Here is a 144179-nt window from a genome sequence, read left to right on the forward strand (position 1 = left end):
GCATGATGTCATTCTCCGCTGTAGGAACAGAAGAAAGTCTTGCATATATACGCATGCTTAGAAAAATAGCCTAAATGTCAAAAGAGTGGTGTAAGTGGGGGAAAAGCATCCCCCCGAACACCCTCCTATACCGACTCAAAAGCAACATTGGTTAAAGAGAGAGCAACAGAGTCATCGTGGTTTAGAGAAAAATATACATATTTTATTGAAACATTCATTTAAAAATATAACCCAAACAAAACACAAGTGAGAAGCAAGGTAGACAATGAAATATCCGATCCAGCCAGAACAAAGCCTGCCCTAATATTAAATATTTGATCAAATTGGCATAAATTTACAAATAGGAAAAAGTTAGGGCATCAAACCATAAAAATGCAAACACATGGGAAAACATGAGGGAGCACTGCACCAAAAAATTCCTGACCAAAAGAGTAAGAATTGTAAAGAATTTTTGTATAGTTAAAATTTAATAAGGTGCATGGTAATGTCAGGATTAAATAGGTTGTACTTAGACTGACCATATGGTGGCGCACTTTATAGTGCAATGCTGACAGGCAGTCAGACCAAACCAATCAAATAAGGTGCAGTGTGCATGTTTCCAATGCTGGAAGATTTTAGCAAATAGCAGGACACTTTAAACAGAAATCCCCAAGGACAAAATGAGGGAAAATAACCTCTCATAACTGAATATCTTGAGGACAGGGGAAATCCATCATAAATGATTGACCCTAAAAAAACTGGTATTCTTACCAATAGTAGCAGGCTGAAGTGGTCGGACAAGGGGGACGCATCCTTATCCTTGTCCGACCACTTCAGGGAAGCCGTAAAGCCACAGCTGTGGTAGAACAAATCTGAAGCAGCTAAAACCCGGCAAAGGTAAAACACTGCTTGATGTGGCATTTATATTGTTACTTTGCTGAAGGCTGTATCTGGAGCCAAGTGGACATATCTGTCACTGGAAAGGCTCTTGGACATTATATGTGTAATATGTCGGCGAGCCACTGAGATGGACTCGGTTATAAGCAGTTATGAAGTGTAATAAACTGCTGGATTGTGAAATACCGGAAAGTCGTCGCATGTGTGCTTTAATTGACCCGGTGAAGCGAGTGTCCCCCAGCATGATGACTAGCACTGCCTTAAGGCCCCGTCACACTTAGCGACGCTACAACGATCCCGACAACGATACGACCTGTCAGGGATCGTTGGTGGGTCGCTATGTGATCGCTGGTGAGCTGTCAAACAGGTAGGCTCACCAGCGATCAAGGGAGCAGCGACATCGTGGAAAGAATCTTTCCACGATGTCCTGCTCCGGGTTACCAGCCTGCTGAAGCAGGAGCAGGCTGGTAACCATGATAAACAGCGGGTTACTAAGTGCGCGTGTGCCCCTAGTAACCCGCTGTTTATCATGTTTACCAGCCTGATCGTTGGTCCCGCTGGTCACACACAGCGATGTGTGCTGACCAGCGGGAGGGCAAAGACCAAAAAATGGTCCAGGACATTTTGCAGCGATCAGCGACCTCACAGCAGGGGCCTGATCGCTGCAAAGTGTCACACATAGCGACATCGCTGGTGAGGTCGCTGTTGCGTCACCAAAACCGTGACTCAGCAGCGATCTCGCTAGCGATCTCGCTATGTGAGATGGGGGCTTTACACTATATACAATGTCTAGTAACACTGAGCTGCTTATCACAGTGGGAGGGGGCGGAGTCGGACTACTGTAGTCTGGCAGTGCTAATCACAAGTGATAAATCCTTCACTATAAGTAAACAACACCATACAGGGTAATAAATAACTCATCATTTATCTCTGTTTCAGCTTATGTCTCCTGCTGTCTTCAGATTATATAGCAAACACCTGCTGACAGATTCCATTTAATAAGAGCTGGAAAATTTTTCATTTAAATGAAAGGCAACACATTGCGAAAGTGTAACAACAATGTTGCAGAGCAGAGTATGTTCACAGGATAAAAGAACATCCAGGGCTGTTGCCATGCTTTCTTTTTTTAAAAAGGGACTGGTTGTACAATGTCTCTATAGCACAATCGATCCCTACATGAGGGACAGATGTGACATGTATGCAATTTGAGCAAATTTGCCTCACAGTATTCATCTGGGAGTATAGTGAGAATTAACTTTTTTAATTAGCTTTTTTTGTATTCCAATTTATAAATGGGCGATGGAAAAGTAAAAAGTGAATAAAGAGAAAATGGCAGAAGGTGTGAAGGCTAAAAACAAAGATAAATCCAGTTATTGGGATGTGTGGCAGCGACGGAAACATTCCCTAATGTAGAGGCCAGGTTTATCAGGACATGTGTCACTCACTGGTAACTGGTTTCCCTCCTAACTCCATCTTTGTAACACACCTTGCATCTCTTTTCGGGTCGGCCTTTTTGGGTTAGGGGTCACACTTGTGAGGGAAAATGCTGACCGGAGACAATTCTGCTGGTCTCCAAATATGAAATGTTTTATTATTTTTCTTGCAACTCAAGGTAAGATCATTGGCTCCCTGTTTTTTTGGTATAACACAAAAGAGTTAATAGAGCCACTTGGATTAAGTGTACCGCAAGTTTTTTGCACAATACACACAATTTGCAAACAGCGCTGTAGGGCTGCAGCATCTGGTGCGCAAGGTCCACGCCACCCATACATTTATTGTAGTCCTGTACACAGACAAGCTTCCGGACACTAGAATTTGCCCCGCGTACAGAAATCTGGCTGCTTCTGTCAACATGAATTGATGTTAAAAAGAGGACATCCTTCTTGTTACGAAATTTGACAAGAAGCACATCCTCATTACAAAGCGCCTTAATTTTGTCTGCCTTTAATTTCTAGATGACTAGGGTCTTGGGCAAAACCCTTTGATTCGGGTGTATGATGCCACAGGCCACTGTTTTCTTGGCAGACAGGCACCTGATTGTACAAATTGTACCACGTATCTAAAAGGGGATGCTCCAGGTCCCAAACAATTTTCTCAGCTATGTTTTGTGAGGGGGGGAGGGGGGGCATCTGGGTATCTTTCCCCTCATACACCCTGAATTTGTATGTGTAGCCAGAGTTGCTTTCACACAATTTATAGATTTTCAGTCCAATTCAGGAGCTTTTGTTCGGCAAATACTCCTTGAAATGCAGCCTGCCCTTCAAAAGAACCAGAGACTCGTCCACACAAATATTTTTTGGGGGATATATACAGTATGTGTGAAAATTTGTCATTGAAATAATTTATTAGGGGCCTGATTTTGTAAAGTCGGTCATGGCTGGGGTTATTGGGAGGGGGGCAATATGAGTTTTCTGCGAAGTGTAGGTATCGCAGAATGCTTTGAAATCATTACCAGGTCATTACTTCTCGGTACATAGGGGTGTCGTACAGGACATCAGATGACCAATAATAACTGATGAGAAGTAGGCTGAAAAAAGTTAAAATGTTCACAACATCAACAGGTCTCCAGTTACTACTTTTGGGGTAGTAGGAAGTGGGGTGGCCAGCAATGAATTGAGCAGCATCTGAAAAAAAAATCAACCTCCCTATACCCAGTAGTGTGCACATGGATTGCAGTGATGGAACTAAATTCTGGCATGTACAGAGTGTCTGATTCCATGGGCACCCAATCACTTTCAGTGGCACTAGACTGAGCATTTTCTCACCCGCTGCGCTGTTGCTAAGACTCATCATCACTAGTGCTAGCGGACGAGGACATCAGTAAAAACTATTTGTCTTACTCGCGCTGTCTATATCTGAACAGATCACAGCATAAGCCTCATCTGCCATATACAGACATGCAACCATTGCAGTATGGTTACAATATATATGCTGTCTGTATATACGTACAGTCATGGCCAAAAGTTTTGAGAATGACACCAAAATTATATTTTCACATGATCTGCTGGCCTCTGGTTTTTATTAGTGTTTGTCTGATGTTTATATCACATACAGAAATATAATTGCAATCATATTATGAGTACCAATAGGTTATATTGACAGTTAGAATAAGTTAATGCAGCAAGTCAATATTTGCAGTGTTGCCCTTTCTTCTTCAAGACCTCTGTAATTCTCCCTGGCATGCTCTCAATCAACTTTTGGACCAAATCCTGACTGATAGCAGTCCATTCTTGCATAATCAATGCTTGCATTTTGCCAGAATTTGTTGGTTTTTGTTTGTCCACCCGTCTCTTGATGATTGACCACAAGTTCTCAATGGGATTAAGATCTGGGGAGTTTCCAGGCCATGGACCCAAAATCTCTATGTTTTGTTCCATGAGCCATTTAGTTATCACCTTTGCTTTATGGCAAGGTGCTCCATCATGCTGGAAAAGGCATTGTTGGGCGCCAAACTGCTTTGGACGGTTGGGAGAAGTTGCTCTTGGAGGACATTCTGGTACCATTCTTTATTCATGGCTGTGTTTTTAGGCAAGACTGTGAGTGAGCCGATTCCCTTGGCTGAGAAGCAACCCCACACATGAATGGTTTCAGGTCGCTTTACAGTTGGCATGAGACAAGACTGGTGGTAGCGCTCACCTCTTCTTCTCCGAATAAGCTGTTTTCCAGATGTCCCAAACAATCGAAAAGGGGATTCATCAGAGAAAATGACTTTACCCCAGTCCTCAGCAGTCCACTCCCTGTACCTTTTGCAGAATATCAGTCGGTCCCTGATGTTTTTTCTGGAGAGAAGTGGCTTCTTTGCTGCCCTCCTTGAAACCAGCCCTTGCTCAAAGAGTCTCCGCCTCACAATGCGTGCAGAAGCACTCACACCAGCCTGCTGCCATTCCTGAGCAAGCTCGGCACTGCTGGTAGTCCGATCCCGCAGCTGAAACAGTTTTAAGATACGGTCCTGGCGCTTGCTGGTCTTTCTTGGGAGCCCTGGAGCTTTTTTGACAACAATGGAAGCTCTCTCCTTGAAGTTCTTGATGATGCGATAGATTGTTGACTGAGGTGCAATCGTTGTAGCTGCGATACTCTTCCCTGTTAGGCCATTTTTGTGCAGTGCAATGATGGCTGCACGTGTTTCTTTAGAGATAACCATGGTTAACTGAAGAGAAACAATGATACCAAGAACCAGCCTCCTTTTAAAGTGTCCAGTGATGTCATTCTTACTTAATCATGACTGATTGATCGCCAGCCCTGTCCTCATCAACACCCACACCTGTGTTAATGGATCAATCACTAAAACAATGTTAGCTGCTCCTTTTAAGGCAGGACTGCAATGATGTTGAAATGTGTTTTGGGGGTTAAAGTTCATTTTCTTGGCAAATATTGACTTTGCAAGTACAGTTATTGCTGTTTAGCTGATCACTCTTTGACATTCAGGAGTATATGCAAATTGCCATTACAAAAAATGAAGCAGTAAACTTTGGAAAAATTACTATTTGTCTCATTCTCAATACTTTTGGCCATGACTGTACAGTATATGTAGACCGATAGATAACTTTTTAATTTATTATTTTACTTTGTGTGTGTGTGTATATATATATATATATATATATATCTTTTATATAAGACAAATTCCCTCAACCTGTACCTAACGCTAATTCCTTAGCCTAACACTAGCCCTAACTAACTATTTCTAAACTAATTGCCCCGAACTAACGTCCTACACCTAACTAAAGCCACCTAATGACGGATGGATGGACAGAAGTACAAAGTTACATTGAAAAAAAAAATAGAAAAATTCTAGATATATATCTATAGATAAATATATCTATAGATATACAGTCCTGCTCATCGTTATTGGCACCCATGAAGTTTAAGTACATAATGTGGAATATCTCCTGAAAAAAATGAATCAAGTGAAACATTTTTTTTGTATAGAGCACTCATGTTGAATACAAAAGAGCAAATGATAAACAAAAATTTAAAACAAAAAACAATGGGAGGGAAACAAAGAAAAACATAAAGCTTGCTATGTCACTGGTATTTGCACCCTTTGCATTAATTTAGTATGGAAACAAATTTTGACTCGCCTGTGGTAAATCACAAAAGAGATTCCCCTGTGATTAATTGTCGGCGCCCATGTTACATGAATTAGCCAATGAATGATGACTTTAGAGTTTTAAAAAGTCACATGGTAGGCCCTGTTCCTTTGTCACAATGGCAAAGATAAAGGAGCTGTCTCAGGACACCAGAACTGCTATTATTAGGAAACACAAGACTTCCAAAGGGTATAAGGCCATCGCCAAAGACCTTGGTATCCCAGTTTCAACAGTGCGCAATGTTATTAAGGAGTTTGCCAAGCATGGAACCGTCAAGAACCTTCCTGGACGTGGGGGAAAGAGGAAAATTGACAAGAGATGTTTTTGAAGGTTGGTGCGAATGGTGGAAAACACACCACATCAAACATCCAAAGACCTGAAGGCCAACCTGGAACAGTTTGGGTCATGGTTTCAACAAGTACCATACACTGCACACTAAACCAAGCAGAGCTTTATGGGTGAAGGCTAAGGAAGAAGCCATAGCTGAAGAAAAGACAAAAAAAGAAACGACTGATACTCGCCGAAGAGTACCTTGGCAAACCACAATCCTTCTTGGAAAATGTTCTGTGGACAGATGAAGCAAAAATCGAGGTTTTTGGCAATGCAAAGCAACAGTATGTTTACAGAGGTTGCAATGAAGCCTATAAGGAAAAGAACACGTTACCAACAGTTAAGCATGGTGGAGGATCCATAATGCTGTGGGGTTGCTTTGCTGCATCCGGTACTGGAGGCCTTGACCGTTTCACAGGAAGCATGAAATCAGAAAATTCAATCAAGAGATTTTAGAGCGAAATGTCCTACCCAGTGTAAGAAAACCTGGTTTGAATTGAAGATCATGGGTCCTCCAGCAAGACAATGACCCAAAGCCCACATCCAAAAGTACACAGGAATGGTTGAAAAAGAAAAAATCTTTGGGGTGATCTGAAATCTGCCATTGGAAAAAAGAACCCTGCAATCATTCAAGAGCTTGAACAAACTGCAAAGGAAGAGTGGGAGGAGAAAATTCCAGGTGAGAAGTGCAAGAAGCTTATAGATGGCTACAAGAAACGTTTGGAGGCTGTCAACAATGCCAAAGGGTGCGCAAATGTGGCGCCCCAGAGGGTTCGACCGCCACAGGGATGCTGCATTTCTTTAATGGAGTGTAGTATTCCTCCTCTGAGGTAAGAACAGTGTGATGGTCGGGACCCAACCTTTGCATCCAACACCACATTTCTCCACCAGAGGGGGTTAGAATGCACAATGTGCTGCCCTCCTGGTTACAGGGAGACTGGGGAACCAAGAGTTAGGGGAACCAGTTAGTGGGTGAGGGTGGAGGACTCACAATTTAGTGACACTGTAAATTTGATATTTAATAAAGAGCCATTTTGGTTCTTTGTCCTTTTTTAGTGCTTTTAGTCCAAGATAGCCTAGACCTTGAAGGTCAAGTCTCTTGGCGGTCAAGTACTGTGATCTCCTACCCTGATAGTGGATCCTGTGTGGGCCTACAGCGGATGGAGACACAGCCCTCGTACCCTGGCCTTGGGTCGAGGGGGAGGTTGTAGACCAGGAATGTCTCAACCCGGTAGAGGACCAGGACCAAGAAGGCCTGGAGCTTAAGAGTGTGGCTCCACAGCAAATGGATCCCAGGCAGGATGCAGACGGAGCGGTGTACGCCACCTGTCCTCGCCACGCTGATTTATTCAGAGGGAGTCCGGCTGCAAGAGGGGTACCGGCCCCCGACACCCGACCTTGCTACTCCATGTCCTGGTCGGGAAAGCCCGGTAGGCCCTGAGGATCCCACCGGGTATCGGATGGAGCGGAGCTGCCACCGGTGCCCTTGTTCTGAGAGGAGCTCAGAGGGAGACCCGGCCTATCTACACACACACGGACAGGAAAGGATTCGGTCTGTAGTTCAGGAACACTCTGGTGTAGGGTCCCGATCGAACGCTGGACTTGCTTGAAGGTTGTCGGACCCCCGTCCCTGGTGACCGCAGGACTCCGTGGGGAGCAGGGAGCGCCTTCCTTCTGCCATCTCTAAAGTGAGTAAAGCCTTGGAAGTTCACCCCTATGGCCTCCGGACTGTTTATTCTGGGCTACACCGCACAACGCGGCGCCCGCTCTCCTCTACTACTACCCCTTCCATCCTGTCCCTCTGCCCTGAGGCCTTGCTCCGCCTGTGGGGAGTAGTAATAACTCTGGCCGCCATAACACCATGCCTCAGCGGACTGCAGCGGCGCTGGTGGCCTTCACCAGGTGCCACAGGTGGGGTAGTCGTAAATCAGCCACTCAACCCAGATAAGCCCACACCATCCTTTTTAAAATGTGACCGCCCTGAGCACAGGTCGGGTCCGGGCCACGGCTGCATCCCATCTCTCCATCACAGGACCCGACTCCGAGTCCCCCATCTCCCAGGGTAAAGAAAAGGGCTTCCGAGAAGAGGCGTCACAACCTGGCGTAGTCGGCAGGATTGCGTGCCCGCAGCAAAGGAAGGAATTACCCATTGCTGCCGGGTACTGTGTGCCTTACACCTTGAACTGTCATTTTACACTTAACATTGCGCCCGCCCAAGAAGAACAGGCGCCATAATGCTGTGAAAAGACTGTCTTCAAACACCTCCCATCGTGGGCTGGGCTCCCGCTTGGCGCCAAAAATGTGGACTGCCCCTTCCATCAGAGACTGTCCACGGGGTAATGCCCGTCAAACCGGATGGGCTGAACGAAGGCGGGCCTGTCAGCATGCCACCCAGGAACCGCCCCGAAAGAGGAGGAAAAAGAAAAGCAACAAGGTGAGGCCATTGCAGTCGGAGGTTGGCAATCATCAGAAGCAGACATGGACGCTTTGGGAGCGCAACCTACTGAACCTTCTGAACCTGGTTCAGGCCCTTCACCCGGCAGAGAACGTGGCGGCAGCGTGTTAACAGAGGGAGATTTCCAGTTTCTCCGCCAGGAAGCCCCAGGACTCATGCGGAGACAGAGAGAGGCCCAGGAGGCGGCGACAGCTGCGTGGCGAGAAGAGATGTTGCTACGTGTCCGGGCCCGCCGCCAAGGAGTTGAAGTCCCAGGACAAGGAGACGCAGTGACAGAGGTCGTGAGCGGCCCCGCGGCGGGTGAGTGTGCTACCCCTGCCCCGGCTGCAGAGCCTACCGTCCCTATCCTGGACCTCATGGCCGAATATCTCATACCCGGTGCGGCCACCTGGGAGCAGGTCTTGGCTCCGGAGCTGCAAGCGGCAGCTATAAGTGGAGACCTGCGATGCCGCCCTAACCCTGAACCCGAAGTGCCTGAAGCTGCAGAGGTATCCACCGGCTCCAACCCGGATTGGTCCGCGCTTGCAGAGGACCCGCAGCAACCCTTGATGACACCGCTACCCGCACCAGCAGTAACCTGGCCAGAGGCTGAAGAGTGGGCCTGGGACAACCAGGGGGGGACTTGATGGGCTTCCCCCGGGAGACCCGGGCTGAAGCGCAGAGGAGGAGTCAGCGGTGCAGTGACCTGATACTCCAACTCGCTCGGGAGCAACGTCAACGGGAGCTCCGCTGCGAGCGCCTCGAGGTACGGGCCAAAGCTGCTAAATCCCGGGCTCGTCAGGAAGAGGCCACCCGTCCCAGTCCCCGAGTGGAAGGGCAAGTCGTTCCGCTTCCACCATGAGGCGGGGTGGGGGTTCATTAGAAGTCCCCAGCACGAGGACGACGTATTTGTCAGCCGGCGGGATGTCGAGCCGCGGCTGAAGAAGGGACACCCTGGCCAGAACCTCTTCCCGGGCGACATAGTGACCTATTCTCGCCACCAGGGGGTGCGGGGGTGGTACGCCCTGGATGTGCACAAAGTGTCTGGGAGCGACGCCCCCTCGCGCTCAACCTTAGGGGACCAGTCAGCCTCCGTCTGGAGGAACGAGCCTTTTCCCAGGAGGGAACCCGAGGTTTAAGCAGCCCCGGCTGTTGCAGTTAGTTTAAAAGTTGTAATGTTGACATTTAAGTTTTGATTTTCTTATATCCCCGGTTTCTAGAGACATGTGTCCCTGCGGACTTGCAGTAGACAGACTCTTTCCCTTGTATATAGTTTGCATCTCTTTAGGTGCTCCATATTGGTTTTATACAAAAACCGCGGACATTTCTACCTCAAGATCTCAGAAGGAAAACCTGTCAGGGTGGCTCTCTGGGAGGTCCATCTCGGGATCTTCATGCCCTGCAGCCACCCCAGGGCCCGCGTTGAGGGTTTGGGACAGGTCCCTCGCACTTCTGAACTGACTCTGCGCCTTTGCACCTTAACCCGTCTGTTTGCACAAAATGTCTCTGGAAAATGCTAGCACTTTTATAATTTTATACTTTTATATTTTTGTAATGTATAACCTGTTTTGCAACGTTTAAGAAGATGTGCCTCCCATAAAGGGAAGATAGTTCATGTTTACATAAAAAAGAAAATTTCCTGGGTGTTACTCTTTTGCAGCCCGCGGACGTGCTGTGTTTTACCAGGGGTGAATGTGGCGCCCCTGAGGGTTAGACTGCCACAGGGATGCTGCTCTTCTTTAATGGAGTGTAGTATTCCTCCTCTGAGGTAAGAACAGTGTGATGGTCGGGACCCAACCTTTGCATCCAACACCACATTTCTCCACCAGAGGGGGTTAGAATGCACAATGTGCTGTCCTCCTGGTTACAGGGAGACTGGGGAACCAAAAGTTAGGGGAACCAGTTAGTGGGTGAGGGTGGAGGACTCACAATTTAGTGACACTGTAAAATTCATATTTAATAAAGAGCCATTTTGGTTCTTGGTCCTTTTTTAGTGCTTTTAGTCCAAGGTAGCCTAGACCTTGAAGGTCAAGTCTCTTGGCGGTCAAGTACTGTGATCTCCTATCCTGATGGTGGATCCTGTGTGGGCCTACAGCGGATGGAGACACAGCCCTCGTGCCCTGGCCTTGGGTCGAGGGGCAGGTTGTAGACCAGGAATGTCTCAACCCGGTACAGGACCAGGACCAAGAAGGCCCGGAGCTTAAGAGTGTGGCTCCACAGCAAATGGATCCCAGGCAGGATGCAGACGGAGCGGTGTACGCCACCTGTCCTCGCAACGCTGATATATTCAGAGGGAGTCCGGCTGCAAGAGGGGTACCGGCCCCCGACACCCGACCTTGCTACTTCATGTCCTGGTCGGGAAAGCCCGGTAGGCCCTGAGTATCCCACCGGGTATCGGAAGGAGCGCAGCTGCCACCCGTGCCTTTGTTCTGAGAGGAGCTCAGAGGGAGACCCGGCCTATCTACACACACACGGACAGGAAAGGATTCGGTCTGTAGTTCAGGAACACTCTGGTGTAGGGTCCCGATCGAACGCTGGACTTGCTTGAAGGTTGTCGGACCCCCGTCCCTGGTGACCGCAGGACTCCGTGGGGAGCAGGGAGCGCCTTCCTTCTGCCATCTCTAAAGTGAGTAAAGCCTTGGAAGTTCACCCCTATGGCCTCCGGACTGTTTATTCTGCGCTACACCGCACGACTCGGCGCCCGTTCTCCTCTACTACTACCCCTTCCATCCTGTCCCTCTGCCCTGAGGCCTTGCTCCGCCTGTGGGAAGTAGTAATAACTCTGGCCGCCATAACACCATGCCTCAGCGGACTGCAGCGGCGCTGGTGGCCTTCACCAGGTGCCACAGGTGGGGTAGTCGTAAATCAGCCACTCAAACCGGATAAGCCCACACCATCCTTTTTAAAATGTGACAGCCCTGAGCACGGGTCGGGTCCGGGCCACGGCTGCATCCCATCTCTCCATCACAGGACCCGACTCCGAGTCCCCCATCTCCCAGGGTAAAGAAAAGGGCTTCAGAGAAGAGGCGTCACACAACCAAGTATTAATTAGGGGTGCCTTTATTGCTGCACAAGCTGTTTATTCTGTTTCTTCTTTGAAATTGCAACATGAAAGTAGAAAAACAATGTTTTATTGTTGTATTACTTTGGACCACTAATTAAAAAATCCTGAGGATATAACTTTGGTACATTTCCATTTATTTCTGAAGATATTGTACAGTCTATGAAAAAAATGAAGGGAGTGTCAATAATGGTGAGCAGCACTGTATAAACGACACAGGTGATGGAATGAGTAACACGAAGACCGGGGTGACACTGGGGGAAATAGGTTGTGATTTATACTTTTTTATATTTCTGACAGCAGCACAGCTCCGATCTCTGACACACTCACTGACAGAATGAGAAGAATCGGAGCTGAGCTGCTGTGATTGGACAGTTACATTCACTAACCAATCATAACGATCAGAGAGCCGGGACCGCTGTAATCTCTAATCAGCTGTTAGTGACTGCTGCTGGCACAGAGCAGTCAGTGTGTGTTTTCACACTAAGACAGTTCAATTATATGACAGATATAGCACATCATAATGTGGGAACTGACTCCGGCTCATGATGTACTATACCGGTCATTTGGCGTTAAGTGGTTTAAAGAAGCGACTAAATACAGAATATGTACACAGCGATGTGGTTTTTACATTGCTGTGCACTATGTTCATTAGTTGGGGCACTTTTTCAGGCTGATTCCACTTGAAAAAAGCATTGTGTTTATGTAGCCTTTGTATTCCTGTAGTAAAAAAAGCAGCACACAATTTCTCTTTCAGTGCAATCTGCCATTCCCCAGTAAATGGGCTTATTTTCATGTGGCGGCTTTGTTGGTGGTTTTGCAATGGCTCCAGCATCTTTTTCTCCATACTTCCCTGCATGGAGCGTGGGCGGCTTCTACTAGGAATGGTGCTGGAGAGGAATCCGCCTGAAAAAGATGTTGCGTGCACATAGGATGTGTGTAGTCCCAGGGCCGTAGGGGCAACGAGGTGAGCTCAGGGCTGTAGAAGCAGAGGGGTGAGCTCGGGGCTGTAGGAGCAGAGGGGTGAGCTCGGGGCTGTAGGAGCAGAGGGGTGAGCTCGGGGCTGTAGGAGCAGAGGGGTGAGCTCGGGGCTGTAGGAGCAGAGGGGTGAGCTCGGGGCTGTAGGAGCAGAGGGGTGAGCTCGGGGCTGTAGGAGCAGAGGGGTGAGCTCGGGGCTGTAGGTAGGAGCAGTGAGGTGAGCTCGGGGCTGTAGGTAGGAGCAGTGAGGTGAGCTCGGGGCTGTAGGTAGGAGCAGTGAGGTGAGCTCGGGGCTGTAGGTAGGAGCAGTGAGGTGAGCTCGGGGCTGTAGGTAGGAGCAGTGAGGTGAGCTCGGGGCTGTAGGTTGGAGCAGTGAGGTGAGCTCGGGGCTGTAGGTAGGAGCAGTGAGGTGAGCTCGGGGCTGTAGGTAGGAGCAGTGAGGTGAGCTCGGGGCTGTAGGTAGGAGCAGTGAGGTGAGCTCGGGGCTGTAGGTAGGAGCAGTGAGGTGAGCTCGGGGCTGTAGGTAGGAGCAGTGAGGTGAGCTCGGGGCTGTAGGTAGGAGCAGTGAGGTGAGCTCGGGGCTGTAGGTAGGAGCAGTGAGGTGAGCTCGGGGCTGTAGGTAGGAGCAGTGAGGTGAGCTCGGGGCTGTAGGTTGGAGCAGTGAGGTGAGCTCGGGGCTGTAGGTTGGAGCAGTGAGGTGAGCTCGGGGCTGTAGGTAGGAGCAGTGAGGTGAGCTCGGGGCTGTAGGTAGGAGCAGTGAGGTGAGCTCGGGGCTGTAGGTAGGAGCAGTGAGGTGAGCTCGGGGCTGTAGGTAGGAGCAGTGAGGTGAGCTCGGGGCTGTAGGTAGGAGCAGTGAGGTGAGCTCGGGGCTGTAGGTAGAAGCAGTGAGGTGAGCTCGGGGCTGTAGGTAGGAGCAGTGAGGTGAGCTCGGGGCTGTAGGTAGGAGCAGTGAGGTGAGCTCGGGGCAGTAGGTTGGAGCAGTGAGGTGAGCTCGGGGCTGTAGGTAGGAGCAGTGAGGTGAGCTCGGGGCTGTAGGTAGGAGCAGTGAGGTGAGCTCGGGGCTGTAGGTAGGAGCAGTGAGGTGAGCTCGGGGCTGTAGGTAGGAGCAGTGAGGTGAGCTCGGGGCTGTAGGTAGGAGCAGTGAGGTGAGCTCGGGGCTGTAGGTAGGAGCAGTGAGGTGAGCTCGGGGCTGTAGGTTGGAGCAGTGAGGTGAGCTCGGGGCTGTAGGTAGGAGCAGTGAGGTGAGCTCGGGGCTGTAGGTAGGAGCAGTGAGGTGAGCTCGGGGCTGTAGGTAGGAGCAGTGAGGTGAGCTCGGGGCTGTAGGTAGGAGCAGTGAGGTGAGCTCGGGGCTGTAGGTAGGAGCAGTGAGGTGAGCTCGGGGCTGTAGGTAGGAGCAGTGAGGTGAGCTCGGGGCTGTAGGTAGGAGCAGTGAGGTGAGCTCGGGGCTGTAGGTTGGAGCAGTGAGGTGAGCTCGGGGCTGTAGGTAGGAGCAGTGAGGTGAGCTCGGGGCTGTAGGTAGGAGCAGTGAGGTGAGCTCGGTGCTGTAGGTTGGAGCAGTGAGGTGAGCTCGGGGCTGTAGGTAGGAGCAGTGAGGTGAGCTCGGGGCTGTAGGTAGGAGCAGTGAGGTGAGCTCGGGGCTGTAGGTTGGAGCAGTGAGGTGAGCTCGGGGCTGTAGGTAGGAGCAGTGAGGTGAGCTCGGGGCTGTAGGTAGGAGCAGTGAGGTGAGCTCGGGGCTGTAGGTAGGAGCAGTGAGGTGAGCTCGGGGCTGTAGGTAGGAGCAGTGAGGTGAGCTCGGGGCTGTAGGTAGGAGCAGTGAGGTGAGCTCGGGGCTGTAGGTTGGAGCAGTGAGGTGAGCTCGGGGCTGTAGGTAGGAGCAGTGAGGTGAGCTCGGGGCTGTAGGTAGGAGCAGTGAGGTGAGCTCGGGGCTGTAGGTAGGAGCAGTGAGGTGAGCTCGGGGCTGTAGGTTGGAGCAGTGAGGTGAGCTCTGCGCTTCAGCACAGCAGCTCTAATGACAACACCGTCCTGCATTAAGCATTCTGTAAATGAAACTCAAGCCACTTCCTCATATTACACGGGGCGTGGCCTGAGGATGGGCGGGGCTACAAAAGTTCTCCCAGAAGCTACAAAGTCACCGCCTTCTCACGGAATAAGCGCCTGACAGAAGTTCTACAGGGGCGTGGCTATTGCAGAGGGCGGCTCTTATAGTGTATAGTGGGCGTGGTTAAGCAGGCGAGGGGGGCAGTGTGGGAGGGGCGTGATAGCTGTGTGCTGCCGGTGGACTCCAGTGCCTGTGAGTCCGGGAGCGGAGTGGGGTCCCAGCAGTCAGCGGCTTCTCCCGGCGACACTGCGCTCAGCACCGATATGGCCTCCTTGGCGGCAGAGGACATTGGCCAGAACAAGGTACGGCGCTGGCGCCTCTGGTTGTGTGCGGTCCCGGTGGGCGCTGGGAAGCTGCTTTTGCTCAGCTGCACTTCCTGATCTCTGCACAGTGCTCCCAGCGTACACCTCACGTGGGCTGGTGCATGTTTTTCAGGGTTTTGTACTTTTCTTACAGTTTTCTTTGTGATCACGTGATAAAAGTAAACAGAGGACTATTAGACAACTTATTTTGTGGTGGTCCTGCCTCCCGGTGTACTAATGTGAGGGGCACACAGGCATTGTGTTATTGGTACCACTGCAAGTCGCTGGCTGCCGTTCTGGTGTGCACCCAATGTACTGTTGTGTTCATGGTGCCCAATTCCCTGGTCCCCCTTATCACAGAGGTGCTGTACCGCGGGGTACTGTAACAAGGCGGTAACTGCAAGGTCTACACCCATCATTCCTCATGCAGGTGCTGTCACTTGTACCCAGGTGGGGATAATGCTGCCGATATTCCATCTGGATTTGAAGGCGGAAAGTCTGGGGGGGTTGGAAGTAGCTGGGAAGTGGACAAGATTTTAGATTGACATGAGGTGCACATTTTAAGGGGAATCTGTCAGCACAGAATGACTGTTCAAACCAAGCACAGGTGCTTGGTGCTTCATGGCGGGGCCAATCATTTTACATTTTCCCACCTGCTTGGTTTCCCTCTCTTGGTCCTTCTCTGTCCTGTCAGAGCTGTCAATAAAATACAGGGGGAGGGGTGGAGATGGTGGGGAGGGGTGGAGATGGTGGGAAGGTGTATGTAAATGATTGGCCCCTCTGCAGCTGGTCTTGCCCTGGTAGGGGTGTAACGGTGCACTTGGCCTCCACTCCTCTCTCCCTGATGGTTTCGCCCCTCTATTGTTGAATGACAGTGGAGAACAGAGGTGATGACATGTCGTGCTCCAGGGCTGTGGAGTCGGTAAGCCAAACCTCTGACTCCGATTCCTTAATTTCCACGACTCCGACTCCCTCACACATGGCTCATGTTTAAGTGATAAATTTACTGTAGCACAGATTCATCTCAGCTAAAAGTCTAGACCCTCAGATCAGGAATAGGGCAGACATTTATAGGACATTTCAGAACTTTCCGAAATTCTTATGAAAAAATATTCCCCCACGAACTGCATTGAACTGCTGTACACAATTTATTATATTTTTTAGGAGTTGGAGTCGGTCCATTTTATACCGACTCCACCAAAATGGGCTCCGACTCCACAGCCCTGGACTCATGCAGCAGAGCCTCTCTACCCTGTCAATCAAGAAGCGGAGGGTAGCACCAGTGCGGGGAAGAGAAGCCAAGACAGTAAAGGACTAATACTCTTATGACTCGCCCCCTGGGACGTGGGGCACCCGGAACCGGGCTTTAGTGCGATGATGGGGGTAGTAGTGGCAATCTGATCCCGTGGCTCAGGGTGGTCAGACCAAATGCTGTGGCAGTCTATTTATAGAGTTATGAATGTCCGACTACGCCACCCGTGGATTGCGGTCAGGGATGACCGCCGCTGCAAGGCAGACAGCGGAGGCTGGTGTTGTGGGTGCAGCACAGGGATAGGATAACTCCCCACGGGAGGAGTGTAGCCTCAGGGCAGCGTATGCGAATGCTGGGGGTGATAGTGCAGGCCGCAGTAATAAGAGTTCTAAGTCTGCTTCAAACAGTCCAGGGTCTTTATTGTTGGTATTACTAATGACCCAACAGGAGTACTGGGTAGGAATGGGCCTGGGTGTCTGAGAGCATTCGGGTGAGCCCCACTGGTCAGGGTGAGTGGGTAGGCCTACCGTTCTCTCTCTGCCCTTGCTGACTATCCCCCTTTTCGTGGTGTGATAGCCCACGTCCCTGAGCTGGCCGTGTACTTCGCCTGTATGGCTTGCGACTCGGGCCCTGGGTACCTTTTGCTTCTCTGTGCTGTACTGGTCCCTCTGTGTGGCGGAGCCTTCAGGCTTCTTAGGCCAAGGGACCTGAAATCCCCTGCGGGTTGGTTCTCTGCTGCCGGGCTTGCAACCCTGACAGCCTCGGACCCCAATGTCCGGTAGTGATTCTCTCAGCCAGGACCGGCTCTCGTCGCCTCTGTCCATGGCTCGCAGCTTCTCCTCTGCCTCACGGACTCCTTGGCTACAGCTGAACTGTTCCTCCTTCTCTGGGACTAGTCTCAGTCCTGAGCTAGGATGTCCAGTTCTCTCTAACCCTGCTCTCGGCTCCAGCTTTTATAGGGGCAGCCAGCTCCCCCTACTGGCTTGGGACAGGAGGTGCTGTATGCTAATTGTCCCTGACCAGGGAACCTCCCTCCTGCTCTGACACAGCCTTTAATAATTTGTGGCATCCAGGCCTGGGGTGACACATTTACCCACCAGGAGACATTGCCCTGTGCAGAAGGGAATGTGCTGCCGACAACATGTCCCGGATATGGGGACAGAACTATTGTATTTGCGATCGCTCTGTCCCAGTCTTAGAGCTCGCTCTCACTTGCGATTAAATCAGATGAATGCAATCTGATGATAAATTGGATTGCATTCGGTCCAATGTTAATCTATGATTGTGTGCTCATGCGTTTTTTTTTAGCTCTGATCAGATTGCGATCGGACTGAAAAAAAAAAAAATCGCAGCATGTGAATTTGGATAGCACGCACCTATACAAGTCTATGGGTGCATGTGAAACATCACACTGCCCTCGGATATCACCCAAGTGCAGTGCGGTTCCTGTGAACGCCGGCAACAGAGGAGATGGAGAAATTAATTTCTCAGTCTCCTCCACAGCTGTGCTGCGTTCCTCTGTGCAAGAGAATCAGAGCGCTGACACTCGGCTTACGCTTGCAGCAGAGCAGGAGCCAAGTATCATTAGCATATCGTATCTGATGCTCTCACATCGGATGTGATACTCTAATAGGTCCCCGGCCTTATATACATCTTTGCCTGAAGTCCTGTAAGGATGATTGAAAATTTTGAGCTGTTGAAAATCTGATGTGTATGGAGGTCTCAAGACTGCCCTCTGTTAGTATTTTTTTTCAGCACTGAACAATTGATTACCTAGCATCCCAAAGTTCAGCAATATTATATTGGTGGGTGTCTTGACTCCCAGCGCCCACACAGATCAGCCGAAAATTGCTTCCACAGCAATGTCCTGGGTGGAAAATGGCAGCATACATGGTTTTGTGACCACTGCTAAATATTGCAGTGTATCATCAGGCATGTCTACGTTCTGTCCATGATTGCCATTGTAATGTTTAGAAGAAGCTTTATAATTTATTTATTACCACATTCGTGACAATCACTGAGGGGAAAATCTTACACCGATGAATGAAACTGATTCAATTTGCATATTAAATTTCCCAGAGGAGCATTGCATGGCAAATAAGCTTCCTTACTAGTGTTGAGCGAGTATGTTCTATTAACCCTTTCGCCGAGTATGCTCGGGTCGAGCTCCGAGTATTTACAGCTGCTCGGTGATATGTGTGAATCGCTCCCTTGTGCATGATTTGCGACTGTTTGACGGTTTTATTACATGTGAGGAATGTCTATTTCTTACACATGCCTCACATGTAATAAAGCTGTCAAACAGTTGCAAATCATGCACAAGGGAGCGATTCACACATATCACCGAGCAGCTGTAAATACTCGGAGCTCGGCCCAAGCATACTCGGACAGAACATACTCGCTCAACACTACACCTTACCTTGGCATGCCAGAGCTGGTGTGTCACTCTCCACAAGGAGAAACGTTACCCCTTAGACCTCAGTCCAGAGCCTTTCATCTAGCCAAATCAGTTCTCATACTTTGCACTGACGAGGGCCAACAGCCCGAAACACCGTGTCTGCAAATTGAGATTCTGATTTGGCTTTTTTGCATGATTTGACTTGTAGGATTGCTGCTATCAATAGGTGGCGCTATAGAGTTCAAGTCCTCTCTCTTTTCTTAAGAGGCAATTTGCACTCTGATCCAAAACACTTTTTACACTTACGTTTTTTTTTTTTTTTTTGCGTACATGAAAAATCCCTTGCAAAACACATTTCTGCTCTGCGGGAGAAAAGTCAATTGGATTTGATTTTGCTCTCTACGTTCTTAAGGTGGCCATACACATTATGCAGAAGTAGGCTGGATCCGTGTTTTGCTGTCTGAGTCCAGACCGTGGTGCACAGATCAGCCGCGGGTCACCTGAGCCATCTCGACAGCCTCATATGTTCCTGCGAGAGGATTTTGAGTTCGGGTCAGTAGACCCGCGTGTGGTCCGTGCATTGCGATCTGTACGGAGACCATGAAAAACACATGTGTGAATCTTGTCATACATTGGTAGTTGAATGAATGATCGCTTCAACCTATCTTGGCTGTTAGTCGCTTCACTTTGTGATATGCTTTCCTTGACCGCAGGTGACTGACGAGTAATCTTTCATCTGCCTTTTGGATAAAAAAGTTCAACCTTTCCAGAAGTTTTGTCATCAGTCAGCTAAAACATTTTATGTCATTAAATCTTACTCTACGAATGTTTATTGTGGTTGAAATAGTTTATTTTCATCACCGTTATTCCAATATGTATGCAATCTTTTTTAGGATCAACAGGGGTCCAACCTTTTATCCATCCTATTGATATTGTTAGATGGGAATACACCTTTAACACCAATGAAGTGAGCACTGCAAATAGATTATAAACTAGACCCTGGAGACCAGCCAGTGTATGACTATATAGTAACCAGCCATCAGAAAGCAAATAGTACCGACACACAAACACATTCAATACGAGAAAACAATGCTTTATTCACATGTGAAATACACCAAGCAGACACAATTACAGCTGACCAAAGACACAAAGGCCCTGCTCCCAGAACCAAGTCTGGCCAAACACATCCACACACAAATTACATGCTAAATGGGGGTAGCCCCAGGTAGCAAAGAAAATCTCCCTTGTGCACATACAAGGTAGGACTAATGCAGTTGTGAATAGTTGTGAATAGTGATGAGTGAGTATGTTCTGTTAACCCTTTCGCCGAGCATGCTCGGGCAAGCACCGAGTATTTACAGCTGCTCGGTGATATGTGTGAATCACTCCCGTGTGCATGATTTGCGACTGTTTGACAGCTTTAGTACATGTGAGGAATGTGTAAGAAATAGACATTCCTCACATGTATTAAAGCTGTCAAACAGTCGCAAATCATGAGCACGGGAGTGATTCAAACATATCACCGAGCAACTGTAACTACTCGGTGCTCGCCCAAGCATACTCGGACAGAACATACTCGGCGAAAGGGTTAATAGAACATACTCGCTCAACACTAGTTGTGAACATTAGGATCTTGTTATCACATACACAATGGGGTATTCTTGTCCAGAAAGATCAAAGAAACCTTGAGCGGAGCAGTCATCTGTATTAGTGTGGGGATAACAACTCCGTGCGTATCGCCTTGTGAACATTGCTTCCTCAGGGGTAAATTTAGCTAATAACCTTATGTTATATATACACTACTTGAGCATTTGGTCCTGCTCAAACCACAAGGTATTTTACAACAAAACAGTATGTTGTTACATATAAAAATGAACACGTTACCTGCTGCCTGCTCCATCCATCCCCAGGTTTGCTACGTAGCTGATTAAACATAACTGGTTTTACTGTCTATGGGTCTGTGCCCACGATCAGGAGCTGCTGTGGGTTTGAAGCTGTGTATTAATGCAGCGCCAAACCCCCAGTGTTACAATATAGTGGATGGGATTTCTAGAAATCCCATGTCCGCTATGCGTCTCCATGCACCTGTGGATCACCCGCGGAAACTGACATGAGGCGCAGCTTTCAGACCCGCAGCATGTTAATTTCTCTTGCGGGTTCACATGTGGACCTTCCCCATAGACTTAACATTCCTTAACTATGAGGAAAGTCCACATGTGAAAAAAAAATTGTGCCGCTCATTTGCATACGAGGGCAGAAGTCGCGTGGCTATTCCGCAGCGTCTGGGCCTTAGGGTGTGTGCCCACGGTCAGAAGCCGCCTAACGCTATGTGCCTACGATCAGGAATAGTTCTGTGTTGGACGCAGCGTATTTTCGGTTGAAATGATCGATTGGTTTACACACAAGATCATTGTTCTCGGCAGCACATCATCCTGTGTAAACAGAACCCGTGCTGCTGAGAACATGGGCAGCCTATTCGTACTGTACAGTGCACATCTGAAGCACAATCTGCCTGTGTAAGCAGGGTATTAAACATCTGCCAGTCAGCAAACAAGGCCCCACACATCTGCAGACTTGTTCCCTAAGGCTGGACACCCCCTTTAAGGGCTCATGCAGACATCAGTTCAAATCGGTCCGAGCATGGACTGCGGTAATGCACGGATTGGTGGCTCCCGATTGGAATATGACTGCTTCATGTATGATGGAAAAATAAAAAAAGCTATGTCTCTGGGAAGAAGGGGAGCAAAAAAAAATGGAAAACCCTAGGTGGTAAAGTGGTTAACCTCTCTGGGTCCTCCGCAGCGTCTCTGCTCCTGTCCTGTTTCTGCTGATTGTCTGCAGAGGTGATGTCGCGTCGACATCACTGCAGCCAATTAATGATCTCAGAGCTCATATAGTCTATCAGCTTAGCTGAATGATTGGCTTCAGTGAAGTCGACATGGTGTCTTTGCTGCAGCCGATCAACGAAGACCTGGGTAGGAGCAGAGACTCAGCCCTGGGCACAGGGAGGGTAAGTAGTCCGTAGTGTTCATGTTTTTCATATCACGGACCTTGTGGCCTAAAAATGGCTTAAAAGTGACAATCCCTTTTAATACTGCTCAGTAGCGGCTGTTACATTGTGGGTAACACTTTACTTTACCCTCCGTACGTGTAAGATTTTGCCACTTGTCAATAATTAGACACCCCTTGTGCCCTACAACTGGATCCTATGTTGTGTGAATCCAAGCTGCATTTAATGTGGTAATTTAGTTCCCCATTTAGTGTATACACTCCTTTTCTATAATGAATGTCGTCAGTTGACGTGACGAGATAATGTATTTTACCCTTTTTTTGACTCTAGTAATAATAATAATACTACCAGCGTCTTTACAGCTTTGATCTACTTAGTATGAATCCCAGCTGGTAATGACAATAGAAGCAAAGTGCGGTGAGGTGTGGCATGGTTCGTCTTCCTCGCTGCACTCACCAGTCATGTAAAAACATGAAAGTACCTGAGTGCAAGACAGCCTCCATTATTCACTCACAATGGTTGTCACATTGAAGAAACCTTCATAAATGGCTTGTGAGGTTCTGTCTCCCTGATTGTCATTGCTCTTCTTCAATTATCACATAATCAAGATCTCTTTACTCACACAATATAATACTGTCCTGGATCTTACCAATACAGACCTAGTACTGGGTCTCCATGACAGTGGAGTGGACTAACTGGATCCTTAAAGAAGCACTCCTCCTCCCATCAAAATTTTTATCCTATATACTGCAATCATCATATTATATAGCACTGTGTGCTTACAATTGCTCGTTGCCTTTCTACCCAATTAATTCTTCTCTTTTCCATTAGGTCTATGACATCACTTGATTAAAAACTGACTAGTTGAGTCCTTCTAATCTCTATGTAGAAACAGGAAGTCTTTCCCCTGCAGGACTCATTAATTACTGCAAAAGTCCCTGGCAGAGGGAAGGGGGGAGCAGCTGGGTCAGGAGTTGAAGAGGGGAATAGTGTTTGGAGGGAAAAGAGACTTCCTGTTTCTATATTGAGCAGAGAAAAGAGAAGAATTTACTGGGTAGAAAGGCAAAATGAGCAATTGTAAGTACACAGTGCTATATAATATGATTGCAATATATTAAGAGGATAAACACTTTGATGGGAGGCTTCTTTAAATGTAGATGTAACCCTCCTCACTGTGCCTGTATGATCATAGTTAATCATTTCATTCATTACACGCAGCCGTGCACTAGTGCGCTCACCCCTATAAACAATCCCTTTCACTGCCTCAGCAAAAAAACCCGTCTACGCCACAGTTGTTCAGCAACACTTGTAGCTCATCTATACAGCTGGTTCCTGCACACTGGGACGTGTTATCCAACAGAAATTTGGCACCATAATGTGCACCATATATTATCCCCTAATGTGAAAAATAAAATGTCATGTCTGAAACCTATTGTTGTGCTAATTTATTATTGATTTTCCACAATGTTTGTTCCCTAACTCTGGTCTATATTATGTATTGAATCTAACTAATAGGTAATTTTTAGATCATTGTGGATCCCACACTTGGGACCCCCAACAATCACCAGATCTAGTGGATAGATGATCATTTTTGTAGTGAGGAATAACCATTTTAGGCTGCGTTACCATGTTGTGGGTGAAATGTGGCTGTAAATCAGGCTGACGTGCCAAGCATTGCATTTAGCTGAAGTCACTTCAATTTGTGAGCAGTGGACAAACACTTACACAGGTCTGCAAGGGTAAGTTGTTTAAAAAGGAAGATGATTTTTTTTATATACTTTAGATTGCTGAACTCTAAAAATATAAAAAAAAATCCATCATGTACAGTTTTTTCACAAACACTGACTCCATAGACTTTTTCTTGCACCATACTTTGACCCCTTTGCGTGACCTTTGATGGTTGATTTTGGTGTCATTAGATTGGTTAGAAATGAATGGACGCTGTGATTGGCTGCTGTGGGCCGAGAAGATTTTCTTTACCCAGCTTCCAAAGAGTGTGGTGGTGTCCATAGCATCCAATCAGTGCACAGTTTTCATTTTACCTCAGCAGTATAAGAAAGGAAAGCTGCGCTGTGATTGGTTGCTATGGGGAGCAAAGACAGATTTTTCTTTTGGACCAAGTTCATGACGGTGTGGTGTGTTTTATATACCCGGACCTCCTGTCAGCGATTCGCCCAGTGCCTCACAGACCAGGAATACTTGTCCCTTCACTTCCGGAGAAACTTAAAGATACACCTGATACAGAACTTGAAGAGCAGGATTCTGACGAAGACTTTCACGCTAGTCCCAACGAGCCACAGCTTTTTTCACAGCTCAAATTAAATGATTTAGTCAGGGACTTGGACCTTCCTAACCTTTCTGCAGAACTTTTAGGCTGCGTGCCCACTATGCGTTTTTCAAGCGTTTTTGCTGTGGAATTTCCGCAGCGAAAACGCTTGGTAATACGTGCCCCATGGTCCCCAATGATAATCCGCATGCGCAGCGCACATGCTGCGGAAATTTCCGCTGCGGATGATCATTGTGGAAAAATACGCAGCATGTCCATTAATTTTGTGGACACGCAGCGTAATTGCCGCCATTGACTTGCATTGAAACGCATAATATCCGTATGAACACATTTGCACAAGCGGATATCATACGGTTCTATGTGCGGATGGTACCCGGGTATGGAGAAGAGGAGACTCTCCTCCAGACTCGGGTACCATAGTACCTGTTAAAAAAAAAAGAATTTAAAATAAAAAATAAAGATTATACTTGCCTTCCGATTGCCCCCGGTGTTTTCTCTGCATCGACGTCGGCGGTCGCGTGACCTGTCACATGACTAAATGATGTCATGGCAGGTCCTTTCACACCACCGCGACCCATACAACAGACCGGATGGAGCAGAGAAAACACCGGGGGCCATCGGAAGGCAAGTATAATCTTTATTTTTTACCATTCCTATTCTTTTTTTTTTTTTTTTTTTTTTTTAAACTATTACTTGGTCACACTATATAAATCCATGCCGGTTGCATGGATTTATATAGTGTGACCAAGTTGTCAAGCACTTTCCAAGTGATGCTAAAATCGCTTGGAAAAGCGCTTGATACCCCGCATGCAGAAATGCATGCAAAAACGCTTCTACCTGGCAGGAAAAATGCATGTAAAACCCGCATGCATTTCTGCATCGTGGGCACTTAGCCTTAGGCTCTAGACTAAAGGAAAGAACCTGCTAGCTCCTGGTACCTGATTTTCATGGTACAGTATCAGAGAAAAGGAATTCCTTCCACACATTTCTCAATACTGTGCTCTAGTGTATTGCAGTGATGTTCCTGGACTGATGGAAAAATTTAACATTGAGTACAATGTGAGTGACTGGAGACTCTCTATTGATTCATCCAAAAAAAAAAAAAATCTGAAAGCTGAGCTACTGCACAATGGCAGCAAGTGTGCTTCAGTGCCTGTAGGGCATTCTGTGCACTTGAAGGAAAGCTATAAGAATTTAGTCTTTATTCTCAAAAAACTTAACTACGAGGATCAAAGATGGTCAATATGTGGTGATCTGAAAGTTCTCTTTGCTCCTTGGGCAGCAAGGAGGATGCACACAGTTCCCATGATTTTTGTGTGAATGGGACAGCCTCGATGGGACTCCTCACTGGAGCCAGTGAGAATATCTTTGCAACCTGGACTCCATAACATAGTTGCGGAAAGTTTAGTTGATCCCATTAAAGTTCTCCTGCCACCACTCCACAATAAGCTTGGACTGATGAAGCAATTTGTAAAAGCTCTACCAAAAGAAGAGAATTTTAAGTACCTGTGTACCAAGTTTCAAGGATTATCTAAAGCAAAACTGAAGGAAGACCTTTTTGTGGGTCCGAATATTCAGAAACCAAAATGAAATTTGAAACAAAAATGAAAGCTGTTGAGAAAAGGGCTTGGGATTCTTTTAAAGAAGTCGTGAAGAAATTTTCTAGGTGACAACAAAGATCCAAAATTTAAATGGAGTCTGTCACCCCTGGGATGCTTTTAAGCTACTACTTTTGGCATACAGGTAATATAATGGTTAAAATAATCTTACCTGCATGCCTCATAGCTGCGGTCTAGTTGTTGAGAGAGTTTTAATCTTTAATGTTAATGAAATCTCTCTCTCCCATGCAAGTCACAGTGCCCAGTGACGTGCAGTTGTGGCGTCGGTATCCTGCGCCCTGTACTTATGCTATTATCCGTACCTTATCTGCCCCATCTACGGGCAGTGTCTTCATCGTTCTTCTGCGCAGGCGAGTCACTGTGTAGCAGTCAGCCTATGCGCACTGAACGATCTAATATAGATCCCTTTAATCCTGCTGTTCTGTTCAGTCAAAAATGCCCGAATTTGATATTTTTTCAAATATTCATTATGCGGTTCTGATACTTGTGGACTATATATTGCATCTACTACTATTTATCAATTTATCTAGGTCCTACACATACATAAATTTTCAAATTACGATACAGCAGATGGATTCGCTTAGAGTATAGTTATGTGCATAATTTTTTCGCTGTATCTTATTTACCCTGATGTTCAACTGGGGCAGATGTTGTTGAAAAGAAAAATGACCATGCTGGGTACTGTTAGAAAAAATAAGCCAGGACTGCCGCAAGGTATCCTCAGTAAGAGAGACGTTTATAGTTAAATATTTTATTTTACTAAGGATACAACTGTAGTTTCTTACGTTCCCAAAAAACACAAACAGATCATTCTGATGAGCACAATGCACCATGATAGTGCAATCAGTAATCGAGACGACAGAAAGTCGGACATGATTTTACATTACAAAGCCACAAAAGGGGCAGTGGATACTCTAGATCAACTCGTAGGCCCTTACACCTGTAAACGCAAAACAAATCGGTGGCCAATGGTTGTTTTTTACAACATTCTTGATGTGTCGGCATACAATGCATTCATGTTATGGCGTGACATACACCCAAATTGGAACAAAAATAAACTATATAAAAGAAGAATTTTTATAGATGAGTTGGGAAAATCACTGGTTAGCCCATATATCGAAGAAAGAAAAGTAACACCCAGAGATGGAGCGGCAGCCATTGTCCACAGGATCCAACAGCGTGCTAAAGAAAGTGAACCACCAGCACTGCTACGATACCCACGGCCTCCACCCGCAATGCAACCAGCCTAAAATGGAAACGATGCGCCTTCTGTACAACATCAAGTAATCACAAAACCAATGTGATAGGTTGCAGTTGTGCAAAAGACATGTAAATTATACTTGTGACGAATGCAGACAGTAAATTTAGCACCGTGAACCTTATTTACCATTTTATATAGATAAAACGGAACTTTTTATTTTTTTGATGACCTGAAACTGTATGTAAATATATTTTTATTAGTTATAGTTTACAGTTATATAAAGAATATTTTTTTTATGTGCAATATGCGTGAATATTGAAATAAGGCCATGTAACATTTTTTGATGCAAAAAAAAAATAAAAATTAAGTTTGATTTCATTTATTTATGAACAACCATGTTCACATACAGTATAATAATGCAATAGGTATTCAAATAAAACACTTAAATTAGCTAAAAATCAACACTTTAATAGGTCCGGTCAAAAATGACCGGAACATTATAAGTGTGTAGTAGACCGGAACAGAACAGCAGGGTTAATAATTTACAAGACCACTTACCGCTTCCTATGTTAAAGAATTGCATTGTGTCCGTATAAACATGATGCTTTACGGATGTTTTGTATGGGATCTGTTTTTTTCTGCCACACCCATAGACTTGAATGGGCGAGTCTGACCTAACATATGGAAGAGACGTGTGTGTGGTTTTTGTTCCTAGTGCTGTCCGTTTTTTTTTCAAGGACCGCACTTTGAACAAAAATACACTTGTGTGAACCTACTCTAAGTGTTCTTTAGGCCGTGTTCAGACATTCAGTATTTGGTCAGTATTTTACCTCAATGGTTATAAGCCAAAACCAGGAGTGGGAGAAAAATGCAGAAGCGTTGACTTGTTTCTATACCAATATTGATGTAAAATACTGACCAAATACTAAACGTGTGAATGTGGCCTTAGGGCTCATGCAGACGGGCGTATAAATCGGATGTGTGCCGCCTGATTTTGAAATGGATAGAGTAGCACTCTGTAGTGCTATAGCATGCAAACATGAAATATATGTAAGTTGAATTGCATTACTGCTCCAGAAAATAGGAATAACTGAGAATACTTAGCGCATAAATTAGCCAATTCATATGTACCTGGCAGCCACAGTAAGGCGTTTCTCGTTGCTGGGTATCACCTTATCGTGGCTACCAGGTACACATGAATTGGCTAATTTATGTGCTAAGTATTTGCAGTTATTCCTATTTTCTAGAGCAGTAATGCAATTCAACTTTCATATATTTCATGTTTGCTTACTGTAACGCTACAGAGTGCTACTTTATTAGTTCTATATGGAGATGGCTACCCTTAGTAAGCACCTGTACACACCAGTTTTCTGCTTTGGACGTGACGGCCAGTCTTTTGACATTTGAAATGGATAGTACAGACAACACACTAACCCATGTTATTCAATAGGCTGTTTAGATGAGCCATTTTTTTTTTCTAAGGTTGACTGTGAGAAAAAAAATCACATAGCATTACTTTCTTCCGTAATCTCCCGTGAGACTCACTCATTCAAGTCTATGGGAGTGTAAAAAAAATTAAAAATAAATAAATAAAGCAAAAAAGGCATCCGATTTTTGCAGGTACCTTTCTGTTCTAAACCTAGGAAACGGTATTTGGTTAAAAAATGTGCATAATGTATTTGTATGACGTAAAAACTTTACACACGGATGAAAATCCGATGTCGATAAGAAAAAAAAATCTTCCAAGTTTTTTAGATGAAAGTTTGACAATTTCTCCCACACTCGTCTACACCCACCCTTAGACCCTGCTTGTTTAGCTGAAGCTGTTCAAGGATGTATGTGATTAATGCTCACTGCTCGCAGTACTTGTGCAGTAAAGGTTGTTGCCTTTTGCTCCTTCCTATTTCGAGGCAGGGGCGGACAACCATCTGTCTGGAAATGTACCTAGCGAGGTGGTCATTGAACTCTTATGTGAAGCAGATGTCTGGTGCATAGTAAACATATCCAGGGTGCCGGCATAATATCTCTGCATACAGTGTCTTCAGCATTGCGTATGATATATACCAGGTATCCGATTCCCGTAGAGATCAGTGGTCGTCTACAATTCCAGAAGCCAGTGTCTGTAATGAAAAAAGATCCATTGTAGATTTGGTTGCGTTTACAGACCAAAAGATTTATTCTTCCAACAACTATTTATCGCTTCCTCGAAAAAAGCACCCATACAACATTCTCAGCATTCTTCAGACGCAGCAAATTGGATGATGTGATGGAAAATGAATCTAAAGGAAGAGATTTGATTGTGCTGCATTCATAACTGCACATCCACTAGTATTGGCCATGGGTTTTTGTTGTATTTTGAATTGTGCTTAGGTGCATTATGTAGTGGGGGTGAAAAAATAGACGTTTTTATCTGTTTTGTTTCCGTGCAGCCAAGTGTTACATTCAACTTTGTTGTTCTCTGTGCAGTTTTATATAATATAATAACTTAGTTTTTTTTCTTTGTGTTGTATTGGTGACCTTTTCGGAGTGTGACTGTTTATGTGTGTGGAGGTTTCAGTGTTTGTTTTATTTTTTAATGTTGTCGGATGTAACAAACTTAAAAACTCACGATCACTTGAAAAATTCTTGAAATTGATGGTCTTTACTTACAAGTCAGAAATATTGTGTGTATAATACATACATGCATACATATATACATACTACACACAACTGTGTAAGAGGTTTAGGCAGGTGAAGGGGGGGGGAAATAATTCTTTAAAAAATATAGGTGTTACAAAAACTTATTATTATCAATTTAACAAAATTCTAAGTGAATGAACAAAAGAAAAGCCTAACAAAAATTCGGTGTGTCCAGCCTTTACCTTCAAATCTGCATAAAAGCATCCAATCTTCTAGATACACTTGCACACAATTTTTGAATTAACTCTGCAGGGAGGTTGTTAGAAAAATTGTAGGGAACTAACCACAGATCTCCTCTGGATATAGGCTTGTGCAAATCCTTCTTTAACTTCGTGTAATCCCAGACAATCAATTTTACATGAGATCTGGACTCTGTGGGGGGCCATATCATCACTTTCAGATTTTATTTTTTTATTATTTTTTTTTTTTACGCTCCACATAGTTCTTATTGACATTGTATGTATGTTTAAAGTCGTCTGGCTGCAGAATAAATTTGAACGACTCTGATGCTATTGCGTTGATGGATAAGTATCAGCTTGTATTTCTCAGCGTTGAGGACACCAAGAAATGGGCATTGTTTCGAACCATAGTTGCAGTGGTCAGCAAAGAAACTTCGTGCAGCAGATGAAAGTTACATCATGCTAACTTGCCTGCTAAGTTGGAAGATGCACAGCAGTGCCATCAGCTCAGAATCGGCAGTAACCAGAGGGTTCCAGCTACACTCATAATTTAGGGTATGTGCACACATTCAGGAATTGAAGCAGAAATTTCCTGAGCGTTTTTTGCCTCTCTCTGTCAGAAACAAATGCATGCGGATTTACTTGCGTTTTTGACACGTTTTTACATGCATTTTTTTTTTTTATCGTTTTTGAGCATCAATGAATGATTTTTGGAGCTAAATAAAGTTGGTGGGACATTGCTTAAGCCCTTCGATTACCATAAGAACTGGAATGAGTATATTGGTTCATTTAAATGATTAAAGAATGGGTCTGTTGTATTTCAAATAAAGTGTTTACACTGTGTCTGTGTTTCTTTACTTTTGTTTGGTGATGTCAAGGTGTCAATCAGACCTTTTCATGACCAAACAAAGAGCTGGGTGTCAGTCCCATTCACCCAATCTTCATTAGCTTTTCCATTCATGTAATTTATGTGACTGCTGTGAGCTGTTTTTTTTTGCCTGGGAAGGTGCCACTAGGCAAATATTTCCCTGGCCATTAAATAACATCTCGCAGTTGGTTCGTTAGCAACTACATCCCTGATCAGCATTTAGCAGCGCTTTGGACACAACGTATTTATGTTGAGTCCAAAACGCGATGTTCTAACGTCGCACGGTACATGTGAATCCACCACGTTTGACACTTCAGTCGGTCAAAATCTGCAGCGGAGACTGGTATGTCCGCTACAGAAATTGATACGCTGCGGGTGAGTTTGGGTACGTGGCCACGGTCAGTAGCCGCTGCAGGTTTGACACTGCGTGTATATACAGCGTCAAACCCGCAGCATCCAGATGTTACAGCATAGTGGATGGGATCTCTAGAAACCCCATGTCCGCTATACGTGCATCAGAGGCTGCGAATCACCCGTAAGCACTGACATGCAGCACGTCTTTCATGACCGCAGCATGTCAATTTCTCTTGCGAGCCGCTAGTCTCCACAACAGAAATATAACCACTAGAAAGTATTGAATGCGGTAAATACACATGATTCAGTGAATACCTGCGTTCAATAGAATGCAACTTTTTAAATGCAGAAAAAAAACGCGTCCAAAGCGCTGCTACGTCCGAATCGTGGGCAGAGACGACAAAAAAAAAAAAAAAAAAAAGTATGGTCTCCCATGTCATTTTTGTAACCAGCAGAGGGAAAGCCAATCGCTGGGGGCTGATATGAGTAGCCGTGGAAGGGGCCATTAGCCAACAATGTTCCATAGCTATTAATATCAGCCCACAGCTGTTTGTTTAGCCTTTACTGGCTAGATTACAGACGGGACAACATCGCAGAGGAGGACACCGGGGCCGCTGGACAGGTGAGTATAAGGATTTTTTCTTTTATTTTCACTTTTTTTTTTTTTTTTTACTGATGCGGGCAGGGAGAAGCAGGCTGCTGCTTCTCCCATCCACGCTATTATCAGCCAGAGCAGTGGTCGGATGAGAGAAGTAGCGGTCTCCTCCCGACCCGGGTACCAGCCGCGGCGCGATTTTGCGCCTATTGATTTACAGTGAAAAGCAGCAAATACGCATGTATAGATATTATACATGCGGATTTGCTGCGATTCAATGCAAGCCAGTGGGCGTGATTTTGCCGCAAAATCGTGCCTAAATTGGTTGTGCTGCGGTTTGTGCCGCAATGATAATCCGCAGAGGAAATATCCGCATCATGTGCACAGCACATGCGGATTATCATTGCTCTACATGGCAGACCTATTACCAAGCGGTTTTAATGTGTTTCCGAGGCGGAAAAACCCCTGTGGTAACGCATTAAAACCGCATCGTGTGAACTCTGCCTTAGAGAAGTCTGGACAGAAGTGGTCTTCATAGAAGAATCGCAGCCAAAGGTCATACCTTCGATTTGAAGCTGCATTTCAGTAAATAGTTAGGAATTAGATCAATATGGTGTCCTCACTATTGAGAAATACAGGCAGATACTTATCCATCCTGTAATACCATCAGGGACTCATCTGATTGGCTCAGAATATATTATTCAGTAGGGTAACGACCCTAAACATACAGCCAATGTCATTAATCACTATCTTCAGTAAATATGGACAAGAAGTCTTTGAAGTATTGATATGGCCCCACAGAGCCCTGATCTCAACATCGTCAAGTATTTCTGGGCTTACATGATGAGAGAGAAGCTTTTGCGAAAACCTACGTCCGTAGAAGATCTGTGTTTAGTTCTCCCAAGATGTTTGGAACAACCTACCTGCTGAGTTCCTTCAGAAACTGTGTACAAGTGTATCTAGAAGAATTTGATGCTGCTTTGAATGCAAAGGCTGGTCACACCAAATATTGATTTTATTTAACTTCTCTTTTATATATTCACTTTAATTGATAAACAAAATGCAAACTATTAACACTTCTATTTTAAAGCATTCTTACTTTGCAGCATTTTTTCCCCTCCTGCCTTAAACTTTTGTACAGTTCTGAATGTGTGTTTTTAGGAGATCTGTTTTCCGTTGGGCAGGATGTGTTGTGGTCTATGTCCGTTCTTTATCAGCCCAGATATTTGCCAAATATTGGGCTGAACCTTTTTAATATTATCATATAAGAAACATTTGCATTAATCATAGGGTTCCAGAAAGTGACTTCATGGTTTGTAAGTATTGTGCGTCTGTTTCCTCCATAGTGTAAATGGATAAGAACGGGACTGCTCATATACTTGGTTAGGTCCTGAAATATTTGTACCGTGATAGAATCTTTGTGATTTCAGCTCTGCAGGCCACTATTTTTTATTTTAAATGAATGAAATAACTGAGATGCAATTGAAGTGTAGACTTTCAGGTTTAATTAAAGGGGTTGAACAAAAATATCCTGTGAAACGTTTAGGAATTGCAACCATTTTTCTACAAAGCCTCCTCATTTCAGGGGCTCAAAAGTAATTGGACAAATTAACTTTATCATAAATGAAACGTTCATTTTTAGTACTTTGTAAAGAATCCTTTGCAGGCAATGATGTCCATGGCTTCCAGATTTCAGGCAGTCACCAAATGCTGGGTTTCCTCCTTTTGTGATGCTTTCCCAGGCCTTTAGTGCAGCTGACTTCAGTTAGGCTGTGTGCCCACGATGCGTTTTTAATGCGTTTCCGCAGCGTTTTTGCAGCTGCGGAAATGCATTAAAAATGCATGGTAGAAGGGCAGCAATGTTCCCCAATGATAATCCGCATGTGCTGTGCCCATGCTGCGGATTTTTCCACTGCGCTCAAAAATCCGCAGCATGTCCATTAATTTTGCGAAAATGCGGTGTTTTCGCCGCCATTGACTTGCATTAGAACGTGCCAATTCCGCAAGACTGCATCTTTACTTGCGGAATTGGCGCTTTCTAATGTGCGGATGGTACCCAAGTGTGGAGAAGATGAGACTCTCCTCCACACCCAGGTACCATAGAAACTGTAAAAAAAAGAATAAAATAAAAAATAAAGATTATATTCACCTTCCGACGGCCCCCGGTCTCCTTCCCTGTGCTTGTGGGCAGGACTGAAGGACCTGCGGTGACGTCACAGTCATGTGACCGCAGGCCCTTCAGTGCAGTATCCCTCGATAGCCCGGCAGCCAGGAACGAGCGCAGCAGCACACCCCGGGCCATCGGAAGGTAAGTATGGTTTATTTTTTTTTATTTTTAACCATTCTAAAAGTTGCACTATATAAATCCATGCTGTTTGCATGGATTTATATTATGTGACCTAGTTGTCAAGCACTTTCCAAGTGATGCTAAAATCGCGTGGAAAGCGCTTATCAACCCGCATATTGAAACGCATGTATTCCGCAGGAAAAACGCATGTACAATCCGCATGCGTTTTTTCTGCCAGGGAGATGCAGAAATGTTCTGCTTCATTTCTGCATTGTGGGCACATAGCCTTATTGCTTGTTTTTGGGTCTTTCTGTCTTAAGCATGTGAAATGCTGCTCGATGGGGCTGAGGTCTGGTGATTTGACTCTGCCATTGCAGAATATTCCACTTCATTGCCTTAAAACAACTCCTGGGTTTCTTTTGCAGTATGTTTTGGGTCAATGTCTCTCTACTATGAAGTGACGTCATATCAACCTTGGTTCATTTGGTTTAATCTGAGCAGAAGTATCCCCCTGTACACTTCAGAATTCATTTGGCTGCTTCTGTCTTCAGTCACATCATCAATAAACACCAGTGATCCATTGCTATTGGAAGCCATGCATGCCTATGCCATTACACTGCCTCCACCATGTTTCACAGAGGATGTGGTGTGCTTTGGATCATGATCTATCCCAAGCCTTCTCCAAACTTCCTTTTTCTCATCATTCTGGTACAGGTCGATCTTAGTTTAATCTGTCCAAAGAATGCTCTTCCAGAACTGGGCTGGCTTTTTTAGTTCTTTTTTTTTTTTTTTTTTTTTTTTTTTTTTTTAGCAAAGTCTAACCTGGTCTTTCTATTTGTAAGCCTGAATAATGGTTTGCCCCTTGTGGCGAACCCTCTGTATTTGCTGTCATGAAGTCTTCTCTTTATGGTAGACATAGATACTGAAATAACTTCCTGGAGAATGTTGTGAAGTGCTTTTCTTCACCATGAAAAGATTCTTCAATTATCCACCACAGTTGCCTTCTGTGTGCGTCCAGGCCCTTTTTAGTTTCCAAGCTTAATGTATCAAACTGTTGATTTGGTCACTCCTAACATTTCTGTTATCTCTTCGTTTTATCAGCCTAATAATGGTATGTTTTTCTTCCATTGAGAGCTCCTTTGACTGCATGTTATGGGTTCACAGCAACAGCTTCCAAATGCCACACCTGGAATCTGCTCCAGACCTTTTACCTGCTTGATTTAATGAGGGAATAACCCATGCAGCCTATTAAATAACATTTGAGATAATTGTCCAATTTCTTTTGGTCCCTTTTTAAATAGAGGCAGCTACATATTAAAGAGCTATAATTCCTAACCCTCACTCCAATTAGGATGTGATTACCCTCAAAGCTGGGAGTCTGCACTTTAAACCCGTATTGATTATATAACTGTATCTTGAATATATTTTGGTAAACAGCTAAAATGCCAAAACTTGTTTCACTGTTTCTGGACCTAACTGTATGTTTGTGTTTATTCAAGACCTAGAACTCCTCAAGATTATTCTTCTCTAAAGGGAAATATCATTTCCCAGAGCCTGTAGCTTCTTATTATGGACTTGTATGTACTCCCCATGCAGAAATTGTCTCTCCATGAGACCCTGGATTTTTCTCTATAAGCAATGCTTTTAAGAAATGTAATCATGTAGTCACATACTCATCGGTAGCCATCTTCACCTGTTTTCAGCCCCGCTCTGGAACCACGTGACTGCAGTTGTGACCCACCAAATTAACACAGCGGAAGTGATTTTTTTTTTTTTTTTTTTTTTAAATAAATCTTCTCAATGCAAGTCTAATGGAATTGATAACTAGGTGCTGTAGTGTTGTTCTGGGTCCAATAGCCTTGTACTGAGAAAAGTTATTATATATTATTATAAGTCCAGCAGGCATCTTGTGAACATGAGGAATAACACCATTTCTGCCATTTTGTATGTCTTATCAGCTGAACATTTTTCACCAGCTTTCCTCCATCTGCAAGCTTTATTTCTAATTTGCAGTTGACTCTGAGCTGGTGGATGAAGATGATGTCTCCCATACAGTAAACATGCTGAAAAAGGGATTCTTGACTTTTTTTTTTTCCCCCTTTAGTAGCCCAAACATTGAAGCAGGAACAGCATGGAGGACATTATATGGCAGTGGAGGCAATATAGCTGAGGGGAGGGATAAAATACTTGCTAGAAAACCTCCTTCTCCTTGAAGTATCTCCATGTAAAATTTTACACGATCAGATACACTGAGCCCATTCTTTTCTATGGTTGCCATATTGTGTATTTGTTTGTGTACAAGCTGTGAAATGTGTATGGACAAGCCTATAATCAAGAACACAGCCACTTAAAGGAAATCTGTCACTAGTTTTTTTTTCCACCTAATCTAAGAACATAATGCAGAGACATATACCCTGATTCCAGCGATGTGTCCCATACATGGCTTCTTGCTGTAGCTTTTAATAAAATTATTGATTTCTTAGTAGGAGATTATCCTTAGAGGACTAGTAAATCTGCTGACCAGTAGTCCTGCCACACCCCCACCACTGATTAGCATGTTTCTGCTTATGCACAGTGTACACTAAAAGCTGTCAGTGGTGTGGGTGGAGTAAAGGAACTCAGCATTCAGAGTACTGCTAGATTTTCAGCTGGTAAATCAGTGGCTTTATCAAAACTTCAGAAAGTAGCCCAATAAGTGATACATCGTTGGATTCAGGGTCTCTGCCCCTACATCATGCCGCTCTCAGATGGGGTACAAAAACAGGACCGATTCCATTTAAGGTTGAAGGTCAACATTGGCCAACCAAAGAATGATGTCCTTGGTTTATCATTTAATAAATAGAACGAGTATTAACATAATGCCACAGTACTGGATATGTCAGACATATTGACCCCAATTCATCAAAGAAGTTGTACCAGAATTTTGGGGTAAATCTCTTGAAAAGTCACAATTTTTGGGAAACACTAAGTTGGGTATTTTTTTAATTTCAATTTAGTGTTTTTACGCAAGTTTCTAAAGTAAGATTTATGGCGAATGAATGAATCCGACACCCCCTCATCACGACCACCCATGAGCAACGCCAGTCTTGATGAACGGAGACCATTGGGTCCTGTTGTATTTACGGTAGCTGTGTGTGGGAAAACAAGACAAAGAATGCAGTACACGCGGTCCTTATAAATATCCCAGCCTTTTGGACATGATACAAGAATGCAATAAAGGAGTCACATCCAGAACTACTTCAGAGTCTGGAACACTCTGCTTAGAATTTTGGAAGCTTGGTTCCCTGTATGCAGAATTTTAAGATTCCACCCCAACATACGGAATTAATATTTCGAAAATTGAAAATGTGAATATAATCTGGGCAGTTAGGAAGTTTTTCAATAGTAGACAACCTCTCTAAGCAGATGTGAAATAGAATCTTGACTGGTTTTGTCGTATGAAAACCTAAACCTCTGAGCAGAGAAACCTATGTGCCCAAAATAAGGAGCCGCTGCAGAACAGCCGCACGGCTTCCGCCCTCATTATGCAAATTAGTGGCCGCAATTTTTTTCTTTTCTTTTCACATGCGGACTTTCTTCATTGATGTTAAGTCTATGGGGAAAGTCCACATGTGGACCCGTAAGAGAAATTTACATGCTGCAGATCTGAAAGCTGCTCCTCATGTCAGTTTCCGCGGGTGATTCACAGGTGCACAGAGACGCATAGTGGACATGGGGTTTCTAGAAATCCATCCACTATGCTGTAACATCTGGACGCTGCTGGTTAGACGCTGCATAAATACACAGCTTCAATCCCGCAGCTGCTCTTGATCATGGGCACAGACCCTCAAACAGTATTCCTTCCCATTCAACTTGAAAGCTCAGAGTGACTTGGCTGCTCTTTTACTAGTTGTGAGTCCTTGGTAGCTTTGTTCTCATTTGTCTCTCAATGAGTTGTGTTGTGGCTCTGTAGCAGGTGGGCCTAAGAAATATTAATTTGTGAACTTGCTTCCTGGGTAATCGAAGAATCAGTGGATTTAGTAGATTAAGGAATTGTTTTGAGGGGAAAATCTAGGGAACTGTTTTATTTGCTGCTTAAACCACAGGCTACCTTTTTCCTGGTAATCTAATCTCGTTCTGAGGATCATCAGATAATGACTTGGAAGATTTCCGAATGAGGGCTGAATCACAGTGAAGCTGGACCCTGCCTAGACAATGGATGAGGGATGGAATCAAAGTAGTGTCTGCATGTTAAAGAGACTGTCAGCACAGAATGTGACTGTTCAAACCAAGTACAGGTGCTGTTTGCTTCATGGCGTGGCCAATCATTTAAAATTCCCTTTATCTCATCCCTCATTTCTGTCCATCATCCTTCCCTTGCCCTCCGTTCAGCAACTGATCTAAGACTAACCTCCTCCATAATCTGAACCTCGCACCTCTGTCTCCAAGACTTCTCTTGTGCTGCACCAGTTTTCTGGAATACACTACCCCAAATGATCCGACTTGTATCTAGCTCCCATGTTTTTAAGCCTGCTTTAAAAACACATCTGTTTAGATAAGACCATCACCTCAGCTCACTAACCCAACTCTCCCCTGTTCCCTCCTAAATGTTAATCATAATCTCCTCCTGCCTATTCATCTGTCTGCATATCCTCCATGCAGTCAATAGCACTTGGTAACTGTACCCAGACATATGCTGGCTGATGACCGGATCATGCAGCTTTATATGAACACCCTTATTATAATAATGATGGCAGGACCGGACATAACAGCACGTTCTACCTATTGTGTCCACCCCATTTCCTTATAGATTGTAAACTTGCCAGCAGGGACCTCACTCCTGTAACTGGTGAACTGTGTTACATTGCATTGTATTTATTGTCTGTACCTGTCATCGCTTAATTGTAAAGTGCTGCGGAATATGTTAGCACTATATAAATGTTCCGTATTTTTAGGACTATAAGACGCACTTTTTTCCTCCAAAATTTTGGAGCAAAATGGGGGGTGCGTCTTATAGTCTGAATGATGGGGGGTGTGTATATCTGTGGGGGGAGCGGTAGCGGTGGAGGAGCGGGGCACAGGAGGCAGCAGCCGCCCGCTGCAGCCTACACTGTCCCCGCTGCTAAAGAAAATGAATATTCACTGCTCCCCACGCCCATGGGGCGTGGGGGAGCACTGAATATTCTTGCTCCTTAAAAGCGGCACACAGTGTAGCCGCAGCGCGGCTCCTGCTGCTGCCGGAATCGCCTGTGCCCACTGTTAAAGGGCGTGAATATTCAACCTCTCTCCACACCCATGGGCGTGGGGAGGGGGTGAATATTCATGCCCTTTAATAAGCGGGCACACGAGATAGCCCGGCAGAGCAGGAGCCACAGCGCGACTACGTTGTGTGCCGGCTATGAAGGAGAGTGAAGTCACTGCTCCCCGCGCACACAGTCCCGGCGTGGGGAGCAGTGACTTCCGGCAGCTGATCTCTCCTTGTGAGCCGCGCATGGCAGTGACGTCATGCGCAGCTCACATGGAGAGATCAGTGCAGGCAGACCGGACGCAGCGCTGGAGGAGAGAGAAGAAAGGTGAGTAGGAGTGTTTTTTTTTTTTTTTTTCTATGTGCAGCAGGACGGGGATGAGGGGTGCCATGCAGACCAGGACAGGGGATGAGGGGTGCCATGCAGACCAGGACAGGGGGTGAGGGGTGCCATGCAGACCAGGACAGGGGATGAGGGGTGCCATGCAGACCAGGACAGGGGATGAGGGGTGCCATGCATAAAAGGAAGGGTGGGGGGGGCATATATAGCAGGATGGGGGATATTGTCAGAATTGGTATATATCAATAAATACCAGTGTAAGCAGAAGACCCCCTCCCCCTTAAAAGTTCATCATGAACACATTTTTGGCTTACATTTTTTTTATTATTTTCCTCCTCTAAAACCTAGGTGCGTCTTATGGTCCGGTGCGTCTTATAGTTCGAAAAATACGGTAATTATTATTATTAAAGCACCACTCCAGTGTTTTTTTTTTTTTTTATAATTTCAGTGCTGGAGTGGTTCCAGTAATGTAAATTCTCTGCTTTTAGTATTATACTTACCAGCCAGTGTCTTCATCTCTTTGCAGCACCGCTCCGGTTCTGCGCCACCATCTTGTGACCACAACTTCTGACTGACCGGAAGTCAGAGGTAACAGTTACAAGCTCTCAGTGGAAGTCTATGAGAGCCTGGTTCTGGCTGCCATAGACTTACATTGAGTAGTGCCATCCAGCTCGCCAAGCAAACACTGGAGCGATCTGGCAGATCGCAAACTGCAGAAGATGACCGGAGTGGTGTGGTTTAAAGATGAAGATGGCGAGTGGTAAGTATAATACTATGGCAAGGGAACTTGGATTAGTGACACCACTACAACGCTGCAATAAAAAAAACAAAGCACCACTCCAGATATTTATATTATATTATATTATATTATATTATATTTGTCCACGATGCAGAAATGCTCCGGATTTTTCCTGAGCGTTTCTGCATCTCCCTGGCAGAAAAAACGCATGCGGGTTGTCAAGCACTTTTCCAAGCGATTTTAGCATCACTTGGAAAGTGCTTGACAACTTGGTCACACAATATAAATCCATGCAACCGGCATGGATTTATATAGTGTGACCAAGTTACGATGCTGCAAATGCAGCATCAATAGTAAAAAAAAAAAAAAACAAACAAAAAAAAACCCAAAACATTATACTCGCCTTCAGATGGCCCCCGGTCTCCTTAGCGATGCGTCCGGCATCTTAGACGGCTCGCGGTGGTCTGCAAGGACCTTCCATGACGTCATTTAGTCATGTGATCGTCACGCGACCGTCACCTGACCGCTGACGTCAGCGGTCGCGTGACCGTCACATGACTAAATGACGTCACGGAGGGTCCTTGCAAACCACCCCTGGAAGCTAAGGCGACAGCAGCGCCGCTCAGAGGAGACCGGGGGGCGCCGGAAAGGTGTGAGTAATGTTTTTTCTTATTTTAATTCTTTTTTAACTGCAGGTACTATGGTACCCGGGTCTGGATGAGAGTCTCCTCTTCTCCAGACCCGGGTACCATCCTCGCATTGAGCCGCATGTGCACGTGTAGTCATGCGGTCCAATGCAAGTCAATGGCGGCAAAAACGCCGCGATTCCACAAAATAAACGGTAGTGCTGCGGATTTTTCCGCAATGATAATCTGCAGCGGAAATTTCCGCAGCATGTGCACAGCACATGCGGATTATCATTGGGGAACATGGCAGACCTTTTACCAAGCGTTTTTTTAAGTGTTTCTGCGGCGGTATTACCTCTGCGGAAACGCTTAAACTCATCCTGGGCACACAGCCTACCACCTGTTTGTTTTCCCTCTATCTCTGAGTCCCCCCTCCCCCTTTTTCTTTGACAGCTTCATAGAGCCAGAGAAGGGCTGATATAGATGGAAACCAAGCAGGTGGGAGAGTGGACTTAAATGTTTGGTCCTGCCATGATGCACCAAACGCCTGTACTTGGTCTGACCAGCATTCTGCGCTGAGCCTTATAAAGCGTTTGTCATGGATTGAAAAAAGGAAAACAGAAAAACAAAAATGTTTAATATAATTCTTCATTCACACAAAAGGTGCAGATGAGCGTCCGACCCAGAGCCTGGAACAGCTCATTGACCGATAAGAAAAGCGTGGACTTTCCTGGAATTAGACATCAGATCGCAGATATCAATGTATCATTTTATTCTGCATCCTATGACCTCCATGTCTATATGGACGGCTTAGGAGGGTTGATCCTACTGACAGATTCCCTTTAAAATATAATTTCACCTGGTAAATCTTCATCTGTTTCAGCACTGCCTCTCTGGTGTTTATCTGTTCTCCTGTGATAGGACCAGCACCAAGTCCTCAGAGCTGGTCCTATGAGAGGACAGGAGTTGGTGTTTGACAGCTTTTTCTCTACTCTCCCTACAGATTGCAAGTAACTTTATCATATTGATCTTGGAGGGAAGTACAAAGTAGGCCACAGATTCCCTCTAGGCCATAGAATAGAACAATGCCTTTGTTAGGCCCATGGCTGTTCCTTAAAGGGAACTTGTCATGTAAAAAAAAAAAAAAAACCGCTATTAATTTGCAGTGTAGTAGCGTTCTGAAGCCGTGCGGCTGCCTCACTAAGAGCCGCACCGCTGAAAGGAAACTCACGTTATTCCTCGGGCTTTCTGTTAGCAGTTTTCCAGAAAGTATCAGGCCAGGTTTTTTCACTTTAACTATTCTTGTCAGTCTCGTTGACTTTGAATGAAGGCAGTGTATACACTCGATCTCTTGGGAATCCTCCATTCATAATGTTTTTCATGAATGCTGTGTTATAGGTACTTCCTATTAGTTTAGTTGGAAAACTGTTAGTTGTCACCCAATTTAAAGCACCACTCCAGTGATGATTTTTATTTCAGCGCTGGAGTGGTGCAACTAATGTAAGTTCCCTGCTTCTAGTATTACACTTGCCAACCGCAGTCTTCAGCTCTTCCCGGTGTTGCTCTGGTCCCATGCCGCCATCTTGTGACCACAACTTCTGACTGACCGGAAGTCCGAGGTAACGGTCACAAGCTCTGTGTAAATCTATGAGAGCCTTGTTCTGGCTCTCATAGACTTACATTGAGTTGAGCCTGCAGGTCACAACCTGCAGAAGAGAATCAGTGTGGCGCTGGCAACGGATGAAGATGGCATCTGGTAAGTTTAAAACTTGGGGACAGGGAACTTAGATTAGCAACACCACTCCAGCGCTGCAATAAAAAAAATCTGGAGCGGTGTTCTAAAGCGAACCTGTCAGCAGGATTTTGCAAAGTAAATTACAGGCAGTGTCATGTTGGGGCTGCTGCACTGATTAATATGATACCTGAGGTGATGAGATCCTTCTTGTGGTTCTTGTGTAATCAGTAATTGCAGTTTTGGGTTAATTATATGCCCGTGCTCCAGGGCGGGACTGTAGGCAGGAGCTTATCCTGATACTCTAGACCAGGTGAGCAAGAAAAGACCTGCCCACAGGCCGCCCCTATCTGTCTCTGTGTCTGGCTGTCTCTATGCTGAGAGGTTTCGCAAAAAAATTGCAGCTTCTGGCTTTTTCCTGCCATTTTCGCCCATCTCCGACACATTGGGCAGTGCTGGGGCATGATGGGGCTTGGCGATCCCTGCTCAACAAATCCATGATGAGCGGCGGCGTTCACTACCCCACAAATCTTGCACCACTCCCTGGCTGGGGTAAGATTGTGGCGAGGCGCACACCAATTCGTGTCTTGCCTGATTCATTAAGAGGCGTACACCTCCTAATTAATCAGGAGCCTCACAGTCCACCCTGCCCCCTCAGGGGGGGAGAAAAACCATCTTGAGGAATCTGGGCCTTTGTAATTTTGGGAATATCCCTTTTATGATGTGTTGGAACATTTTAAAAATTATCCCTGAAGCAAAGTGGTTCCAAATCTTGGATTGGGGATATTTTACTTGTTTCTGGGCCGCTCTTCAGAATTCTTAGTTTTTGTTGGATTGTTGTCTACTACAGCAGTTTCTTCATGGCAGCGGAGGAATGTGTGTTGTAACAAGTGGAGAAGATGCAATATTTCTGTCATCCGTCTGATAGTCGCTTTAGGATCCTGTTGGAGCGGTTTTACAGATTTGGTTGTTTAATTTCCTGTGTGAATGAGATTATCGGCGTTTCTGGAAGTACACTTAACCCCTAAAATTTTTAATTTTTCCGTCAGCATAGCCGTATAAGTTGTCCCTTTTTATATGATGCCATTTATTTTGACATATAAAGTTGAGAAAAATTAGGGGAAAAAATCCAAGTACAGTGAAATTGTGAGTAGAAAAAATGCAATTCCGGCATCGTGTTTTGGGTTTTGTTTTTCCTGGTTTTTAGTGTGCGGTATCATAACCTGGAAACATGATGTACCTTGTTTTTTTGGGGGGTATTTTTTTTCTATATTTTAGTGTTTAAAGAAAATTGAGAAATTTTGTAAAATGAAAAAACAAAATTTTCTTTGCCTTGCCATTTTCTGAGACCTGTAACTTTTTTCTTTTTCTGTCAATGGAGCTGTGTGAGCGCTGGTGTTTTGTATGGCAAGCTGACATTATTTTATTAATACCATGCTCGGTTTCTTTATATTTTTTTTGTTTTTGTGTACACCAAAAAACATCAATTTTTTTTTTTTTTTTTTTAAATATTATTTTTGTTTGCTTTTAAAGGGAACCTGACAGGTGATACATGCTGCCCAAACCGAGTGTAGCACTTATCAGCCACTGCTTATACGCTCACAGCCATGAATGTTTTGTCTCTGAAACACTGACTAGTGACATGCACGTATAGTCACGGACTGCCACGGTCAGCGGGCGCAGGGGACCCGCCTGTACAACTAGTAACCCGTGCACTTTGGTCCCAGGCAACTATTAAAAGTAAGTTTTTCTCTGAAACGCTGCAGCGTGTATGGAACAGGCTCAGCTCCTGAGTCCTCTGCATACAAGTGCATCTGACTTGTGCTGTACATGTGCGGCAGATGGCGGTAAGGGGTAAATTTAATGATTATCCGTAATACTCTGATCCATACATCATCATATGCTTTTTGTGGATTTTGCAGAGTACAGTGCATTGCTCCATAGAATGATCATTGTTACTTGGAAAAATAGCTAATCATTTTTGGACGTTTAAAAGGAAAAAAATGAACACAAGAACGAACATAACTAATGCAGATGGAGCAAATGCTTAGTTTACTTATCCCTTCTCACAAAACTTGTAGAAAAGCCTGGTCTTGCTGCCCTCGTACTCCAGAACTTAAAACTGCTTTTGGTTCACATTCCAGTCAAACATGTCTAAGATCTGTTCCTCTTATGCTCAGTAACTTGAAATACTATAATTTTAGTGGGCAGGTCTTCAGCATTCTGCCAGCACTATATGTGCTGGATGCTTCCCTCATGCTAAAATGCATTGCACCTGCTCATGTCCAATGGTTTGACTATCCAAAACTGAAAGCCTTTTTCATATGTGGTACTAGGCAGATAAAAGAGCAGGAAGAGAGCGACAAAGACCTGCCCTTACTACTTGTTATTTGTCTCCAGGAGCTTATTTGGGGTCATATAAAGCACACACAGTGTATAGTAAGAATAAAATAAAGTCACGGTCACCTGGTGTTCAATGCATTGGATCATATATGCACGGGCAGAGAGCAGCGGGGTCTGCGGGGCACGGGCAGAGATTTACTACTAAGCAAACCCGTAAGTGAATGCAATCAATCGAGCTCACTGATGGATCTACTTTCCTCAGTGTGATGAGCTGACTAGTTAATCATCTTGATCGGTTGCACATTTTCCCAATACATGTATATGCTGATTGCAGTGGTCCTATAGACGGAGCAATGCTCCGCACAGCCACGTGCTTTGTCTGCATCACTTGGCCTTGAATATGATTTCATTCCAAGATGGCCAAGGGTTGGCCCTTTTTATATTGAAATTCCATGTTACTAGAGGTAAGACTGTATATTAAAATATTTCAATATTAAGATAAGCAGATATGAAGGGTTCCAGTTCTGTATACGTTCTCTACAGTGAAGAGCTGAGCTATGTTGGAGCGGACTGTGCCTCATCCACGGGTTTCCTGGCATTTATCTTCTAGGATGTTGATTCTTTTCAGTTATCTATTTTTTTTCCTTTACTCAGCAGATTCTTGTTTAGTTTTAGTCTTCAGTGGAAAAGGAAATGGATTTTTCTGACCCTAACTTTCACTGTATCCAGTGTTTTAGAACAGGAAGTATTTTATCTGTGCAGTTCCCCACTGATGGCGATCACTTCCTACCAGTCTGTATTATGCTCCGCTGAGGCTTATATTAAATAGCATGGAGGGCAGCATGGAGGGCAGGGCACCAAATGGTTCTGGTGATGTCTCGTATCTCGTTCTAGAGTTGCAGATAAAGCCCCGTCCTATTCTCTCACACGTATAGTGCATGGACATGGAGTCACAGGAAGAAACGGTGCATTGGAGTGGACTACTGAATTGGGTTACATTAATAGTGCATGGGAATTTCCTACTATTTGTAAAGATTTAAAGGGGACCTAAAAGGGAACGTTAGTGGGGGGCATTCTTCTCTTATCTAAGTTGATTTCAATGCTGTGCAGCTCAATGTGGAAAATAAAAAATGGGCAGTATAGAATAAGTGTTTTTTTTTTTTTACATTTTATTTAAATCCAGATGTACCATCTCCTTTCCTTTACCATAACATAATGGTATATTCCTCATTTATGCTAGTATTTGGGAGCCTCTTTAATGGGAATATACAATTTAATGTAGGATAATTGGGGGTTCCACCTCAGAACAGGTCTCTCGTCACACCTGTTAAGGCAGGAAATGAATGCAGAGTTGGCGCCCCTGCATGGTGTTACCCATTAATTCCTACTGGTTGTTCTGGAAATATTCATGGATGCGGGTTATGCTGTATCTGTAACATTTATAGAAATGGACGCTTATATGAACTGACAAATCTCCATTCACTTCTCACCTGGATTAGCAGGTAAAGAGCACCCGGTCGTAGTTTACTGGCTGCATCGGTGACATCACTATTACCATGCTCCTCACCGCTGCTGCCAATCGCTGGGCTCAGCTGATCTACCGGTGCAGACTGCGCAAGCCGCTGAGCCCAGTGATTGGCTGAAGTAGTCGTGACGTCTTTGCTACTGATATCTTTGCAGAATCTGTGCACTGAGGCTGACTTTGTGATTTCTGTGGCTGCAGCACTGACATTGCTTAGGAAAAGTCTTCATAGTGCTGTTTGTCAATGGTGCAGACACCTGTACCTAAGGCTCTGCTCAGTCACTTGACGTTTTACATATACAGTACAGACCAAAAGTTTGGACACACCTTCTCATTTAAAGATTTTTCGCTTTTTCTGTATTTTCATGACTATGAAAATTGTACATTCACACTGAAGGCATCAAAACTATGAATTAACACATGTGGAATTATATACTTAACAAAAAAGTGTGAAACAACTGAAAATATGTCTTATATTCTAGGTTCTTCAAAGTAGCCACCTTTTGCTTTGATGACTGCTTTGCACACTCTTGGCATTCTCTTGATGAGCTTCAAGAGGTAGTCACCGGAAATGGTCTTCCAACAATCTTGAAGGAGTTCCCAGAGATGCTTAGCACTTGTTGGCCCTTTTGCCTTCACTCTGCGGTCCAGCTCACCCCAAACCATCTCGATTGGGTTCAGGTCTGGTGACTGTGGAGGCCAGGTCATCTGGCGTAGCACCCCATCACTCTCCTTCTTGGTCAAATAGCCCTTACACAGCCTGGAGGTGTGTTTGGGGTCATTGTCCTGTTGAAAAATAAATAATGGTCCAACTAAACGCAAACCGGATGGAATAGCATGCCGCTGCAAGATGCTGTGGTAGCCATGCTGGTTCAGTATGCCTTCAATTTTGAATAAATCCCCAACAGTGTCACCAGCAAAGCACCCCCACACCATCACACCTCCTCCTCCTTGCTTCACGGTGGGAACCAGGCATGTAGAGTCCATTCGTTCATCTTTTCTGCGTCGCACAAAGACACGGTTGTTGGAACCAAAGATCTCAAATTTGGACTCCTCAGACCAAAGCACAGATTTCCACTGGCCTAATGTCCATTCCTTGTGTTCTTTAGCCCAAACAAGTCTCTTCTGCTTGTTGCCTGTCCTTAGCAGTGGTTTCCTAGCAGCTATTTTACCATGAAGGCCTGCTGCACAAAGTCTCCTCTTAATAGTTGTTGTAGAGATGTGTCTGCTGCTAGAAATCTGTGTGGCATTGACCTGGTCTCTAATCTGAGCTGCTGTTAACCTGCGATTTCTGAGGCTGGTGACTCGGATAAACTTATCCTCAGAAGCAGAGGTGACTCTTGGTCTTCCTTTCCTGGGGCGGTCCTCATGTAAGCCAGTTTTTGTAGCGCTTGATGGTTTTTGCAACTGCACTTGGGGACACTTTCAAAGGTTTCCCAATTTTTCGGACTGACTGACCTTCATTTCTTAAAGTAATGATGGGCACTCGTTTTTCTTTACTTAGCTGCTTTTTTGTTGCCATAATACAAATTCTAACAGTCTATTCAGTAGGACTATCAGCTGTGTATCCACCAGACTTCTGCACAACACAACTGATGGTCCCAACCCCATTTATAAGGCAAGAAATCCCACTTATTAAACCTGACAGGGCACACCTGTGAAGTGAAAACCATTTCCGGTGACTACCTCTTGAAGCTCATCAAGAGAATGCCAAGAGTGTGCAAAGCAGTCATCAAAGCAAAAGGTGGCTACTTTGAAGAACCTAGAATATAAGACATATTTTCAGTTGTTTCACACTTTTTTTAAGTATATAATTCCACATGTGTTAATTCATAGTTTCGATGCCTTCAGTGTGAATGTACAATATTCATAGTCATGAAAATACAGAAAAATCTTTAAATGAGAAGGTGTGTCCAAACTTTTGGTGTGTGTGTGTGTGTACAAATAAATTATATTTATATTTTTATATTATATACACATTTAATAATATTGCTAGATACCTTTGCATAGAATAGGTAGGTAGCTTATACTTTCACACAGACACAGACCTGTGCTAAAGGTGCAGCCCTTCTATCATACACCTGGTAAATGGGGTCCGATCAATGTGTGCACACATGTGTATGGGAGCCGCCGTTCACACCAGATGGTTGACTTTCGTCGTAATTCTTGTTTTCTGTGATGTTTCTATACATTTTACCAGGTGACACTAAAGAAAAATTCTTCCATGTCATTGCAATGAACATGTGCTCTTTTATCCTTCAGGTCAGGTCAGTATCTGTGGATCTCAACACCGACCCATCTTTGCTGATTGATATTCCTGATGCACTAAGTGAGCGGGACAAAGTCAAGTTTACGGTCCATACAAAGGTGAGATAATTGTGAATGGGCAGCAGAGGATCCAATTACCTCTTCTTCTTTTTTTGGGGTCACCTTGACTTTGAGTTCCAGATGGTGACCACAATGGCCTTCAACGCGCCCTATAAATGGCCAGTGATGCCAAGAATTCAGTCTTTTTTTCATACTATAAGGGTAGGTTAATACGACCGTATAAAAGATTGTTCCGTGTTTCATCCAGAATAGTGGACAATTTTTTTTTCTCGCTTCTCATCCGTATGCAATTGTTTTACTCAGTTTACAGTTTCTTGTGTTATAGAATTGCATCCATAAAAATTGGATGGTATACTGTGGCATGTGATTTTTGTCTCACGCCTGTAGACTTGAATGATGAGTCTCATCCGATTTTCGGAGGAAAATCGAGCATGCACGCATGTTTGGCCAATAAACAAAATCGCTCATCTGCACTGTCCCATTGAGTAACATTGGTCCGAGTGTGATCCGTTTTTTTAAAATAGGGTCATGTACACGAGCCCCAACTTTAAGTCCTATTGCCACTTTACCTTAAAAAATCTGTACAGAATGGTGAACGATTTACACATTTTGAAATCCTCTGCTCATATATTAATTGTGCAGATTCTGCCTGGGAAAGCTGCGGATTAGCCCCATTACATTACAATGGAGCGAATTGATGTGCAAGTTTGTGGCAGGTTTTAGCTTCAATAAGCAGAAACAAAGGAATCAGAAAAGTGAAAAATGTAAGACATTGCCCATAGTAATTTTTTTTATTTTTATTATAGCGGAAATTCTTTTCAGAATATAATTTAAACATTTAATTACATATTCAAAACCATCAGATAGAAGAAAATGTTTCTGACTCCTAAACCTTTTCAGTATCGGGGCCAAACATTTTGATCTGTAGCACTGAACTCTAGAACATATTTTTCAATTTATTTTCAGACCACATTGAACACCTTTCAGAGCCCCGAGTTTTCTGTCACCCGTCAACATGAAGACTTCATCTGGTTACATGACGCCCTTACCGAGACTGAGGAGTACGCCGGAATTATTGTGAGTTCCTTAATACCAGCAGGGTAGACCTGCAAAGCCCAATTCTATAGATGTATAAAGAAAAGGGAGTAGCAGCACTCCAATTCGAGAAAAAATGATGGGGTCCACGGCGGTCTAGATGAGGGTGTGTGGTGGAATGCAAGTCCCCTGATTCGTTACAAGGCGCACTCCCTTTAATGATTCAGGCGTGTCTGATTGTGGCGTAGCAAATGTCATCGCTCATCATGAATTTGACGAGCATCGGTCTCCACGCCAAAGTTACGCACTAGCTTCATCCACTTTAACAGAGCTGGGAAACAAAAAGGCACGAGGATAAAACTACAGTGATTGGTTGTAGTCTGAAACTATGGAGCCACATAGGTGGGATACGTCATTGGAGTTATAACAAGAATCATTGCAGAGGTGTACATTGGTTTTCACATTTTATGCCAGTCCGCTCTGTAATTACATTTGTCTTCTATCAGTTACTCTTAAAATATATTTTTTGGTAAATTTAAAATGGGAAACAAGGGCGCTGCGGCACAGCTCTCGGGCGCTGCACCGCTCCATTAAATCGACCACCGCCAGAGCTGATCAGAAGTGGGGGGTGCCAGGTTTGGATCCTGATCATTCTAATATTAATGATTTATACTTAAGATGGGTCTTTAATATTAGATGTCTGAACACCTCCTTTAATATGTTGGATTATTTAAGTTTTGATTATAGGAAGAGACTCATTTATGCTCTATTCACAGGATAGATAAAGGTTTGATTGCTGTCCCCCCTCCATGGTGCACAAGCTTGACAGCTGCTGACCCACTCAGTTACTTTGTGATCACTCTCCTTGGCTGGCTCCATCAGTGGTATAGACCTTGAGTAGAGCTGGAGTGCTTGTTGTCAGTCACTGCTCCATTCAAGTGGTGGCCATAAGATCCCTATTCTTGTAATGACAATGATCCTACTGGTGGGGACCTCCAGTAATCAGACAAATATCACCCATTCTGTGGATATAGGTGATATGTTTTGATTATGGGAACATCCCTTTAATAAATCTGTATTTTGGTGATAGAATGAAGAGGGTGTAGAGGATTTTGTGTTGATTTTATATATTTTAGGGTTGGGAAACTTTTATTCTCTGTTCCTGTATCTACCAGGAACATGGATACAGACCTTCTGTTTATAGACCTGCTTCCTCTTAGTGTGTAGAAATTAAGGTTTGTTCCCATTTAGGTATTTTTTGTATTTACAATCTGCTTGTTCATCTATAGAAGAATTTCCATGAGGTTTAGTTATTTTTTCTTGTACTTGTAGATACCACCATCTCCTGCAAAACCTGATTTTGATGGGCCCAGAGACAAAATGCAGAAACTTGGAGAAGGCGAAGGCTCCATGACAAAGGATGAATTTGCCAAAATGAAGCAAGAATTAGAAGCGTATTTATCAGAACCCAATATACACACACATCGATCAGCCATAGCATTAAAACCACGTGACTAATAATGTTAGGTTTCCTTTGTGTCACTAAAACAACTCTGGCCGAAAACTGATGGAAATAGGATGGCCATTCTGTCCTCCATACAGCATCATAATGGGAAATGAGCTTTCTTAGAAATGAATTCTCGTTCGCAAATTATCGGCTTGTCTAAATGTGTAAAATATAACAATCTGTCACAGACACTGAACATTCAGTTGTGAAATATGGCTTAGGAATGATTAAAAAAAATCACAGACCGAGATAGATTACAAATATTCACTGCAACATGGCCAATAGTCATGGAAAAAACACCAGGATGTTTTGGAGGGACTGTTCCGTTCCTCAAGCCATGTATGAGCTTAATGTAAAGAGCGAAGCCCCGATTCATCAAGCTCTTATGCCAAAAAAGTGGAGTAAAGATTTGAAAAGTCTTAAAATATTGGTGCCAAAATTGTTGAAACTTATGGCGTTTTAACACCAGTTTCCAGTACGTCCCCATGACAGCACCATAGGAGAAGTAATCCCATATCCTGTGTAGGGACAGGAAGCACAAGAGGTTAAAAGCCTTCCCACCCCCAACCTCCTCAGTGTTTCTCCTGTCCCTACACAGGAGAGGGAGTACAGGAGGATCGCTCGTGCAGGAACACTGAAGAAAAGGTTTTTACCTCGAGGGACCTCGGGGGATCGGGGGGGCCGCGGCTCTCTCCTTCCCGCCGTCAAGCGGGTCCTGGGCCGACACTCCCTGCCGGGAGTCCCTCAGCCCCCACAGGGCTTTATTAAATGAGATGCGCAGTATAATTAAAGAAGTTCAGGCTTCTATCACGTCTCTACAGCCCCCAGGTTCAGGAGTCCAGGAAGTCCCGGGATCCGAAAGACCCAGAGAAGATATAGCACCATCTTCGGAGGGTGAAACCGACCCATCTGGCGACTCTGACAGTGAGACCATTAGTCTACCTCAGGGCGGGGAACGGAAAAGATATATGTTCCACTCAGATGGTATGGATATTCTTCTACGACCTGTCAGAAACACGATGCAAGTAGAGGAAACAGAGAAAAGCAGTAACATTCAGGATGAGATGTTTGGTGGTCTTAAAACCCGGAGATCCATGTGTTTTCCTGTTAATGCTCATGTGAAGGACATGATACTGGAGGAATGGGAAGATGCGGAGAAGAGACTCTCTATACCACGAGACTTCCGCGCCCGACTATCTTTTGACCCAGAGGACACCAACGTGCGGGACATTGTTCCTAAGATTGACGTCCCAGTGGCTAAAGTGGTCAAGAAAACCTCTATCCCCTTTGAGGACTCGTCAGGTCTTAAAGATCCTATGGATCAAAAAAGCCTGGGAATATTCGGTGGCAATTATTAAATCTAATATTGCTGCTACATCTATTGCCAGATCCATGAGAATGTGGCTAGAAGAGTTAGAGAGTCACCTACGGGATGGCACCCCGAGGGAAACTCTCCTTCAATCATTGCCCCTGTTAAAGATGGCAACAAATTGTTTGGCCGACGCTTCGGCGGAATCAGTCAGATTTGTGGCCAGAAATAATGTGCTTTCCAACTCGACCCGTAGAGCTGTTTGGTTAAAAACATGGTCAGGAGATACAGCTTCTAAGAACAAGCAGTGCTCTATTCCATTTTCAGGGCTCAGAGTATTCGGACCTGTATTAGATGACATTCTAGAAAAAGCGTCCGATAGAAAGAAGGGCTTCCCCGAGGAGAAAAAGGAGCAGCCCTTTCGTAAACCCTTCCCCTCCCGTAAATATAACACTCAGAAAAAAGGGGGGTCCACAAGCTGGAGTTTTAATAAGGGGAACAAAGATAGGAAATACCAGCCCAGTACTAGCTCCCGTCCAAAACGACAATGACTATGTCAGAGTGGGGGGGCGATTAAAGTTTTTCAAAAACAGTTGACATCGGGTCACTCAAAATCCCTGGATACTAACAACTATAGCACAGGGTTACAGGATAGAATTTTCTCAATATCCCCCTCAAAAATTCCGCCTGACAAAGGGTTCCCCTGCCTCTCTTTCCCGTCTTCGGGCAGACATAGAGAAGCTGCTACATCAGAGGGTTATTGTGCCAGTTCCGGAACACTGACAACATCAGGGCCATTACTCCTCTGTTTTCAATAAAGAAACAGTCGGGAGTTCCGTACAATAATCAACTTGAAACCCCTAAACCGATGGGTCCGTTACAAAAACTTCCGCATGGAATCAGTAAGATCAGCCATTCCTCTAATAGACGCAGATGCGGTAATGTGCACCCTGGACCTCAGAGATGCATACAACCACCTGCCAATACATTCCTCAAGTCAGCAATATCTGAGGTTTGCACTACCATCAGGCAGTCAGATTCTACACTACCAGTTCCGATGTCTTCCCGTTGGCCTGTCATCTGCTCCCAGAATCTTTACGAAGATTATGGCAGAGGTGGTGGCCTATATCAGACTCAGGGATATTACCATCATTCCGTACTTGGACGACTTCCTGGTGGTGGCAGGATCTCCTCTAGGTATGACGCAACAGCTGGAAGTTGTCCTACAGACATTTACCAACCTGGGTTTGATTGTGAACAAAGAAAAATCCAATCTTATCCCCAGTACTTCACACATCTTCCTGGGAGTCCAGCTTGACTCCCGAATGCGAATGTCTTATCTCCCGGAAGACAAAATGCTCTCAATTCCACAAATGATTCGTTCTTTTTCAAGAGAGAAGAAGCCTTCAATCCGAAAGGCAATGAGTATTTTAGGAATTATGACGTCATGTATCACCTGCGTCAGATGGAGCCAGTTCCATTCCAGGCCTCTACATAAATGCATCCTGGAAGTGACAGACGGACATCAGAATTACCTAGACAGGAGGATGTCTTTGTCCAGAGACGCCCAGGACTCTCTACACTGGTGGCTCGACCAGAAGAATCTACAGATGGGAGTGCAGTGGATCCTGGAACCTTGTCTTTTAGTGACCACGGACACAAGTCTCTCAGGATGGGGAGCTCGAGTGGGAGATTCTTATCTCCAAGGAACATGGTCCACAGAAATTCAGACCCGATCATCAAATTTTCGGGAACTACAGGCGATCTGGGAAGCCCTACAGAGAAGCCAGGCGGTCTTAAGAAACAGACATGTAAAAATCCTGTCGGACAACATCACGGCAGTCTCCTTCATCAGACATCAGGGCGGACCAAGACATCCACTTCTCCAGTCCCTAACCAAAAGGATATTCTTAGGGATAGAGAAAATAGTGAGCTCCATTTCAGCAGTTCACCTTCGGGGATCCGACAATCAGGAGGCAGATTATCTCAGCAGGCGTCAGATGAAGGCTTCAGAATGGGAACTGAACGAAGAGGTGTTCCAGCAACTAACTCGCAGATGGGGTCAGCCGCACCTAGACCTTTTTGCATCCAGAACGAATGCAAAAACAACATCTTTCTTCTCTCTCTACCCAGGAGATCATCCTCTGGCAGTGGATGCTCTCTCACAATATTGGGGAGAAGGCCTAACGTATGCCTTCCCACCTGCCCCTCTAATTCCGAGATTGCTACGGAAAATTCAGGAAGATTGGGCGACAGTCATAGCAATTGTCCCATTCTGGCCAAGGAGGAGTTAGTTCTCCCTTCTACGCCATCTAGCGTTGGAAGACCCAATCATTTTACCATTTCAGGAGGATCTTCTGACGCAAGGTCCACTGTTGCATCGGAATCTTCAACAACTCTAGCTCTCAGCCTGGCTTCTGAAGGGGAGATCCTGAAGAATAAGGGCTTATCTGCCAGAGTGATCCAGACTATGCAGGCTAGTAGAAAACCTGTAACTCAGGCCATATATAAAAAAGTCTGGAAGACCTTTTGTCAGTTCCATAGGACGGTAGACACCTCTCACCCAGACATCCCTGCGATCCTTGATTTCTTGCAGGCAGGATTTGACGCAGGTCTTAGACCAAGTTCCTTGAAGGTGCAGATTGCGGCACTAGGTGCTTTCTTCAACACATCATTGTCCTCACATCCCAGGATAATCAGGTTTGTCAAGGCAATCCTGAGACTTAGGCCTACCCAGAGAATTTCTTCCCCTCCGTGGGATTTGAATCTTGTCCTGCGAGTCCTTTGTAAGCCTGCCTTCGGCCCAGTTAATGAATTGGGAATAAAGAACTTGACTCTGAAAACAGTCTTCTTGGTGGCAATCACCACGGCTAAACGGTTGGGTGAAATCCAAGCTCTATCTATTGTCGAGCCTTGTATGCAGATTCGGGATGATTGCATCATTCTGAAGCTGGATCCAAGTTTCTCCCCGAAAGTGGTGTCATCAATGACCTTAAATCAAAAAGTGGTTCTTCCATCATTCTGCGAAAACCCTAGGAATCAGAAGGAGGAAGAGTTCCAACATCTCGATGTCCGCAGTGTTGGCCTATTTGGAAGCCACTCGGAACTGGAGATTAGACTCTAATCTTTTTATACAGTTTGGGGGAAAAAATAGAGGCAGGAAGGATTCAAAACCATCCTTAGCTAGATGGGTTACATCCATGATTAATCTAGCATATTTTTCAGAAGGACAGCCTCCCCCTGAAACTATCAAAGCCCATTCCATCAGAGCAATTTCCACCTCATGGGCAACTAGAGCAGGGGCTACCATTGAACAGATATGTACCGCAGCCACATGGTCAGGACATACTACTTTCTGCAAACACTACGCGCTAGATGTTCTCTCACAGCAGAGATCTGCGTTTGGTAAGAAGGTACTTCATGCAGTTATCCCACCCTAAGCTATGAGTTCTTGGGTATACTCCTATGGTGCTGTCATGGGGACGTACTGGAAAACCGGAATTAGTCTTACCGGTAATGATATTTCCGGGAGTCCACATGACAGCACCCTTATTTCCCTCCCTATATTGCTACTGTATGTGATTCTAACATATGTCTAAGCAAGTCTAAAAATAAAATTTTGTTGTACCCAGTCAATGTGGTTCTTGGAAAATCACTGAGGAGGTTGGGGGTGGGAGGGCTTTTAACCTCTTGTGCTTCCTGTCCCTACACAGGATATGGGATTACTCCTCCTATGGTGCTGTCATGTGGACTCCTGCAAACATCATTACTGGTAAGACTAATTCCAGTTTTCTTTCAGCTTCGCCAAAATGGGTTCTACTGGGGTGGGACAAGAACTTGCTGCCACAGCTCATCTAATTCATAACAAGCTGTGATGTCTTGTATGTCTGAAATCTGACTCCAGTCATAGACTGGAGTCAGATTACAGGTGTGGCGTACGCCATTCGTCAGGCATTTCAAATTCATGAAGAGGCGTGCACCTCTTAATAAATCAGGAGCGTATAACTCCACCACCCCCCCTCTTCAAGACCGTTGAGAACCGTGCCGGTCTTGATGAATCTGGCCCTTTGGGTCTCTGTGCGTATGCTCATGGAGGAGTTCCGTGCTTCTGCCTGCTGAGCTGCGCTCTTCTACACTGTCTCTTGACTGAGTAGTGGGGGTCTAAGGACCCAGACTCTAAGCTATTTGTATAAAACATTGTAAATGATAGGTACTGTCTAAGGCTCCATGAAGTGGAATGGGTTCATTTAAAACTTACATATGAGACACTTAGCAGCTAGACTTGCATATTTTTTCCCAATCTAAAGCTTTCTTGGTAAGAACATATTTCGCATGTGACTTGATGAATGTCAGTTATTGAGAAAAAGCAATGACTCATGTTTTTCTGAACCGGTGATTTGTCACTGTACTTACACTATATTGTTGTTTTATGTAATGCATGCATTGAGTAATCTCCTCCTGTTATGTAGTGTAACAGTACAGGGCAGAACTGGGATGGACCTTGATGTTTGAGTATAGTATCTTATAAGAAAATCAGGAACGTCTATGAACTTTTGGGGTTTGTATTATTCGCGGCTGTGCTTGGTGTTCCTGGGCGGGTTTACACTTAGCCCCTGGGCAGACAATGCTTTATGCTGTGAATATCACGGTCATGTGAAATGCTACTGAACCCTTCAAACAGGGCATCTTTGTCAGTTTCAGGCTGTATCCATAGTACAGAATGTTTTTAGTAGCTGGTTACTATTTTTGTAGTAGTGCGCAGTTTATTTTTTGGGAAGTTTAGTCTTGTTTTTATTTTCCCAATGAATACTCTATATGCACAAAGTAAATGCCTTTTTGGAATATTTGCTTTCTTTTGCTGGCTTTCGATAATACAATCAGGATATCTATTACATAAAGTCAAAACTTTTGAAACTTTTTGCCAGGCATTGTAAAGGTTGCCATAACATGTGCACCACTGCCAGGTTACGAGAAAATATAACTGCTAAACAGCCTGACACGTGACTGATCAGTGTGTGCCAACCTGAACTTCGATTCTAACATTAGAAATACTTCCAGGTGAAGTGAATAACATTGATTATACTGGGGCAGATGTCAGGCGGATGGGTGCTGACCACCCAGTGACTTAAAACGTTGGGGTGGTGCGCATATTACTCTGCAATGATGTTTTACAGCATCATTGTTGAGTGAGCAGCTGCACCGAGATCGTGTAGCTACTGGAGCGGCGAGCCGGCTTCCCAGAGAGAAGGTAAAGATGATCTATCACCATCCCTGACTTCCTGATCTCGGTATACTCAGCACTTCCTCCTCCTGTCCTAGTGACTGTGTGATCACTTTGTGCCAGGGAGTAAAAGCTTGAAGGTTCTTGGCGGACACTGATCAGCACAGAAGTCCTTAAAGGAGGTTGCGCTTCCCTTGTAACTGGTGCTGATACACCAGCCCCAGTTACAGAGGAAATCTGGGCATAATATGCGTAATACAAATTGAAAAAAAACTACCGCCAGTACAATTTACAGTTTCTAGTCTGCCCTGGATATCAATAAAAAACAGTGTCTGATATCTAAAAAGAATTGACATTAGAAAGGGGAACATAACTTAAAAAGGTATTTCAGTGGCCATAAAAAAAAAAAAAAAAAAAGCAGACATGTATTTCCTTTTTTTTCATTTACATTTTACTTCGATATCAGAAAAGATAATACAGCATGTAAAACCTAAAAATTGGGCTTCACTTATGAAAAATGAGGCAAAATTTATTTGAATACCAAAATGAGAAAAACAATAATTTTCTCTTAAAACCGCATGCATTCCCCCGTCTATATATGACTTACACTAAGATCAAAGATATCAGAAACTTCAAATATCGCACTGCTCTGAATGATGAAATAGTCGAGAGATTGTACCTCGTTTGCTCCCCCAGGGACACCTTTTGGGTACAGCTGAATATTTAGGAACCTTATTCACTAGTCATATATCTCCTCCCACCCTTCAACGCCTGACTCCTCTACTCTTCCCCTTACAATAGACAGAGGGGTATGTCTTGCATGTATCCCCCTTTATTGTTTTCTACTGTATATAACAGCTGATTAAGGCTATGTGCCCACAATGCAGAAATGCTCCGGACTTTTTCCTGAGCGTTTCTGCATCTCCCCTGGCAGAAAAAACGCATGCGGATTGTACATGCGTTTTCCTGCCAGGGACAAGCGGAAGTGACACGTTCTTCACATGCATTTCTGCATGCGGGTTATCAAGCGCTTTTCCAAGCGATTTTAGCATCACATGGAAAGTGCTTGACAACTTGGTTACACTATATAAATCCATGCAAACGGTATGGATTTATATAGTGTGACCGTAAAGAATGTCAAAAAATAAATATTATACTTGCCTTCCGATGGCCCCCGGTGTCCTTATCCGATGCGTCTCAGCTTGCCGGCAGCTCGCGGTACACTAAAGGACCTGCCTTCACATGACTAAATGACGTCAGCGCAGGTCCTTGAGTCCACCGCGATCTGCCGGCAAGCCAAGACAAGCACACCGGGGGCCGTCAGAAGGTAAGTATAATATATATATATTTTTTTTATACAGGTACTATGGTACCGGGGCCAGAGGAGAGTCTCCTCTTCTCCAAACCCGGGTACCATCCGCACATTGAAACGCATGAAATCCGCATGTACACATGTGATGTGGATTCCATGTGTTCCAATGCAAGTCAATGGCGGCGAAAATGCAGCACTTCCGCAAAATAATTGGTAGTGCTGCGGATTTTTCCACAATGATAATCCACAGCGGAAATTTCCGCAGCATGTGCACAGTACATGCGGATTATCATTGGGGAACATGGCAGGCCTTCTACCATGCGTTTTTTAAGCATTTCTGCAGCGGAATTGCCGCTGCGGAAACTCTTAAACGCATCGTGGGCACACAGCCTTACTCTTGTTTTCACTGTAATCTGTTAATCTTTATTCTTTTTTTTTTTTCAAACCTTTTACTTGTTGAACATGAAAATCTTTCAATAAAAATTACAATTATAAAAAAAATAATAATAAAAAAAACTCATGACCTGAGGAATATAGCTCAGTCTTGAAATTGTTAAAATTGATTATTTGGAAGGAAGAACAAAAAAAAATCAGCTAAATTGTGAAGGGTATCTTCAAAGTGTTGAATTTTGTGGTGCGTTCCCAGTGTGCAGGCTGTAAAAAGCATAGTGGTAAAAAAAAGAAACTTCTTTTTTTTAAAAAAAAAAAAAAAAAAAAAAAGCTTCCGGAGGGAAAAAAAAGAATCCAAAATAAAGCAATGTTTCCTGAACTGGATTCATTATGAACAACTTGTCTGATTTTTCCTCTCCTAAAATTTTTGTGAGCTACCCCTTAGGCTGGGTGCACACAGTCTTTTTGCGGAGTTTTCGGAGCAGAAACTAAGTGGAAGCTCTAAGTGTTTGAGGAGTGTTGAGATTTGGAGGAGGATTTGGAGTTTTTCTGCTCCGGAAATTCATTGAAAGACACGGTGTGCACATAGCCTTATAGGTCTTTGGAAAACCATGCCTTAATGGTTCAGAGCTGTTCTTTGGAGACACAAGGAATTCTTCCATAAATTAGATGGGTGGTTTTAGGGTGGGTGCACATGTTGTAGATTTGGTGTATATTTTCTGCGTGAATTTGCATGCATAAAATCCGCAGTGTAAAAATCTCATCTCCAAATTAGTAGAAATTTTCCGCGTATAAATTGGCCTTCTGTTCGTTTTCAAAATCTGCAGAATGACCATTCTGTATGCGGAATTCATTGTGGGCTTCACTCTTGCAATGCTTAAGGTGAAATTGTCACCACCAGTCACAACATATTGGATTTTGATGTGGAAACACTGCGGATACTAAGTAGAAATTCTGCATCAAATCCGCAACGTGTGAATATACCCTGACGGCTGTAATGTGTACCAGATGTGCCGCGCTGCATTCTACATCTCTGCTCTTCTCGCCCTGGCAGGGAATATCTGGCAGTGTTTAAGAAGACTGTGTCGGTGCATGAAGTTTTCCTCCAGAGAATTGCTTCTCACCCAATCTTGAACAAAGACCACAACTTCCATATTTTCCTGGAATACGGCCAAGATGTAAGCCATCTTCCTTCCTGCTTAAAAAGTAAAGCTGAATGCTGAGGCAGCAGTTTTATTCTGACTTTTCCATGTAGTTGCATATTTTATTACGTGGTAAAATCCTTTCACAAAGTACAATTTTGCTTTTTTAGGACGAGTGTCTCAACACATTGAATTCTCATGTTAGTCAAAAATTCCTAGTTATTCTTTATGCTTTTTTAGATTACCATTATGTTACGAGTTGTACGAAAAGTAACCCAACATGTATATTAATCATTTAAGCCTAATTCATAAGGACTGACCATATTTCTGCTTATCTTAGTTAAGTGTAAGAAGAAAAAATACAAAAGAAATATTTGGTGGCTTTTTCCGGAGCATGGTGAAAAGTGCTGATGAGGTTCTACTTTATGGAGTAAAGGTGAGAAGCTGTAGCGCATTTCATATTAGAGCATTATACAACTTGCTAATATATTTTGGGTTTCCATTCCTTGCCATTCGATAGTTTGCTGTCAGTGAATGAGAATCCTCTTATTTATTACTAGAAGTTGAACACACAAATTGGACTGAATACTTGGCAAAGCTGAAATTTTCAGTCAAGGCAATAATTTGGATGCATCAGCATCTCCTGTTCTCATACCTTGTGTGACAAAGTCACTGGCAAAGTACTGGAGGGAAGATATGTAGCACTGAGATTGCTAGCTCCAGCAATATATACATAGGAAAAATGTTCCAGCACATGAAGTGATGAGGGGTTAATCAGCCATACTTACTGCTAGGGTGATTAAACACCTATAGAGAGGGAGGAGGTCAGAGGATAAATTCTCAGCCTTTTAGAGGATTTGGTGTGGGATGGGTCTGAAGCTGTTTTGTCATGTGAAGGAAAGCTAAACCTTGGATTGTTTTTTCCTGAAGCGGGTGGTTGCCCTTGGCAACAAAGACTGTGCCATCCGTTATGTTTTGTTTTTCCTCTTAAGCCGAGAAGGCAGTGTTTGTTTTGCTAATGTTGCCGTGGTTTATGCCGTACTCTTAATAAACCACGGAAGATTTAAAGGGAATGTGTCAAACCCCCCCCACCCCTGGGAGATATCAGATCTCTACTATGGACATACAGGGTATAGTCAAGTAAATCTATACATACCATGGTAGAGGTCTGATTCCAGAGAAAAAAGTAGTTTTATCTTTTTAGTTTTCAACAGATTTGGCGTCCGGGGGATGCCAAGCAATGCGTGCAATTACCAAGTTTGATATGATACCTGGATCAACATCAGACATGTATCCGCAATTTTGCACGGATCAATTGGTCTGCAAAAATATTAGACTTGTGAACACACCTATAGATTATCATAGGCACAAGTGCTATCTATGAAAAACACTTACCACTTGTATGCAAAAAACTGATGTCTGAATGATGTCTAACAGAGGGAAACTTAGAGTGGATGCAATTGTAAAGACAATACTAATTGTCTTGGCTAGCAAAGGAGTTTAATTTTGTGGTCCTGGACTTTGATTTTGATGGGCTTATATTTATAATAGCATAAATACCAGATCGGCGGGGGTCTGACACACGGCATCTCTCACCGATTAGTTATCAGGTCCTGCGGTGGTCAGAGTGTACAGAGCTAGACCATCTCTACACTATACTGTGTAGTGGTCATTCTTGAGTACTGCAGCCCAGCCCGTATTCACTTCATAAACCACTTAAAATAATTTTTTATTAGCTAAACCTGTGTAAATGTTAGTGTAGTGTTTGTGTGCTCTTATATTGACCGATTGCCGTCTTCCCGGTTTTCAGCGGCACTTTGGGCCTCATCTGGATCATGTGACTTCTATTCTGATTTGTCGGATCACAATGGACTCCATGGCCCTGATTCATCATTGCATTTGCGCCTGTTTTTTTATTCTAGTAGTAGGTTTTGTGCCCTTTTATTGTTTGTACTCTATTTATTCTATTTTTTAAGTCCTTATTTTTTTTTATATGTGCTCCGCTTGTTTTCTCTTCTTGTTTTCCACTTTGTGGGAGGAATTTATCAATTTCAGATGTTCTCACCTGATTCATCAACTTTGACTCTTTCAAAGTTGCAAAATTTGGCGCAACTCCACACCAGTCCCCACCTGGTGTACGTTCAAGTATTTTGACGCAATTTTTGCACCATTTTGTGAAACCTGAGACTAAAATGCTGCAAAAAAAAGTTCAAGGCAGAAAAGACCTTTTTTGATTTTCCACAAGTTCATGAATCCCATCTGCCATTTTAACCCCTTAATAACCTCTGACGTACTAATACGCGTCTGTGCCCTGGGACTTAAGAGCCAGACCCGTATTAGTACGTCATCGCGATCGCGCGCGCACACAGGCTGTGCGGGCGCGATCGCCGCCGGGTGTCAGCTGATTGTCACAGCTGACACCCGGTACTATGTGCAGGGAGCGGTCCTGCACCGCTCCCAGCACATTAACCCCCGCGATGCCGCGATCGAAGTCGATCGCGGCATTGCGGGGGCAAGGGGAGGTGATCGGCGATACTCACCTCCTCTTCCGGCTTCCAGCGCAGTCTGCAAAGGCTTCCCGTGTGTTGCCATGACGACCCGATGTCGTCATGACAACATCCGGGTCACCAGAGAGCAGGAAGATTGCTTGGACATGCGCAGTGCATCTCCAAGCAATCTTCACACTGTGCACTTCTGACAGCCTTCATGGCATAGGGATGGTGCTCCATTCCTGTGCCATGCAGGCGATAAGAAAAAAAAAAGTGAAAGTCCCAGAGTGGGACAAAGTAATAAAGTGTATAAACTGTGTGAAAGTGGAAAAAAAAAAAAAAAAAAGTGCAAAAATATTATAAAAAAATAAAAAAAATAATACACCAAAAATAAAAATATAATGTACCCATCAATAAATATTATTATAAAAAAAACAAAAAAAAAACAATAAAAGTACACATATTTGGTATCGCCGCGTCCGGAACAACCTGACCTATAAAACTGTCCCACTAGTTAACCCCTTCAGTGAACACGGTAAAAAAAAAAAAAAAAAAACGAAGCAAAAAACAATGCTTTATCACCATACCGCCAAACAAAAAGTGGAATAACACGCGACCAAAAAGACGCATATAAATAAAAATGATACCGCTGAAAACGTCATCTCGTCCCGCAAAAAACAAGCCGCCATACACCTCCATCAGCCGAAAAATAAAAAAGTTATAGCTCTCAGAATAAAGCGATACTAAAAAATATTTTTTTCTACAAAATAGCTTTTATTGTGTATAAGCGCCAAAACATAGAAAAATGATACAAATGTGGTACCGCTGTAAACGTACTGACCCGAAGAATAAAGCTACCTCATCAATTTTACCACACGCGGAACAGAATAAAAAAAAAAAAAAAAAAAAAAAAAAAAAATTCCTGAATTGTTGGTTTTTGTTTATTCTGCCTCCCAAAAATCGGAATAGAAAGCGATCAAAAAATGTCACGTGCCTGAAAATGGCACCAATAACAACGTCAAGTCATCCCGCAAAAAACGAGCCGTCACATGACTGTCTGCCAAAATCTGGAAAAATTATAGCTCTCAAAATATGGCGATGCAAAAACTAGATTTTACAAAAAATGCGTCTTTTAGTGTGTGACAGCTGTCAGTCATAAAAACCCCATATGATTCTGGCATTGCTGTAATCACACCGACCCGAAGAATAAAGTCGTCTAATCACTTATACCGCACAAGGAACGGCGTCAAAAATAAACTCTTGGGTTAGGGCTAGGGTTGTGCTGGGGCTAGGGTTGTGCTGGGGCTAGGGCTGGGGTTGGGATTTTTTTCAAAAGTAAGAAAAAAAGATGACGATATGGCGACTAGTGTTGAGAGCAAGTGCTCGCTACTTGAGTTTGCATCGGGTGCTCTGGTATGCATTGAGTATCGTGGGTATTTGAGTGACATGCTCGAGTCTCTGGCCCATATGCTTCGCGGCCAAAAAACTTTACGGGGATTGCCTGCCATGCACGAGCGATCCCCGCATGTTTTTTTTTGGGTGTCTAATAACCGTGAAACATGCGGAGCAGGGACTCGAGCATGTCACTCGAGCACACGCTGTACATGGTGCATACCTGAGTACCCGATGCAAACTCAAGTAGCGAGCACTTGCGCTCAAGAATAATGACAACTTATTCAATATGATGACCTAATGTAAACAAATTCTGTGCCGTACCTCTGGGTTCAAAATGTTCACTATACACCTTAATAAAATCCTTGAGGGGTATAGTTTCCAAAATGGGGACACTTGTGGGGGAGCTCCACTGTTTAGGCACATCACGGGCTCTCCAAACGCGACATGGTGTCCGCTAACAAATTGAATGGAAAATCGGCTCAAATTGTTAGCGGACGCCATGTTGCGTTTGGAGAGCCCCTGTGTGCCCAAACATTGGAGCTCCCCCACAAGTGACCCCATTTTGGAAACTAGACCCCCCCCAAGGCACCTATCTAGATGCATAGTGAGCACTTGGAATCCCCAGGTGCTTCACAAATTGATTCGTAAAAATGAAAAAGTGAAAAAAAAAACACTTTTTCATTTTTATGAATCAATTTGTGAAGCACCTGGGATTCCAAGTGCTCACTATGAATCTAGATAGGTGCCTTGGGGGGTTTAGTTTCCAAAATGGGGTCACTTGTGGGGGAGCTCCAATGTTTGGGCACGCAGGGACTCTCTAAATGCAACATGGTATCCGCTAACAAATTGAATGGAAAATCGGCTCAAATTGTTAGCGGACACCACATTGCGTTTGGAGAGCCCCTCTGTGCCCAAACTTTGGAGCTCCCCCACAAGTGACCCCATTTTGGAAACTAGACCCCCCAAGGCACCTTTCTAGATGCATAGTGAGCACTTGGAACCCCCAGGTGCTTCACAAATTGATTCGTAATAATGAAAAAGTGAAAAAAAAAACACTTTTTCATTTTTATGAATCAATTTGTGAAGCACCTGGGGTTCCAAGTGCTCACTATGAATCTAGATAGGTGCCTTGGGGGGTCTAGTTTCCAAAATGGGGTCACTTGTGGGGGAGCTCCAATGTTTGGGCACACAGGGACTCTCCAAATGCAACATGATATCCGCTAACAAATTGTCGGCTCAAATTGTTAGCGGATATCATGTTGCATTTGGAGAGTCCCTGTGTGCCTAAACATTGGAGCTCCCCCACAAGTGACCCCATTTTGGAAACTAGACCCCCCAAGGCACCTATCTAGATGCATAGTGAGCACTTGGAACCCCAGGTGCTTCACAAATTGATTCATAAAAATGAAAAAGTGTTTTTTTTTTCACTTTTTCATTATTACGAATCAATTTGTGAAGCACCTGGGGGTTCCAAGTGCTCACTATGCATCTAGAAAGGTGCCTTGGGGGTCTAGTTTCCAAAATGGGGTCACTTGTGGGGGAGCTCCAAAGTTTGGGCACAGAGGGGCTCTCCAAACGCAATGTGGTGTCCGCTAACAATTTGAGCCGATTTTCCATTCAATTTGTTAGCGGATACCATGTTGCATTTAGAGAGTCCCTGCGTGCCCAAACATTGGAGCTCCCCCACAAGTGACCCCATTTTGGAAACTAGACCCCCCAAGGCACCTATCTAGATTCATAGTGAGCACTTGGAACCCCAGGTGCTTCACAAATTGATTCGTAACAATGAAAAAGTGTTTTTTTTTTTCATTTTTACGAATCAATTTGTGAAGCACCTGGGGGTTGCAACTGCTCTCTATGCATCTAGATAGGTGCCTTGGGGGGTCTAGTTTCCAAAATGGGGTCACTTGTGGGGGAGCTCCAATGTTTGGGCACACAGGGGCTCTCTAAACGCAACATGGTGTCCGCTAATTATTCAAGCAAATTTTACAATCAAAAAGTCAAATGGTGCTCCTTCCCTTCCGAGCCCTACAGTGCGCCCAAACAGTGTTTTTTCCCCAAATATTGGGTATCTGCGTGCCCAGGGGAAATTGCACAACAAATTTGGCGTCCATTTTTTCTTGTTACCCCTGTGAAAATAAAAAAAATTGGGTCTAAAGTAACATTTTTGTGAAAAAAGTTAAATGTTCATTTTTTTCTTCCACATTCAAAAAATTCCTATGAAGCACCTGAAGGGTTAATAAAGTTCTTGAATGTGGTTTTGAGCACCTTGAGGGGTGCAGTTTTTAGAATGGTGTCACTTTTGGGTATTTTCTGTCATAAAGACCTCTCAAAGTGACTTCAAATGTGATGTGGTCCCTAAAAAAATGGTTTTGTAAATTTTGTTGGAAAAATGAGAAATCGCTGGTCAACTTTTAACCCTTATAGCTCCCTAACAAAAAAAAATGTTGGTTCCAAAATTGTGCTGATATAAAGTAGACATGTGGGAAATGTTATTTATTAACTCTTTTGTGTGACATATCGCTCTGATTTCAGGGCTTAAAAATTCAAATTTTGAAAATTGCAAAATTTTCAAAATTTTCGCCAAATTTCCGTTTTTTTCACAAATAAACGCAAGTGATATCGAAGAAATTTTTCCACAATCATGAAGTACAATATGTCACGAAAAAACAATCTCAGAATCAGGGGGATCCGTTGAAGCGTTCCAGAGTAATTACCTCATAAAGTGACAGTGGTCAGAATTGTAAAAATTGGCCCGGTCATTAACGTGCAAACCACCCGCGGGGCTTAAGGGGTTAAAGTTTTTCGTGCCAAAAACATCAACTAATACCACAAGACAAGAAAGGAAAGTGACTTAACAAATAAAAGAATGATGAGCCGGGCATTGATTTTACAGTGCAAATCTATGGAGAGTCAGAATCAGGGTCCATAGATTTACATTGAAAAAGCAGCTTCAACCCTCACACACAGACCCCCAGTGTGAGCCGGCACATCGGAATAGAAGTTGTATGGCCCCGCAAGCCGGGGAAGACTGCGATTGGTGAGTATATTACCGCACTTGTGCTATATTAGACACATATATTTACACAAGTTTAGCTAATAAAAAAAAAATATTATTGGGAGTGCTTCTTTTATTTGCATAGCCCATCTATATCAAAGTCCTGGAGACCACCACTAGACATTCATTAATTTTCCCGCTAGGTGGGGGTTCATTTCTCGAGGATATGTCCTAAATGTTTAAAAGTGGTTGAAGAGGTAGAAAAACTTGGCTACACTCTCACAAATATGCTGCCAAGTCCACAGGTTGTGTGAGACATTACAGCCCGGCCTAAATCGCTTCAAGAGTTACTAAAATTTAATTTCCTTTTTAATAATTTTGTCTAGCATGGAAACTTATGAAAATATGTGCATTTCACTTCATGAGTGTATTAATTCCTGTCAAAAATAAAAATTCATGCTAGTGGCTTCAAAACCAGTGATACATATGCAATATAAGGTGTGTGTGTGTGTGTGTGTGTGTGTGTACACATAATATATGTATAGTCATGGCCGAAAGTGTTAGCACACTTGAGGTTGTTCCAGAAGATTAAGTATTTCACCCAGAAAATTATTGCTATTATTATTATTATTATTATTATTATTATTATTACGCCATTTATTCCATGGCGCTTTACATGTGAAAAGGGTTATACATACATGAACACGTTTTGTTATACACATGTTTATTTTTCTTTGTGTGTATTGGAAAAAAAGGCAGATTGGACGTAATTTCGCACAACCCCAAAAATTGGCAGGATATAATTGTTGGCTTTATCAACTTAATATTTGGTTTCACAGCCTTTGAAATAATTAACTGCAATCAATCGCTTCCTATAACCATCAACAAGCTTCTTACTCTTCTCAACTGGAATTTTTGACCATTCTTCTTTTGCAAACTGCTCCAAGTCTCTCATATTGGAAGGGTGCCTTCTCCCAACAGCAATTGTAAGATCTCTCCACAGGTGTTCAATGGAATCCGGACTTATTGCTGGCAACTTCAGAACTCTCCAGTACTTTGTTTCCATCCATTTCTGGGTGCTTCTTGAAAGTATGTTTGGAGTCATTATCCTGCTGGAAGACACATGAACTAGGACGCAAGTCCAGCTTTCTGACACTGGGCACTACATTACGACCCAAAATCCTTTGAGAATTTCAGATTTCATGATGCCTTTCACACAGTCAAGGCACCCATTGCCAGAGGCCGTAAAACAGCCCCAAAACATATTTGAACCTCCACAATATTTTACTGTAGGTACTGTGTTCTTTTCTTTGAAGGCCTCATTCCATTTTCAAAAAACAGAATGTGTTTTACCAAAAAGGTCTATTTTGGTCTCCTCTGTTCACAAGATGCTTTCCCAGAAGGATTTTGGCTTACTCGCATACATTTTGGCAAACATCAGTCTAGCTTTTTTATGTCTTTGTCAGCAGTGGGGGCCTGCCATAGCGTTCCATTTCATTCAAATGTAAATGGGTAGTTCGCGCTGACTCTGATCTACCCTGAGCCTGCAGGACAGCTTGACTCTCTTTGGAACTTGATTGGGGCTGCTTATCCACCATCCGGACTATCCTACGTTGCAACCTTTCATCAGTTTTTCTCTGCTGTCCACGTCCAGGGAGATTAGCTACAGTGCCATGGGATGTAAACTTCTTGATTTTTATATTGCGCACCATGGACAAAAGAACATCAAGATTCTGGAGATGGACTTGTAACCTTGAGATTGTTGATTATTTTTCAACAATTTTGTGTCTCAAGTCCCCAGACAGTTCTCTTCTCCTTTTTCTGTTCTCGATGCTTAGTGTGGCACACACAGACACAATGCAAACATCGAGTCAACCTCTCCCCTTTTTATTTGGTTTCAGGTGTGATTGCCTATACCTGTTACTTGCCACAGGTGAGTTTGAATGAGTATCGCATGCTTGAAACAAAGTTGTTTACCCACAATTTTGGAAAGTTGTCCAGCCCTTTTTTGGGGGTTTTGCGTGAAATTATGTCCAATTTGCCTTTTTTACTCATATTTATTTTGTGTTTGAATACACACAAAGTAAATGAACATGCATATAACAAAATGTGTGCAATTGCAATAATTTTGTCATAGAATTATTTCATTTTCTGGAACAATTTCGACGGTGCCAACACTGCAAGTCACTATTCAGGAAGATTTTATTATCTCTATCTATTAATTTTAATGTTTCATAATTTTCCATGCGGGGCAGAATAAAAAGAAAAGCTTAGTTACCCTTTAAATGACACAGAACTGTATTGACAGCGGTATTCTATGCATTTGTGTAGCGCTGTTTTTAAAAAGATTAGCCTTGTTCCATTTTAAAAAGGGAGGGCTCCCTTTAATGCCATGCTTTCCTGGTTTTCTAGAGAAATGGAAAGTTCAATGCTTACTCTCCTGGTGGGCTGGATAAATGGACTGATTATATCCCACTTATTTTACTCACTTATATAGTGCCATTAATTCCTCTGCGCTTTACAGACATTATCGGCACTGTCCCCATTGGGGCTCACGATCTAAATTCCCTATCCGGATGTCTGTGGGAGGAAACCGGAGAACCTGGAGGAAGACTACGCAAACATGGGGAGAACATACAAACTCTTGCAGATGAGTTTGGATTTGAACCCAGGACCCCAGTGCTGCAAAGTTACAGTGCTAACCACTGAGCCACCGTGCTGCACACTTGTGTGATAACCCTATGCTAAAGATACAGATTAAGTGCCTCGTGTTACATTGGTGTCTCCTTCCCAGACTCCAGTGCAGTCTCTTGTGTCCGGTCTCTTATTTCTGCCTGGCACGATTACTCCGATCACTGCAGGCAGGGACTGGAGGAACTGTGCGGCTGCCATTGAACAGGCCAGGTGCTTTGTGTGTGTGATAAATGTATTTATATTCCATAGCCTCTAATCTGACCATTTTTCTTTGTGTAGGAGATTGATGAATTCTTCGATCAAGAAAAAACGTTTCTTGTCAGTTATCACAGCAGGATCAAAGACTCCTGTGCAAAATCTGACAAAATGACCCGATCTCATAAAAGTAGGTATTTTGCTCCCATATTTTTTTTTTTAAATTTTCCAAAGTAAAATGTGTGCGCAAAGCTGTTCTTCAGGATGTAATGACAGCAATAGATGGTTTGTTGTTGGATTTGGGGGGGGGGGGGGGGGAGTTGTAACTTAAAAATGAGGTTGGACTTTACTTCTCTTGCTTTCTGAGGTAAGTGACACCAGCGGTTCCGTGGTCAAGTATGCAAATATAGGAAGTGCCCTTGCCAATATTACCTTTTTCAAAGAAATAAAATGTTTGTCTTAAAGACATCTGTCACCAGATTTCCCAATCTGCATACATTAATAACCCCTTCCCGACGTCGGCTGGACATGCCCGCACCATTGCCAGCAGATGGGTGTGTTACACAGCCAGCATCTGCCCCTAATAGCAGTGAGTGGAGATACGCTCCACTTGCTGCTGTTAATCTGAGACAACAGCTTTGAAGCACATGTTCCAGAGAGCATAATCATGGGATGTCAATAAGTTGCCATGACAGCCGGAGACGTGCTAAAAGCCCCTGTGCCTGCCATGACTTTGCATTTGTGAAACCTATCCTGTGGCTGGCCTTGATATGAAACTGTGCGTTTCTGTATATACTGCAATACTGTGATATCGCAGTATGTTGTACATGCGTCCGATCAGATGATCGCAGGTTCAAATTCCCTAAAGGGATTTAAAAAACAAACAAAACTATTCAGTTTCACCATATCCGTAACAGTCAGATCAATCAAAAATATAAAACGAATTAACCCAATCGGTAAGCGTAGTAAATAGGAGGGGGGGGGGGGATAGAAATGCCTAAATTTGTGTTTTTTTTCACTGCTGCAACTCTGCAAAAATAAAATAAGAAGCTATCAAAATGTCCGATCAACCCCAAATGGTATTAAAGAAAATGTCAGCATGCCAGGGAAAATACAAGCACTCACACAGCCCAGTCAACAGAAAAATAAAAATGTTACGGGTCTAGGAAATGGCAACCCAATTTCAAATTTTTTTTTTAAAATTAATACCATATATACTCAAGTATGAGCCAAGGCACCTAATTTTACCACAAAAACCTGGGAAAATTTATTGACTCAAGAATAAGCCGAGGGTGGGAAATGCAGCAGCTACTGGAAAATCCCCGGTCGTGGTGTGCATGGCACCCTTGTCCCCGATCGTGGTGTGCATGGCACCCTTGTCCCCGGTCGTGGTGTGCATGGCACCCCATTGACTGCACACATTAAAAAATAAACACCTTCCTTCCCTCTGCTCCAGCGCTGTGTCCTGTTCTGCCAGCAGCAGCTCACCTCAGCATCTGAGCAGCGCATGACGTCCCTGCCGTGAACCCTCAGACATCGAGGTGAGCTGCGGGGATTTGCTTTTTCTTTCATAGCGCACAGTCAGCTGTGACTCAGCGATCCTCTGTGCCTGCTGCTAAAGAAAATGAATATTCACTCTTCTCCACACCCATGGGAGTGGAGAAGAGTGAATATTCATTCTCTAATAGCGGGCACAGAGGATCACGGAGCTGTGCCGCTGCTGACTGTGTGCACTATTAAAGAAAATGAATATTCACCGGCCTCCACTCCCTTGGGCTTGGAGAAGAGTGAATATTCATTTTCTTTAGCAGTGGGCACACGTGGTAGCTGCAGCAGCTGGCTACTGCCTGTGCACCCTACCCCCCCCGGAGCAAAAAGAAAAAAAAAACTGGACAGACAAGTTTTGTATTGCTATAATCAAACTGACTTGTAAAAGCAAAAACCAAAAATAGCATATAGGAATTGCCTTGTTTTTTTTTGTTTTTCTTTCACAATTTTACCACACTTGGATTGCTGTTCCACTACAATATATAATAAAATCAATTATGTAATTAAAAACTACAACTCGTCTCCCTAAAATACAAGTCCCGCATATGTCTACATGGATTAAAAAAAGTTTTTGGCTGCGTTGGGAAAAGGGGTTAAATAAATCTTAGACCTTGAGAATCTGTGTCCAAAAGACCTGTGTAGTTTTTTTTGTAGATTTTTAATCATAATTTAAAAAATTACCGTAAGTCAGTTCAAAAAATTATTTTTTTATTTTAACCCCTTAATAACATCTGACGTACTAATACGCGTCTGTGCCCTGGGACTTAAGAGCCAGACCCGTATTAGTACGTCATCGCGATCGCGCGCGCACACAGGCTGTGCGGGCGCGATCGCCGCCGGGTGTCAGCTGATTGTCACAGCTGACACCCGGTACTATGTGCAGGGAGCGGTCACGCACCGCTCCCAGCACATTAACCCCCGCGATGCTGCGATCGAAGTCGATCGCGGCATTGCGGGGGCAAGGGGAGGTGATCGGCGATACTCACCTCCTCTTCCGGCTTCCAGCGCAGTCTGCAAAGGCTTCCCGGGTGTTGCCATGACGACCCGATGTCGTCATGACAACATCCGGGTCACCAGAGAGCAGGAAGATTGCTTGGACATGCGCAGTGCATCTCCAAGCAATCTTCACACTGTGCACTTCTGACAGCCTTCATGGCATAGGGATGGTGCTCCATTCCTGTGCCATGCAGGCGATCAGAAAAAAAAAAGTGAAAGTCCCAGAGTGGGACAAAGTAATAAAGTGTATAAACTGTGTGAAAGTGGGAAAAAAAAAAAAAAAAAATGTGCAAAAATATTATAAAAAAATAAAAAAAATAATACACCAAAAATAAAAATATAATGTACCCATCAATAAATATTATTATAAAAAAATTAAAAAAAACAATAAAAGTACACATATTTGGTATCGCCGCGTCCGGAACAACCTGACCTATAAAACTGTCCCACTAGTTAACCCCTTCAGTGAACACGGTAAAAAAAAAAAAAAAAAAAACAAGCAAAAAACAATGCTTTATCACCATACCGCCAAACAAAAAGTGGAATAACACGCGATCAAAAAGACGCATATAAATAAAAATGATACCGCTGAAAACGTCATCTCGTCCCGCAAAAAACAAGCCACCATATAGCTCCATCAGCCGAAAAATAAAAAAGTTATAGCTCTCAGAATAAAGCGATACTAAAAAATATTTTTTTCTATAAAATAGCTTTTATTGTGTATAAGCGCCAAAACATAGAAAAATGATACAAATGTGGTACCGCTGTAAACGTACTGACCCAAAGAGTAAAGCTGCCTCATCAATTTTACCACACGCGGAACAGAATACAAAAAAAAAAAAAAAAAAAACAATTCCTGAATTGTTGGTTTTTGTTTATTCTGCCTCCCAAAAATCGGAATAGAAAGCGATCAAAAAATGTCACGTGCCTGAAAATGGCACCAATAACAACGTCAAGTCATCCCGCAAAAAACGAGCCGTCACATGACTGTCTGCCAAAATCTGGAAAAATTATAGCTCTCAAAATATGGCGATGCAAAAACTAGATTTTACAAAAAATGCGTCTTTTAGTGTGTGACAGCTGTCAGTCATAAAAACCCCATATGATTCTGGCATTGCTGTAATCACACCGACCCGAAGAATAAAGTCGTCTAATCACTTATACCGCACAAGGAACGGCGTCAAAAATAAACTCTTGAGTTAGGATTGGGCTAGGGTTAGGGCTGGGTTTGGGGCTAGGGTTGTGCTGGGGCTAGGGTTGTGCTGGGGCTAGGGTTGTGCTGGGGCTAGGGTTGTGCTGGGGCTAGGGTTGTGCTGGGGCTAGGGTTGTGCTGGGGCTAGGGTTGTGCTAGGGTTAGGGCTGGGGTTGGGATTTTTTTCAAAAGTAAGAAAAAAAGATGACGATATGGCGACTAGTGTTGAGAGCAAGTGCTCGCTACTTGAGTTTGCATCGGGTGCTCTGGTATGCATTTAGTATCGTGGGTATTTGAGTGACATGCTCGAGTCTCTGCCCCATATGCTTCACGGCCAAAAAACTTTACGGGGATTGCCTGCCATGCACGAGCGATCCCCGCATGTTTTTTTTTGGGTGTATAATAACCGTGAAACATGCGGAGCAGGGACTCGAGCATGTCACTCGAGCACACGCTGTACATGGTGCATACCTGAGTACCCGATGCAAACTCAAGTAGCGAGCACTTGCGCTCAAGAATAATGACAACTTATTCAATATGATGACCTAATGTAAACAAATAATGTGCCGTACCTCTGGGTTCAAAATGTTCACTATACACCTTAATAAAATCTTTGAGGGGTATAGTTTCCAAAATGGGGACACTTGTGGGGGAGCTCCACTGTTTAGGCACATCACGGGCTCTCCAAACGCGACATGGTGTCCGCTAACAAATTGAATGGAAAATCGGCTCAAATTGTTAGCGGACGCCATGTTGCGTTTGGAGAGCCCCTGTGTGCCCAAACATTGGAGCTCCCCCACAAGTGACCCCATTTTGGAAACTAGACCCCCCAAGGCACCTATCTAGATGCATAGTGAGCACTTAGAACACCCAGGTGCTTCACAAATTGATTCGTAAAAATGAAAAAGTGAAAATAAAACACTTTTTCATTTTTATGAATCAATTTGTGAAGCACCTGGGGTTCCAAGTGCTCACTATGAATCTAGATAGGTGCCTTGGGGGTCTGGTTTCCAAAATGGGGTCACTTGTGGGGGAGCTCCAATGTTTGGGCACACAGGGACTCTCTAAATGCAACATGGTATCCGCTAACAAATTGAATGGAAAATCGGCTCAAATTGTTAGCGGACACCACATTGCGTTTGGAGAGCCCCTCTGTGCCCAAACTTTGGAGCTCCCCCACAAGTGACCCCATTTTGGAAACTAGACCCCCCAAGGCACCTTTCTAGATGCATAGTGAGCACTTGGAACCCCCAGGTGCTTCACAAATTGATTCGTAAAAATGAAAAAGTGAAAAAAAAAAACACTTTTTCATTTTTATGAATCAATTTGTGAAGCACCTGGGGTTCCAAGTGCTCACTATGAATCTAGATAGGTGCCTTGGGGGGTCTAGTTTCCAAAATGGGGTCACTTGTGGGGGAGCTCCAATGTTTGGGCACACAGGGACTCTCCAAATGCAACATGATATCCGCTAACAAATTGTCGGCTCAAATTGTTAGCGGATATCATGTTGCATTTGGAGAGTCCCTGTGTGCCCAAACATTGGAGCTCCTCCACAAGTGACCCCATTTTGGAAACTAGACCCCCCAAGGCACCTATCTAGATGCATAGTGAGCACTTGGAACCCCTAGGTGCTTCACAAATTAATTCGTAAAAATGAAAAAGTGTTTTTTTTTTCACTTTTTCATTATTACGAATCAATTTGTGAAGCACCTGGGGGTTCCAAGTGCTCACTATGCATCTAGAAAGGTGCCTTGGGGGGTCTAGTTTCCAAAATGGGGTCACTTGTGGGGGAGCTCCAAAGTTTGGGCACAGAGGGGCTCTCCAAACGCAATGTGGCGTCCGCTAACAATTTGAGCCGATTTTCCATTCAATTTGTTAGCGGATACCATGTTGTGTTTGGAGAGCCGCTGTGTGCCCTAACATTGGAGCTCCCCCACAAGTGACCCCATTTTGGAAACTAGACCCCCCAAGGCACCTATCTAGATGCATTGTGAGCACTTGGAACCCTCAGGTGCTTCACAAATTGATTCATAAAAATGAAAAAGTGTTTTTTTTTTCACTTTTTCATTGTTACGAATCAATTTGTGAAGCACCTGGGGGTTCCAAGTGCTCACTATGCATCTAGAAAGGTGCCTTGGGGGGTCTAGTTTCCAAAATGGGGTCACTTGTGGGGGAGCTCCAAAGTTTGGGCACACATGGGCTCTCCAAACACAACATGGCGTCCGCTAATTATTCAAGCAAATTTTACAATCAAAAAGTCAAATGGCGCTCCTTCCCTTCCGAGCCCTGCCGTGCACCCAAACAGTATTTTTTCCCCAAATATTGGGTATCTGCGTGCCTAGGGGAAATTGCACAACAAATTTTGGCGTCCATTTTTTCTTGTTACCCCTGTGAAAATAAAAAAAATTGGGTCTAAAGTAACATTTTTGTGAAAAAAGTTAAATGTTCATTTTTTTCTTCCACATTCAAAAAATTCCTGTGAAGCACCTGAAGGGTTAATAAAGTTCTTGAATGTGGTTTTGAGCACCTTGAGGGGTGCAGTTTTTAGAATGGTGTCACTTTTGGGTATTTTCTGTCATAAAGACCTCTCAAAGTGACTTCAAATGTGATGTGGTCCCTAAAAAAATGGTTTTGTAAATTTTGTTGGAAAAATGAGAAATCGCTGGTCAACTTTTAACCCTTATAGCTCCCTAACAAAAAAAAATTTTGGTTCCAAAATTGTGCTGATGTAAAGTAGACATGTGGGAAATGTTATTTATTAACTCTTTTGTGTGACATATCGCTCTGATTTCAGGGCTTAAAAATTCAAATTTTGAAAATTGCAAAATTTTCAACATTTTCGCCAAATTTCCGTTTTTTTCACAAATAAACGCAAGTGATATCGAAGAAATTTTTCCACAATCATGAAGTACAATATGTCACGAAAAAACAATCTCAGAATCAGGGGGATCCGTTGAAGCGTTCCAGAGTAATTACCTCATAAAGTGACAGTGGTCAGAATTGTAAAAATTGGCCCGGTCATTAACGTGCAAACCACCCGCGGGGCTTAAGGGGTTAAGGACCAGGCCTGAAAGGCTGAATTTCCAGCCAAATATTGTTTTAGTCCATTATTGCCTCTCTACAGTTTAGCTAAATAACTACCTTTTTTTTTTTCCTCTTCTTCACTGAAGTGGCTTTGTAAGGCCTTGTTTCATGCTGGGAAAAATTTGTAGGATTTTTCGGTGTTGCTTCCATGTGCGTATAAATTGTCTCATTTTCTGTCATTATTTTTTGCCGCACCAGTATAGAAAACAAAGCAATTTATGGTATTTTTTTTTTCTTTTTAGTGTTTGTTTCTCACTAAATGACCTGTATTCTTCAGGTCAAATCAATCACGTGCATATCTATCATTTTTTTTTCTTTTTATTCATTTTTTTTAGTTATTACTATGTAAAAAAATGTCTTTAGTATGACACAAATCATATATTTGTTTCTTTTTTTGTCTTATATGTAAGTTGTAGATCACGAAGAATACAAATATCATATTAGGAGTACCTGATTATTTATTTGACTTTATTGTGCATATTTTGGCTACATATTGCCTGTATGTAATTTTTATTGTATGATCATTCCTTCCCATAGACCTTAGAGTGTGCTAGGGTCTTACAGGGTGAATGGGTGCCATTGTGTTATTTTTATAGGTTGCCAACCTAGGTTTGGATTTTGGGTGCATAGCGAATACTAGGGTCCTAATGGGGTTTACTATTTCATCATGGCATGTCTAACCCGTCCTTTTCCCTAGATTACCACTAACCTATCCTCCTACTGACAAACTAGTGCTTACATATTTGTCACTTTTTTCTATTTTTGCATTGTTTTTTTTTGTTTTTAATTGCATCTTTTAAACTGTTTTGTGTTAATAATTAAGGGAATTACTGTTTGTCATATATCCAAATGTCACAATAACTTGCCCTAGACATGCACTGGGAGGAGGTCTCATAGGGACGTGAAGACCTTTGTGTTCCTGCATAATGTACAATCAGTGTTTCCTATGTTCTTTGCAGATGTGGCTGACGATTACATTCACATTTCTGCTGCTCTGGTCTCTTTAGCTGATGAGGAGAACACTCCTGTTAGAAAGTAAGTGTGACTATCAGATGTGGGTGGGAAAGAATTTGGCGTAGGAAGTCATTTTGATGACTTCCCTTTTGTTGAGTAAACACATTCCAGTTAGCAGAGGCCTCACTACAGCATGTGCTTGGTGACCGCGAGGAAATGTTCCTCCCCGCAGTGACACGCCACAAGAGGGCGACTATTCTTTAGTTTTTGTCTCTTTTGAAGGATTTTTCAGCCTAATCTTATTCATTTGACAAACTGCAAAACTGGATTCATCCCTTTAATTGGGCAGAGACATTCAAATAATTCCTATCATCCAATGACAGGTTGTTCTTTACTGCTGAATTTACCTAAAATGGAGATCAGTTTATATATTAATAGTCAGCTCATTTGCTGTGTACACTGTTTTTACAATGTAGTCCTCAAGCCATACTTGTACCTGTGTAGGTAAACCTCCCAGACGCTGGTCTTCCAGGAACTAAGAGTAGTACCCCGAAATAACTATGCATGTATTTGGAGTAGCACTGATGTTCTAGGGGTATTCCCATCTCCAAGATCCTAATCATATTAGCAAATACCTCCAATTAGAAATATTGTATAGTTCTTCTGATTCGCTATGTCGCTTACCTCATGTGATGGCATTGCAGTAGCTTAGGTATACATGGTTACGACCACTCACATAGTGACAGTTAGACTGCTCTTAGTGGTCGTAACCATTGATACCTAAGATACTTCAATGCCCTACAATGAAGTAAGCCACATAGTGAATCTGAAGAACTGGTATATTAATTTCCTGATTGGAGGTATTTGCTAATAATAATATTTTTATTCCTATTACATATTGAGATAGGATCTTAAAGATGGGAATACCCCTTTAACCTCTCCTTCATCATTTTGCTGGTTGTACAGTAAGTGTCCCCAACATTTCTTACCGCGAGCTACATTCTGGTCTGACAGATGGTTGCAAGCCACATTCTTTGACAAATAATACAAGCCCTAAGTGTGCCCCTCTGAAGTGCTGATGGCCCCAGTCAGTGGGTCAGGGGCCCGCCGATGCCTGGATGTGCATCCTCAGACGCACATCCAGCTGAAGTGTATTGCACCACACAGACCCATCGGTCCATGCGCAGCAATACACGCTGCCGGCCTATCAAAGGCCACCAGCTGACGTTGGCGTGCACATGACCGGGGACACATGGCTGTGACGCTGAAGTCAGCTGCTTCTTGGTTTACAAGAGGACGTTGTGCGGCGGAGGAGCAGCGGAAAACTTTGGGTTTTTTTTGTATTTTTTTTTTAGTGGCAGTACTACATGTATGACTATGGGCTGTGGATGACTATGGGTTGTGCATTATACTATGTGAATGACTATGGGCTGTGCATTATACTACATAGATGATTATATGGAGGACTGTGGGGAGTGCATTATACATCTGGCATAGGGCCCATGACTTCTATGTATTCCCCTGGGAACCAGGATAAGGGACATGTTTACTAAAATGGGGGGGCCCGGTTCAAATCTTGCACCAGGGCACTGGGGCCGATTATTCCCCTGGCCCCAGTGCCCCTTGTTAGTACCTTTTATAAGGGGGCACTCGGTCTGTTAGTACTCTTATGGCCGGAGTATCCTCACAAAATGTAGTATTAGCCCAAGTGCAAGCTTCTTAACCCCTTAACGACTGCCGTAACGCATTTTCACAGCGGCAGTTAAGGGTACTTATTCCTCAGCGCTGTGAAGAAGTGTCGCTGAGGAATAAGGCTGTAGCGCTCCCAAGAGTACCGGGGTTAGCTGAGACCCTGGAGAATATGATCAGGGCCGGTTTTTGTGGCTTCCTGTCACGTGACAAAAAAAGTGTGCCTGCGGTTTACAATAATTTCTCTCTCCTCTGACATGATATACATGACAGAAGAGAGAGAAATGAAGCTCACCCAGTACCTCCTCCATCCTTTAATCACTCCCCGCACCTTTTCCCTGCCTCCCGCATCTTGCCTCAGAAAAAAAAATGGCGGGTGCATTCACAGTGCGCCCGCCGACAACAGGGAATTTTCCCTATTAGTACATTTTGATCACTGTGATAGTGTTTATCACAGTGATCAAAATAGAAAAATAAATAAATCAAACTCCCTTTTGTCCCCCCCTCTAGGTAAATAAAAATGATAAAATATATTTTTTTGCTAGGGTTGGGTTGGGGTTAGGATTAGGGTTGTGTTGGGATTTTTTCAAAAGTAATGAAAAAAAAAGGATGACGATATGGCGACTAGTGTTTGAGCGCAAGTGCTCGCTACTTGAGTTTGCATCGGATGCTCGGGTATGCACTGAGTATCGCGGGTGCTCGAGTGACCGCATGTTTTGCGGTTGTTATACAGCCAAAAAAAAACCACACAGGGATTGCCTGCCATACACGAGCGATCCCCGTATGGTTTTTCTTTTTGGATGTCTAACAACCGTGAAAGGTGCGGGACGGGGACTCGAGCACCCACGATACTCTGTGCATACCCGAGCACCCAATGCAAACTGAAGCAGCGAGCACTTGCGCTCAACACTAATGACAACATATTCAATATGATGACTTAATGTTATCAAATTCTGTGTCGTACCTCTGGGTTCCAAATGTTCACTGTACCCCTTGATAAAATCTTTGAGGGGTGTAGTTTCCAAAATAGGGTCACTTGTGGGGGCGTTTCCACTGTTTAGGCACATCAGGGGCTCCCCAAGCGCAACATGGCGTCCGCTCTCAATTCCAGGCAATTTTGCTTTCAAAAAGTCACACAGTGCTCCTTCCCTTCCCTGCCGTGCATTCAAACAGTGGTTTTCCCCCACATATGGAGTATCTGCTTACTCTGGAGAAATTGCACAGCAAATTGCATAGTGCAATTTCTCCTGTTACCCTTATAAAAATGTAAAATTGGGGGCTGAAAAAAAAACATTTTTGAGGGGAAAAATGTGAAAATTTTATTTTTACAGCTCAATGTTCTAAACTTCTGTGAAGCACCTGGGGGTTCAGGGTGCTCACCACACATCTAGATAAGTTCCCTGAGGGGTCTAGTTTCCAAAACGGGGTCATTTGTGGGGGGTTTCCACTGTTTAGGCACATCAGGGGCTCCCCAAACGCGACATGGCGTCCACTAATTATTCAAGCAAATTTTACATTCAAAAAGTCAAATGGCGCTCCTTCCCTTCAGAATTCTGCCGTGCTCCCAAACAGTGGTTTTCCCCTACATATGGGGTATCTGCATACTCAGGAGAAATTGCACAACAAATTTTGTGGCCCATTTTCTCTTGTTACCCTTGAGAAAATTAAAAATTTGGGGCCTGAAGTAAAATTTGTGTGAAAAAAAAATTAATTTTTTCCTTCTACGTTGCTTCAGTTCCTGTGAAGCACCTGAAGTGTTAATAAACTTCTTGAATGTGATTTTGAGCATTTTGAGGGGTGCAGTTTTTAGAATGGTGTCACTTTTGGGTATTTTATGTCATGTAGACCCCTCCCTCAAAGTCACTTCAAATGTAATGTGGTCCTAAAAAAATAAATAAATAATAATAATAAAAAAAATGGTTTTGTAAATTTCGTTGGAAAAATTAGAAATCGCTGGTCAACTTTTAATCCTTAGAACTTCGTAAAAAAAAAAAAAAAAAAAATGTTGCTTCCAAAATTGTGCTGATGTAAAGTAGACATGTGGGAAATGTTATGTATTAACTATTTTATGTGACATATCTCTCTGATTTATAAGGGCATAAAAATTCAAAGTTTGAAAATTGCTAAATTTTCGTCAAATTTCGATTTTTATCACAAATAAACGGAAGTCATATCAAAGAAATTTTACCACTATCATGAAGTACAATGTCACAAAAAACAATCTCCGGATCAGTGGGATCCGTTGAAGCGTTCCAGAGTTATTACCTAATAAAGTGACAGTGGTCAGAATTCTAAAATTTGGCCTGGTCATTTGGTCATTAAGGACATAATTGGCTCCGTCCTTAAGGGGTTAAGTTAAAGATCTTCCAGCGTTTCATGTTGATTCAAAGTTTGCAGATAACTTTCTCCTTGATTGGAACTCTAGGTAGTGTAGGGCTGGCACCATATAGCTTTTTGTTTCTCAAAGGAAGGTTCAGACCGCCCTCTCATCTGATCTCCCTTACTAATGGGTGCTTGTGTTTTTTAAGGGAGAGAAGTGAAAGTTGCTGCCAGACTTTTCTGGCAGAGGCTTCTCCATTGAAAGGAGTGGGGTTAAAACTCCAACTGCCCAATCATTACTCCCCTGAATAATTTTTTGGGAAATAATCCGGAAACGCCCCAACACGTCAGATGCTCTGCCCATCCTGCCAAAATTGATGGACTCTCACGCCTTTCATATAATATGGATGAAGACTTTAGGATTTATACCAAGCAATGCAAACTCCGAGTTTGTGCATGGAATCTATTCACGTTACCTGTCAGTTCTGTTGTAAATAAATGAATCCTGTCTATAAACTGCACAATGGCATAAAGAGCTGGACATGTTTTGGAGACCTATTTTTGCACTTAGAGTGCATCAGTAATATTAAAAGCAAATGTCCATAATTCCATGGTGACTGTTCCTGGTCATGTAGACCTCACCACTCCCCTGTGCGGCTCCCTGATCTTTGTAATCTGGTCACTCTTCATGTCCTTCGTGTCATTTGCCCCATATCACCTTTATATGTAACTGTGGAGGTGACTATGTTCAGCTGTAGAATGTTTCCTAATCGGTCTCTTGTATTATCAAAGTTCCCATCATTCTTGCTTTAGAAATAAATTTTAACCAGGTATTATGGGTCACCCTGCTCCCAACAATAATGTCAGATTGCATTACTACAAAGTACCCTATGCACCTGAATTCCTCCTGCATTGCTCTTGTACCTACATTTGAGGTCACAATACACAAAAAGATGCAGAAGTATTAATAATGAGACACTACTGATTCATACAAAACATGTGCTTTGTGTCACAATACAGTGACCTATACACATCCTGCACTATTTGGATGCCTTTAATGTACACTGACAACACTTTATTTCCCCTTTAAAGGAAACTGGTCATCAGGTTTTAACCATATAAAGTAAATTTTCTGTAAAAAATAAAAAAAATAAAATAAAAAAAGTCCCCAATCCACTCTGCAGATCCCAAAAAAGACCCTTTTATAATTCTCAGACGGCACGGTCCGGTTCAATGGGCGTCTCTGGTCTTGATCCAGCGCCTCCTCTCTTCCTGTGATCGCCATCCTCTATCCCTGCTTTGTGTGCATGTCGCATCTTATGTCCTCCACATAGTGTCCCCATCACACTCCTGCACAGGCGCACTTCTCTGCCCTGCTGAGTGCCGAACAAAGTACTGTAGTGCACATGCGCCGGCTTTACTTCTGGGTCATCGGCGCTCTTTGAAATTTCTTGGCACATTAAAGTACTTTGCCTTTCCCTCGGCTGGGCAGAGAGAAGTGCGCCTGTGCAGGAGCGCAATGTGTGACGTAGGACGCGTCATCCACATGAAGGAGAACGACGATTGTAAGAAGAGAGGAGGCGCTGAATCAATCAGAGAAAATGTGCACCACGCTTGTAAATGCAATACAGACCAAAAGTTTGGACACACCTCATTTAAAGATTTTTCTGTATTTTCATGACTTTGAAAATTGTACATTCACACTGAAGGCATCGAAACTATGAATTAACACATGTGGAATTATATACTTAACAAAAAAGTGTGAAACAACTGAAAATATGTCTTATATTCTAGGTTCTTCAAAGTAGCCACCTTTTGCTTTGATGACTGCTTTGCACACTCTTGGCATTCTCTTGATGAGCTGCAAGAGGTAGTCACCGGAAATGGTTTTCACTTCACAGGTGTGCCCTGTCAGGTTTAATAAGTGGGATTTCTTGCTTTGTAAATGGGGTTGGGACCATCAGTTGTGTTGTGCAGAAGTCTGGTGGATACACAGCTGATAGTCCTACTGAATAGACTGTTAGAATTTGTATTATGGCAAGAAAAAAGCAGCGAAGTAAAGAAAAACAAGTGGCCATCATTACTTTAAGAAATGAAGGTCAGTCAGTCCGAAAAATTGGGCAAACTTTGAAAGTGTCCCCAAGTGCAGTTGCAAAAACCATCAAGCGCTACAAAGAAACTGGCTCACATGAGGACCGCCCCAGGAAAGGAAGACCAAGAGTCGCCTCTGCTTCTGAGGGTAAGTTTATCCGAGTCACCAGCCTCAGAAACAGCAGCTCAGATTAGAGACCAGGTCAATGCCACACAGAGTTCCAGCAGCAGACACATCTCTTCAACAACTGTTAAGAGGAGACTTTGTGCAGCAGGCCTTCATGGTAAAATAGCTGCTAGGAAACCACTGCTAAGGAAAGGAAACGAGCAGAAGAGACTTGTTTGGGCTAAAGAACACAAGGAATGGACATTAGACCAGTGGAAATCTGTGCTTTGGTCTGATGAATCCAAATTTGAGATCTTTGGTTCCAACCACCGTGTCTTTGTGCGACGCAGAAAAGGTGAATGGATGGACTCTACATGCCTGGTTCCCACCGTGAAGCATGGAGGAGGAGGTGTGATGGTGTGGGGGTGCTTTGCTGGTGACACTGTTGGGGATTTATTCAAAATTTAAGGCATACTGAACCAGCATGGCTACCACAGCATCTTGCAGTGGCATGCTATTCCATCTGGACCATCATTTATTTTTCAACAGGACAATGACCCCAAACACACCTCCAGGCTGTGTAAGGGCTATTTGACCAAGAAGGAGAGTGATGGGGTGCTACCCCAGATCACCTGGCCTCCACAGTCACCAGACCTGAACCCAATCGAGATGGTTTGGGGTGAGCTGGACCGCAGAGTGAAGGCAAAAGGGCCAACAAGTGCTAAGAATCTCTGGGAACTCCTTCAAGATTGTTGGAAGACCATTTCCGGTGACTACCTCTTGAAGCTCATCAAGAGAATGCCAAGAGTGTGCAAAGCAGTCATCAAAGCATAGGGTGGCTACTTTGAAGAACCTAGATATAAGACATATTTTCAGTTGTTTCACACTTTTTTGTTAAGTATATAATTCCACATGTGTTAATTCATAGTTTTGATGCCTTCAGTGTGAATGTACAATTTTTATAGTCAAGAAAATACAGAAAAATCTTTAAATGAGGTGTGTCCAAACTTTTGGTTTGTACTGTATATGTGGCTACAATTACTGATACTTTTCTTTAGTTATTACTCGTCCATTAACACACAGCCTGCTGAGTTTTCATTGAGTAGAAAACTTTACATGTACTATACTCCCAGTAGCATTTGAGTTTGATAAAGGGGTTGACTGACTGAAGCTGGATTCTTTTTGACTAACAGCTATTTTTGCAGATGCCATACACAAGCAATCTCAGTTTGTCCAAGCATGGATGTGGCAACTTATCTTTTCTGAGAACAAAATGGATTGCGCATGTTGTAATCCACCAGCCTGATCCTTCTTTCTCTTGTTTTTCTGCTTTCATGGAGAAAGTTGATAAACCTTTCTACACATTAGATGATTTGCTGATCCTTCCCGAATAGATGAATTTAGCAGACATTAGTCTAATGTGTATGGCCACACTGAGGCAACTAATATTTGTATGTCCTATTGGGTCATATGGACTTCATAGAGGAGTAATATTCCCTGCTCGGTGGACTCGACCCATCTATTCTTTCAGATTCACATTTATTTGAACGTCCTAATGTAACTACCACCTATGTATGGGAAATGTATGGCTTTCCTCAACCTCCACCACCAATCGGCTAGATAGCCTGCCATACAGCATGTTTTCCCTGCAGACGTTTTAGAAATCAGTCCCATGGTGATCAGAAAATAAAGAATCCATGCAGGCCACATCTTTCATCCTGCTTTTAGTCAGTTGCATTTTAGTCATTTCATATCCATTCAAGATTACATTTTTAGAGTTTAAAGGAGCTGTTCTGCACTAACATCGATGACTTCTCATATTGATGATCAATCCTCTAGATATCGGTGGAGGTCTAACAGTTGGCACCCCAACAGATCAGGTGATAACTGCATATTGGTGACCCTTCCAATGGATGGGTCCTCAATATATTAATACTGGACAACCCCTTTAATACCCATTGTTTTATTGTTACAATCAGTATCATACTCGCTACATACGGTAATATATTAAATGGGGACGTATATGCCTTTGCGGTCAGGTAAAAGAAGAGGTTTAAAACTGGGGTCAGCAGCCCCTCAGTGGTGATTTACTGGCAGATTGGTAATGGGTAAACCTAGGACTGCGCTGCTTTTTATTTTAGCTACACGGCACTGATGTAATGTACGACACCCTGGGGTTTGAGGAGGGCAGGGTGATCGGTGGGGATCTATACCGGTGCCAGTGAGTGATATTCAGCTTACATGGTTTGCTTTCTGCCATCACCAGCAGGATTTCTTACTGGGGTACACGTTTCTATCAATATTATTCTGGGTTTGTGTCCCATTTAGCTAAAGTGACAGTACCCCGAGGATGAACCCTTTGGAAACGTCACATTAGACATAACTTGAGCATAACCTCAATATAAGTGTATTAAAAACTTTTTATTTTGAGGCAACATGGAAAAAGGGTACATTTTATGCCATTCAGTATGGTGCTGATACAATACAATGTTGTATTAATAAAATAAGGACACGACATACTGTTTGATCTCAAACATGAGAATACAAAGTCCAGTGTAAAGTAAACACAATTGGGCAGAAACGTTGTCCATGTGCACACAGCTCCTGTCAAAAATTAACTATCACTAGTATTCAAGAGCTGAATACCCCGCCAAATAGAATTTGCAGAGAATTGTCTATTTTCTTTTTTTTTTTTTTCTTCTAGTTTTCTGCTTTGGATTTAATTCAAAAGAATTACCAAACCGTTGTAATGTTGAATGTCACAGACAGCAAAGTTTGTCATTGTGCCTCTCTTCTGCCATATTTCTTCCACATTGGGCCCTTCTTGAAAATTTGGGAATGCTTCTTTCATTTAAAAAATAAAAAACCTCCACAGCAGATTTTAAGGCTGTAAAAGCCTAAAGTAAATCCAGCAGGAACAAATAGAAGTCTTCCCTTGTTATATTTCATTTAAATCAACTTATCAACTTCTGTCTTTTGCTAAAAAAAAACAATTGAGGTGGGCTGTGTAAAATAAAAAAGTGTGTAAAATCCCCATTAGTCTACATTCACCCATCCATTTCCATTTTTACATCCATCAAAAGTGGACTTTTTCTTTTATGTGCCATTGTGTTGCATATGTTTTTGTTTTTTCTTTTTAATTGAAGCATGTACTTTTTTTTTTATTTTTTATATTGACCATTGACCCTTCAGAATGGATCAGTGAAACACTGATGGAACACAGAAGTAAGGAGAATGTCTCCCTCTTTCCATCCTTTTAATGGATTTCATGCCAAATATGATTCACAAAACAGATGAGATGGGACATGTGCTGTCTGAGGGGAAAAAAACATCCAGCACACGTGTGGCACCCCAGGGGTCTGGTTTCCACAGTAATGTAATGTTATGTCTGAGAGCAGGTGGGAGGTCCTTTGGTCAGGGATCCTGTGCATGCCACACCTCCTGCCCAGTCTTGGGAGGGGAAGAACTTCCCCTGTATAAACCCGGGGCTGAGGCAGGGTTAGTCAGTCAAGGAGAGTAGAGACGAGAAACAGTCATAGGAAGAAACAGCAGAAGCTCAGTGGGAGCAATACTACTACGAGTCAGGGGCTGGCAGCTGCAGAGCTCGCCCTGACTGAGAAGCTTTCTTACCGGACCTGGCGTCCGAGGCTGTGGGGACTAACTCTTACCCAGCAGCAGAAGCCGACCGGCAGGGGATTTCAGGTCCTCAGGCCCAGAAACCCGAAGGCACGGTCACACGCGTGGGACCAGCACCGCCATCATGGAGCGGAAGCCATTAGAAGGCCCCGAGTCACCGGCCATACGGGTGAGCACCACACGGTACACTCAGGGACGTGGGCTACTTATATCCGCTTCTAGCAAGGTAGCCAGAAGAGTACAGTCAGTTTGGGAGGCCTACAACTCCGCCTGGCCAGGGGAGATCCCATCTGCTCAAGGACTGACCAGGCCCCGTTCGCTAGCAAGTACTCCGGGAGGGTCTATCGTTGTTACCAGTAAAGACCCTGAATTACACCGCACCGTCTCTGAGTGGTTCCTGCTACCCCCCATCTTCCACGTCGGCTGCCCTGAGGCCATTCCCCTCCCGTTGGGGGTTATACTATCACGCTGCACCATTCTACACCGGCCTCAGCGGTCTGCCCTGCAGCGGCAGCTCCATAGCTGCAAATCAACGGGTGGCGTAGTCGACACTCAAATAACATCTATCAAGACTGCCACATACTGAGTTTGACTCCCTGGGCACGGACCGGGTCCCCGCCACTCGGAGACTACAACCCTCATCTGATCCGGTTCCGGGTAAGCCCCCCCCCGCGCGGGACGCTGCGCGACACAGCAGGCCCAGGGGCGCGTCAACTTTGGCGTAGTCGGCAGGATTTCGTGCCCGCAACCACCGGGTACTGCGTGCCTGAAAAAAGAGACTTTTAAACTTACCATCGGTGAAGATTCCCGCCATCCGGCGCCATCTTCAGCCTTCTTCCCGCCATCGGTGAAGATTCCCGCCATCCGGCGCCATTTTCAGCCTTCTTCCCGCCTTCCGTGGAGTTTTCCCGCCGTTGGACGCCATCTTGAGGACGCCGCGCGGGAAGAAGAGGGGCGTGGACTCCGAAAGCGCGCGAGAACTGAAGCCCCGCCTCACGTCCGGACGTTGCGTAAGGTCCTGGAAGGAGCCCAGCAGACGCCGACGTCACAGGAGCGCGACGGAAGGTCCTCAACCCTGACGATCCACTGCGGAGCCGCGGCCTACGGAAGAGGATCATCGCAAGGTAGGCCACGGTCCACTAGGGGGGAGAAGGATGTCGGATACGGAGGAGAGCTTCACTGCCTCAACCCCCGCCAGCGCTACCGCTGCTGCAGTTATGCCCTTCACCATGCCCTATATCCCGGGAGCAGCTTGGCTACCCCAGTACTCAGGGGAGTCACATACCCTGCATGACTTTAGAGAAAAGCTGGATAGCCTCTTCCAGGTGTACCCCCTCACAGAAGAGCAAAAAGTGAGCATCCTGGTGGCCCAACTAACCGGGGCAGCCAAAAGGGAAGTAAAATCCTGGCCACCTGGGAGGAAGACTGTCGCAGGGATACTAACCCGGCTGAAGGACACCTTTGATACCCGCACCTCAGCCGAGATTAAGCTTAGGTTCTACGGGTGCAAGCAGCGAGCGCATGAGAGTATAAGGGACTATGCACTAAACCTACAAGAGGCCCTGAGGGCCATTAAGCAGACCGACCCTGATGGAGTGGGAAACGAGGACAGGCTGTTGACCGAACAGTTTATAGAGGGACTATATTGTAATACCCACCGAACCCAGTTGCGGGCAATGGCCTTACAGGATCCCCATCTGGGCTTTGCACAGTTCAAGGACAGAGCCATCCGGGTGCTCCGAGAACCGGCACCGGGTGGCGTTGTGACCCACAGGCGCCCTGCTATCACTTACCACCAGGAGGCGGCGCCTTTGTCGGCAGGGCCTGTGGGAGCTGATGCGCAGGCTTTGGACAATGACCCGGCTCCAGACCTACACCATCAGGTCCAAGAGCTAGCTAAGAGCGTTGCTGCGCTAACCCGAACTGTGCAGTCTTTACAGGCTTCCACCCCAGGGAAGATCCAGCTGGCATCCGGACCGGAGGACATCCCGTGGCGTCGACCAAGGAGGACCCCACCGGCCAGAGGAAGACCCAGTGACCGATACAGCGAGGACGGACGACCCATCTGCCGCCGCTGCAATCAACCCGGACATATGGCAAGGTACTGTTCTTTAAACGGGCACAACCTGGGGTAGAGGGCCAACCCCCAGGAAAAAGATCACCAGGCCCATCGAACTGGCGCGACAGATATGTGGGAGGACGTCCAGTCTTGCCTGTGGTACTGGATGGCATTCCCATGAGTGCCCTACTGGACACCGGGTCACAGGTCACCACCATCCCGTACGTGCTCTTTAAGCAGTACTGGAATGACTCGGATATTACCCGCTACCCTGACGACGACTTGAGTATCATCGCCAGCAATGGCCAGCCCGTGCCACAGGTCGGATTTAAAGAGGTGACCATCAAAATCGGTAGAGTCGAACTGGCAGCACAGGGACTGATCATTGTAGATATTGACAAACATGAGAGTCACCCAAAAATAACTCTAGGAACTAATGTAATTGAAAATTGTCTTGCAGAGGTGATTTTCCTTTTACAGCAGGTTGCCAAGAACGCCAACTCCGGCGAACAGCGGGTGCTCCAGAAAGAGATCCGGGCACTGATGCGACGGCAACAGGTGGAACTCTCCGGCGGTGAGATTGGTAGCGTAAGAATGTGTGACCCTTTTCCTATTGCCATGCCCCCAAAAAGTGAAATGATGATTTGGTGCCGGGCAGCTATTGGTCTGAGAGGTAGGGATTACCAGGCAATGGTAGAACCAGTTTACTCGGACAGTAGGCCCACCATTTTGACAGCACGGGGGTTGGTTGATGTACGCCATGGGAGGGTGCCCGTTCGCATAATAAATATCGGGGAGAGGGAAGTGTATCTGCCCCGGTATGCCACGCTAGCCAAATTATATACCATTAACCAAAATTCTATACAATCTGTGGAACCCTTGCCTCCATCTCACCCGGAGGAAGGTAACGGCTCTAAGAAAAACATAGAGGACTGGTGTCAGCAACTACATCTGGGTACTGACTCCACTCCCGCACACCAGAAGCAAGGAGTCTATCGGGTGGTTCAAGAGTACGAGAGAGTGTTCAGTAAACACCCGTTAGACTTCGGGCGAGTCAAGGGGGTAGAACACCACATCCCCACGGGAGACCATCCTCCTATAAAAGAGAGGTATCGACCCGTACCCCCTGCCCACTACCAACACGCCAAGGGGATGCTTAGAGACATGAAGGAGGCTGGGGTGATCAGGGATAGCTGTAGCCCCTGGGCAGCTCCACTAGTCTTAGTCCGAAAGAAAGACAACACCATGAGGATGTGTGTAGATTACCGGAAAATCAATCGTATCACACACAAGGATGCGTACCCCTTACCAAGGATAGAGGAGTCATTGGCTGCTTTAAGATCTGCTAACTTCTTCTCTACCTTGGATCTCACTAGCGGGTACTGGCAGGTTCCTGTAGCAGAGGCGGACCGGGAGAAGACCGCATTCACCACCCCGATGGGACTTAGCGAGTTCACCTGCATGCCGTTCGGACTCTGCAACGCACCAGGAACCTTCCAACGACTAATGGAGTGTTGTCTGGGCCACAGAAACTTCGAGACGGTCCTGTTGTACCTGGACGATGTCATCGTATATTCCAAGACGTATGAGGACCACCTGAAACACCTGGCGGAAGTGTTCGAGGCTCTGGCGAGTTACGGCCTAAAGGTGAAACCCTCCAAGTGTCACCTCCTGAAACCAAAGGTGCAGTACCTGGGACACGTGGTGAGCGCTGACGGAGTGGCTCCCGACCCTGATAAGATCACCGCAATTAAGGAATGGCCAAGCCCCTCCAGCGTAAAAGAAGTGCGGCAGTTCCTCGGGTTGGTAGGCTACTACCTAAGGTTTATTCCCGGTTTCACCAAAAAGGCAGCACCTATGCAGGACCTCCTGATAGGCCAGTCCCGGAAGGCCAAGAACCAGAAGCCGCCCTTCAAATGGGAGGAGCTGGAAGAAGAGTCCTTCCGCCAGCTGAAGATGGCCCTCACGGGGGACGAAATCCTGGCGTACCCGGATTATAGCCAGCCCTTTATCCTCTACACCGACGCCAGTAACATCGGGCTAGGAGCCGTACTGTCCCAGATTCAGCAAGGGAAAGAACGAGTAATCACCTACGCCAGCCGAAAACTGCGACCCACCGAAAGGAACCCCGAGAATTACAGCTCATTTAAGCTAGAGTTCCTGGCCGTGGTATGGGCAGTCACCGAGCGCTTTAAGCATTACCTCGCTTCTTCCCGGTTCACCGTGTACACGGATAACAACCCGTTGACACACCTGGACACGGCAAGACTCGGTGCCCTGGAGCAGAGGTGGATGGCCCGTCTGTCCAACTACGAGTTCACAAATACCGGGCAGGACGCTCCAATACCAACGCGGACGCCCTGTCCATGATGCCCAACCTGCCGGACGGAGGAGAAGATCCGGAGGGACTGGAAGAAGTTGAACTCCCTGCGTTCCACCGTCATGGGACTATCCAGTATTCCCACCGGGTAAGGAGTAAGCAGGCTGCTACGTTGAACCCCTTACCCCACTACAACTGGGCGGAAACGCAAGACAGCGACCCTGCCGTCCGACTGGTGAAGGAGATGCTGACTCGGCCGGAGGCTCGCCTTGAACCAGACGCTCCGGAGGAAGCCAAACAACTATGGGCAGAGAAGAGTCGACTGTTCCTTTACAAAGGGAAGTTGTGCCGCAGAATGGTTAACTCCCGGACGCATGAATTACTCTGGCAAGTAGTGGTGCCACGAAGAGACGCAGCCATGGTGATGGAGGCATACCACGACGGAGCTGGACACTTCGGGTGGAAGAAGCTGGAGTTCCTGCTGCGCGAGCGGTTCCACTGGGTAGGCATGAGGGGAACCATCGAGAAGTGGTGCAGAGACTGTGGCCCGTGCAACCTGAGAAGGAAGGACCGTGCCAGCCAGAAGGCTCCCCTGCAGTCCATCGTCACCCGGCAACCGTTGGAACTGGTAGCCTTGGATCATGTAAAACTGACCCCAAGCAGAAGTGGCTACGTCTACGCGTTAACCATCGTGGATCATTACTCCCGGTTCTTGGTTGTCGTCCCCGTCAAGGACTTAACGGCTCAAACAGCAGCTAGAGCCTTCCAGCAGCACTTCTGCCGTCCACACGGGTACCCGGACCAAGTGCTGACGGACCAGGGACCTGCCTTTGAAGCGGAGGTCTTCCAGGAATTTTGCAATCTGTATGGCTGCCGGAAGATAAGGACGACACCCTACCATCCGCAAACTAATGGACTTTGTGAAAAAATGAACCAGGTGGTAATGGATCTTCTAAAAACGTTGCCCCTGGAAGAACGCAGTCTGTGGCCTGAGAAGTTGCCCGATCTGGTGGACCTATACAACCACATCCCGGTAGGTTCCACCAACTATACCCCGGCTTACCTAATGAGGGCGAGACCTGGTAAGTTACCTGTTGACCTGGAAATGGGAGTCCTGACACCCGAGGACACTTCACCAGAAGCAGACTGGGACACAGAGAGGCAGCAACAGTACCGGAAAGTACAGGAGAGCGTGGAGCGAAGTCTCTGTCAGGCTAGGGAAAGACAAGAGAAAACTTACAACCAGTACGCTCCCGCCGTTCCCCTGGTACCCGGAGAGCAGGTCTTAAAGAGGAAAAGACGGCTCCACAAGTTGGACGACCAGTGGGAGAAGGACCCGTACACCGTACTGCCCTCAAGCCACGAGAACCCGAAGGTCTGCACCATCAGTAAAGACGGAGGGGAAACCACAGCCATTGTATCCCGGGACCACCTGAAGAACTGTCCTGAACAACTGAGGAACCCTGAAGAGGAACAAGAAGACCATCGACCCGTAGAGGAAAGGGAAGATATGGTTAGTACTGTGCTCGGGGACTTCCCTCGGTCTTGGACTCAAGTCAATGGTGCAGTTGTGGTGCCCGTACTCACCTTCCTCCAACCGTCATCCCAAGCACCTACGGAGCAACGGGTAGAGCTGGAAGAACAGCCGGTCCAGGAGGCAGAAGACCCCACACCCGCAGACCAGGAGGATCAATCCTCTGCTTGCAGTGAGCCTGCCATATCCCTAGTGAGCCAGGGAACTCGTAAACAGCTGCCCAGTTTACCCTTGACAGCTCCTACACCCTGTAGTTCGGGGCCAGACAGTCAGCTCCGTAGGTCCACTAGAGGCCAGTTACCCGCACGCTGGAGGATTTAAAGTGTATAAATTGTTTTATTTATGTTTACCTGTGTATTGTTGCTTGTGTATAATTTTGTGTTTCTAGTTATTTTTAGGAATCCTTGGTGGATCTACCGGGAATCCTTGTACAATTAGTTGGAGCGTAACCCAGGATGGACTAGAGACTGTTAAGGACTCGGGGTAGGACAGACCCCTACCTGGTTACGTCTCCCTGTTTTGGTGAAATGGACACCTTTGTTTCTTCAAAGACTGCACCCGGTTACGGACATGCCGTGACCACCTTTATGTGTTTCTTTATTGTATTGTTATTGTTATACCTTGTTATGTTTTTCTAAAAATGTGTTTAGTCCCGGAGTACTAAATTTTGCTAGGGGGGAATGTGGCACCCCAGGGGTCTGGTTTCCACAGTAATGTAATGTTATGTCTGAGAGCAGGTGGGAGGTCCTTTGGTCAGGGATCCTGTGCATGCCACACCTCCTGCCCAGTCTTGGGAGGGGAAGAACTTCCCCTGTATAAACCCGGGGCTGAGGCAGGGTTAGTCAGTCAAGGAGAGTAGAGACGAGAAACAGTCATAGGAAGAAACAGCAGAAGCTCAGTGGGAGCAATACTACTACGAGTCAGGGGCTGGCAGCTGCAGAGCTCGCCCTGACTGAGAAGCTTTCTTACCGGACCCGGCGTCCGAGGCTGTGGGGACTAACTCTTACCCAGCAGCAGAAGCCGACCGGCAGGGGATTTCAGGTCCTCAGGCCCAGAAACCCGAAGACACGGTCACACGCGTGGGACCAGCACCGCCATCGTGGAGCGGAAGCCATTAGAAGGCCCCGAGTCACCGGCCATACGGGTGAGCACCACACGGTACACTCAGGGACGTGGGCTACTTATATCCGCTTCTAGCAAGGTAGCCAGAAGAGTACAGTCAGTTTGGGAGGCCTACAACTCCGCCTGGCCAGGGGAGATCCCATCTGCTCAAGGACTGACCAGGCCCCGTTCGCTAGCAAGTACTCCGGGAGGGTCTATCGTTGTTACCAGTAAAGACCCTGAATTACACCGCACCGTCTCTGAGTGGTTCCTGCTACCCCCCATCTTCCACGTCGGCTGCCCTGAGGCCATACCCCTCCCGTTGGGGGTTATACTATCACGCTGCACCATTCTACACCGGCCTCAGCGGTCTGCCCTGCAGCGGCAGCTCCATAGCTGCAAATCAACGGGTGGCGTAGTCGACACTCAAATAACATCTATCAAGACTGCCACATACTGAGTTTGACTCCCTGGGCACGGACCGGGTCCCCGCCACTCGGAGACTACAACCCTCATCTGATCCGGTTCCGGGTAAGCCCCCCCCCCCGCGCGGGACGCTGCGCGACACAGCAGGCCCAGGGGCGCGTCACACGGATGTCACATGGATATGAGTGCAGCTCATCAGAGCCCTGGTTCTCGGCATCCGTGGGGGGTCCCAGCAGTTGGACCCCCAATATTTTTGAAGATATTCTGTATCCTGTGGATAAGGGATAACTTGCAAACTTGAGAATACCACTATAAGTCCCACTAAGTTTTCTTACATGAAAGCTGTAAGAGAATGTGTTAATTGGACAGCGCCCTTAGACTAAATGTATCTGCCCAAGGAGCCATGGGACATCACCACATTGGACTGGCAGTAGGACATGCGACCATAGTTACTAAAAAAGTTGTATTGGTGTATACATTTTTACATTGCGGAAAGAATGTTAGGTTATTAAAAATTCTCTTTAATTTCCAGGCAGATAAAAATAATCACATTTAAAGGGGCTGTCTGGTCTAAATTGATGAGCACTGTGAGGATTCGCCGATTTCTGAGCCGGGACCAGCGGGTACTTATGCTTTATGCTTACTCCCGGGCAGAGCTCAAGTGGATGCGGCCTCGCTCCGTACACTTGATACAAGTTTATGGAACGAGGCTGTGCTCACTTGATGGGCTATGCCCGGGAGTATGCATAACGCATAAGTACCCGCTGGTCCCGGCTCAGATAACGGCGAATCCTCAGTGCGTGTACTGGGGGGGATTCATAAGTCTGCAGTCACACAGAGTGACTGCAGACTTATCAATTTAGACTGTACAGCCCCTTTTAAAAAGCTTTAGGTTCACTTCCGTGCTATGTATTGGGGAAATTTATTAGTAGCTATATGTCAGATTTCAGGCTTAAAAAAAGTCGATAGAGGGCACCACATTTGCGATTTCCCAGTTTTATGACACTCTCTCGACAATTTTTATCGTGGTTGTCGTTGTGTAGGTGGCTTGTGGGACGAGGCAGGCCTTCCACGGCCCAACAGGTTTGCCACAATTTACTCTGGCAATAATAGTTAACATCAATTTGCAATCTACACCAGTCTACATCTAACATAGAATTTACTTTTTGGTCAATTTTATTAATAGGCTGCTGATTTTCCACAGTTGAAAAACCAAATACAGTATGATACCCCCACAGTGAATTCCTACAGTTCCCTCCACTCATGCAGTTTAATGACCCTGCATTACTCACCACCCCGCAAAGTATGATACCCCCACAGTGACCCCAATAAAGTATGATCGTCCTAACACAGCCCTCCATACACAACCCTCCACATTGTGTAATGGGCTGCACACAGTGTAATGGCCCCCACATAGCCCTCCAAATAATATAATGGCCCCCACATAGCCCTCCCAACAGTGTAATGGCCCCCATTGATTTAAAGAAAAAAAAAAAGAAAAATGCTCCCCGTTTCTCATTCCCCCTGCTGCTCCAGTCTCCTTAGTGTGTAGTCTGCAGCCGTACACTATTCGGCAAAGCAGGAGCGATGTAGTGACATTATCGCGCCTGCTGCGCTGAGATGTCAAAGCTCAGACGTGCAGTGAGAATGATGGAGGGAGAAGCTGAGTGCTCCCTCCTCCATCGTTGCTTTTAACTTCATCATCCACGATGCCAACACAGTTGAAAGTGCGATGCGATTGGGGGTGAGTGGCACTGCCCCCCACCCACCTCTTGACTCCCAGGCCTCATGGTGGCCTTGTGGCCTGCGGCTATCTGCTGTGTCCACTGACCCTTTGGTTGGGTAGATGTTTTTGAAAGCAACACACACAAAGTGTTGGTGTGGTTTAGAAAACCCATTTTTTAAAACCCAATTGGGGCATTCTAATTTAAAGGAGGCTCAACCCTTACTAGAAACAAAGAAAATGACGGCACTTGCACTACAAAAACTAGGTGTGGACAGGTGCTTACTAAGAGCAGCTACCTCCATATATAATGAACAAATAAAGTAGCACACTGTAACACTGAGTATATAGATATGAAATATGAAGAGCATAACTGCTGTAGAAAATAGAAATAAATGAAAAAAATTTTTGAAAATTTTTTTAGCGCATGTAAATATGAAGCATGGAAAATGAATAGCATTACTGCTGTAAATAAATGAGAAATCTTAGCGCATAAATTGGCCAATTCATGTGTACCTGACAGCCGCGGTAAGGCGTTTCTCGATGTCAGGACCTAACCATGTGAATACCTCTCTAAGAGACCTCCGTCTGCTTATGTGTGGGAAAGACAGATCCTGATGCATTTAAAACCACCTGCGGCATGAGGGTGGGGGTGGAGTGCTCAGTCAACGCTGAATCTAGTAACAAAGAAAATGACGGCACTTCCACTACAAAAACTAGGTGTCAACAGGTGCTTACTAAGAGCAGCTACCTCCATATATAATGAACAAATAAAGTAGCACACTGTAACACTGAGTATATAGATATGAAATATGAAGAGCATAAGTGCTGTAGAAAATAGAAATAAATGAAAATTTTTTGAAAATTTTTTTAGCGCATGTAAATATGAAGTATGGAAAATGAATAGCAATAGGTCTCTTAGAGAGGTATTCACATTGGTAGGTCCTGACATCGAGAAACGCCTTACCGCGGCTGTCAGGTACACATGAATTGGCCAATTTATGCGCTAAGATTTCTCATTTATTTACAGCAGTAATGCTATTCATTTTCCATACTTCATATTTACATGCGCTAAAAAAATTTTCAAAAAATGTTTTCATTTATTTCTATTTTTTACAGCAGTTATGCTATTCATATTTCATATCTATATACTCAGTGTTACAGTGTGCCACTTTATTTGTTCAACCCTTACTAGAGTCCTCCATCAGAGAGCTCAGAGTGGCTACACTGAACATCTCTCTGAATGCCCAGTGCATCCGCACACTACATGGACAGCCTGGAACCTTTATTTAGGCAACTATCTATCCTGCCAGTCTCTAACAATGGAGCATTTAAAGAACAAAACCTAAAAAATTCCAAGTAATCCACTTGATCTTCCTCTGCCTCTGTGTATATACAGTCATCACTAGTTACTAGTTAGAATTCATGAGTTGAAATGGAAAATCTTTTCTATAATGTGTTTTGAGCTTTGTTTGTAAGGCTCTTAATATTACAATTGGTGTGAAAGATGAGAAATAATTTTGTAAAAGCGCCAAGTAACGCAAAAGTCATGCCCTTTATAGACCTTGCCATGCACGTCACATGCAGGCAGTAAAGTGGTGACCATGACTGTGCCTTATGGCAAATGGTTGTGTACTACACCCAGACTATATTCCTTGTCGCTGTTATATCACACCAGCAAAATAAACTATAAAAGTGTCCATATTATTGCACGTTCCTAATCTTATACGAATACTTCTCTCTGTCTCTCTGCTTTCATTACAATTCAGTTTACAAAAAAATTCATCCTAATTTTTTTTTTTTCCCCCAGATATCTACTGAAGCTAGCAGAATTGTTTGAAAAACTCCGGGTAAGCTTTATTTTATATAGATTTTTTTTTTCTTTTCTTATTTTTGCTACTCTTGCAAAAATTATTGTACTTGGCGCTTGCAAATTTTGCCATCTTTTTTTGTTTCAGAAAGTAGAAGCCCGAGTTGCATCAGATGAAGACTTGAAGCTATCAGAACTGTTAAGATACTATATGCTCAATATTGAGGCAGCCAAGGTGTGTGTGTGTGTGTGTGTGTGGGTGGAAATACACTGCTCAAAAAAATAAAGGGAACACTCCTAGATCTGAATGAAAGAAATATTCTGACAACAAAATCACACAAAAATCATCAATGGAAATCAAATTTATTAACCAATGGAGGCCTGGATTTTGAGTCACCCCAAAATTAAAGTGGAAAAACACACTATATGCTGATCCAACTTTGATGTAATGTCTTTAAAACAAGTAAAAATGAGGCTCAGTATTGTGTGTGGCCTCCATTTGCCTGTATGACCTCCCTACAACGCCTGGGCATGCTCATGATGAGGTTGCGGATGGTCTCCTGTGGGATCTCCTCCCAGACCTGGACTAAAGCATCTGCCAACTCCTGCACAGTCTGTGGTGCAACTTGACCTTGGTGGATGGAGCGAGACATGATGCCTTCATCTTGCAGGAACTGCTGACACACTCCAGCCACATGAGGTCTGGCATTGTCCTGCATTAGGAGGAATCCAGGGCCAACCGCACCAGCAAATGGTATCACAAGGGGTCTGAGGATCTCATCTCGGTACCTAATGGCAGTCAGGCTACCTCTGGCGAGCACATGGAGGGCTGTGCAGCCCTCCAAAGAAATGCCACCCCACACCATTACTGACCCACTGTCAAACCGGTCATGCTGAAGGATGTTGCAGGCAGCAGATCGCTCTCCACAGCGTCTCCAGACTCTGCACGTCTGTCACTTGTGCTCAGTGTGAACCTGCTTTCATCTGTAAAGAGCACAGGGCGCCACTGGCGACTTTGCTAATCCTGGTGTTCTGTGGCAAAAGCCAAGCATCCTGCATGGTGTTGGGCTGTGAGCACAACCCCCATCTGGATGTCAGGCCCTCATACCACCCTCATGGAGTTGGTTTCTAACAGTTTGTGCAGACACATGCACATTTGTGGCCTGCTGGAGGTCATTTTGCAGGCCTCTGGCAGTTCTCCTCCTGTTCCTCCTTGCACAAAGGCGGAGGTAACTGTCCTGCTGCTGGGTTGTTGCCCTCCTATGGCTACCTCCACATCCCCTGGTATCTGCTCAATGCTCTGGACACTGTGCTGACAGGCACAGCTACCCTTCTTGCCACAGCTCGCACTGATGTGCCATCCTGGATGAACTGCACTACCTGAACAACTTCTGTGGATTGTACTGTACACACCGCCTCATGCTACTGTACCTCTAGGGGTGAGAGCAATGGCAAAATGAAAAAGTGACCAAAACAGCCAAAAAGGATGAGAACAGAGAAATGGTCTGTGGTCACCACCTGCAGAACCACTCCTTTTATAGGGGGTATCTTGCTAATTGCCTATCATTTCTACCAGTTGTCTGTTCCATTTGCACAAAGCAGGAGAAATTGATTCACAATTGGTGTTGCTTCATAACTGGACAGGTAGATTTCACAGAAGTGTTATTGACTTGGAGGTATATTGTGTTGTTTAAGTGTTCCCTTTATTTTTTTGAGCTGTATATATGTGTATGTGTAATATATATATATATTATATTATATTATATTATTAGTGTGTGTGTGTGTGTGTATTATATTATTCTCCTATCCAATGTCCTTCAGGACCTTCTGCTGAGAAGGACAAAGAGCCTGGTCGAATATGAGAACTCAAACAAAGCTCTTGATAAGGCCAGGTTGAGAAGCAAAGACGTGAAACAGGCTGAGTTGCAACAACAACAGTGCTGCCAGAAATTTGAGAAGCTTTCGGAGTCTGGTAAACAAGGTAGGGATGAGTGGTACTCCACTTCTCCGTCATCACTTCCTTCTTCAGACTGCATACTTCACTAGCGTAACCGCTCTCATATTATTACTGCACATTGAACTACTTTTCCTTCCAACAAGTTCAAGAATGGGGAAAAAAAATTGACTAGTATCAGTAACAATAATGTATGTATGTACAGTACAGACCAAAAGTTTGGACACGCCTTCTCATTTAAAGATTTTTCTGTATTTTCATTACTATGAAAATTGTACATTCACACTGAAGGCATCAAAACTATTAATTAATACATGTGGAATTATATACTTAACAAAAAAGTGTGAAACAACTGAAAATATGTCTTATATTCTAAGTTCTTCAAAGTAGCCCTCCTTTTGCTTTGATGACTGCTTTGCACACTCTTGGCATTCTCTTGATGAGCTTCAAGAGGTAGTCACCGAAAATGGTCTTCACTTCACAGGTGTGCCCTGTCAGGTTTAATAAGTGGGATTTCTTGCCTTATAAATGGGGTTGGGACCATCAGTTGTGTTGTGCAGAAGTCTGGTGGATTCACAGCTGATAGTCCTACTGAATAGACTGTTAGAATTTGTATTATGGCAAGAAAAAAGCAGCTAAGTAAAGAAAAATGAGTGACCATCATTACTTTAAGAAATGAAGGTCAGTCAGTGCGAAAAATTGGACAAACTTTGAAAGTGTCCCCAAGTGCAGTTGCAAAAACCAAGTGCTACAAAGAAACTGGCTCACATGAGGACCGCTCCAGGAAAGGAAGACCAAGAGTCACCTCTGCTTCTGAGGATAAGTTTATCCGAGTCACCAGCCTCAGAAATCGCAGGTTAACAGCAGCTCAGATTAGAGACCAGGTCAATGCCACACAGAGTTCTAGCAGCAGACACATCTCTACAACAACTATTAAGAGGAGACTTTGTGCAGCAGGCCTTCATGGTAAAATAGCTGCTAAGGACAGGCAACAAGCTGAAGGGACTTGTTTGGGCTAAAGAACACAAGGAGTGGACATTAGACCAGTGGAAATCTGTGCTTTTGTCTGATGAATCCAAATTTGAGATCTTTGGTTCCAACCACCGTGTCTTTGTGCGACAAAGAAAAGGTGTACGGATGGACTCTACATGCCTGGTTCCCACCGTGAAGCATGGAGGAGGAGGTGTGATGGTGTGGGGGTGCTTTGCTGGTGACACTGTTGGGGATTTATTCAAAATTGAAGGCATACTGAACCAGCATGGCTACCACAGCATCTTGCAGCGGCATGCTATTCCATCCGGTTTGCGTTTAGTTGGACCATCATTTATTTTTCAACAGGACAATGACCCCAAACACACCTCCAGGCTGTGTAAGGGCTATTTGACCAAGAGGGAGAGTGATGGGATGCTACGCCAGATGACCTGGCCTTCACAGTCACCAGACCTGAACCCAATCGAGATGGTTTGGGGTGAGCTGGACCGCAGAGTGAAGGCAAAAGGGCCAACAAGTGCTAAGCATCTCTGGGAACTCCTTCAAGATTGTTGGAAGACCATTTCCGGTGACTACCTCTTGAAGCTTATCAAGAGAATCCCAAGAGTGTGCAAAGCAGTCATCAAAGCAAAAGGTGGCTACTTTGAAGAACCTAGAATATAAGACATATTTTCAGTAGTTTCACACTTTTTTGTTAAGTATATAATTCCACATGTGTTAATTCATAGTTTTGATGCCTTCAGTGTGAATATACAATTTTCATAGTCATGAAAATACAGAAAAAAAAATCTTTAAATGAGAAGGTGTGTCCAAACTTTTGGTCTGTAGTGTGTGTGTGTGTGTGTGTGTGTGTGTGTGTGTGTGTGTGTGTATATATAGATCTAGATTTATTTTTTTTTATTATAGAGAGAGCGATATCGTAAGTGGAATAATGTTTATTCTCTGTGTTGAGGACATGAGCTTCCCCAGGGTCCTGTACTTTATACACAGGGTATCCAAAATAAGCCATCTTCACCTGACGCCCAGGGGAGCTGCTTTTCCTGGTATATGCAGAAAGCGGTGCAGAACATGTAATACAGCATTGTACTAGACAGCCAATCAATGCATGAACTTAAATACAGGCGTTTTATTGTTCAGTAATAAATTAAAAATCACATAGATGAACAAGAACTTGTACTTCTGATGTTCTCTTTAAAATCTATATCTTGGTAGCAGAATCAGATTTTAAGCAGTAAAGTTACGACTAGTGATCTTTACTGGCTGTAATAGATATACCTACAAGTGTAAGTTCCCTGGTGGAGTTTTTGCTGCACTTGGTGCTAGAAATCTTTGGCCGTTTTACAATAGCAGCATAATCAATGAGATTCATGTGGGTTTTTCTGCGCTTTTGAGTCCTGCTGCGTCTTTGCCACGACACAGCATGCCGTTTCTTTCAGTGTTTTTGTAGCGCATTTCACTCATTTAAAATGAATGGGTAAAAAATTCAACAAGAACATGAGTGTTGTACGCAGCAAAAATAAAAAACGCTGCAAAAAACGCCAAGTTTACTTATACTCTAAGAATGCATTCACGCTTTGTTTTTAGTTTTTTGCAATTGAAATGCACTTAATTATGCAGCGAGTTTCCAGTATCTTGGCAAAAGATGCTTTTCTGCCGCGTTTGAAGCATAAAGCTACAATTTGGCTGCAGCATGTGAATGCACTCTTAGGCTGTTGTCCAGAAACCTTTTGTGTTGAGAGAATTTATCTAGTAGGTATCTGCATATTTCTGATGTGGTCGCATTGAACTACTATGGAGGCCGGTGGTAGTCCACCAATGAGAGAGTAATAGTATATCCAAATGATGAGAAAATCCCTATACGCATACTTGTATCCCATGACTATATTAACACAGCGTAAATAAATAGCCATTTGTGAGTTGAAGAAAATTTCACAACAGAAGTTTTCCTTCTTTGGAAATCTCACCTTTACTGTGACTTCTGTTCTAGAACTGACCAGCTTTAAACAGAGAAGAGTATCTGCTTTCCGAAAAAACCTGGTGGAGATGACAGAGCTAGAAATTAAGCATGCCAAGGTTTGTGGTGTCAGCGCTTAGCTTTATTATATCAGTTCACATTACAGTGCAAAATGCTGACGTGTGAATAAGACCTTAGCCTTAGCCCTTGATTTGCTCCAAATTTTTATTTTAATGTTTTGCCTATTTTTACTTTTAGAAGTTTTTTTAATTTTGCAACTTTTTAAATACAATTGTTAAACCCTCTGCTACTCCGACAGTCTTTTTCTGACTGGGCTACAGGGTTGACATAATGTGATGGAGTGAGGTCAATTGTTGCTAATTTCATTATTTTGAAGCATAAACAGCAATATCAGAGTTTTTCATGACTCCTGACAATGGCTGTGAGATAGAAACCCACTTATACATTAATGGGCTGACACTCTGGACCCCATAACATGCAGAAAGCAGTGACCATGGCTCCTGCGTTACTTGGTGCAATGCTGCTCTTGTTCATTTTTATTTTATTTTTTTAAAGCGCAGTCCCATTCGTACAAACTTGTATAACTTCTGTAAATCTCTATGATAAATGCATATGCAATTGGCTTGTAAACCAGCCCAAGTGTGAAGGCAAGCGGCTATGGAATGCTGCAAAATGGATACAATGTATTATAATACATTGTGCCTCCAGAGCTTGAGGGGGCTGCTGAGGACGTCAAGACAAGAACATCATAGAGAGAATCATGCAGAGTATCTTGGTGATTTTTTACATAATTACAAAATTCTTATGAACGTATGTAGGATAATCACACTAGCTTTATGGAGCGGGCTAAGGGGCCCATATCTGCCAGGTTTATACTGGACTCCTTAAGAGATTGCAGATTTCACAATGAACCAGTATTACCGTGCACGGAGTAAGCGATCAGAGAATCAGGTCCTTAATGATGAAGGTTGTGTCATTTTTACTACAAAGTGGATATCTTAAAATCAAAGCCCCCCCCCCCCCCCAAAAAAAAAAATTAAAGTAAATTAAAAATTATGGAATTGCTTCTATCTATCTAGATTATCGAAGGCAGCATTGCTCTTTGGAAAAATAAAAAAAAGGTGTGAGAAAGTTTCACATTTGGAGCCAAAATGTCTCATCAGCCCTTGTGGGCTAATAAATCACTTTTTTTTATTTTTTCCAAAGAGGAGAGCTGTCTTCGTTTTCTGTATCTACTTAAAGGTTTGGAACTTGCCTGGAGGACGTGCACCCGTTCAGCGTTGTATGTTTGCTGGTGCTGCTTTTTTTTTTCTTCATCTAAAATGAATAGTGTCTTTCAAAACTATAACTTATCTTATCATGCCGATCAAGAAAAACAACTCATATGACAATATCCGAGAAGAAATAAGTTATTGTTCGTAGAAGACTAGGAGAAAACCAAAGCAAAAATATGAAAATTCTCTGCGTCTCCAACAAGTGATAGTTCCTTCCTTTTGTTTCTTTAACAGAATAACATGTCCTTATTACAAAGCTGCATCGACCTCTTTAAGAACAGCTAAAAAGGAGCCATGACCTCAAGAAGCACCAATTGCACTTCCGACTTCCTGAGCAGAGCGGCTCCATCTTCATGTGATCATAACTTTGGGTCTTTGAGCATTATCATGATAGAAGTTAATACATTATTATATGTGTATTGTAAAGTTTCTAATAATGGGGGAAATCAAATTTTGTGACATGTTTTCTTCAAAGAGGTTGCCCAGCCTTAAGAATATCGATGACTTGACAAAGGGACAGGTCATCAATATTGGATTGGTGGGGGTCCGACACCTGGCACCCCCTCCAATCAGCCGGATATTAAGAGTGAACTTTGTCGGAAAATCACAGCTCCATTCACTATGTAGTGGCGGTTTCCAAGAACTGCAGCTCTTCTCTAATTCAGTAAGAGCTGTGGTGTTCTGGCGACGTTCACACCCGTGGAGCTAAAAGCAGCTGTTTGGTGGGGTTCGGAGTGCTAGATCCCACAGATCTGATTTTGAAGAGCTATTCCTAGGACAGGTCATCAAACTCAGGCAACTCCTTTAAGCTTTTCCTATGAAGTTATCTTTTTCATGTATTTGTTCATCAAGATGTTCTTTGTGTGTATATATTTATATTAATATATACAATAAAGATTTACATTGTGTTCATTCATTTTTCTCGAGAAATTTATTTTGTATAAACAAGAGTATTTTTTATTTTTGTTTTGTTAAATATTTCACCATTTTGCTTCTACAGGCTTTTTATTTCCCTGCACCTTTCTATCTGGGTTTAAGGACTTGTATCATATTTTTAAATGGGTAAAATTGCAAAGTGCTAATAAAACCTTTTCATTTTACTAATTAACCCCTTCACCACCGGGTCATTTTCCATTTTTATTTCCGTTTTTTGCTCCCCGTCTTCCCAGAGCCAAGATCTTTTTTATTTTTCAGTCAATATAGCTGTGTGAAGGCTTGTTTTGTGCAGGACAAGTTATACTTTTGAACGACACCATTGGTTTAACCATATCGTGCACTGGAAATTGGGGAAAAAAATTCAAAGTGAGGTGAAATTGCAAAAAAAAATGCAATTACACAATTGTGCTTTTTTTTTTTTTTTTTCTTTTTTACCATGTTCACTAAATTCTAAAACTGACCTGCCAATAACATTCTCCAGGTCACTACAAGTTTGTAGATATCAAACTTTTTATAGGTTCTTTTCTATTTAAGTGGTAAAAAAAATCCAAACTTTTTGTTAAAAAAACAAAGCAAAAAACAAGTGTCATTTTCCAGTACCCATAGCGTCTCCAATTTTCGGGACTGGGCTGGGTGAGGGCTTATGTTTTGTGTGCTGAGCTCATGTTTTTATTGATGCAATGTTTTGATTGCCTTTTATTGCAATGTTGTGGCGACCAAAAAAACGTAATTCTGCCGTTTTTATTTTTTTCTTGTTACACTGCTTACTGATCGGATTAATTATTTTTATATTCTTATAGATCAGGCGATTCTGAACTCGGCAATACCAAATAAGTATATGTGTTTTATATATATATATATCACACACACACACACTGGTGGCCAAAGGTATTGGCACCCCTGCAATTCTGTCAGATAATACTCAGTTTCTTCCTGAAAATGATTGCAATCACAAATTATTTGGTATTATTATCTTCATTTAATTTGTCTTCAATGAAAAAACACTAAAAGAATTGTCCTAAAGCCAAATTGGATATAATTCCACACCAAACCTAAAAAAGGGGGTGGACAAAAGTATTGGCACTGTTTGAAAAATCATGTGATGCTTCTCTAATTCGTGTAATTAACAGCATCTGTAACTTACCTGTGGCACCTAACAGGTGTTGGCAATAACTAAATCACACTTGCAGCCAGTTAACATGCATTAAAGTTGACTCAACCTCTGTCCTGTGTCCTTGTGTGTACCACATTGAGCATGGAGAAAAGAAAGAAGACCAAAGAACTGTCTGAGGACTTGAGAAACCAAATTGTGAGGAAGCATGAGCAATCTCAAGGCTACAAGTCCATCTCCAAAGACCTGAATGTTCCTGTGCCTTCCGTGCGCAGTGTCATCAAGAAGTTTAAAGCCCATGGCACTGTGGCTAACCTCCCTAGATGTGGACGGAAAAGAAAAATTGACGAGAGATTTCAACGCAAGATTGTGCGGATGGTGGATAAAGAACCTCGACTAACATCCAAACAAGTTCAAGCTGCCCTGCAGTCCGAGGGTGCAACAGTGTCAACCCGTACTATCCGTCGGCGTCTGAATGAAAAGGGACTGTATGGTAGGATACCCGGAAGACCCCACTTCTTACCCCGAGACATAAAAAAAAAGCCAGGCTGGAGTTTGCCAAAACTTACCTGAGAGAGCCTAAAACGTTTTGGAAGAATGTTCTCTGGTCAGATGAGACAAAAGTAGAGCTTTTTGGGAAAAAGCATCAACATAGAGTGTACAGGAAAAAAAAGAGGCATTCAAAGAAAAGAACACGGTCCCTACAGTCAAACATGGCGGAGGTTCCCTGATGTTTTGGGGTTGCTTTGCTGTCTCTGGCACTGGACTGCTTGACCGTGTGCATGGCATTATGAAGTCTGAAGACTACCAACAAATTTTGCAGCATAATGTAGGGCCCAGTGTGAGAAAGCTGGGTCTCCATCAGAGGTCATGGGTGTTCCAGCAGGACAATGACCCAAAACACACTTCCAAAAGCACTATAAAATGATTTGAGAGAAAGCACTGGAGACTTCTAAGGTGGCCAGCAATGAGTCCAGACCTGAATCCCATAGAACACCTGTGGAGAGATCTCAAAATGGCAGTTTGGAGAAGGCACCCTTCAAATATCAGGGACCTGGAGCCGTTTGCCAAAGAAGAATGGTCTACAATTCCAGCAGAGCATTGTAAGAAACTCATTGATAGTTACCGGAAGCGGTTGTCCGCAGTTATTTTGGCTAAAGGTTGTGCAACCAAGTATTAGGCTAAGGGTGCCAATACTTTTGTCTGGCCCATTTTTGGAGTTTTGTGTGAAATGATCAATGATTTGATTTTTGCTTCATTCTCTTTTGTGTTTTTTTCTTGCAAGCAAATTAAATGAAGAGAATAATACCAAAGAATTTGTGATTGCAATCATTTTCAGGAAGAAACTGAGTATTATCTGACAGAATTGCAGGGGTGCCAATACTTTTGGCCACCACTGTATGTATATGTATAATATATTTGATTTTTTTATTTTATTTCGAATGGGGCAAAAGGGGGGTGATTTGAACTTTTTTTTTTTTTTTATATATATGTTTTTTATTTTAAACTTTCTTTCTTTTTACTTCCTTCAGCTGTCTCCATGGGAGACTAGAAGCTGCGATCTTCTGATCGCTTTTGTTCACACATAGCTGGGCTTCAGCTATGTTGTCATGCCAACCGCGATCATGTGACTGGGCAGATCTGATGATGCGTTTCCGGCACTGCCATGTTAAATACCGCTGGCTGAGTTTGTCAGCTTCATTTAGCATGTTAACAGCCGCGGGTAGATCGCGATTCCACCCGCAGCTGGTAGGGGCACATGACAGCTGATAAGATCAGCTGTCATGTGCCTGAAAATATGCAGGCTCAGCGCTGGAGCCCGCATAGAGTGCAGGGACATGACCGTTGATGTGTGTGTATATATATATATACGTCATCGGTTGTGAATGGGTTAAAAATCCTCTCCATTTTTAAGATGGGTAGTATTTTAATTTTTGTGGCTTACTGCCTCTTTCCTTGGTTAATGGCCACGTAAGTAGTCTATCAGCTGTGGCCAGTCTCCTAGGCAAGGTAGAAAGCTTTCTAAGCACACCTTTGAGGTTAGTATCATTGCTTGAATTTCTCAGCCCCAGTCCCCACGCTCCTCTAATGCTGTAGAGGAAACGCTGTCTAATCTGCAGCTCTGGAAAGTGCACAATTTAGACCAGCGGCTCAAGCACATCACTGGTCTGAACTGTTAAATCATCAGGAGCACACTCTCTTCCTGGCAAACGGAGAGGCAAAGGAGCAGAGCGCTCATGAGGACAGAAGGTAAGACTCTTCCTGTAACTTAGAAATTCTCCATAAGAAAGAACTTGCTGAAGGATTCTACCTCTTTTATCTATGTGTTTCTAAACTCATCTGTGCTGACTTGTGACCACAGACCACATCAAAGTTGAGTTGAACTAGGTCAAATTCACCATGAACTATGAAGTGCAGATTCTTTTTGATTCTCGCTCCGCCAGACATCTCTGCCTCCTTGCATTTCAAATTAGAAGCAGACATAGGCCTTTCTCCTTATGAGCAGACACAATGGGCTGTTTTACTAGCTTATGAATCTTCCATCGTCTCACGCTCTAAATTGCACAAGTTTATGCCCTACATTGACCCCATTTCCTGTCGATGTGGAAGGGAAGAATGTACCTTTTTTATATATCTTTTATCCTTACTCCTCTCTGTTTTGGAGAGAGATACAAAAAAGTATGTAAAGTTACGGATGCTGCAATACAGCTGGACCTCATCAATCACTGACCATTCTGATCTCTTCATACAAACCTTTTACTCCTTCATTTTCTGGTGATGGCAGTAAGAACATACAGGTGCATCTCACAAAATTAGAATATCATCAAAAAGTAAATTTATTTCAGTTCTTCAATACAAAAAGTATAGTCATATAGTATATAGTCATTACAAACAGAGTGATCTATCTCGTGTTTATTTCTGTTAATGTTAAGGATTATGGCTTACAGCCAATGAAAACACAAAAATCATTATCTCAGTAAATTAGAATACTTTATAACAGCTTGAAAAATGTTTTTAAAATCCGAAATGTTGGCCTACTGAAATGTATGTTCAGTAAATGCACTCAATACTTGGTCTGGGCTCCTTTTGCATCAATGTGGCGTGGCATGGAGGCGATCAGCCTGTGGCACTGCTGAGGTGTTATGGAAGCCCAGGTTGCTTTGATAGCCTTCAGCTCGTCTGCATTGTTGGGTCTGGTGTCTCTCATCTTCCTCTTGCCAATACTCCATAGATTCTCTATGGGGTTAAGGTCAGGCGAGTTTGCTGGCCAATCAAGCACAGTGATACTGTTGTTTTTAAACCAGGTATTGGTACTTTTGGCAGTGTGGACAGGTGCCAAGTCCTGCTGGAGAATGACATTTCCATCTCCAAAAAGCTTGTCGGCAGAGAGAAGCATGAAGTGCTCTAAAATTTCCTGCGCTGACTTTGGTCTTTATAAAACACAGTGGACCTACACCAGCTGATGACATGGCTCCCCAAACCATCACTGATTGTGGAAACTTCACACTAGACCTCAAGCATCTTGGATTGTGTGCCTCAGGGTTCTGTTTCAAGTGCAGAGAGCATCATAAAGACCAAGGAACACACCAGGCAGGTCCGAGATACTGTTGTGACCAAGTTTAAAGCCGGATTTGGATACAAAAAGACTTCCCAAGTTTTAAACATCTCCAGGAGCACTGTGCAAGCGATCATATTGAAATGGAAGGGGTATCAGACTACTGCAAATCTACCAAGACCCGGCCTTCCCTCTAAACTTTCATCTCAAACAAGGAGAAGACTGATCAGAGATGCAGCCAAAAGGCCCATGATCACTCTGGATGAACTGCAGAGATCTACAGCTGAGGTGGGAGTGTGTGTCCATAGGACAACAATCAGTCGTACATTGCACAAATCTGGCCTTTATGGAAGAGTGGCAAGAAGAAAGCCATTTCTCAAAGATATCCATAAAAAGTCTCTTTTGAAGTTTGCCACAAGCCACCTGGGAGACACACCAAACATGTGGAATAAGGTGCTCTGGTCAGATGAAACCAAAGAACTTTTTGGCCACAATGCAAAACGATATGTTTGGCGTAAAAGCAACACAGCTCATCACCCTCAAAACACAATCCCCACTGTCAAACATGGTGGTGGCAGCATCATGGTTTGGGCCTACTTTTCTTCAGCAGAGACAGGGAAGATGGTTAAAATTGATGGGACGATGGACGGAGCCAAATACAGGACCATTCTGGAAGAAAACCTGTTGGAGTCTGCAAAAGACCTGAGACTGGGACGGAGATTTATCTTCCAACAAGACAATGATCCCAAACATAAAGCAAAATCTACAATGAAATGGTTCAAAAATAAACGTATCCAGGTGTTAGAATGGCCAAGTCAAAGTCCAGACCTGAATCCAATCGAGAATCTGTGGAAAGAGCTGAAAACTGCTGTTCACAAACTCCCTCCATCCAACCTCAATGAGCTCGAGCTGTTTTGCAAGGAAGAATGGGCAAGAATTTCAGCCTATCGATGTGCAAAACTGATAGACATACCCCAAGCGACTTGCAGCTGTAATCGCAACAAAAGGTGGCGCTACAAAGTATTAACTCAAGGGGGCTGAATCATATTGCACGCCCCACTTTTCAGTTTTTAATTTGTTAAAGAGTTTAAAATATCCAATAAATTTCGTTCCACTTCACGATTGTGTCCCACTTGTTGATTCTTCCCGTGTGTGTGTATATGTATATGTGTGTGTGTGTGTGTGTGTGTGTGTGTGTGTATGTATGTATGTATGTATGTATAATATATATATATATATATAATCTCACAAAATTGAAAAAGACCATGTTAAATTCTGAAAGAAAGTGCATAGGAAAAATAAATATATATCAGTAAAAGATTATAAAATACCAGTGCATGATTAAGAAATTAAATTGAATGTAAAAGGTACCCCCAAAATTTATAGATATCTAATGAATAAAGTGCTAATTGTTAACTCTCAAAAATGGGGCATGTAGTTGTGGACAATGAATGTCCCATATGAATAGATAACAGTGCTTATAGTTGAGTCCCTATATATGGGATATATGCGACGGTATAATGAACACTGAGACTATCAGATGGGGCAGTCCTACCATATATTCAATGCATAGTATATTATGCTGAGGTGAACATACCTCTATAGGGAGGGGGGCCAAGGAGGATTACCGCCAGGATGCATCCACCCGGACGCGCGTTTCGGCGTCTGCATTCGTCAATAGAGCTGGACACTCCGCTGTCACTCATCAATCACTGACCCTTCTGATCTCTTCATACAAACCTTTTAATCCTTCGTTTTCTGGTGATGGCAGTAAGAACATACATCCCTTTGCTTTGGATGAAAACCAGAATCTTCCTAATATTTTCCTTTTGGATCTTTAAAGTCAAGGATATTATGCATGTGGAGATCTGATGTCCTCACTACGGGACTCCCATGATAAATTCCATAAAACATGGCATGCCATGCTTACGTTTCTGGGCTTTTCTTAATATTTGGTGCTCTTTCACTCCAATGAGTTAATAAATCCGCTCTTGTGATTCTTTGGATTAGTCTGTTACTTTGAGAGAATGTGAACCTTTTTTGTTCCAAGTCTGCCTTCGTCATCTGCTTCAGTCTTCCTTCCTTTCCACCACCCTCTCTTAATCTCTTTTTTTGGGTTGGCAATTACGTAGGCCCCTCATTAGGTCTATATATGTGTTAAAATGGATTATCGATCATAGGTGGTTCTACCTTGATGTTTGTAAAAACCATATTCTGTCTGAAATCACCTTTTTGTATATTTTGGATGATTTTCTCCTTCCCCCATGACGGCACCACGGAGAGAGGGGATACGCCCTTCAAGGACAGGAAACCTACAGATAAAAGGGCGGTACCTCTCTCCCGCATCAGCTGGTTTCCTGTCCTTGACGGGACCCTACAGTCCGGAGGAGGCATACCTTAAGAAGACCTCCAGTGATAATAGAAAGGCCCCCCAATGAAGATTTGCCCCGGGTGGGGGGAAGGCTATCAAGTTTTCTCCCGGCCTGGGAGCTAATATCCAACAGCTCATGGATTCTGACCCTAATTCAATCGGGCCTGAAACTCCAGTTCTTCAAAGTCCCTCAGAGAAACTTTATTATAACCCCCGAAAGATCTTCAGACGAGGAGCAACTAGCCTTGGAGCAGGAAATCCGGGGACTAGTAGGGAAAGCAGTCCTCCAGGAGGTCCCAGGGGGGGAGGAAGGCATGGGCTTCTATTCTCCACTATTACTGAGATAAAAAACAGATGGGACATACAGGACGATTGTGAAACTGAAAAAGCTGAACAAGCTGTTGAAGGTGGAACCCTTCAAAATGGAAACAATAAAATCTTCAATAAAAATGCTGTTTCCTGGTTGTTTCATGGCCGTCCTGGACTTAAAAGACTCTTATTATCACGTCCCGATACACAAGGACTGCCAGAAGTTCCTCAGGGTAGCTGTTCCTATGGGTGGAGTGGTCAAGCACTACCAATATACAGCCCTCCCATTCGGCATAGCCATAGCCCCAAGGGTCTTCACCAAAGTGGTTGCAGAGGTGATGGCTCATCTAAGGGAGCAGACCACCCTGGTCGTCCCATACCTAGACGACTTCCTGATAATAGGCAGCTCCTTCCTAGACTGTAAATCCCATCTGGAAAAGGTCATGAATTCCTTGACTCGCTTAGGGTGGCTTTTGAATCTGGAAAAGTCCAAGACAGAACCATGCCAGATACAGGAGTACCTAGGCGTCATACTGGATTCAAAAATTCTGGAGTGTCGTCTCCCCTCAGGGAAAATTCAAAAAATCTTAAACCTGATATCATGGGCGAAATCCCACCCGTCTATGTCCCTTCGGAACGCCATGTCCCTGCTAGGTTCCCTGACAGCATGCTTTCCGGCCGTTCAATGGGCTCAAATACATACCAGGACCCTTCAGTGGGAAATCCTAGAGGCAGAAAAAGCACTAAAAGGGCATTTAGAAGGGCTGTTAACGCTATCTGTGAAAACTACACTTTCCCTAGAGTGGTGGGGGAGTCCTTGGACAATCCCGACACCGCAAGTCCTGAACACAGATGCAAACCCCGGGGGCTGGGGGGCCCACCTCAACAACCTGGTAGCTCAGGGGGTCTGGACAGAACGCCTGAAACTAATGTCCTCAAACATGAAGGAGCTCCTAGCAGTAGAGCAGGCACTCCGGGAGTTCATGCACACACTACAAGGACATCACGTGAGGGTCTTCTCAGACAACCGAGTAGTAGTGGCATACCTGTACCACCAGGGGGGTACACGGTCCCATTCCCTAATGCAGACGACTGAGGTCATCTTTCACTTAGCCGAGGAGAACTTGCAATCCCTATCCGCTCTACACATAAAAGGGGTTGAAAACCGCACCGCAGACTTTCTGAGTCGGACTCAGTTAAAGCAGGGCAAGTGGGAATTAAGTCAGGCGGTTTTTCGGCAGATTGTACAAAGGTGGGGCCGTCCCTCCATAGATCTGTTTGCCAACAATCAGAACAAAAAAACACGCTCTTTTTGCGCCCTAGATCCCAAAGGGAACCCGGTAGCCGTGGATGCCTTTTATGATCCCTTGGAATTACCCTCTAGCTTACGCTTTTCCTCCGACCGCTCTGATTCCTGCTGTTCTGAGGAAAATCAGAGAAGAGGAAGCAAGGGTAATCCTAATAGCCCCCTTTTGGCCAAAGAGAGCATGGTTTTCATGGCTGAGGAGGTTGTCAATCTCCGATCCATGGGTGCTCCCGGACCTTCTTTCTCAGGGTCCGGTCCTCCATCCTCAGGTGTCAAGCTTACACTTGACAGCCTGGAATTTGAGAGGGCTCTTCTGAAAGACACAGGTTTCTCTCCAAATTTGATCACCACACTACTTCAAAGTAGAAAACCAGTCACCACCAAACTATACGGGAAAACCTGGAAGAAATTCCTTTCAGTCTCAGGTTCCAGGTTGGGTGGGGAGGTTCCGTTGACAGCTATCCTGGAATTTTTACAGAGGGGTTTGGAGCAGGGCCTGGCCACAAGTACCTTTTAAAAGTTCAAGTTGCGGCCCTGGGAGCACTCTAATTTTGACCTAGCCAGGGATAGATGGGTATCTAGGTTTATTAAGGCATCAGCTAGATCCCGCCCTATCCCATCCTGAAATACTACACCCTGGGATTTGAACTTGGTCCTTTCAGCCCTAACTGAGGCACCTTTTGAACCCCTGTCAGAAGCATCCCTAAAAACTCTGTCTCTAAAAACAGCACTCTTGGTAGCTCTCACATCCGCACTTAGGGTTAGTGATATTCAGGCCCTATCGGCAGGCCCCCCCTTCACACAAATCTTGGAGGATAGGGTTATTCTAAAAACTGACCCTGCCTATCTACCAAAAGTGGCGTCAAGATTTCACAGGTCCCAGGAAATCACCCTCCCTTCTTTCTGCCCTAACCCTAGGAACACGAAAGAGAGGGTCCTGCATACACTAGACGTCAGAAGGTGCCTAATCCAGTATCTAGAGGCAACACAAGAGTGTAGGCAGGATAGTTGTCTTTGTCTGCTTTCAGGGTCCTCATAAGGGGAAGAAAGCTTCTAAGGGCACTCTGGCCAGATCGATAAGGGAGGCCATCACATTATCTTACTCCTCACGTGGAGAAGCTGCCCTGGAGAAACTGAAGGCCCTCTCAACAAGAGCGGTGGCAGCCTCCTGGGCGGAGAAGGCCGGTGCTACGATAGAGCAGATATGTAGAGCGGCAACCTGGTCTTCCCCCCTCTACCTTCTTTAATCACTACCGGCTAGACTTGACCTCTTCTTCAGACCTTACTTTCGGGAGAAGGGTTCTGGAAGCTGTGTTCCCCCCCTAATGAGTCACTTCTCTGCAATTCTCTCCGTGGTGCAGTCATGGGGGAAGGAGAAAGACGTAGTTACTTACCGGTAACGGGATTTCTCAGAGCCCATGACGGCACCCGTACATTCCCTCCCTTCACGTGTGGGTGCGCACGCTTATTAGTTAATTATTGTAGCCACGTGGTGTGTCTAGCGAGGTCTTAAATTGTAAAATTTTGTGTTACTTACCTGGTGGTCCTCTCAAGCTCTGTAAACAACTGATGCGGGAGAGAGGTACCGCCCTTTTATCTGTAGGTTTCCGGTCCTTGAAGGGCGGATCCCCTCTCTCCGTGGTGCCGTCATGGGCTCTGAGAAATCCCGTTACCGGTAAGTAACTACGTCTTTCTCTCGATTTATGTTGGGTTCCTATTTTCTGACTTGATCTTTGGTCGATTCTGTGTCTCAAATAATTATTAAAAACAAAAAATAAAAGTTGAGCTGATCTTTGACGTTATAAATCTGTTGAGAAGAGGACAGAAAGACTTAAGTTAGAAGCTGTTAATTAGAATCCACTTACTGACAGATTTTCAGTTAATTCATGCTGCAGACAGCAAAGTGCAGGAAAACAAACACTGTGTAAATAGTTCAAAATGTTTAATGAAACCCACATTTGTTTTCCAAAACACATCCATTTAATTAACAAAAATTGTCCCTAAAGATGTCTATTTCTTTATAAAGGAGTATTCCCATCATGTCATTTTATGACAAACAGTAAGATGTGTGGGGTTCAACCATTGGAGCCACGGCTGTTAGTCTCTTGCTCTGCTTGTTACTGTGCATAGAAAGAAACTTGCATATACAGTACAGACCAAAAGTTTGGACACACCTTCTCATTTAAAGATTTTTCTGTATTTTCATAACTTTGAAAATTGTACATTCACACTGAAGGCATCAAAACTATGAATTAACACATGTGGAATTATATATTTAACAAAAAAGTGTGAAACAACTGAAAATATGTCTTATATTCTAGGTTCTTCAAAGTAGCCACCTTTTGCTTTGATGACTGCTTTGCACACTCTTGGCATTCTCTTGATGAGCTTCAAGAGGTAGTCACCGGACATGGTTTTCACTTCACAGGTGTGCCCGGTCAGGTTTAATAAGTGGGATTTCTTGCCTTATAAATGGGTTTGGGACCATCAGTTGTGTTGTGCAGAAGTCTGGTGGATACACAGCTGATAGTCCTACTGAATAGACTGTTAGAATGTGTATTATGGCAAGAAAAAAGCAGCTAAGTACAGAAAAACGAGTGACCATCATTACTTTAAGAAATGAAGGTCAGTCAGTGCGAAAAATTGGACAAACTTTGAAAGTGTCCCCAAGTGCAGTTGCAAAAACCATCAAGCGCTACAAAGAAACTGGCTCACATGAGGACCGTCCCAGGAAAGGAAGACCAAGAGTCACCTCTGCTTCTGAGGATAAGTTTATCCGAGTCACCAGCCTCAGAAATCGCAAGTTAACAGCAGCTCAGATTAGAGACCAGGTCAATGCCACACAGCGTTCTAGCAGCAGACACATCTCTTCAACAACTATTAAGAGGAGACTTTGTGCAGCAGGCCTTCATGGTAAAATAGCTGCTAGGAAACCACTGCTAAGGCAAAAAGCAGAAGAGACTTGTTTGGGCTAAAGAACACAAGGAATGGACATTAGACCAGTGGAAATCTGTGCTTTGGTCTGAGGAGTCCAAATTTGAGATCTTTGGTTCCAACCACCGTGTCTTTGTGCGATGCAGAAAAGGTGAACAGATGGACTCTACATGCCTGGTTCCCACCGTGAAGCATGGAGGAGGAGGTGTGGGGGTGCTTTGCTGGTGACACTGTTGGGGATTTATTCCCACAGCATCTTGTAGCGGCATGCTATTCCATCCGGTTTGCGTTTAGTTGGACCATCATTTATTTTTCAACAGGACCATGACCCCAAACACACCTCCAGGCTGTGTAAGGGTTATTTCACCAAGAAGGAGAGTGATGGGGTGGTACTCCAGATGACCTGGCCTCCACAGTCACCAGACCTGAACCCAATCGAGATGGTTTGGGGTGAGCTGGACCGCAGAGTGAAGGCAAAAGGGCCAACAAGTGCTAAGCATCTCTGGGAACTCCTTCAAGATTGTTGGAAGACCATTTCCGGTGACTACCTCTTGAAGCTCATCAAGAGAATGCCAAGAGTGTGCAAAGCAGTCCTCAAAGCAAAAGGTGGCTACTTTGAAGAACCTAGAATATAAGACATATTTTCAGTTGTTTCACACTTTTTTGTTAAGTATATAATTCCACATGTGTTAATTCATAGTTTTGATGCCTTCAGTGTGAATGTACAATTTTCATAGTCATGAAAATACAGAAAAATCTTTAAATGAGAAGGTGTGTCCAAACTTTTGGTCTGTACTGTATGTCCAACGGATCTAACATCACTTTTGTAGCAGAAAAACCCACATAGATTGTGGTCCATGCTTAGAGCAGAGATACACAACCTGCATCTTGAGAGCCACATGCAGCCAACATTGCAATTTGGTATGGCCCAAATCTGGCCATGGGTATTTTAGTGTGTCTGTCTTTTCCATGTTTGACAGAAGAGGAAAGGTGGGTGCATAGATGGGTAAGTACTAATGGTGGACTGTGTACCATCCATATGATCCAGGGGTGGACATATACCATTGGGGCAGCTGCACAGGGGACCAAAAGGTAAGTGGCCTCTCTTCCACCTCCAAAGCAGGGGGAATTGTGCATTGTAATCCGTTGGATTGCAATGGGCCCCTATACTGTTCTTGCACAGGAAACCCCATGTGTCTGAGTTGGTCCTGATGGGATCCCCATGGGAAAACAGATCTTCTGACCATCATGTGCCTCTCCATGTTTTTCTGAGCGTGAACAGGAGGGAAGAGGATCTTATTCTCTGGATAGGTGTCAGTTCCACTTTCAGGACTCCCACTTATTATATGCATTGACGTGGTTATATATTATAGTATATAAATGTATACATTATATTATATATTTTTTTAGCATCTTGAAGGAGACCCATCGAATCTCAGTAAGAATATGCAGCTTTTGCCCCAGTGAGATTTAAACCCCCAATCTCCAGATCAGCAGGGCGGCTGTGATTAAGAAGTATGTGCATCCTGCAGATCTTAGGTTTGCTGCCTTATGCCAGTGTGTCACGTACGGATACATTGTAATACATAGGGCACATTTTCCATTTCTGAAGAGAAGACATTTGCTAAGAATAAGGATCTAGTCATCTGTGAACTTGGTACAGTTTCTACCCTAGATAGTGCTTCCTCAGTCAGAGAAACTGTGCCATGCAAATATTTGTAACAAATGAATGCTCTTCAGAGAAAAGAGTAAAAATAAATGACAGTCCACACGCCAGATGTGTCTGATGGTTTCTTAATATGAGCCAGATGGTCAAAGAGAAAACTCTAGCAAAGACAAGAAATGGTGTAAATGGTCACAAAACTGCGGAAACCTTGACTTCTGTACGACTTCATACTGGACTGATGAAACATAACTGCTTGGAAAATAATAGAATAACCAATTTATGAAACCTCATCTACTGCAAGTGTCATTCAAGAGCTCCGACCCAACAGATGTGACAGTGACGGAGCCTCAACCTTGTAACTTGTTTGCCAACTTTTTGATAAATCTGCCCAAGTAAAGTAGCTGAGACCCATAGTAGGTCATACTCTGACATTCCTGGGGCAATGAGTAAATTGTGCAATCTTGTTGTCTCATCGGTCATTGCTTCCCAAACCGGTCCTCAGCGAGCCCTGGAACAGCATATGAAAATGTGTAAATTATCTATTTAGTGAAGCCTATTCAGTCACCTGCGTAACTTTATGGAAATCCCAAGTAGGATTTATTTGGTTGTCTCGAGGAAAGGTTTCGGAAATGCTGCCTTAGGTATTTAGACTGCTCCTACTCTAATGTCCGGGTACAGCGTGAGAGCTGGTAAATCCCAACGCTTAACCGAAAAAAAATTAACTGGAGAATAAGTTGTTATGTTCACACTGGCCATTAAACAGACAAAACCTAAGACCGAAACAAAATGAACATATACCCTGCTGTATGTAAAAAAGTAAAAGCAATAGTGCATATAAATAACATTGGGTACTTGGTAAACAGTGTTTGATAAAAAAAACAACAACTTAAGCCATCCCACCAGCGTTAAGGTGTACCCCGTCCGGACGGTCCTAAACTTTAGTATTAAAACCTTACCCTGCATCGTAGTGACGTCAATGTGAATGAGGGTCCAGCAGGACCGAGTCCTGAATATGGATACCCAGCAATGGGAAGCTATATAAAAGTAATGACCCTTTTGTTTGATCTCAGCCCTGGAAAACCCATTCAATACTGTTTTTTATTTTTTTGCAGCTTTTACTAGTGTGAAAATTCTTAAATTGGTACAATTCTGCTCTCATCACTCATTTTATTTATTTTACTCACTTACATAGCGCCATTAACTCCTCAGATCTTTACAGACATTATGGGCACTGTCCCCATTGGGGCTCACAATCTAGATTCTCTATCAGTATGTATTTGGAGTGTGGGAGGAAGCCAGAGGATGCCCAGGCAAACATGGGGAGAACATAGAGACTTTTAGTTATTCAGACTGACTGACCTCACTGGGACTACAGAAGTCCTGTAACCAGAGACTTGGTAAGTTTTTGGCATTATTTATATCCTCTCGCCTATCAGAGATAATACCACAAACAAGATCTCATTATTGGAGTTTTAGTGCCAGGACTAAATTTGTATATATTATGTGACAACCAAAAATCTGAGACCGTTAACTTTTTAACAAACCGGGAAACATAGTTCTTATTACTTTTATCATATATCCTCAAAGTATCACGGGGAATACTAGTACGGTCAAATTAAGTTCTGTTCACACTCCTACTGGGGCTTTTTTTTTTTTTGGACTGTTCTTCTTTTGATAGTAAGACTTGGTTCTTATTTTTTTGTTTTTTTTGCTGCAATTATGGTAAAATCACAACATCTTTCCATGATTGTAAATCATCCCAACAAATGGTGCTTTCTTTTTTTTTTTCATTACAGGAGAGGCCAAAAATGCACCGTGACTGCAACATGTAATCCTAGCCTAAGAGTATTGTAGTTTCTCAACAAGCAAAGTAGTGCAACTTCCATGGACCGCATTAAAGTCAGTGGTGTCCTTTTTTTTATAATTTTTTTTTTTTTTTTTTCAAATGGATCCAGCATCCCTTTATATAGCTCCATTGTAAATAAGTGTGAACAGAGCCTTAGCTGTAAAATAATTTGCTGCAGTCCCATGATTTTTCTACTAGGGATCAAAGAAAAGCAGGAGATATAATTAGTTAATACAAACATTTTATTAATTTAATCTTTTTTTGCTAAATTTTTATTTGTTTTTATTGCACCGCTGGAGTGGTGCTTTAAATGTAAGTCCCTGCCCCCTATTTCAACTCGCCTTCTGGCTTTTTTTTACCGCGCGGAGGTCACTTTTCAATATAAGTCTATGAGAACTTCGTTCTGGCTCTCATAGACTTGCATTCAAAGCTTGTGACGTAGCTTCTGACTTCCGGCCAATAAGAAGCTGCACTCACAAGATGGCGCAGGGACCGGAGCTGTACCGGAAAATGGGGAAGACTCCGGAGGGTGAGTATATGATTTAAAGCGCCTCTCCAGTGCTGAAGAAAAACCGAAACGCTGGAGTGGTACTTTAAGTTTACAAAATCATAAGAAATCTGTGCTTTTGGCAAACCTGTTACTTCTGAGGATACGTAGTTACTCTCTACAAATCTTAGTACCCAACATTGATATTTTTGATGGGGTTTTCCTATCCGGCTAAGCATATACCACCAAAATGCTCAGGTCTTCAACATGTACATGTCCTGGCTGCTATGCCTGTGCTGTGTATCTGGTCCTATGTGCCTTTCTACACCCTGGTTTCCTTTAAAAAAAAAAAAAAATCCCATATTGAAGATGTGGCCTTACAAGTCAGAAAATTAATCTACTTTAAATCATGATTTTAGCTAAGGTATTCTACAAAAAAATTGCATTGGATTTTGCTGCTGCTTAAAGATTCTCCTTTGTGAGCTGATAAGGAGCCATAGACCATATATTGCCTTCCGGGCACAGCCAACAGGAGCCAACAGGAGCCAGAAGTAAAATAGGTGATCTTTTTTTTTTAAAAAAAACTGACACTCTTAAGGGTATGTGCACACTAGTATTTGCAGCAGATTTTTCTGCACCAAAAACCAGAGCATTGGCTGGAAAAATAAGCTACAGCATGAGATTTCAGAAATCTCATTCACTTTGCTGGTGCCGTAAAATGCAGCGTTTTTTACCCTTGAAAAATGTTCAGTAAAAAACTCATTGTGTGAACAAGCCCTTAATGATAAATGTTGCGAATAAGCAGCCGACATATAGGGGCAGACTTTTTATTGTAGATGTAACTATTTGGGCATGGTATTTCATACATTTTATTAATTACATTACCAGGCAAATTATAATTTGCGTTATAAATAGCAGACGCGGTCTGTGACTCATAAAAAAGGAATACTTTGTGTGTAACAGGCTGTCAGCCAGTGAAAACACCAGCGGAGTCATCTTGTGCGGTCTGATGGAATTCTGTACTTCCCTCTCGCCGACACGGGCAATGAAATGCAGAACAATGAGATAATAACTAATTACTAAATGGGATATCAGACTAGGGAATCCCCAAACTGCAGCAAAACTGTTTCTTGAAGACGTAAGATTGGTGGAATGATTTATATAATACATAGCGGAAGTCATTTTCAAGGTCAAAGTAAACGCATCACGTGTTTAAATTTTACTTTAAAGCGAACAAGCACAATTTTTCTACATCCAATTAATTAAAGTAAAGCATTTTGTTTTGTATTTTTTTAATAATTCCTGGTGGCGATTTTATTAGTGACATACATTTCCTTCCTGTATTGTTGGTATAGGAAGTAAAACGAGATGTGTGTTTTAGGGCGGCTGCAGTATATTAAAGAAATGTGATAGATTATTAAAGTGAATTTGTCAGTAGGATGAACCCTCCTTTGCCGTCTATATGGGCATGTTGGTCATGGGAAGCTGAATAACATGATGCCTTGATATCTGCAATCTGATGTTTTGTTTCAGAGAAATCCACATTTTTCTCATATATAACTGACCTTTTCCAGGCTATGGGGAGGATTCTGCCTGTAAGATAACTCTGCCTCCAGAGCTTATTATAAATAAAAGGGGGAGTTACCAGTGTGAGACAAGTAACTAACACAGTACAGTAGAACTGAACTTTGTCTCCTTACAAACACATTTTTTGCAGCTCTCTGAGCTCTGCTGAAGTGTAACAATATTGTAACCCTGTCTGCCCGTGAGATGGAATCTGAAGGTGAAAGGAACCTGCAGATGTGTCAGTAAGGCCACGTTCACACATTAAGTATTTGGTCAGTGTTTGTTCCACTCCTGGTTTTGGCTTACAATCAGAGGAAAAGTATAATAGAGACATGTCACCACTTCTGTATTTCTCACCCACTCCTAGGTTTGGTTTACAAATACTGATGTAAAAAACTGACCAAATACTGAATGTGTGAACACGGCCTTATAATCACACACCGCTCTGCAGTGAGATCAGGAGAGCAGAGTGCGGCCATTACCTATGACCCTGGTATCTCAACCTTCATGAAAAATAAGCATTGGAGGCAGATTCTCATGCAGATCAGTGTCAACCCCATAGCCTAATATAAAAAAGTGTAAAGTTTGTGATCTGTATTTGTGTCACCTTGGCCTGGATGCCACAAGTATAATAAAGCTGTGTCTGAGAGCAAGGGGGAGGTTCTCTAGCCAGGGGAACATTAGCATGCAGTACCTCCTGTCTCAGGCCAGTAGGGGGAGCAGGCTGCCCCTATAAAAGCTGGAGCTGGGGGCAGGGTTAGGGAGAACTGGACGACCTGTCTCAGGACTGAGACTTGTCCCAGAGCAGAGCAGGGACAGAAAGTAGTATTGCACCTAAGAGGAAGTGTGGCAGGAGGAGAGCCACAAGCCAGAGACAAGAGGCGAAGTGAGCCTGTCTTGGCAGATAAAGGACTTAATTTACCAGACTTTGGTGTCTGAGGCTGGGAGGATTCCACATCCCACAGCAGATAACCAGTCTGCAGGGGACTGTATGTTCCTTGGCCTAAGAAACCTGGAGGCTCTGCCACAACAGAAGGGACCAGTAAAGCCGTACCAGGCCGGGAGCAGAAAGGAACCCACGTCTCAGGCCATACAGGCGAGAGTACACGGAAAGCTCGGAAACGTGGGCTGTTACCCTATAAGGAGGAGATAGCCAGAAGGAGCACGGTAGGCCTACACCCTCACCCTGACCAGGACCAATTTCCCAATTGCTCTCAGACATCCAGGTCCCCTCCTAGCCGGGACTGTTTGTGGGTCAGTTTATCTGTTTTAGTAAAGACCCTGGACTGCAACCTGTTGTCTGTGTGCTCCTTGCTCCTCCAGCACTATCAGCACTGGGACTCTCACCACCATCACTCCCACCATCCACTACACTGCACTGGGGCGGCACTCTTCCCGTGGGGAGTCACACCACCTCAGCTGCATACACCATCAGCCCCAGCGGTCTGCCCTGCAGCGGCGGTTCCTAATGACCGCAAATCCACGGGTGGCGTAGTCGGACGTTATCAACAGCACTTAGCAGACTACCACTGGCCTGACCACCCTGAGCCACGGAACCGGGTCGCCACTACTACTCCCATCGTTCCCCTACTGCCCGGATCAGAGTGCCCCACGGCCCAGGGGGCGAGTCATATCCGCACTGCCAGCTGATGAAGAAACGTTTAAATGCCACAGATAAAAAAAAAAAAAAAGTTATTTTACATTCTCTTTCTACGCCTTTCTTAGTAAGCCCACTTCTTCTTCAGGAACCAAAAACCATATCTACTCCATAGCCTGGAACAGCTCATTTACATATAAAAAAAACATGATTTCTCTGGAATACGACATTGGATCACAAATATCAAGATATCGTTTTATTCAGCTTACTATGACCTACATGTCCATATAGATGGCTTAGGAGGGGTGATCATACCGACAGATTCCCTTTAAAGCTATCAGAAAGTGAAAGGAATATATAGCATACAGAGCCTTAGCCATGTGTACGTTGTTAGTAATACTTGTCTTGTCTTCCATCAGTACCGTAAAACTGTCATTAACTATTTCACTCTGTAATGATCAGATCACTCTGCTCATCCTTTGTCTACACAGCTAAGCTGAAAAGTGACGTTTTAGACATTTTTTCAATAGTCACATAAAAAAAAAACTTTCCTCCAATAATTAAAATCATAAGTTTATTATAAAGACTCAATTTTAAGTGTAATTTTCTTTTCAGGAGAACTTGCAGTAGAATGTCTCACTGCTCCATCCTCTTCCATGTTACCTGTCCGTAGAACTTTATTATTATTTATTAGTGTTGAGCTAGTATGTTCTGTTCGAGTATGCTCGGGCCGAGCTTCGAGTATTTATAGCTGCTCGGTGATTTGGTTAAATCGCTCCCGTGTGCATGATTTGCAACTGTTTGACAGCTTTATTACATGTGAGGAAGGTCTATTTCTTACACATTCCTCACATGTAATAAAGCTGTCAAACAGTTGCAAATCATGCACACGGGAGCGATTCAACCATATCACCGAGCTGCTGTAAATACTCGGAGCTCGACCCGAGCATACTCGGACAGAACATACTCGCTCAACCCTATTATTTATTTATATAGCACCATTGATTCCATGGTGCTGTACATGAGAGAGGGTTACATACAAAATACGGATATCACTTACAGTAAATGAACGAACGATGATAGACTGGTACAGAGGGAAGAGCACCCTGCCCTTGCGGGCTTACTTTAGTTTGAGCTCCAGCTGCCATCTCCTATCTCCGTAATGGGAAAACATGCAATCACTGAAGACAGATTTTGCCTGTGAATTGAGAACAAAAGATCATTGCAGCATGAGAAATAAAAAGATTTCTCTGAGTTATGACCGTAATTACCGACCTTGGACGTATGTATACGTTCAGGCAATTTTGCGCGCACAGAGGCTGTGCGCATGCTGTCACCGCCGGGTGTCAGCTGATTCTTACAGCTGACACACGGCACGCAGTGCCAAGAGTGGTGGTGCACCGCTTCAGTCACTTTAAGCCCCTAAATGCTGCAATTTAAATCGATCACAGCATTTAGAGAGCAGGCAGACAGAGGAAGCCCCTCTGCCCTTGGATTGGTGCCCCCGTGACGTCCTTGCAAGGGGCCAATCGTTGCCATGGTGACCCGATTTTGTCATGACGACATCCATGTCACCAGAGCTAGCAAATTTGCTAGATCATGCGCAGTGCATCATGATGTAGCAAGATTGTCTGTCAGTGCAGCGCTGACAGCTTGTAAAGCATAGCATTGCTATGCTTTTATAAGCGATCAGCCTGAAAAGGTGAAAGTCCCATAGTGGGACAAAGTAAACAAGTAAAAATTGTGAAAATATAATAAAAAAATATATTGTACCCATAAATATTTTTATGAAAAGTATTTATAAACAAAAAAAAGTACACATTTGGTATCACTGCGTCCGGAACATAAACATTCAACTAGTTAACCCTCTTAGTGAACATCTTGTGCCACAAAAAACAAGCCGCCATACAGCTCCATCAGCAGAAAAATAAAATAACAAAAGTTTATAGCTCTCAGAATAGCGCGATACAATAGTTTTTATTGTGAAAAAGCGGCAAAACGTAATTTTTTTTTATATAAATGTCGTATGACTCTAATCATACTGACCTGAAGAATAAAGCTGCCTTATCAATTTTACCACACATGGAACGATATAAAAAAAAAAAACTTGAATTGCTGTTTTTTTGTTCATTCTGTCTCCCGAAAATCAGAATAGAAAGCGAGCAAAATGTCATGTGCCCGAAAATAGTACCAACTCGTCCCGCAAAAAACAAGCCCTCACATGACTCTTGTCAACCAAAATATGGCGATGCAAAAACTAGTTTTTGCAAAAAAAAAAAAAAAAAAAGCATCTTTTAGTGTGTGACAGCAACCAAACATAAAAACCAGATCTAATTCTGGTATCGCTGTAATCGCACCGACCCGGAAAATAAAGTTGTCTAGTCACTTATATTGCACGAGTAACAGCATAAAAAATCATTAACACCAATTCTTGAACTACTGTTGATTTGTTCATTCTGCCTCCCAAAGATTGCAGTAAGACTTGCTCACATTTATCCTGTGCTCTGCGCTGAGCGCTTACACTGGAATTTCCATGTAAATCTCTGAAATATTGTGATTCAGACTGAACCGGTGAAAGATTCCCTGGAATAAGGCAGATGGAGGCACTGTGGACGCCGTCTGGCCTGTGATCTGGTGGTATGCGTAATTTTATTTGTGTATTAAAGTGCTGTCTAATTCTAGTGAATTAATCGCGTCACTCGGAGATTTAGATGGCAACCCCAATAAAAGTGCTCAGCGTAGAGCTACACCTGTAGATAAATTCACAAAGAGGTATAATTTCCAAAATGGGGTCACTTGACTGGGGATTCTGCTCTTCTAGCACTTAGGGACTCTGTATATGGAGTTTGCAAACTATTCTAGAAAAATCTGCGATCCAGGAGGCAAATGGCGCTCCCACCTTGTGGCTAAGTAGTACTGTCCAACCACATATATGGTATTTCCACATTCAGCAGAAATTGTGGGCCAATTTTTTTGTGCATTTTTACCCATTTCCCCAAGTGAAAATGTAAAATCTGGGGCTAAAACAAAATTTTGGTGGTAAAAATGTTATTTATTTTTCTTCCCCGCCCAATGATATAAAATTCTGTGACACACCTGTGGTGTCAATATGATCACTGCACCCTAGATGAATTCATTGAGTGGTATAGTTTGTAAAATGGGATCTCTTATGGAGTGTTCTGTTGTTCTGGCACATCAGAGGCTCTGCCAATGGTTGGCACCCTCAAACCATTACAGCAAAATCTGAATTCCAATATGGCGCTCCTTCTCTTCTGAGCTTTTCAGTGTGCCTCAAAAGTAGTTTTCGACCACACATGGGTTTTCAGCGTATTCAGGAGAAATTGTACAACAAATTTTGGGGCCCATTTTCTCCTGCTATCCTCATGAAAATGAAACAAATTGGGGCTAGAACAACATTTTTGTGGGAAAAATATATATTTTTTCATTTTCACATTATATAAATTCCTTGAGGGGTCTAGTTTCAAAAATGGGGTCACTTGTGGGGGTTTTCCACTGTTTAGGCACAACAGGGGCTCTACAAACATAACATGACACCATTCCATCAAAGTCTGCATTTCATAATGTCACTCCTTCCTTTCAGAGCCCTGCCGTGCACACAAACAGTAGTTTTCCCCTACATATGGGGTATCTGCGTGCTCAGGAGAAACTGCACAACACACTCCTGTTGTCCAATTTCTCCTGTTACCCTTGTGAAAATAAAAAAAAATTGGGGCTAAAACATTTTTTTGGGGAAAAATATGATTTTTTTTTTTTTCACGGCTGTGCGTCATAAACTTGTGTGAAGCACCTGGGGGTTTAAGGTGCTCACCACACATCTAGATAATTTCTCTGAGGGGGTTTAGTTTCTAGAATGGCGTCACTTGTTGGGGGTTTCCACTGTTTAGGCACATCTGGGGCTCTTCAAATGCGACATGGTGTCCGCTAATTATTCCAGCAAATTTTGCATTCAAAAAGTCACATGGCACTCCTACCCTTCCCAGCCCTGCTGTGCGCCAAAAGTGATTTTCCCCCACATATGGGGTATCTGTGTGCTCGGGAGAAATTGCACAACAAATTTTGGTTTCCAATTTCTCCTTTTACCATTCTGAAGGTAAAAAATTCAGTCTAAAGTAACATTTTTGTGAAAAAAGTTAAATGTTTATTTTTTCCTTCCACATTCCATCATTAATTCATGTGAAGCACCTGAAGGGTTAATAAACTTCTTGAATGTGGTTTTGAGCACCTTGAGGGGTGCAGTTTTAAGAATGGTGTCACTTTTGAGTATTTTCTGTCATATAGACCCCACAAAATCACTTCAAATGTGATGTGGTCCCTAGAAAAAAAAAAGTTTTGTAAATTTTGTTAGGAAAAAATGAGAAATCGCTTGTCAATTTTGAACCTTTCTACCTTCCTAATTTTTGTTAGGTTTCAAAAATTGTGCAGATGTAAAGTAGACATGTAGGAAATGTTATTTATGAATTATTTTGTGTGACATATCGCTCTGATTTAAGGGCGTAAAAATTAAGTTTGAAAATTGCAAAATGTTCTAAATTTTTGCCAAAGTTCCGTTTTTTCACAAATAAACGCAAGTTACATCGAACAAATTTTACCACTAACATGAACTACAGTATGTCACGAAAAAACAGTCTCAGAATCTATTTACGCTGATTAAAAAAAAAGCACAGTGGGAAATAGATTTCTATAAATCCCATCGGCTTTGCTGAAACTAAGACGCTATGATTTTGACACAGCAAAAATACACAGCGTAAAAAACTCGCCAAAAGCCTTAGGATCTGAAGAAAACGCTACTGAGTTGTACGGTGACAGAGTAGCGAAATGCTAAAATAATTTTTGGAGATTTTACCTAGAAGCAAGATTATGGCAGGTGAAATCAAGATAAGCATCTTTAATAGCAATTATGTGTGTAGAAGCAATTGTGGCAACATATGTGGTGGAAATGTCAAATACTTAATCCCAACATGCTTAAATGCAATCTGTTAGCAGGATTTCACCCCCCAAAATATTTTTATGTGCATGTATCTGTTTCAAAAACAAGTCCAGCAGTACCTTCCATTCCTTCATTACTGACAAATCAGCGTTTGAATTGATATGCAAATGAGGCAAAAGAACTATTTGTAGATCTGAAGCCTCTGTCACTCCAGCTCTATTCCACGCCCAGCCCCACATCCTCCTACTTGGCTCATGGCTCTTTTGCCTGAGGTTACACAGTATAGAGACTGTTGGTCAACCAGGAGTAGACAGCGCAGGACAGGGAAGAGATCTGGAGTGACAGGGGCCTCATTTACATATCCGTTCAAATGCTGATTTCTAAGAAACTGAGGAATGGACTGGCCATGTAAAGGTATTGCTGGACTTGTCTTCGACAAAGCTACATTGCAAATAAATAGTTTAGGGGGTGAAATCCTGCTGACAAATTCCCTTTTACCTTTTGTATTTAAGGAACTGCATAGACACAAAAAAATGTAATCACAAACCTTACTTTTAAATGATCTTTTCCTTTATTGAAGATAAAGAAGTATCTAAACGTCAACTGACCCAGAGAGAAAATGTAATTCCATCTATTTATACCTAAATAAAAAAATTAGAACAAAAACTTCAGTTTGAGCATACTGTGTGAATATACCCAGAATTTTTTGTTCAACAAATTAGCCACATTTTTCAAATAAGACTAGACTATGCCATGTGGACTCTTAAGCATCACTTAAATAGGACCTTTCTAGTGGACTAATCTAAATGGATGCAGCAAGCACCATGATCAAACGAAATTCCTGGAAAAACAATAAGGAAAATTAATGAAATGCTGTACATCAGTCTGGCATGGGTCAAAAAGCATTTTTTAGAGATATTGGATTCTAGTAATTCTCAGCCAACAGTCTTAAATTGAGAAAACTTGGAACCAGGAGGATTATTCCCAGACGTGGACATCTTCCCAAAATTTTTTCAAATAAGTCAATGACTTAATCCAGTAAGTACCATGAGAATTCACAGGGTATGTGCACACATTGCATATTAGCAGCGGAAAATTCTGCACCAAAAATGCGTTTTTTTTTTTTAGATGTTTTTTTTTCCACGTTCATTTGAATGGGTGAAAAATGCTGCAAAAAGGCTGAAAGAATTGAAATGCTGCAGACTTGAAACTGCTTCAAATCTACAAGGAAACAAGCAGCATGTGCAGGAGATTTCAGAAAATCGTATTTATTTTACTGGTACTGCATACTGACGCATTTTGGTGCAGATATTTCTGCTGCAAGTACCCAACTTGTGTATATACCGTAAGTATGTTTATACCTCATTTCCCAGTGAACTGTTTTCTGAAGAACTATTCAGCTATGGTAAGCATGCACCGTTATTCTTCTCCAGTGGAAAGCCACTTCTTTTTGTGAAGTGAGATGGTGCATGCACGGTTGCTCCAGCCTTTTGCCATAGGTCGGATATGTTCATTCTTTACTGATTTGAATTCAAGGAAGAAGCCGCTTCGCTCCATGCCTGATCTAGCGATTATAACACTATGACCTACTCAACCACCAATGATAATTTTTCTTTAATACAGTCATGGCCAAAAGTTTTGAGAATGACACCAAAATTATTTTTTCACATGATCTGCTGGCCTCTGGTTTTTATTAGTGTTTGTCTGATGTTTATATCACATGCAGAAATATAATTGCAATCATATTATGAGTACCAATAGGTTATATTGACAGAATTAGTTAATGCAGCAAGTCAATATTTGCAGTGTTGCCCCTTCTTCTTCAAGACCTCTGTAATTCTCCCTGGCATGCTCTCAATCAACTTTTGGACCAAATCCTGACTGATAGCAGTCCATTCTTGCATAATCAATGCTTGCATTTTGTCAGAATTTGTTGGTTTTTGTTTGTCCACCCATCTCTTGATGATTGACCACAAGTTCTCAATGGGATTAAGATCTGGGGAGTTTCCCGGCCATGGACCCAAAATCTCTGTTTTGTTCCATGAGCCATTTAGTTATCACCTTTGCTTTATGGCAAGGTGCTCCATCACGCTGGAAAAGGCATTGTTGGGCGCCAAACTGCTCTTGGACGGTTGGGAGAAGTTGCTCTTGGAAGACATTCTGGTACCATTCTTTATTCATGGCTGTGTTTTTAGGCAAGACTGTGAGTGAGCCGATTCCCTTGGCTGAGAAGCAACCCCACACATGAATGGTTTCAGGATGCTTTACAGTTGGCATGAGACAAGACTTGTGGTAGCGCTCACCTCTTCTTCTCTGAATAAGCTGTTTTCCAGATGTCCCAAACAATCGAAAAGGGGATTCATCAGAGAAAATGACTTTGCCCCAGTCCTCAGCAGTCCACTCCCTGTACCTTTTGCAGAATATCAGTCGGTCCCTGATGTTTTTTCTGGAGAGAAATGGCTTCTTTGCTGCCCTCCTTGAAACCAGCCCTTGCTCAAAGAGCCTCCACCTCACAGTGCGTGCAGAAGCACTCACACCAGCCTGCTGCCATTCCTGAGCAAGCTCGGCACTGCTGGTAGTCCTATCCCGCAGCTGAAACAGTTTTAAGATACGGTCCTGGCGCTTGCTGGTCTTTCTTGGGCGCCCTGGAGCCTTTTTGACAACAATGGAAGCTCTCTCCTTGAAGTTCTTGATGATGCGATAGATTGTTGACTGAGGTGCAATCTTTGTAGCTGCGATACTCTTCCCTGTTAGGCCATTTTTGTGTAGTGCAATGATGGCTGCACATGTTTCTTTAGAGATAACCATGGTTAACTGAAGAGAAACAATGATACCAAGAACCAGCCTCCTTTTAAAGTGTCCAGTGATGTCATTCTTACTTAATCATGACTGATCGCCAGCCCTGTCCTCATCAACACCCACACCTGTGTTAATGGATCAATCACTAAAACGATGTTAGCTGCTCCTTTTAAGGCAGGACTGCAATGATGTTGAAATGTGTTTTGGGGGTTAAGGTTCATTTTCTGGGCAAATATTGACTTTGCAAGTACAGTAATTGCTGTTAAGCTGATCACTCTTTGACATTCAGGAGTATATGCAAATTGCCATTACAAAAAATGAAGCAGTAAACTTTGGAAAAATTACTATTTGTCTCATTCTCAATACTTTTGGCCATGACTGTATATTGTTTTTAAGGGATGAGTATTTTCATAAGGCAACAATGACATTTCTAAAAAGAGCTCCTCCTATAAGCACTGCTCTAGTTGATACGAACATGTAGGAGTGAGGGAGATTGGGGGATTGTGTGTAACTTCACCTTTCTCTAACAGAACTGGTGGTCGGTCTGCAAGGCAATGAGCTGTAAACAAAAGTGTTAATATCTCAAGAACTGCTGAAAATGTAATAAGCCCAAAATTGCAAAATAGGTTGTATTTACAATCTAATCCCCATTTTGAAGATGAGAATTTTAATATAAATAAAACAAGAAAAAAAAAACCCTAAAATGCCTTTAATGCTGGCTTTTTTTTTTTTTTTAATAAAATTTAAAATGCAACAAAATAATTTCTATGATGAAGATTCTGTTGGAGAAATAGCGGAGACTGAAAACTTATTTAATCCATCTGAATGGCGTTGTTGCAGAATTTTCCACAACACAGTATGCACCAAATAAGTTGCTTGTGCCAAACACACACGTTCTGTAAGTCAGCCTATCTGGAGCACTGTAATTCCATTTTTTTTTTTATTTTAATGAATAAATAAGGATAGCATAGAGACAGAACCAATAATAGGTAAACACCAGTGGACGATGGCCAGGAAAAAATTAAAATGAAAGATTCCCTTAGTTTCCTTATCAGCAGGATTCGCCTACCCAAAGTACTTATATGGTCATATCAGAGATGTATATAGGTTTTCTGGCACCCGGGGCAAGAATTCAGTTTGGCGCCTCACCCCCCTGCCCCCAAGATCATACGCGGTTTGCACACTTAGTCACTGTGAAGACACAGGGGGTCTCCCGTGGGCAGAATAATACTCAGACAACACAGGGTGAGGGTAAAACAGTGTGGCAATACTTTATTAAACCATCAAACAGATAATAACATATAGAACAGTCCCAGCAAAATTGCCACGACGGTGCAAAATTACAGAGTATCACCCTTCCGCTGACTTCCCCCACTAGTGGCACCCCGCTTTTGGCAGGCAACCACAGAGAGGAGGTAACGACAAGCTTAGGAGGCTGACAGTTCATTGAGGTACGTGACCAGGTGACCTGGCTTCTACAAACATATCCATGGGTTCCAGATGACCAGAGGGTCCCCACGTGGCTACCCGAAACATCTCCATGGTACCAGGTGACTGGAGGGTCCGAACCTGGTATTCCCAAACGTATCCCTGCGGGTTAGGTGACCGAAGTGCCACAATCCTACCTTCCCCAAACATCTCCATTGTGTAAGGTGACTGGATGGTCCCAACTTGGCTTCTTTAAACATATCCATGGGACCAGGTGACTGGAGGTCACAATCCTTTCTTCCCCAAACATCTGCATAGGGTCAGTGATAGTCAATGGAGCAGATCTGTATTCTTCCAGCCAGGTCTGTGGTCCCTTAAGCTGGCATCCTGTAGAATCCAAATCTGTGTCCCTCTGGATGGAGCCATGTTGTCCTAGCTGTTTCTCTGGCAATTCACTCTGATTCTTCTTGCATAACGATAGAAATCCCTTTTTTATATCTATTTCTGTGGCTCATGTCATCATCCACAGGTCAGGGGGGGAGGTGGTAGCGGCTCATCTCTCATTGTATGAGCATTTAATTAATTTGCATAGCTTGTCCTCCATTGCCCTGCAGGTCAGCAAGCCACATGGACTTATACAATTGTAATCAACATATTTAGCAAACATCCATTGTTCAATGACCCAGCATCCCTGTCTTGCAAGCATAGCAGTATAATAAACTGTAGGACCTAATATAAGAGGCAAACAGCAGCCATTCAACAATTTACAAATTTAAATACAACCTGCAAGAAGTGTCAACATTGAGACTCATTAATAACAGTCCATGTGTTTTGACCTACTGAAAATAGACATCTGGATAATTAAGATTAAATGTTGTCATCACATTGCTCCCCCATCTGAATTAGATGTGATAGGCTTTCAATCATCCTTCTCCACTTATTGGGGACAGTCCATCAGCATGTCTTTAAGCACAGACACAAATGTAAGAGCACTCACCTTCATGAGAACATAATTTTGCATCATCCAGTTTCCTCAGAGCATATTCCATGTCTTCCTTGCGAATAAACTGCATACATAATTAACAAGAATCGATTCATATCGATTGTATCCACACATGGCATCCTTCACATCCTGTGGTTCCTGGATCAAATCCGACCATGTGTCGGTGGTTTGGTATTCAATCTGTCAAAGCTGGCACAGCTCCTGTAGTCTCTGTTTCTTGTTGCGGTTACACTTCCACTCTGGTCCTCCTTCCAAGTCCGAGCTGGTGGGGTTGGACATGGTTGTGTCCGAAACCTGCTGTGTATGCCTCACCTATGGTCTGCTGGGTCTGTCTATATGCCTCCCTGGTTGTGGAGCCCTTGGACTGTGTCTACGAACACCAGTCCTCTGCAGCTCCCCCAGATCCGCTGAACTAAGTAGTATCCCACTGTTGCCACCAAATGTGAAGACACGGGGGTCTCCCGTGGGCAGAATACTTCTCGGACAACACTGGGTGAGGGTAAAACAGCGTGGCAATAATTTATTGAACCACCAACAGACATTAACGTATAGAACACTCCCAGGAAGTACACAAGATGGTGCAAATTACAGAGTTTTACCCTTCCGCTGGCTCACCAAAATTAAAGGAGTTGTGGAACAGCTGCGACTTTGAAGCTTCGAGGGCCAACTACCACAATCAGTGGCACCCTGCTTTGGGCAGGCACTCATAGATAGGAGGTAACGGCAAGCTTAGGAAGCAGACAGTCCATGGGGGTATTTGGCCAGGTGACCTCATTGTCCCAACCTGCATTTTCTCAAGACGTCTCTGAGAATTCAGCAATGGTCATTGGAGAAGGTCTGTGTTCTTTCAGCTAGGGCCATGATCCCCTATGCTGACATCCTGTAGAGTCACTTGAAACAGAAGCAGAGACCCCTTTATATAGTCCACAACTGACCTTCAAGCCATCATCCATAGGTCAAGAGAAAGGGGTTGTGATTTTAGGCTGCGTTCACACATTGCGTATTTTCCTGCTTTTTTTTACCTGCGTTTTTTTAAGCAGGTAAAAAAAGCACCTCCATTCACACACTGCATAAAAAAGCGCAGCAAAAAATGCAGTGTGAAAATGAAGGGTGACATGTGTAATGTCACACTGCATTTCAGTGTGACATGTGTACTGTCTGTGTCTGTGTGTCCTGTGTGTCTATGTGTCGTGTGTGTGTCCCTAGCAGTGTATGTACAGACTATGGATACTCACCTACCCGATGGATGAGAGACGCGTCTGCTCCGTCCCGCGCTTGCAGCATCTGCCGTGAAGCGATCAGCTGACTGTCACGTGACCGGCTTGTAATCAGCTGACCGGCCGGTTACAAGCCGGTTAGCTAACAGCTGATTGGCTCACCGGCAGATGCTGGAAGCGCGGGATTGGAGCGGACGCCTCTCCCCTGACATCGGGTAGGTGAGTATCCATCCTGCGCCTCCGTAAAAAAGCGATGGAATTACGCAGTGTGTGAACACCGCTGCGTAATTCCATCGCTTATAATGGGCACAATAGAGAGAAAGCGCAGGACACAGCTGCGTAAAGAATTGACATGCTAATTCTTTACGCAGCTGCGCTTTCCCGCTGCGTAAAATTACACAATGTCTGAACGGCAAAGTGAATTTCCCATTCACTTTGCTGGCAGACACAAAGCACATTGCGTATTTTCAAAAAGCGCGCGCAAAAAAGCGCGCCAAAATACGCAATGTGTGAACGCAGCCTAAACTTGCATTGCTCGAGCATCCACAGTTCATCCCCCAATGTTGACTTGCAAACATTGAAGGATAAACTATAACCACCCAAACAAAGCAAGTAAAAAAAACTGCATTGCCTAGTATAATGCGTAATCAACATATTAGCAAACATCCATTGTTCAATGACCCTGCATCCCTGCCTTGCAAACCTTAGCAGTATAATAAACTGTAGGAGCTAATATCAGAGGCAAACTGCAGCCATTCAACAATCAATTTACAAATTTAAATTCAACCTATAAGAAGAGTCAACATTGAGACTCATGAATAATAGTCCATGTGTTTTGACCTACTGAAAATAGACATCTGGATAATTAAGATTAAATGCTGTGTTGCCACAGTCACGTACCGACAAGCTGCTCTCCCTAATTCTCTTAATGTTCAGTAAAAAACTGAGCGAAGCAGGAAGAAAAGCTCATTGTCACGTGACCGTAAGTATGAAAATTGCATGAGTGAAGTGGCCATTAGACTTGCGTGAACGTTCTCGAGTCCTAACAGTTTCTTCGCCGTGCTAGTCAGATATGTTCACGGTGCCGCGGCTGCCTGTCTCGCGGCTGTTAGACAGCTGCAACACATGCAGGGATAGCCTAACAGCCGCGAGACATGCAGCCGTGGAGACGCAAACATATCTGACGAGCACGCCGAAGATACTCGGTTAATACTCGAGCGTGCTCAGATAAAACCTTATCAGAGCACGTTCACGCAACACTAGTGGCCATGTGATGACTGCTGGAATCCGCAAACAGAGCTGAATCCTGACAGTGAGTATATTACATGCTGTTAGGATCGGCATGCTACAGGGCTTTCTTTTATAATTAAAGGGCTTGTCCAGGTTTGAGATGAAAGTCTGCAGTCACTTGATGTGACTGCAGACATCTAAATTCTCACAGCGCGCACACTGCACACTTTTAGGATTCTCCCTTGCCGGTGGTAAGAGTGGACGGTCATGTCAGCACAAGTATGCGATTTGCATAGTTCTGGCCGCATTCTGACTAAACGTGTCCGGCCTTGCTCAATTATTTTTAATTGAGTGAGGCCACGCATGTAAAGTTGGCACGTGACCACATGTATGCAAATTGTGAGCACCAGAGAATCCTGACAGCGGGCACTGTGAGAATTCAGAAGTCTATAGTCAAATAGAATGACTGCAGACTCATCACAAACTTAGACAACCCCTCTAATGATCCTAACATAAATAAAAATGAGAATTAGTATCACAAAAAAACATTTACATCCATGTACCTGATAGATGACGTCTCCGATTGGAGTCACTCATTCTTTTCTTCATCTTGACCAGACTCCATAATGAGTTTTCTCATCCACAGCCCGTCTGCAGACTTCCATCTTCTCCCGTCTTGTGCAGCATATTCCCACACAGTGCCCTTAAAAATAGAAGTGTCATTATAATGCTCCTAAATAAAAATATCTGCCCTATTCTGAGCCCCTATATAAATTGATGCACCTCACTATATTCCCTGAACAAAATGACACACACACACTGTTTCTTATGGAAAATGCCCTCCACACTGCCCTCTCCTTTCCATATTGGATCCCCTCCTTACACTGTCATCTCACTCTGTCCCCCCTATAGGGCCAGTCTCTATACTGTGCACTCTAATCACACTCCCCCTCCTGGCTCTAATCACACTCTCCCTCCTGGCTGTGCCCTTACACGGCCCCCCATGCTACCTCCACACACTACTCAATCTCTATTCTGTGCCCACTCACACTTTTTTCCCCCATACGGTCTCCTCACACTATTCCCCTCAATAGTCTCCTCACAAATTTGCCCCTCCCTCCTCATACTGTCTCTTCTCACATCTCTCCTGCTAACATGTCACGGGTGTGTCAGAGGTGACAGACAGTCGCCCTGCAGTGGGTTACAGGAGAGTTCTACGTTTGGCATTGCAGACAGTTTCTTAGATAAGAGGCTGTCTTTAGGACAGAGCGGCTACCTCTCTCTTGCTAATTAGCTCTCTGGCCTGGGTGTATATATACCTGGTGTGTCTGAGAGGGAGTCGCCGGCTATATCCATTTCTACTTGTGAAGCTTAGCAGTAACAGTACTTCGTCCTCTCTGGAGCTTGAGGCCGTGTGCTTATTTGTAGTTCATCTAAAGCCAAGCCATTTCCCTTGTTTTGTCCACCCTTGTTGTCTATAGTGTTTAGTGGAGGTTGACTAGTGCTCCTCTCCTTCCATCCCTAGCCGTAGCAATACACCAGGGAGAGTAGGGCGAGACACGCATGCGGCGATTGCTGAGGAGGCAATATTGGGACGATAGTTTAGACAGGGTGACGCTAGACCAGACTAGGAGGTCTCCACTTTTCCCCTTTCCCTAGTGTCTGGGCTCCCTTTCCCTTTTCCCTCTGTGTTGCACTAAGTCTTCCCCACACCTGGCGTGACATAACCATACTGTCTCCTGAAATATTTCACACATCTCACTGACTTACCATACTATCTGTATACATTCTTCCCCTCGCTACTCATACTGTGTCCGTATACATTCCCCCCTCTCACTACTCATGCTGTATTCGCATCCATCCCCCCACTCACCATACTGTCTGCACAAATCCCATCACCCTCACTCCACATACTGTGTTCGCATACTTTTTTCCCCTGTTTATTCACACTGTCTGTACCCATACTGTGTCCGCATACATTCCTCCCTTCGCTCCCCATACTGCATTCACACTGATCCTCCCCATTCTGTGTTCGGACCAGTCCCCTCATTCACCTTTGTTTTGCACCCATCTCTCCTCATACATTCTCTCCCCTCACTCCTCATACTGTGCCCTTACCCCCCCTCGTCATACTGTGTTCACACACATTCCCAACTCACCATATTGTGTCTGCACCCATCTCCCAACTATTTCCTCATGCCCAAAATCTCTCCTTTGCTCCTCATGTGTCTTCAAATTTCTCCCACTCCCCATATTGTCTGCACCTGTCCCTTCCTTAGGCTCCCACCCCCCCCCCCACAGTAAATCTCCACCACCCTTCCCCTCACACTAAAACTCTTTCCCACACTAAATCTCCTCCCCACATACACACACTAAATTACCCCCACATTACATTGAATCTTCGGTGTCTTCAGCTCCACTGGAGCACTTACCACCAGTGCATGTCTCTGCAGCGCTGGCGAGTGATGACAGCAGCATGATCACATGACCTGATCACACTGCTGATGTCGCTCTGACCCGGTGGTCAGAGCTTCAGTTGTATTCATGTCTGAAAGACGCGACTACAATTGTTCACTGGGAACCGCCTGTCGGCTTGACTGTCAGCTTGACTTTTCATAAATCAATAGTACAGGTGATAAGAATCTTTGCAATATATGTTATGCGAGAAATCAGCTTCTTTCCTAACTTATAAGCCATTTCTCCCCCCCCCCCCCCCGCCTCCTGATCTTCTCATCCACTTTGACAAACAAGCCCAAATCCTACTTCCTAAAACAAGATTGACTGTAGATGTCATGTGGCACAGCCTCCTTTATCATCTTATGGAGAGTTGAGGAATAGTGATAGGTCGATCATGAACGAACCGAGACAAAGATCTAGCTCTCTGCTCTGAACGATGGGAGTCGGCACCCCACTGAGAGCCACAAAATTATCTTAATTGCTCTCACTGGGCTTAAAATTCCGGTATTCAGCTGATGTAACCCCGCCCACCTTAACCAATCGCTGCCCACTCATCGATTTAATCCGCTGACTGCAAGTAGTCAGGGTTTTGGCCTTGGGTTGGGCACGGTCATGGCTGCGTTAACATCACTTTGGGCCCTTAGTAAAAATGTTAAAAGTCCTGGATAATCTTTCTAAGTACTCTGGGTGTGTCAAAGCACTCCTTGTCTTTATTTCCCTCCCGGTCCCAGCTTCCTCTGCTTGACTGACGGCTCACTGACTGAAAAATAACCAGTGACCTGTTGGTCAAAAAGAGGAATGTGTGGTTGGGCATGGAATAGAACTGGGCAGGCAGAGTCTTGAGAAGTGCTCGGAATTTGCCCAGAGCACTTAGGCTTCATTCGCATATTAATTAAATCAGCGAATTTTCAATAAGGTAGCCACAGATTACATCAGTAAAGGTATGGTTGCCATTATCTTTAAGAGGGCAACATGATCATATAAACTGTTTGGGAGGTTGGACTGTACGGACAGATTCCCTGTAAGCCTGGAGATTTTATCTTAGAGATAGGTACAATAATTAACAATACTTTGTCAGTCTGTCAAGATTAAATTCTTTTTAAGGTGAACAGGATTTGTGTGCATGAATATGGTTCCTTTTCCGCCTTCTAAGCAAATATTTGTTTTACTAAATATAAGTGATTACTTATGTTGTAGAGAAAAATTATAAAATCCATAAAGGACCTCTCCGAGAGAGGGGACATATCGCCCTCACATTGAGCATACGAGATTAATTATAACTGGGGAAGTGAAAAATAGCTGACACTTCAACCTCCATTGAAGTAGGACCTCTGTAATGCACGCGCCCGGACTGACTAGCGTGTACGTGATTAGTGATTCCACTGTGCCATGAACCGGAGAGTGCCTGGAGGGGCGTAACTAAGTATCTGCCCGATCCGACCAAGGTCGCACGACGGCATACGACGCCAATGCACCAGGGAGGAACCGAGTAGAGGGACCAGGTGCCACTCCAGGTCAGACCCCGGACACGGCTGTTGACCCACACCGGGGAATACAGGAACAGGCAGGCTAGAGCGCAGGCTGGGTAGGGTCCAGTACAGACTGGGAGACGGGTTCAGAGACGCAGATGCGGTAATCAAGCAGAGCAGAGCGAAACCGCAGACGCGGCGGACAAGGCTGAGCAGAGCGAAACCGCAGACGCGGCGGACAAGGCTGAGCAGAGCGAAACCGCAGACGCGGCGGACAAGGCTGAGCAGAGCGAAACCGCAGACGCGGCGGACAAGGCTGAGCAGAGCGAAACCGCAGACGCGGCGGACAAGGCTGAGCAGAGCGAAACCGCAGACGCGGCGGACAAGGCTGAGCAGAGCGAAACCGCAGACGCGGCGGACAAGGCTGAGCAGAGCGAAACCGCAGACGCGGCGGACAAGGCTGAGCAGAGCGAAACCGCAGACGCGGCGGACAAGGCTGAGCAGAGCGAAACCGCAGACGCGGCGGACAAGGCTGAGCAGAGCGAAACCGCAGACGCGGCGGACAAGGCTGAGCAGAGCGAAACCGCAGACGCGGCGGACAAGGCTGAGCAGAGCGAAACCGCAGACGCGGCGGACAAGGCTGAGCAGAGCGAAACCGCAGACGCGGCGGACAAGGTTGAGCAGAGCGAAACCGCAGACGCGGCGGACAAGGTTGAGCAGAGCGAAACCGCAGACGCGGCGGACAAGGTTGAGCAGAGCGAAACCGCAGACGCGGCGGACAAGGCTGAGCAGAGCGAAACCGCAGACGCGGCGGACAAGGCTGAGCAGAGCGAAACCGCAGACGCGGCGGACAAGGCTGAGCAGAGCGAAACCGCAGACGCGGCGGACAAGGCTGAGCACAGCGAAACCGCAGACGCGGCGGACAAGGCTGAGCGGGCAGGAACCGCCGAAGTGGTAAGTAAGACAGGACAGAGATAAATTGCCGAAGCAGTAAACAAAGACAAAGCAAAGGGGACAGGTCTCTGTTCACACGGAACAGACTGGAAATGAAAGGCAGAACCAGATACATACAAGGTACTTGCAAAGAAGTAGCGAAAGGACTCCAACTCACAAACGGAAGTACAATGACAACGAGTAGAAGTTAGGTGCAGGTTCAGACTTTACAGAAAAAGGGAGCAAACGGACATAAAGACAAAACAAATAAGAAGCTAGGAGACAGTTCAGACAAGAACAGTTACTGCAACAAAATGCAGGAACGAGCCTAGGTAAAGCCAAGTGCTGGTTCAGACACTGCAGAAAAAGGGAGCAAATGGACATAAAGACAAAACAGGCAAGAAACTAGAAGACAGTTCAGACAAGAACAGTTACTGAAGCGAGATACAGGAGCGAGTCTAGGTATGCGGCCCCCAGAGGGCGGGACGAACAGGCTAAGAGCGTGTTCACACAGGCCTGGAATTACAGCCTCCAGGAAAGGCAGAAAGACAGCTGGCTAGAGTGCACAGACAGGACACAGTTCAGACACGGGAACTGATACTGCAAGGCAGGAAACATAGACAGGACCTGGCACATCAGTGAGTAGAAGCCAACTGACAGACCAAGATGCTCAGGCATAGATTCCAAGAAGGAGCTGGTTTAAATACCAGGTGACAGACAGCAATAGGCTGAGGACGCATTAGGGGTGTGTCTGCAGCAGCTACAAGAAACAGGAAGTTCGGCAGGCGTCGCCCTAAGCAGCCAGAGCAGAGCAAAGCAGACAGTATGGAAAGAAGCCAGAGTGGCAGTCTGGACTGGAAATCAAGTGCGCGCTCTTGCACAGTGGGAGATGGACCACTATGCAAGGACGCTGCCAGGTATGTTACAGTACCCCCCCTTACGCCCCCTCTTCTTCAGGCCTGCCAGAATCTTCCGCAGGGAATTTGAGGGCCAATCCTTCTCTTCAAGGAGATTACTTCTACTGTCCACAGGAAGAGACAAAACTGGTCTCATCTGGGTAGCTAGGATGCTACCTCCTATCCAGCCATCCTCAGCACCAGACGAAACGGGTGGGGTACCAGGAACAGCATACAAGGAAGTCTCTCTCCACTTATTATCAGGTAGCACCCCAGAGGGTTCCGGAGACAACTGAAAGTCCTCCGCCGGGTTGGAGGGGTGCAGAGACTCAGGGGTAATCTCTGCTTCGGGGTACATCTTGTCAATGTCACAGGATGAAATGGGCGAGGTATCAGGTACAAGGTGTAGAAAAGTCACTGTCCCTTTGTTATCTGGTGGTAGCCCGGAGGATTCAGGAAACAACTGGAGGTCCTACGCCGGGTCAGAAGAGTGCAGAGACTCGGGGGTAACCTCTGCTTCGGAGTAAACTAGGTCGGACTCACTGGATGAAGCGGCCGAGGTATCAGGTACAGAGTATAGGAAAGTCTCTGTCCATTCGCTACCAGTTAGCACCCCGAAGGGTTCAGGAGACAACTGGAGGTCCTCCGCCTGGTCGGAGGGGTGTAGAGACTCGGGAGTAACCACTGCTTCGGAGTACACTAGGTCGGACTCACTGGACGAAGTGGGTGAGGTATCAGGTACCGGGTGTAGGGAAGTCTCTCTCCATTTGACATCAAGTGGTATCCCGGAGGATTCAGGAGGCAACAGGGGGTCCTCCGCCAGGTTGTAGAGGTGCACGGACTCGGAGGTAATCACTGCTTTGGAGTACCCTTGGACAGGCTCACCGGGTAAAGTGG

The 144179-nt window shown here is 44.1% G+C and overlaps 1 protein-coding gene across 1 annotated transcript; it reads left to right on the plus strand.

Moving 5' to 3' along the window:
- Positions 1 to 14978: 14978 nt before the first annotated feature.
- On the plus strand, positions 14979 to 106129 carry SNX5 (sorting nexin 5). Its single transcript, XM_073672489.1, has 13 exons — positions 14979 to 15166; positions 48684 to 48788; positions 49716 to 49826; positions 51117 to 51238; positions 60578 to 60701; positions 61006 to 61101; positions 70521 to 70626; positions 78216 to 78291; positions 99025 to 99064; positions 99173 to 99259; positions 100846 to 101005; positions 103956 to 104041; positions 105452 to 106129. The coding sequence occupies exons 1-13, from the start codon at positions 15128 to 15130 to the stop codon at positions 105500 to 105502; spliced, it is 1203 nt and encodes a 400-aa protein (XP_073528590.1). The 5' UTR covers positions 14979 to 15127; the 3' UTR covers positions 105503 to 106129.
- The last annotated feature ends 38050 nt before the right edge of the window (positions 106130 to 144179 follow it).

This window comes from Phyllobates terribilis, unplaced genomic scaffold (assembly GCF_046119375.1).
Source record: "Phyllobates terribilis strain yellow unplaced genomic scaffold, ASM4611937v1 Scaffold_3__8_contigs__length_932513732, whole genome shotgun sequence".
Taxonomy (NCBI): Eukaryota; Metazoa; Chordata; class Amphibia; order Anura; family Dendrobatidae; genus Phyllobates; species Phyllobates terribilis.

Coding starts and splice junctions, on each gene's coding strand:
- SNX5 (XM_073672489.1), top strand. CDS start 15,128: ATGGCCTCCTTGGCGGCAGAGGACATTGGCCAGAACAAG. Junction 99,065..99,172: donor AATTGTTTGAAAAACTCCGG/GTAAGCTTTATT, acceptor TTTTTGTTTCAG/AAAGTAGAAGCCCGAGTTGC. Junction 101,006..103,955: donor TTCGGAGTCTGGTAAACAAG/GTAGGGATGAGT, acceptor CTTCTGTTCTAG/AACTGACCAGCTTTAAACAG.